The sequence below is a fragment of the Plectropomus leopardus genome, chromosome 5, assembly GCF_008729295.1.
Source record: "Plectropomus leopardus isolate mb chromosome 5, YSFRI_Pleo_2.0, whole genome shotgun sequence".
NCBI classification, from domain to species: domain Eukaryota; kingdom Metazoa; phylum Chordata; class Actinopteri; order Perciformes; family Serranidae; genus Plectropomus; species Plectropomus leopardus.
Genome location: NC_056467.1, coordinates 19014060 through 19158238, shown reverse-complemented (window position 1 = coordinate 19158238; position 144179 = coordinate 19014060). Strand labels below are relative to the sequence as shown.

Below are 144179 nucleotides of genomic sequence, written 5' to 3'. Positions count from 1 at the left end.
AAAAAGTCCTTTCAAGTCATCTATGTAAAGTTTCAAGTCATAAATACCAAGTCATTGTCAAGTTGAGTTTTCTATTGATGTTCGTCAAGCAATTCTCAAGTTCTCAAATTTTCAACTTGAGTCTGACTCGAGTCAATTCATCGTCTGCTTGGCTCTGGTAACCGTAGAATTGCCAGTTAAATGTTTATAGATGCACTAGTGTCCGGGAAATCATGTCTCAGTTTATCTGTAGTCTACACTTGGACTGGAGATGTACACAAAATGCTTAGTGCTGTTTGTAGTCTGTCAAAAGAGGCACTCTATCAGCTGTTTCTAAGAGTTGATTTTTCCCCACGCATTCTTCCTTCCTGCCCCATTACTCTCTCTCTCATTTCTGATGCAACACTGTGCCAATGTTTGCCTCTGACTGACCAGCTTTGGCTGCTCGGTGAGTAATACAAGAGCAATGTCTCCCTCTGCTGGAGTGTAACTCACATTAAGAAAGAAGTCACTGAAGTGCAGAACATATTACCTGCACAAATAAATATGTTGTGTCAAATATGCATCGGCCTTTGCTCATCCATTCATCGGGTTGTCATTATGACATTGTTTGTGTGCTTTAATAGAACATTTTTTGCTGGTCCAAGAAATGATCTGATCTTCATATGACTTTAATTTAAAAGCATGGTGTCACATGGCATTGCTAATTGCCAGTGCAGATTGAATGGCGACAACACCAATAAGTACCCTCAACATTATTAGAACATGGAAAAACTGCACAGAAAAGTGTATAATTTAAAGAGTTGTAATTGCAGATTATAATGCAAAAAAGGGTGAGTCTATAGTTGAAGCACTTTGAAGCCTCAATTGATGTTGATGGCACTAATTAACAAACCAAGTGCAAATAGTAGCTTCACCATGAGTCTCTGTCTAAGTTTGTGTCACAGTTAACAGTCAAGACTCTGTATATACATTTGCATAATAAATAACACTTTTAAACTAAATCATCAGGTACAAGACCATAAATGCAGTTTTAGAACTGTACTATTATGTTAATGTACTGTCTTCCAATTATTCACTAGCAGAGGGGCACTGTGTGAGCTGCAACTGATTACGAGAAATTTCATGGAGACCTGTGAACGATGCATTGAAGTAGTTGAGTGTACTTTCTACTTAAAGGATGCACAGGCCTCTGTGTATCTCCGGGGAAAAGAAAAGGCCTGGCTTTGGCAATATTCTTTAAATGATAGACCTTTCTTGTAATTATGTTGCTTATGTGTGGCTAGAAAGTTCAAGATCAATGACAATGTTCTAATTATTATTTGTTATGGGCACTGTTTTGTATTTGTTTTTTGAATTGTCAACTAGTATATAGTTTGTTGAAAAAATTTTGAGATCTGCAATGGAACAGTGCCATAAATCTTAATTATTTCGCATTTTTATATTAAAATAGGGTCCAATAGCTACATCCAATATGAAAGGAGTCACACATACAGAATGGGGTTAGCTCATAATTTAACCATAGTGAGAGGTCAACAGTAAATAAGGTGAAAGATAACATAATTTCAGATCCCCTCCAGACATTTTTAGATGACATCCAAAATACTCTGTCTGATACCTTTTTTCTGACAAAAAAGGCTCAACTATTTTTTAAAAAAATTTTGAAAAAAATTCTGCTCTTTCTGAATCTATAGATATGCAAATGCATATAGCAGTTAATTATATGTAAGGCTTTTTGTTTATTTTTTGAAAATAAACAACAAATGTTCAGATTTTGAGTAATAATGACTTTTTAAAGTGATCTCATAGAAGACAATGTGTTACCTTTTTCTGATCTCCCCAGGCAGGTCATTCTACAACTGAGGGGCCCAAACAGAGAAGGCCTACTCATCTTCAGTGTTAAGGTTTGAAAAGTGATGTAATGTAACAAAATAATAATATTTTAATACATCACTGTTTGGGGGCATATCTAGTTTTTGTCAACTTAAACTTTCACTCCACTGCATTTCACAAAAGCATTTAGTTACTTATCACAAAATAAGAAATGAAGGGAGGCTGGAAGGAGGGTGGAAGGGACAGACGTGAAAAGTGAGTTAAGCCCTACAGTATCGAAAGGCAGTGCACCTGCGTAACACAACAGGATGTTCAATTGTTTCTGTTCAAAGTAACGCTGAACACAGCCCTGGGTTTCAGACTAGGAAAAAAAAAACAGCCAACCATATCAAACAAAGTTATAAAAAAAAGTGAGTTTATAAAAATGAGTTTTTAGTAGTGATTTAAAAGAAGTTAGTTGAGGTCCCGAGACAAATTTCAACAGGGAGACTGATCCAGCATTTTGGGGCCCTGACAGCGTTGTAAGTCTCGATTGGGGGAATGTAAGTAGGGTTTTTGTCGAATGACCTGAGATTCTGTGCAGGTACATTGTGACATAAAAGTTCAAAGTTGTATGGTGGTGCTAGACTATATAGTGCTTGAAAAGTAATGAATAAAACCTTAAAATCAGTCCTAAAGTTAACAGGAAGCCAATGCAGGGCCACTAACATGGGGGCTATATGTACTCTTTTGTTTGATCCAGTTAATAATCTTACACCGTTTTAAATTAAAAGCATAAATAACTTTCTCCAAGTCAATGAATGTATGAATGAATGAATGAATCTCAAGTAAGATATTATTCAAAGTTGATAAAAACAAGACTGACCTACATTATTGATATGTTTGGTGAACATTAAATTGGACTCAAATATAACGGACCAAATTATGTTATTTCCAATTTTTCTTAATGAAATTGGAGGAAAATATTTGACATCCAGCTCTTGATTTCAAATTTAATGTCAGATTTAAAGAAGTTAGTCTGTTGGGGGATCCCATCTACAGACACACAGAGTTGAGACAGATAGAGCTTGGACACATAGAGTTGGTAACATTGAAACACGACAGAAAGAAAATTATATATCACTGCTGTCAGACGCAAATCTCCTGTCTTCAAAATTGCTATTCTCAGGACTTGGAGGCAACGCTGTGTTGATCCAGTGGAGGTAGTAGGTGTAGTCACATGCTTTTTAAAATACATTTCATTGGTTGAGAAATGGTAAAACCTACTGATAAATGTAGAGGGGGACCAATAGAATTAATTTATGGAAAAGGAATGAAAACAATAAAATTTGGAGCTACGAGGTTTTACGCCTGACAACAACTATCGCTATCTATCTATCTATCTATCTATCTATCTATCTATCTCACTATTTATATATATTATTTTTAATTTTTTTAAATGTATTATTTATAGGTTTATTTATGTATTTGTCTATTTATTTATTCATTTATTTTTAATGGAAGTGGGAGGAATGCAATAGAAATGGGGGAACAACAGTATTCGACATTGTTAATCTTCCATACACTGTCCCTTCACCATACAGGGTGGTGGGGGTGGTATCTTTCCGCGCTGCGTTTATATAGAGCAACATAAATTTTGGTTTTGAGATTTGCTATGTGTCAAACGGACATTCAGCAATGAATAATGAACGTGTACTGCAATTAAAATACTTTCACACGTGCAGCGCTCACTATCATTACAAAGCACAGAGTGGGGGATGGACAAAAGATGTGCGGCGGAGGGATACAGTGCTCTAACTAAGGCACTCCCGTTAGATAGGGCTACTCTGGTGCAACACAAGGATACAGTCTCTACTGATTTCCTGAGTCATATCTTGTAATACAGTTAGATAGATATCATTTAAGTGCTTCGTCGGAGCATCTGGCTTGTAAGTAAGGTTTATACAAACCTTACATTGGGCGTTTTGTCATCTTCACGGAGCTTGAAGCGTCAACGTGGTAATGGTAAGTAACGTTTCAGGCTAAAGTTAGCTGCGTTAGCTAGCATCGATTTGCGACAATTTCGATATGGAAGCCAAGTAATCGTTATTGGATTAAGGCATATCCTCTGCTTGTCATATAGTAAATCAACATAAAACTAAATGAAAGCCAACGACATATTTCTATATTGTTTTTTACAAGTTCGAAAACGGCAGTAAACAATGCGGTTGATGGGCACTTAACGTCACAAATAATCACTTTGTTGTCAGTTTAGCGCAGTGTAGGTCTGTGGTTTGACATGTAATTAACGTTACTCATCAGTCGATGACAGAAAACAATTATCTTTACTATTAACCATCTGCGCAGCATTACGTATATGTCGTGCCGTAATGCTATATCAATCATGATTTTCTGAAGTGTGTATAAATGCTGCAGTTTAACCTCCGTGCTCGGATTAAGGTTTGCAGCGTTTTTTATTCGTTTGCTTTGAGTCGAGAGTGGGCGTGGTGATGAAGGAGGTAGGCTACTGTGTATAAAAATAGATGTGATCTTGAACCCCATCTCGTTAATCTTGCAAGACAGATATCAAAAAACTCCAGCTAACTGTCTTGCTAACTACCATTTTGATATAACAAGTTGCTGCAACATGGGCAGCAGGCTATCTCTTGCAGGCACATCAGCAGGGCGCTTTGAATGTGTGACATGCGCAACAAGCAAAAAAAAAAAAAGGTTGTAATCGCCACCAATTGTGGTTACGTAAGAACACAGCTCACAGGTAGTTTGCTGCTCAACAATTGTTTGTCATCATGCATGGAGATTATGAAGGTTATGATGCAACATTTTGGGGCTGTGTGCTCTCGTAGCACCACCATGACAGCATCTCCTCCGTTACGTATTGCGCCATAACGTTGAGCCGCATTCTGCTTCTGAACGATCCTCTTTGCCACCCCTCCTTCCTCCCCCCCGCATTGAAGCAAACCATGCTTGGTGCAGTAGGCTTTCAGGACCCGCAGTGCACCCTCCAATAGGGGAAGTAAATATACATATTAAAAAAAAACCTTCTGTGGCACTTCAAATGTGTGCTTTATCTTTAATCTTTCACTACTGTAGTTCTTTGTATTGTGGAAGAACAAACACATGGTCTGTGATGGATGTTAAGGAAACAAACAATGTCCTATTCAGTCACATGTTTGTGTGTCTTGACTGTAAAAAACAGCACCTGCAGCCCTTGTAGTTATCCATACACAATGTGAGAAAATGTGATATAATCTTTTGTTTACGGACGCTTTTTAAAAAGCAGCAAGCCTGTTTTGCTGAGCACTTTTCGCAGCAGCCGTATAATCCTCCATCTGTGCCACGCTCTGATCCAGACACTGCTTGCTTCAGCATCAGCGAATCGGATGGCAGTGGACAGAATGAATACACTGCAGTCTGCCTTGTTCCCTTCTTTTTACCCCCACCCACCCCACCCCGCCTCCCCCAACCAACAGGGTGACTCATTGAAACTGACTCGAGGAACACATGGCGTTACCACCACCTCCAGCTACAGAAATGTTTGCCTTAATCTCTATTTTTAAAAAGGCAAGGAACTGTTCATTTCCGCTGGAGTGTGGCACAGTGTAAGAGCACATGGAGGTAGATGAAACATGATTCTTTGTTTATTTAATGTATTACCTTTGGGATTAGGAGTTCAATTTAGGGCTCTCGAGGTCATGAATAACATGAAAAAGTCATGGAATTTTACAATTATGTTTTCCGGCCAGTTTGCAGGACATTTCTTTTCAAGTTTCTATTTGTCTCAATGCCTTTTTGGTTTTGTTTAGTTTTTCAAACGAAATTAAACCAATTTGCTAAGTGCTGAAATTACCTTTGAATGGCGTCTCATCAGCACAAAAGCACAAGAAAATCTATGTCAATCCAGGTCTCAAAGGGTTAAAAATCAATTTTGAAAAAAAAGGATGGAATTTTGGATGTAATTAAATTTCCATAGTAATCTTCCATGTAATGTAACATAACGGCAAAAATTATTTTCTGTAGTTTACGATGAAACGATGAAATGTAGCTCTTATATATGTGGATGTGTGACGTGTTTTTTTTTTTACTCTCCCGTTAGTTAATTCATTTTTTCCCTGCGTTCTGTCTCTCTCCACATGTATGCCAGCTACCTGAAAATATTGAGAAGTCATGGAAAAGTTTTGAAATTTTGTGCATGAATATGACTGGGAACCCTGTCAATTGATTTAATAGCTTCCTTTAAATGAGTCCTTAGTGAGTACTGTACCATTGTTGGCTTTATTTTATGGAGCAGCTAAGTTCCTGCCATGCCTAATCATGCAGGTTGTTTCCAAGCCATGTGAGAATAATTTCCTAACAATATGAAGGGCTACACACTGACAGGAAGCGCCAGGCACTGTCAAGCAACAGTTGGCTCAAGGGGTGAGTCTATGATGATAAACTGAGCCTCACATCTGTTCAGTAAAAAAGACACTAAGAGGTGGTTAGTTGCGGTGATATTCAGTGTGCTACATTGGCGACCCTGTTCGTGTCTCACTAATTATAGCAGGCGTGTGTATTTCGGGCTTTGGAGTATTTATACCCGTCCCTCATCACACTTCCTCAGCCTGAAGTGGGCATGTTGACTGACTTAGACAGGCCTGGTAAGACCTCACGAGGATGGCAGAATGACATATCAGATGAAGTTTTTAAAAACTTGGTTGGGTGTGACAATGCAAAAGTAAAACATGTCTTAACAGCAGCAGTTTGGAAAACATTGGCACAGTGCTTTTAGCATTGTGACTTTGTGTAAAGTAGTTATGTCTGTTTCTCATAATAAAAAAATAGACTGATAAAATAGTATGTATGTGGTTCGACTCATGAAGCAGTATCAATTGTGGGACTTAGATGGCATTTTAAATAGAATACAAATGGCCAAATTTTGTATAAAATACCATCTTAAATTGAGTGTAAGGCTCAGCAATTAACTTGTCCTTTATTTAGCACCCTCCAAATAAAGGATAACATGTAAAACAGTATTTTAACTCTTTTTATTGCCTTGCATCTGTAAGGATCATCTTTAGCTAGGCCATAGGCAAACACTAGGCCCAGCTGTCAGATAATATCTCAGCCTGTTTTGAATTCATTTGTTTAGAGTGCATTTGCATCGGCATGGATCTGTGTTGATTACACAGTGAAGTCTGCTTCAGGTGCTCCTCACTGGGCCTACTAAAGCTTTTATATGTGTTATCCTTACTGAAGATTTTTCAAGTCCCATCCACCCAAAATCTTTGAGTATCAAACACTCTCCCACTGAAGGCATTAAAGGTGACTGTAAAAAGTCTGTGGTTTCTACTGTGGCAGCTGTCATGTTGATGTAAGTTTGTGTTTTGGTGTTTTTCAAAGAAACAGTCAAACTAACGCCTACCATATACTAGAAGCCCGTGACACCCTCTCACATCTTAAGACAAGATGACTTTTCTGAGTCAAAACTGTAAGATTTTGCAAAGATGGGGTATTGTGGGGTCACTTCTTTTTGCCAGATTATAACTAGAGTTTTTGGAGGTTATGTCCCATCCTGCTTCTGGTCGAAAATATAACCTAAACTACCTTTAAGAAATATGAAACATTAATGATTGTTTACACATCTGCAAAAAAATATAACGCTCTAAACACAAGATAAAAGGCGTCAAATGTCAACTATTTGCGTCAGTACAATCTAAAAAGATAAACCGTATTTGCGTACATTCTTTATAATTTGGATTTGGACTTAAGATAGCTTAGACTGAGTTAAATGACCAATTTACACCAATTTGAGATCATGGGAGTGCACACCAACTGAGGTGAAACTCTTATTTTTTTTAACCGGACATTAGAAATTTGTGGTGTAAGGCTGATGTTGGGCTGCTTCAGCAACTCCAGCCATAGACCATCAGTGAAGCCATTGAACTCTGTTCTTCGAGATGTGTATTAGTTTATGTCTGCCCTAACATAATGTCAAATGAACTCACCTAAATTTTCAACGTAACAACTCATTTCAACATTCAACATTTGATGACTTTTTTAAGTCTAGTGATCTGAAAAAAAAATGTCATTAGAATAAATAATAATCATTAACAGGGCTGTCCGAAATGTTATTTTCTTAACAGTGATTTATCAATGTCTAATTCTTTTGTTAACAGGCTGATCAGCTGACTGAGGAGCAGATTGCTGGTGAGTGCACACCTTTGCCATGTTTGGTTTGTTTTAGGTCTAGCAGTTCCTTAATTCTCCACCAAACCTGAGAAACTGCAATATCTAAGAGGTTTAGCCTTCAGTAACCAGATGTGTGTGAGGATTTAAGCTGGTGGTTGACATTGCTACAATAAAAATCTGCAGAGTCACAGGATGAAACCTCACACGAGACGCTCACATTCATATTAGAAGTTTTGCAACAGCTGCACCAATGCTTTTACTCTAGTGACTATGCAGTCGAATAGATCAGGGATCATCAGCCCAGTGCCAAGCATGTTTTGTTCCTTCCTGGCATTGAATTTGTCATGCACAGACCCTGGTAATGCTCAGCACGTGTTATCTATTCAGACTGTTTGAAAGAGTGAAACAGAAGTGTCTGTATCGACGTGAATGCTCATACAATGCTAACAGTGTTATTTCTGTAAATGTACAGAGTTCAAAGAGGCGTTCTCGCTGTTTGACAAAGATGGTGATGGTACAATCACTACCAAAGAGCTTGGGACTGTGATGCGCTCTTTGGGTCAGAACCCCACTGAGGCCGAGCTGCAGGACATGATCAATGAGGTGGACGCTGATGGTGAGGAAAAGAGCACAAGAAAATTACACTTGAAACTTATAATTACTACAGTTTTAAGGGTTATCTTTATGTCAGTTGTTTCTTTTTTTACAAGGAATAAAACTGACGGAAATTGTCATCAGTACGCACTGTATTGAAATTTTTGGGGTATCGGCAGAATCTCTTGGCTTAATATTACTATTATGACATCAGTATCTCTCTTCAGAAATGTCTTAAAATGTCTACCAAATTACTCCTCCCTGTTTCCTATGTGATGGGCCAAAATTTAATTCTGTGTGCTACAAACGTAATTTCTCATTAAATATTCTTAAATTTGAATTTGTGAGGCCCTATAATTGCTGCAAACAGTCTATTTAATGTATCCATCTATCCATTACCCATTTCTTTTTGTTAGAATTAGTTAAGCTTATCTATGTGAAATTCCACATTTCAGATGTTTGAAATCTTCAAAAATACCACTGAATATGATACTTTGTTTATTTAATTGATGCACTCACCTGTTGGTAAAAAGTAGATCAACCTCACCCACTCTAATAATTATTTTCCTACATTAAATAACAATATTTCACATAATACACAGGACAGCACACTTACCATTATATTTAAATGCAATGCAGAAATAAAAAAAAATGATTTGTCCAAAAATCAGAGTTGAAAACTTATCTTAAATGCCTGATACCTGTGGAAACCCTCTCTGTACATGTAGATACTGACTCCTGAGATCATCTTAAAAGTGGAAGTAGTATTCACAAGGCGGATGTTTGCGTTGCGCTTGTTTTTGTTGCTGTGTCTGTTTGGATAGTTAATTAAATATGTGGAGTATTTCCTTTTGTGCCATGAAAGTTTTAAGTCCTTTTGGATTGATACGCTCAGGTTTTGAGTGTAATTACTTTGTTACCAAAGTAATACAGTTACTGTAAGTTAACTTTTTTTCTGCTTGTATGACTGTGTAGGTAATGGCACAATTGACTTTCCTGAGTTCCTGACCATGATGGCCAGGAAGATGAAAGATACAGACAGCGAGGAGGAGATCAGAGAAGCCTTCAGAGTCTTTGACAAGGTATGTTATGACCGAGTAGACCCAGAAAATAAAGTGGCGCTACACAACAAAATTAGCAACCCTTATTTGAGATCTGTACATCCATTATACCCTTTTTCATGGCGAGCTACTCTTGTTTAGAAAATACAAAGAATTTCTTCATGTAAGAAATTCCTTAATGTTTACAGAGAGATTTGTTCGTGAAATTGAGCCACCCCTCTTTTTGTTTCCTTTGGCCAACAGTTTGGTTAATCAAAAGGCTTTTTGTCTCTGATAGCTGAACCATAATCTTTAACATGCTAACATGCAAATGTTTAGCCTTCAGCTCTTAGTACAGGTGTTGCTAAACAAGTGAAGTTCACATTAATGTAACTGGCTTTAGAGTTGAAGAGAACAGTAAACTCTTGTACTGACAAGACAGTAGGGTTAATGAACGTACACTGGCCTAGCTCTTGTAAGACATCATGGTAGGGTCTCTGAAAATGACATCAGTGGTATTCAGCTTTTATCTCCCGTGTGAAATGGTAAGCAGTGACAGTAGTTATTCTGTTGGCCATCTGCAGGACGGTAACGGCTACATCAGTGCAGCAGAGCTACGGCACGTCATGACCAACTTAGGGGAGAAGCTTACTGATGAGGAGGTCGACGAAATGATCCGTGAAGCTGACATCGATGGTGATGGTCAGGTCAACTACGAGGGTAAGATGCTCTATTTGTTTGCTTTATACCCAAAAAGGCATCAAACCTTTTTTTTTTAAGTTTGCAGAGTATAAAATCAACAATATTTACTACCCTGCAACTGCTTGTGTGTTTCATTTCTTTGCTGTGTATATAAGGGGGTAGGAAAAAAATCAATATAGCATAGTATTGTAATATTTTGCATGCTGATATTGTATCATCACACCAAAAATAGATTTTTTTAAATTATACAAATAATTAATGTTATTAATACAAATAAAACTTTTGGTAGCTTACCCAAATGGTAAAAATATTGTTTTTACACTCCAGTAGATGCATATTGCTGCATGAAAAAAATATTAAAGTCAGATAGACAGACTAAAAATGTGATCATATTAAAAAAAAAACCACAAAAACATGTTGACAACATTTTCCCATTTTCCTTTGGAGACATATTTGTCACAATATATCAAATGTTACTGCAACAACAATAATAAAATTACAATAATATTGTATTGTGACCGAAGTATCGTAATAATATTGTGCTGTTGGTCCCTGGTGACGCCGTCCCCAAATCCTAATAGAACAAGGAACACGTTTGTTGTTATATTACTAAACGCCCTGGCACACCAAAGCAATGTAATTGTCCATAATTATTTGTATAATTGTTTCCTCGCACACTGTAAATTATTATTTTTTCTTTAAACACAGGTTATTTCGTCAATGTGCTAACTTGCTCACTAGTGTCTAGTAATCCATCCTGTTGGTCTTCTGTTTTTCCTTTTTGAATGACTAATATAGTCTTCTGCTGTCTGCTGGTATTGAAAGTTATGTCCTCTTACGCAGACGCACAACATATGCGTTAGCTGGTTGTTGGCCATGTTAATAGTATAACATTTTTGGCGAAACAGGCAACATGAGGCAATGCAACAGTTGGCCTACGTTGCAACCACTTCTTAGATGTCTGTTTGGTGTGTCTGGGTCTGAAGACAGAATCCAGGAAAAAAATCAGTTTCAACATAACCCTTATGAGGGGCTCTCACATCATTTTAATAATGTCTTGTACTAAAAGCGCTAATTGCTGCCAAAATTTCTGAATTTGCATTTGTCATTGAAGCGTTGTTTCCTGTTCTCTTCGCAGAGTTTGTCCAGATGATGACTGCCAAGTGAAAAGAACACTGATATTTCTCTCAGCGTTGCTTGATCACTCTCTTTAAGAACCAAAAAAAGGAACAATTACAAATGATAAACAAACTTTCCCCCCAAATCACTTAAATGTAGAATTTATCAATTTGTGTTCAGTATATCCAAATACTTCTAAGGTATCTGTTTAGTGAACACCAACAGAATAAACCCTAGAGAAGTTAATGGACCAAGCTTTAAGAGGGCCAAAGCCCCGAATTCAGACCAAGATTCTGCTGAGTCACCCAGCTCCTGATTAATTAAGAGGAAAGAGCAACACTGAAAAGGCAGAGGGATAAGAACCCGTGCCACAGTTCGTATAGTGAAGTTGGCTATTTAATTCTTCCCCGTATTCAACAAAGAACTCTAAATCCCGAATTGAGTACTCTTCTTGCATGCACCCTTTCTGTGGCGGTCTCTTGTCACAACAAGGAGGCTCTGATCCCATCAGAGGTAGTGGTCAGACTGTGTACACACTGGAGGTATATACATTACTATATAGCTATATATCTGTAAAATTTGTGTCACTTTTGATTATTGCAAGAGCAAATAGTTGCGATGTAGGGTGTTCGTGGGTGCTCTGTTGCAGAAGAGCATCCTTATACCTTGAAGAGTCAGGACAAGAATGAGAGACTGAAAAGTGCTGATGTTTTTTTTCCTCTTGGGGATGATATGTTGTCTTGTTTTGAGTCGTGGGCTTAACATTGCCTGCAGCACTGATTGGAGACAGTAGTGTCGTGTAATGCTTCGGGAGGATTATTGTGAAAACAACACTTGAGGACTGCAGTTAATATATTTGTTCTGCAATCAGATATCCTGATGATACAATATTGATGTAATGCTTTATAATTGTGTTTCAACTATTAATGTATTGATGACAAACTTTGGTCACCAAATATATCTCTATATATTAGTGTATCGTAAAGTTTGCATTGCCTATTGTTGTAGTAAATGACCTGTGACATGTTTTCTCTTTGGTTTTGAAATGTGCCATAATACTCTAAAACGCCTCAATCTTCTTCTTGTAGTTCATTAGGATATATAATAACTCTACTTATTATAATAACATATAAAAATACATGCAGTTGAACATATTTGCACTTTGGTATAAATCATGTGGATATTTAAAAGGTTTTGTTGTAAAAGATGAAAAAGAAACCAAATGTCACTGTTGCTGCTGCTATAACAACTCATATGTTACACTCATTCCTCGTCCTTGTTGGTGTCTGATCTTCAATTTGTAGTCCGGTGATTTAATCTTCAATCTGCTTGCTGTTTTACTGAACAGAATACATATACTGTATATTCACAAAAACTACCGGTGGAGGGGGCGATGTGTTTAATTTGGGTTATTAGAAAGGGACTTTCCGATAGGGATGAAATGGAGTTGTAGCAAAGAATTCAGCTTTAGATTGTGTAGGTTTTTAAGCAGTTGGCTCAATTTAAGAAGCGGGAAACTAAATTCTGCTCTGCTTGAGGCGTTTTAATTGGTTACCTTTGATTCAAATGTTGGGAAGTAAATGGTAAATGGACTGTTAACTTCTGGAGGTATCTCAAAAATGTAAAGATGTGATATATTTTCCATAAATCAATAAATTGACTGAGCTTTACTTCTGCATTTGACTGTCATGTTTAGCCGAACATAATACTGTTTTCAAGCATCCGGCTTCTATCCAGGGTTCCCATGGTCATGTAAAACCTGGAAAAGTCACTCCTGAAATTATAAAATCACATTTTCCAGGCCTGGAAATGATATTATTTATATTATAATGGAATTAAAGTCAGAGAAGTTTGTTGTATATAATGAAATTGTTACAGTAGTCTACAGTGGATGACCTTCTACTTAATGTAATATAGCAAATTATGTAGCTGTTGACTTAATGTAGCTTTAATATGCCTGATGTTAATATTTGTGAAGTTTTTGTCAACAATCACGTACATGTAGTCATTTTCTCTCTGGATTAATTTCTTCCCTCATATATGGCAACAAGCTGAAATTCTGTTTGAGTAGAGTTTGAATCTGATATAATGCCGGGCTGGTGGGGCAAGAGAAAAATCTTAATTATGCGTCCTTGAAAAGTCATGGAAAAATTGGAAATTTTATGCATGAAAATGTATGGGAATCTTATCAGCTGGTGTAAAGCCATTGACATGCACAAATCTGCAGTTCCCATAGTCATGAAATTCCTGGACAAATGTGATTTTCTATCTCTAGGCCTAGTAATGCTTTGGAATTCACAGAATATTTTGGAAAAGATTTGAAAAACTTTAGTATGGGCTCTGGTTTATAAAATGTTCATAAAAATCCCAAAACATGGCTTAATGTCACACAAAATACATTCCTAGTGTAACCATTTTCAAATCAAGTGCTTACTGTGCCTGCAGAAATGGTTGCAATGTCAATACTATCACGTGATACACATGGACCAGACTGTCATCACATCATTGCGTTGCCAACGACGCGCACCCTTTGGGTCACTGATCCATTAGGACGAGGAGGACTGAGGGGACATGCCATAAAAACGTGATGTGTCCTACATGCCTTAAGCCGTAGGAACACTGTGTTAAAGCATCACGAATGCTCAGGTTCAGGTGTGGCTTTGACATTTTGTGCCAGTGTGGTCTACTGGCATGTGCAGTAAGTTGCTGGCAGGAATGTCTGAGAGAGAAAAGTTAGAAAGTGTGAGCAGTTTTTTTAGGGACTATTTGTTATTTATAAAACGGGAGGGGAGGGTGCAAAAGGAGGAGGCACTTTTGTTATTTTTTTAAGCACTGGGGATATAGATAAGTTTTTTTTAATTTGACTTAGGGGAAGGATATTTAACTTCAAATGGTCATATTTTGTACTTATTTTAAATACCCTCAGAACCCCAAAATCCCTGAGTGGGTTTGAAAGCCATGTTTTCTTTTAAAATCTCTAAAATCACAGTTTACCACAGCCAGATACTGTGAAATATGTTTATTTATGGTTTCATGCATTTTCCCTCAGTTACTCAGGGAGGCTCAAGGAAAAATTTTTGTAGCTCTGGGAAGGGTCATGATATATACAAAAGGAAAACAAAATCAAACCACAGCCACCCACCGACTCTGTTAACAAAGTACACTTTCTTATCTGCAAATGCCTGGGAAATGCATGTGTAAAAATGTATGGCTATATCTCTATAAAGGCCTAACCAATGTTTAACTAATTAAAGTCATAGAAATGGGGTAAAATATAGAAAAGTTTTGAAAAATAATTGGTAAAAAAAAACGTGGGAAATCTGCAAATGTCACTCCTCCATCCTGCATCAGATCCTTTCCCTGTCCGTGTCCCTGTGCCAGAAAGGAGCACTAATCCCATCCCGACAGTCTCCGCTTGGGTCAGGGCAAGTCACACTAGCCCTTCACTGGAGACACTATCCCAGGCACAGGCTATATTTAGTGGCTCATGAGATTGCTACAGGAGCCTGTGGTAATCCAGGTCAGCTGGGGTCGTGACCTCTCACCCACACGCACTAAACTCAAACAAGGAGCCTTCCTCTTCCTGCTGACAGGCAAAATCAGCAGCCAATAGAAGGATTCGTTATCTGGGGCAGGTAGATGTGATTGGACGTGCACCCGTATGCTTATCGTGTGGTTAAGTAGATAAGCAAAATGAATTAGGAAGCAACTCAGCAGGACAGTAAGAGCTGTGGCAACACAGGGACAGACAGGTGTGATTATCCCTCTCTGGTTGTGTAATGGCAGGCTGGAGATGCTCGCTGGTGTCGCTCCCAGTACGCTGTGCAGTAATTCTCACAGTGATATTTTTTATATGTTATGCTAGTTTCATCAGATGTACCTCGAATATAATACTTACATGTCCAGTGTTGGCTAATATTAGGGTGTTATAGTGGAGTTTTTTGCTTTGGTGTAGATTTCAAAGGTGACTCAGGGCACATGTCCCCCTCAATATTTAGAGCATGTGCATTTGTCCTGCAACATGCTAAAGTATACAATCTCAGAGGGTAATGTTTTTGTTTTACCTCCTCTACTATTTGACAAAAAAATGTATGATGGTTTTTTAAAGTTAGATGCAATACAACAGATTAAACTACCGAACATACAGAACAGTTTAAATTAGCTCCACCTAATCCAATGAATGCACTACTTAAATGTTAAAGCAACAATTATAATGATCCAGTAATACAAAACTGGCAGTATTCTGCACAATGACAACATGATACTTGATACTTAAATTATGTTTTATTGCCAATACTTGCTTTTTCTTTTGTAAAACTTTGAAGGCAGGACTTGAAGTTGTAATTGAGTATTGCATCCTTTACTTAAAGATATACTATGCAGGCATGTCACGTAATGTATGCAAATACACTCACCAGCAAAAGTGAAAATAAAATACAAGCCCAGATTGATTCTCATTTGGCGTTCCGACTCTAATTTTTTTTTTAGCGCTGCAGCTCTTGGATGCCTTCAGTTTACCTTTTTCTTTTTTTTTTTTTAAACTCCTAGACTCACCTGGGCACTGAGGATACACACTCATGAACATCCCAAACATGGAAAATAAGAGGATAATAAAAAAAAAATACAGGCAGAGTCCTGAAAAATATACCACCACACAGTGGTTTGTAATTAAGAGGGATTACTTCTTTATTAGTTTCTACATGGTAAACACCCCCCACCCCCCTCTCTTGGGAGAAAAACTATTGTAAAGTACAAGTACCTCATATCTGTACATAAGTACAGTACTTGATTAAATGTACTTTTCGCCACTGCTGGCCGTAAGATCATTTTTTTTACCAAGCCCCTGCTCCGACTCACACTGTTGCCTTTAATCAAAAGCCTTTGATACATTGCATAATTAAAGTTCTAGACACAATGTGGCCCATAAAAATTAAATGAAACCACAATCATGGTGCACTGCAGTAGCAAAGGATTTGACCATAACATCAACACTAGGTGGTGTTGTTTTACCATCCTCTCACTCATCTGCCCATGTGCAATCTGGGAGAAGTGCTGCACATACACTCATGCCAAAACCGGAAGGACACTGTACATGAAAACAGCTGAGTAAACAAATAACTTAAAAACCAGTAAAGTTCTTAGTGAGTTAAACACAGCTTGTTTTGGGGCAGCCAGTTCTTAAAATGCAGAAAAAAGATTTGTGTGTGTGTGCGTGTGAGTAAATATGGGTGTGTGTGTGTGTGTGTGAATATGAGTGTGTGTGCATGAACTGTATTGTGTTTGCTTGAGTGCACCACACCCACTACCCATAATTGTGTGCACTTTGCAATGTAACCTTACCACTAAGCTTGAGAAATACAATCCTTTTCAGTCTCATAATGCCTCGCTGAGGGGGTTGTGGAGTATTATGTAAACTGCTTGGTGCAATGCAGACTCTTGAACAATATAACTATTTTAGGAATAATATGTTTGCACAGTTCATTTAATGTAAATACACAATACCCCTTTCCCTTTTTGTCAGCCTCTCACAGATGCTGTTTCGACATGCTTCACTTTCACCAACTTTTTCCACTTTGCAAGTGACCAGACCAACATTGTTAATACATTTGCTTTCTCCTGCCTTCTTCTCTCTTCAAAACAACACCCTGCAACAAATGTGCTACCACTGTGGGCTCATCAAGTCAGCTGTTGTAGAAAATCAATCACCAGCTCCCACTGAAACAAATTGAAACAAACAAACAAAAACATAGAGTAGTTTTTGGGGTTGTGAGTATACCTTACTTCAGTTCTTGGACACAGAAACAGTCGTTATACTTGATCCCCTCTCACATTCCCAATTGGTTTCTCTGCTCAGCCTGTTACATGCAGATTAAACAAAACGGACACATATTGACTCTGAAATGAATATATATTTTTTCCAGATAGACAAATCAGGAGAAAATTAACTTAGTTGGCGACATGTCTCGTTTTTTTGCGACATACTTGTGAGATCTTGCTTGTGTTGTACGTCGCTTTGGATAAAAGCGTCTGCTAAATGAAATTGTAGAATTGTAGAATTGTAGATTTGCCGACAGCTGCTGATGGTTGATTTTAGAAATTAAGCTAGCAGATAAAAACGAGCAGCAAAATGAGGAACAAACAAATTCATGCTATATATAGTGTTGTATTGTTTGGAATAATATTTCATCCATCCACACAAAGTTTACTACACTTCCAAATGAGGTGGGTGTATGTGGGGAGAGAGGCGACCACGCCCACTCAGGAGAACGAGAGGTTGATACCATTTGGTGTTATAGAGTGGTGAAGTAATGAATCCTAAAACGCGGAAGTCTGTTAGCCTTTTAGCACATCTGGTTCCCTCGTCTTAAAGTCTATGATTTTTTGAATGGGTTTTCAGTAAAATGCCTCAAATAAGGTCTGTTGTAAACAAAGGCTAAAGATATTAAGATGTTTTGTTCTGCAACATAAAATACATCACTTAAACCCGATTTTTAAACTTTTAAGGTTTTACTCGTCTTAAAAAAGGCGGGACGTCAGACGTCATTACGCTGGACATACAAACTCAATAATCCCACTTGTCCGCCTTTACAGGTTTACAGAGTCGGACTCGAACGTGTAGATTTGTCTGTTTATATTATTTTTCGATCATCTTTTAACATGTTTTTACAGTGTTTGTAGTTGAGACCCTTAAGTCGTGTGACCGCGATGTAGTTTGTGTATAGCCTAACAATAGCTTTTTACTTCTGGAAATTTAATTTATGCTTTAAAACACACAAAAGTGATGTTCATCTTTGAATATTATCATGCTAAACAGAATGTGTAAGTCTCATTCGTCAGAGAGCTTATTTTTGGTAATAATCGCAAATCCCATGCAAAAATCCCATAGGGTTTTTGATGAGGGAACCAGTGCAATGCCAACTTCCTGGTTGGCCTACAAAAAGACATCATCCCTTCACCACTCTGTTGGTGCAGCTTCTAATGAAGAACTTTTGTCAGTATTTCTGTTGAAGGTTCAGCGCAGAACTCACTATGATGTCATGACTTTCCCAGAACCCTCTCTGTGGACTTAATCCAGAATCTTTCCACCTTCTGAGGCCACTAACAGAACACTTTCATAGGATTTCATCTAGAGCCACAATCAACTTCAGCTTTTTAGTGACTCTGCTGATTAACACTTTAGGGTGGGGGAGGCTGATAAATAACCACACTGACTGTACCATGTTCCTTATATGGATGTTTGCTGAGATCACAGTGTTTTTTATGTGTCAGAGGTGAAAACCAGCATATCCATTATTGTCATACCTTGAGAAACTAAAGCTTTTATCATAATCATTTCCTTTTTTTAGACCACTTTTTGCCATTCCCGTCTGTGTTGGTCCGTCTTGATCGGTTGGAGAGTGATAGGTGTCATGAAACATAGCTGCAGTGATGTGGTAACCATTTTAACCACTTAGCCATTGGGACACTCCTTTTTTTTTTGTTTTAGCATTTTCTGCAAATTTCTCAAGAAGGACACACATTAGCATTAATATACCAAATTCACCCCTGCAATGAAACCAGATGTTCATGTAATTCATTTACCAGAGACACATTTTTAACTAAATTTAAATATCTGATTACTACAATGTTTTCATGGGATAGTAATGGACCCTGGGTTAACCCTCCAAATATTTAACTGAATTTCAGAGATAACACTTAAATGTGCTTCTCTTCTTTTCCTTTGAAGCCACATGTATGTGTCAGACCTGTGGTCCAAAAGTGGGTTGCAGGTCCACTCAGAATGGACTGTCTTGTGAACAAGTCAAGATTGTAAAAGCAAAACAAAACATTATTTTGAAGTGCCGTTTCCGTTTATTTTTGCAAAATGCGTTATTTCTTTCTTCTCATCTTTCTTCTTATCTTATGAACTTTATCTTTTGAACTAATTCCTGAGGAGAAATTTGGACCCTGTGGCGAGACCAGTTTGGAAACACTCTGTTAAACTATACTTAAAGTTCTTTCAGAATGCTGAAACACGAAAAGAGCACAACCTCTAAAACAATTAACGTTTGTAGCCAATGCATTTACCAAGTGTGCCAGACTGAGTGAAAAGTCTCTGCTTTACAGTACATTTCTAATTTTATATGACACTTGATTTTTCCAAATGCAAATATTTTTGTTTTCTCCTGCTGTGGTTTTGTTGTTTTGAGGAACATTAGATCATTTTGAGTGAAAAAACAAAACAAAAACATATTTCCCTATTATTTGTATTTGCTCGTGTTGTATTTGGAATGCACAAGTGTTTTTCATTTGTACTACAAATGCATAATTGGTGCTTTGTGTCCTTTTTCAAATAATTGTTTATGTATAGGCTATTGTGCACAAGCAAAACACAATTTTAATGAGCTTTAAGTTTTGAAAGAAATAATTGCCTCGGAAAGATTATGTTTTGCAGCTTTTCTGCAAGGTTTTGTGGTCTGTGTGTAGAGCTTTCCGAAAACAACCTGTAGTCTCATAGATAGTGCCTCAGCGGTTGGGGAAAAAAACTGTAATCACACTGTTTTATCTGCCTTCTCTACTATTTTCACACCTTGCTAAGCTCTACGGTAGACTTATGACTGTTGATCATTTATAAAATGTGTTCAGTTTTATTCTCTACAAAAGCAGTTGAGCTGGTCTTGTCATAAAATTTAAATTCAATTTTGTTTTTCAGTTCTAACTTCTGGCAAATTGTATCTCTCCATTTTCACAGAGAGCAAGAACTTCCTGCGAAAATGTGGGAGGCTTTCGCAGAGTTCTTATGCATGCTGATAGCGTGACTAGACTATTTCCTGCACATTTTAGTGATTGCTGCGTGCTATCACTGCCTGATTGTGCCAAGTCATGTCTGTAGCTCACTAGCGCACAGATAAATGCTTCTAGAGTATTTTGATAAAGACTTATCTGATAAATATTAAAGGCTACTCCGTCTGTCTTCAAAATTAATATCACTCTGGGCTGTTAAAACTTAATTTAAGGAAAACACACTGTGATGATGCCTCACAGCTAGATGGTCCCTGGTTCGAGACCCGGTTGGAACGGGGTTCGGTTCGTGGGCGGGGGCCCTTCTGTGCGGAGTTTGCATGTTCTCCCCGTGTCTGCGTGGGTTCTCTCCGTGGTCTCCGGCTTCCTCCCACAGTCCAAAGACATGCATCAGGTTGATTGGTGACTCTAAATTGCCCTTAGGTGTGACTGTGAGCGTGTATGGTTGTCTGTCTATATGTGTCAGCCCTGCGATAGTCTGGCGAACTATCCAGGGTGTACCCCGCCTTCCGCCCAATGACAGCTGGGATTAGCTCCAGCCCCCCCCCGCGACCTTTACGAGGACAAGCGGTTACAGAAAATGACTGTTTGACTGACAATGTTATGATAGCCACTGTTTAGAAAATGATGATAGTATTTCAAATGAGATTATGGATGAGTCATCCCTGGAATACTATGAGCTTCAATCAGTAAAAGAAATTGATGTGGGATGCTCCACAAGGACGCTGTTAGGTTTGAGAAAATCCTCCCATGGCCTTAAATGGTCATTTCTCTGGACGTAATTGCATATCAATAAATCAGTTAAGTGGTTTCAATTGGGACATTCCCGCAGGACTCTTTTTCTGACTAAAGACCACAATGGCTTTCTGTTTTGTTTCTTTGGGTCTTTTTTTTCATGACTGCATTGAACTGCAATGCAGTTCCTGAAACCTCAAACCAAGCCCAAGATACTGTAATGGCTGATGGACACATTTAGAGAAAACAAAACTGCTCAACTTTCTTTTGTGTTGCACCAAAATCACGCTGAGAACATTTATCAAACATACTTCGGATGCAAGCAGAGGGTATTATACAGCTGGCAAATACAATCTCAACTCACAGTCCTCTTACTCTCTTTTTCAGGAGCTTTTGACCATGTTGAACAGTCCTCTTAGCTGTTGGAATTTGCTCTTAGCACTTGTTAAGTGAATGAGACATCGAGATCAACCGTTAAACAAACTCCCTTTAAGGAGTAACGCATTTGCGCATGCAGTTCAAAGAAAACTTGGCTTCATCAGCTGATGAAGACCATGAGGTACAGTAAAAGGCTCCTCTATTTGGATATAAAATACTAAGGCAAAATGTTAATATCAGAAATCTGACTGAATTTTTTATGTAGAATTTGTTTGGTTTTTTTGTTTTGTTTTGGTGGGTCTGTCATCACAAGACTGAGACATAAGAACAGCCTTTTTATGTATCAAAAAAAAAAACCACATTAACTTTATAGTGCTATATACATTTACTGAACTGCATTTTGTTTTAGTGTCAGAATTCTGAGTGCAAACGAAAAAGGTGGAGTCCCTGGTATGTCCATGACTGTCTGCTAACATTGTACCACATTTTATTAATGGGAAAATAAGCTCTACACCTTGGAGTGATGACACAAGAATGATGCTGATTAGTAAGTCCGACATCCCAATTTACTGCCCACTGTTACATAAATTCAGTGTCTAATATACAGAGAGTAAAGAACGACGGTGTCCCCTGATAAGTCCCTGGACTTAAATAGCTGTCTGTTACTGTAAGATGCAGTGAACTACAGGGAAAGAGAAGTGAAAACTTTCACAACTCCTAGAAAGGGGAACCACTGTGTCATCTTTCTTCATCCTGTCTGAAAGACCAGGGAGGCCTAAAGTGATATTTCACTTTGGTGGAGTGTTCTCTTTTTCACTTCGTGGCAGCATATAATGTAAGTCTGCTTAAGTGTTCAGCAGAAGTAGTTTGGGTTTTTCTAGGTACTACGTCTAGTATGCCATTTTTTGCTTTCTAAAAAATAAATAAATTTGTGTATTTGTAATGGCCTTGGAGTGCTTCAAAGAGACTGCGCTCCAAATGGCCAAACTCAGAGGTGAAAAATTTGTCATCACAGGCTCTTCCTGGCTGCATCCCACTGCATCCATCATTTCTTCCAAAGAATTTGTTGTGTGTGTCTTAGCAGTCTTGATTTTAAAAAAAATTACAAGATCAGATACAGGGGAAACTTTGCACAGACTCTCCTCCAAAGCATGCATTGTGTGGCATTTGTTTGTAAACATGAAAAATTATGTAAATAGTTTCATCAGTAACATCCTTTTTAAACATGGGTTATGTTTGGGTGTTTGCATGGGCAATGTATGGGACAATGTCCCCCTGAAGGCCCCTGGGCACAGATATGCAAAAGGCCCCACAACCTCTTCTCACATGAGCAAGAAACACAGACTTAGTGGCGATTTTGCGTTTTTTGTTGTTGTTTGTGTCTTTTTGTATTGTTATGCATCTTTTTGTAGTAGTTTGAGGTCGTTTTGTGTGTTTTTCCGGTTGTTTTTCACTTTTTGTAGTTATTTTGTGTCTCTTTGCACATTTCTTTACATTTCTTTGTGTCATATCTCTTTCTGGTCTGTACGTGTTAATTTGAGAGACATTTTGCAGGTAAAGACCTGACACTTTGGGCTTCTGGACCAGCGCCCAGTAGGTCCATTCAGTAATCCATCAATAGGTGTGTGCTGTAAAAAGAGAAACTCTTCAAAGTTTGAATATCACTGTATATGTTGTTGACTAAGTCTGGGATCATACTTATTATCTGGTATGTGGAAAGCGTTGTCTGAGATGATGTTCGTGCCAGTCGAGACCTGTTTAGACAGAAACTACAGCAGGTGAAGTTCCTGAAAAAACAACCTGTGTTAGCAGAGAAAACATCTTCAGATTCCATTATGGTTTGAATTACATGAAACAAGGTAAGCTAATTCAGGCCTGGCTCATTATTTCTGTATTACAGGCGCCTGTGTGTCGTCTACAGTATTGGGGAAGCCCTGTGTGTTTCTGTGTAGATTTCCACTGTACCACATCATTGGGTGTGGTACTTACTGTAAAGCCTGTCAAATGTCTGTCAGCACTCTATATTTTTTGCCATTCATTCATCCGTTATCCGTAACCGTTTCTATTCAGGGTCACAGAGGTCTGTAGGAGGAAGCCAGAAAAAAACGTCTTGCTGTGAGGCAACAGTGCTAACTGCTGCACCACCATGCTGCAATATGGTCTACCATCTCTGGGTAAATAGTTCAGTTTTAAGCGATGCACTCCTTTCATAAGCACAGAATTAGAAATATTAGGCAATAATCCAGCTGGCCACCAATGTCATTCAACAACATCTGCTCGAATTTAGGATTGAACATTAGATAATAAAAATTCAATGTCAGGATATTGTCTAAAGCCAACATCTATTTCCTGTAGAATACTGACAATGTTAATATTTGGTTGGTTTTAAGTTGTGTTGTTAGTGTAAGTCCACCATTGAAACGTCTCATTGCAAAGTCATCTTGAACGACAGCTTGCGATGCCTCCACGTATACGGTACATGTAGTCCTCTACTGTAGGAGTCGAATTACACATCATTTTACTGCACCACCAGTTTGTTGTGACACACGTATAAATGCCACGGCTGCACCACTACTACACAATACACTTTTTCTCCCTTCCGCTCTGTTTGTCTTCTCCCGTTTAAACTTTATTTTTTTACATTTAAGTTTTTATTTGGAAATCAGAGAGGACAGCAAGCTACGAAAGTCATTGCACTTGTATGCTTCTGTTGCACAACCTTTTAATCTTGAATCTAGCAAGCTTTTAAATTCTGATACTCTAATTAGTGCTTTATTAAGAGCAGGTGTGCTGCAGAGGTCAACCAGGTGGGGTGTTATCGGAGTGATCAAGCTGTAGGACACCATATGAAGAGGTTGAGTATGAAAAAAATAAACGGACTTATACAGTGACGTTTTTGGTTGCTAATCTTAAGGTAAGCATAATGCGTGACGTCACATTATTAACAGAGCTGTTGTGTATCAGAAAGTCAAACACCTGCACTGTTTTAAATAGGTTGTCAATTGTGTGTGTCTTTGTGTGTGTGGCCTCACTGTTGACATCAGCAGCATCTCTATCACCATCTCCAGCTCAAGTCTTTGCACTCAGTGTTAGCTCCGGCTCATTGAACAATATTTACCATCACAGATGTTAAAACCTGTTTTGTATCTATGTTTTGAATGAATGTAAAAACAAACAAAAAGAAGGCACTGAGTTCCTGGAAGGCAAAAACTCTCAGACATCGTGACATGCAGCTGAGTACATATGCTGCTGGCCAATTAAATAATTTGGTGATTAACATTTCCATGACCTACGGACTTGATTCTTATCAATAAGTGAAAACACACTGTAGTAATTACACGGCAAATGCTCAACAAATACGCCAATCAGATGTTGAAAGAGTAGAAAAATGCAAAGACAGGACATCCTTTATGGTCTGTCCTGCTTTCTTCCTCACACACACACACACACACACACACACACACACACACGCGCGCGCTGCTCTCCTGAGTTTTGTCATGAAGTGACCTGGAACAGTGTTGGCTGCATATTTGTTATGTGACATCACACATAGCGTCATATGTGACTTTTTCCAATGTCAAATCAGAATGAACTTTTTCAACTTTGCATTCAGGTCTTTGTCACCACTAACATTCTGTTTTTAATTAGGGATGAATGAGTCAGATAAAAAACGCCAAGACCGAGCCTCCCTATGTTTCAGAATTCTGGTCAAAACAGTCTCAGGGGATAATTGTGAGTTGTATTTAGTGCATTGAAATTTACTGGTACTGGTTTGCTTCCGGACAATTGTTCATGTTCACGTCAGCAATAGATGCTTTAAATAACAGAAAAACAAGCCAGAGGTTGACATGTGACACCTCATTCATTTATTAGTGAGTGGAGAGGTGCCCAGTTTTCCCTGGGATTCAATTGCAGGGGGATGGATATGCATCGTCTGGTAAATATCATTTGGTTACCAGACCAAGCATATCCATTTTATGGTGAGACAGCTCCAGACAAAACACACACACACACACACACACACACACACACACACACACACTCGTCTGTGCCTCATGTTGTTGGTGGTACTTCTAATCAAATTTTATTTTGATTCCACAGCTAACCCTCTTGTATTCATATTTAGTATGTTCCGAAATGTACCCGAAAGCAGCCGTATCAGTTATTACTGTAAGACGACAACATTTCCAGCTGTCAGGATTTGCATTTTCTTATTTGTCTTCCATGACAGGGTGAAGATATAAAACAGATTGACATGTTTTCAGTATGATGTAATATGTTATCTCTCGGATGATGGAAAGCCATGTCATAACGTGCGGTTAATGTGTGATAAAGCCACCCTGACGTGCAGTAGTCAAGTGTCAAGAATATCATGAAAAGCACATTTACCCAAGTATTCAAATAAAAATTTGATGTACTTTTACTATGGTTATGTAGTTAAACTGTATGCCACTTTTTACTTTAACTCAGAGGAAAATACAGTACTTTTAACTCCACTACAATTACTTGATGACTTTACAAATTAACATATTTGCACAAAAGCCATATCAAAATGTACAAGTGCATGATAATAATAAGTTATTTTTCATGCAAAAACTTTTCATGGTACAGCTTCTCAAATATGAGAATTTTTCCTCTTTTTCTTTCAGTTGTTTTAATGTATTAAATGGATTGAATTTTTTGCATTGACTACTTTTACTTTTGTTACTTAGATGTCCAGTGTGAATTGTAAGTGTGAAGAAGTCTCTTTCTCTCCAAAAAAACAAAAACAAAAAAAAAAGACCCAGTGAGTTCAACTGCTAGAAACACTGAATAATGCAGTTTTAAGTGACAAATAAGTGTAACTCTGGTGCTGCTCATTGAAGATGGGCTTCTGACTGCGATGGCCAATGCGAAAAATGTGAAAAAACAAATGACCCTATCTCAAGCCGGTGTTTGGTTTTGTACATTCTAAGCTACTGCAGAAACATGGTAATGCAACATGGCAGAGTCTGTAGACGAGGACCTGCTCCCTATGTAAGTATTATTTTCAGGGGATCATACATCAAATAAAACACGCTTACTTCATTATTTTCTGCCAATAAATCACCCTAAATCCTACACACTGGACCTTTGATGCATTTTCCTGATTGTACTTACAAACTTTTACAAACACTTTCAATGCAGGACTTTCAATTGTAACATATTTTTACAGTGTGGTATTCACTAACTGTACTGTAATGATGTGAATACTTCCTCATCCAGTGATGAGTTGTTTTTTACCTCTTCATGAAAAGAGGTCCAAATTTGCTGGATCAGAAAGTTACAATGTCCAGTTTTTAACCCATCCATCTGTCAGTTTATCCATCCATCCAAACTGCAGGTCTGGATCACCCCACCTATTTACCCTTTAATTAACAACACACAACCAAACACCAGCAGCTTCTGTGATTTGATGCTTGGCTGCACTCATTGTAAACTGCTTTGATAAGATGAGTGTAAATTTACCAAGTGTTATACTCTGAGTGTCTTGGTTGGTATGTTCACAAAGTGGTCTGCTAGTTTGGGAAAAGTATGTCCGTTTTGAGCGCCTGCTGTTTATTTAAAGGTGGCAGCCTGGTTTGTTTTATCGGCAGGGCGACTGTAAACACCCGGAGTGCCATCCACGCCTTAAGGTGCCTTGTGGTGGTTAAAAGTAAATTAGAGCTTTGTTTGTCTGGGAGGGAGGGAGGACTGCAGAGATGAACTGAAACTGAGAAGAGGATGGAAAACAAATATCTACATGTCTTTATTTAACAATATCACAGTGGATCGTGCCAGCAGGCTACCACCCACTACCAGCTGTGTAACTCAACACTTTCATTTACAGAGTGTAAAATATGCAGGAACTCGATCTCCATTACTCCATCCAGAACTGAACATTGGCGCTACGCTGTTATCATTATGTTCTCTCAATTACACAAACAGAAACATGAGGCAAAGAGAATTACTGAGAGTGGAAACTGAGCAATGAAATTACTATGAAGCAGTTTTTATTCTATTTTCTTGGCTGTGGTGATTTTATTGAAGCGAGATCTAATTTAAGGTGTCATAAAGAGAAACCATTAAAGGAAGCAGCAATGGCTCCCCAGAACTGTCGTTATTACATCCTGTGTCTGCGGATGTGAAATGGTGATGTGTTCATTATGTGTCCTTTCACCTTTCATATCCATCAACCAACACATCAACACTGCTGCTGGCTCTAGTTATTGATTTGTTCTGGTATTTTCTAACAATTTTACCTACAGATGATTTAGTTTCCTTTCTTTAAAGGCCCTGCGCGCGTGTGCACACACACACACACACACACACACACACACACACACACACATGCACACACACACACACACACACACACACACACACACACACTCACAAAGGTGTTTCCTCTTACTGTCATTACATTTCCGTTCAGGTTGCTTTTTGGAGATATATGCATGCAGTGATAGGACTGACGATATGCAAAAATAAATAAATAATTATGTTGCGATTGTTTTGACAGATATTGCGATATGTGTCATGATTGTAATGAGATTGGTTATTTGTACATCCAATTTTCATTTTCAAAAAAAGATGATGATACGATTTTTGCTGGGGTCCACGCAATCACGTTCCCTTACATCTGGAATATGATTTGTAGAACAGGGAATCTCTATAGCACCCCTATGCTTCATTTATAATGGTATATTATGACATAGATTTCCTTTAAAAAAATGCAGCTCCAGTGATTTGGATATTGCACTAGGCCAGTGTTTCCCAAACCTTTCCACTTGTCCTCCATCTGTTAGATCTGTCCCTGCTGCAAAACAGCTGAAGTGAATGTTCAGCTTGTTATCAAGCACCTTCAGCAGTTCATAATGAACTGATCATTTGAATCAGCTGTTTTGGAGCAGGGAGATCTAACACATGCAGGACAATTAATACTCAAGAGAAGAGGAAAAAAGAAGAAGAAAACACCTGTGTCGATGTACTATGGCTGTGGATTGCATTGCTGCCTTCAGGTAGAGTTTAACTCAATATAGCAAACTTAAAGACAAAGCATAAATCCAAACAACAGGCTGTAAGTGTAGCATTTGTCCTGGGTCAGTCAGATCCATTCATACAAATGCTATGCTCTAAACTGCATGATTTTCCTTTTTCTTTCTTTCTTTCTTTGGTATGTATGCTCTTTTAACAAAGCATACGGAGTATGCACACAATCGGTACACACCACATTGTCATAAAAGTGGGCCCTGGACTTTGTCCCTCCTGCTTATATTCGTTGCAAACCATAGCATTGAATTTCAGTAAAAAGAAAAAGTATGCAATTTGGAACACAGCAGATCTAAATGTTATCACTAAATCTGTGGTGGACAACTTCTGCAAAAATAACTTTTTGTCATAATGGTTCAAACTGCCTCTATATTTACATGAAACTGCTAGTGTGAATAGAATCATATTTCACTGCCTATTTTATTGCAGTCTGCGGTCAAGTTAGGCAGCGCTGATCAAATATAAATCAAGATAATAATAATAATAATTAAAAGTGCTTAACGTCTACTTATAGGGTCAAATTTTGAATGCAGGCGATTGACTTGGAAATTAGTCATCTTAAATTATTGTATCAGTACTGTTTATTCAGTAAAAGACCATAGAACATATACAATCAATGTGTCCTTGATCCACAAACTGTGTTTTCTGAAGTGCTTTTCTCTGTTTGTTCACCCCATTTGTCACACTCTCTTCAAGTTGTCAAATATTGACAGCATATTCAGGAGATGATAACCCTGAGGGCTAGATCAAAGCATGCAGTCAGAGCACACACACACTGTTGGAGTATTTACCTCTCTCTCTGCACAGGTATTTTACCAAAGGCTGCAGAAAAATAACAGCAAGTAAAGAATCCAAAAATGAAGAAGGATCAAAAACAAGCAGCGGGAGCTTGCTTTTTCATGGCTTTAATATTCAGCTAAAGCTCTGGTTCTCTCTTTCTCGGGTGACTTGCAGCAAAGGCAGCGTGAAATGTAAACTAGCCGAGATTAAGGCTATCCAAAACACCTTTTTAGAAACCAAGAAGAGACACTGCCAAAGCAAATACTTACTCAAAAGACTAATTGGATTACATTTTTTTCTGAGCTCACATGGGGAACAAGCCAATAGCCTGTTGACCAAAGTGTGTGTGTCAGTGCAGCTGTAGCCCTTGAAACCTAATCATTTCAACCTAATCATCTTTGTTTTATGGCAGTAAAAGTTCCTAATAGTTCACCATAGGTGTTTTGTCCAAACTTGAAAAATCTGTTTTATGGGTTAGATATGAATAGCATGTGTGCTCAGAATGCTATTTCTGGATACAGATATCTTGAAACAACCAGAAACAAATCAATTCTTAATGATTTTTAAACTGTGATTGAGCTTAAATGCCGCTTTGAATATACCCAGCGTCTTGTCAGCGTCTCACAGTGGGTGGGACTAAACATCGATCCGAAACTGGGAGGCGCTCAGAGAGACAGACAGAGAAAGTCAGCGGAGGAAAAGTAGAGCGTGTTTTGTCTTTCTCTGCGTCCCGTGAGTTCAGTGTGTAGCTGCCGACACGTTACCGGCAGCGGCAGTTTTAAACTCGCTTCATATTTAACAAACTGGGTCGCTAAAAGAAGAGCAAGCAGCAGAAGAAGTTTGAAAGTTTCAGTCGCTGAAGTATCGCTTTTCTCTCCGCCGGAGCCAGTGAAAGGTGAGTGCTCATTAGTCACTAAAACTATGAGAACAATCAGCAGTGGAATAAATACATTAATATAATGAGAAGAAAACGTAAGCATGATGTTTAAAAAAACCCTTTTTTTTTGCTGCCGGTAAACACTAAGCAGTTTTTCTTGTGTTTTTGTTCAACAGGAGAATTTCACAACTGTATGGAAGAAACAGAGACAGACAGAGAGTTCAGTCAGCTTCCAGCATTATGGATCCCACCTGCCTTCTGAGCTGCCAAATGATGGTATCAAGAGGTCAGGTTCTCCTGTTGTTGTATGGGTTTTCCTTATTAATTCCACACTGAGCTGGCTTATTTCTCTGCAGTGTGTTAAACATTAACAAAAGCATGGTTTCAAACGAATCATGTAATAATACCACCTGCAATGACACTCTGATCGTGAATGGGACTGGCAAGCCAGCAACAAGCATCATTATGTTTTTAGCGGCCGTGGTGGGGAACCTTCTGGCTCTCTTCATCCTCGGGGTGCACCAGAAGGAGCATCGCTCCAGGTCTTCTGTCTTCTGCATCCTGGTGACTGGCCTGGCGCTCACCGACCTTCTGGGCACCTGCCTCCTCAGCCCACCTGTGTTCATTTGCTACGCCCGCAACATGTCCCTAATAAATCTGGGTGGTGCGGGACTGTGCAACCTCTTTGGCTTTGCCATGAGTTTCTTTGGCCTGGCGCCCACGCTCATCTTGTGCGCCATGGCCGTGGAGCGATGCCTAGCCATCAGCCACCCTTACTTTTACTCAACACACATCCGCCGCAGCTTTGCAAAGTTCATTCTTTTCTTTATTTACATCTTCTCTTTGGCCTTCTGCCTCCTGCCATACGCTGGCTACGGCAAATACAGACAGTACTGTCCCGGGACATGGTGCTTCATCGACATGGACGCGACAGGGGATGAACAGGCCAGCTTGGTGCTGGCCTTCTCCCTGTCCTACTCCTCACTCATGGCACTGCTGATCTTTGCAGTGTTTGTGTGCAACGGTTCAGTGATTGTCAGCCTGTGCCAGATGCACCGGAGCCAGATGATGCGGCGCGGGTCAGTTGGATCCACAGGAAGAAAGAGGAAGCTGAGCCTGGCTTGGTTCGCACAGGGTGAAGAGGAGGTGGACCACCTGGTGCTGTTGGCCCTCATCACTGTCATCTTTGTGGTCTGCTCCCTGCCACTCACTGTGAGTTCACATTTGACCTTCCCTCAGTGTTTGTTTGTTTGTCACACAGATTCATATCCCTCATTGAAATGTTCAACTCTCTCTTAACTTCTCTGTAAATTTTACAACACAATTTATGGCTCCATCTCAGCATTTTAGGCAGATTTGGCGTCTGAATCATGACATGACAGCATGTTTATCATGGTGAAAAAGGAGGAAAGAGCTGACACCGTGATGTGTCATTTATTTCTGTTGAAACACGAAGCAAACTTCCCAGTAAAATCAAAAGTTAAGGAGAGTTTGAATTGAGAGGGCAGCAGAAAAAGGGGCTTTTTAAAAGGTTGTGGTTATTACTGTCATTTAGGCCCTGACTGGATGTTTGTGTTCTCATTTATAGTTGAGTTGAGTTTCCCATAAAAATAATTCCTTCCCATCACGTGTGATGATTATGTACATATACTAAAGCTCAGCTGGCAGGGCGACCGTTGATGTTTTTGTTGCTGTGGTATGTGTTTGCGTGCCCTGTTGGAGACTCCCTGACGTTTGTGTTTGGCTCTGCCGGCTGGCTGTACTTATAAAAGGTGTGCCTGAGAGTGCAGCCTTTGCCACACAAGGCATGTTCTCGCTCTGTGTATGCCGCTCCATATCTGTCCCTGTTTTAGAGGAGTGTGCCAAACCTGACAACCCTGGAGGACTGGTCCAGCCCTGCCTCTCCCAGAGGGCACAGCTCCTCTGGGAGGAGGTTTACCAGCCTCTCCTCTGTGTCCAGAAACATCAGCAAGAGGTCCTGAGGAAAGTTAAGTTGAGGAAATAAAAAACAGCTGGAGGATGTGATTAATATGTGTTGTATTATAAAGGCATCCCTGCTTTCTTTTATTTCTGTTGGCATTGTAAACGGCGGTGGTCTGATGATCAGGTGGTTTACAGGAAGCAGTAAAAAGTGCTCGTTCATGATCATGCTCTTCACTACCTACTCATAGTCTGCGTGTGGAGTGTTTGTGGTAAGCCTCGGCTTGAAAAGTTTGACTAATGTACAGCGCATGCTGCAGTTTTTGCCCAGAGATGTGGCAAAGAGGATCCAGGGCTATGAACAGTGATGATGACACACGGTTGTCAACACTTTACCGTATGAGTCAGACTTCAGGAAACTGAAACCCCCAACTTCACCACCTTACATACCTTCTAGCTGTACAATACTGTACGTTAACTTGCAGGTTGACTTGTGTCACCAAAGTGGTAATTTTCATTTTTGTCTTTGTTCTCTAAATTGATTCAACCACTTTACAACCGTGTTTTATTTTTACCCATCAATAGACTTACAAACCTGATCAGTAACATGTCGTTCTGAATAATTGAATGCCCTGTTATTAAGTAATTAGTGATGAATGTGTCATCTCAGCGGATCTGTGCGTGTGTTTATGGGTGCTTGCTCACTCATATGCATGTACATCCTTGTGGTTGTAACCAGAGCAACTGAGACAGTGGTGAAGTGTGCGAGAGCATCTCAGCAGACTTAACATGCATCCAGACAGATATGACTTCATGATTAATAGTATGCCTGAAGGATAACAGATGTTTGTGAAAAAATCTCTTGATTTATTGGAATGAATATATAACAAGAGGTGCATATTTAATTGACTCTATTCTCAGTGCTGACAGATAAGTTTGTTCCTTCAAGTGTACAAGCCGTACGTTCAGTCATTATCGTTGCATGTGTCACACATGTTTCCGGTTAGTCTTAATTTACTCAAAGCACTTTCACGTAATTTAATATACCTCAGAGAACGATGCTTTCAAGCTCTGAAAAATGGGCTCTGCCTACAGTTTCGGTGGCAGAGACTGCACGCTGGTACATGTGGGTGAGATAGAAAACAGGCGCTGGAAGGTTCATGCTTCCTTTTCCTGAGATCAGTAAACATTTATTATTTTAAATGTTCCATAGCCTCACAGGTATGAATAATGTTGTGGACTTTGTCATCACAGATGAAGTTGCCAGGTATTGAATTGGCTGACTAAAACAGATGAGGTAGTGTTTGCTTTGTACATTTCTAAAGTGTGACTGTTTCTTTGGTCTTAGCGGGGTTATTTGTTATTCAGAAGCCGAAAGTTCACATGTTGTGGTTGCAATCAGGGAAGTGGTAAAAGATGATCAGATGCGTGGGAATTTCTCAGAAAATGTTTTTTTGGGGAGCTGGTGTGTGGGTGTGTGGTGGGCTGATGTCATTTTTTAAGAGTTATACATTTGCTGTGAATGTTTGTTCTGTTCATTGTTACCTGAATTACACCAGCTTCCCAGGCTCGTCACTCTGCAGCCATGGCCTTATATTATATATGACCTTAAACCTACGATACACACTGTACAATTACAGTATCTGAAGAAGATAAGGTGCCATTAACCAACAGAAGCTGATGAGATAAATGTTATCACTGCAGCTTTTCTGTGAAAGAGCGTTTGATTTGTTTGATGTGGTGTAAAACAGGAGGTCCGTCTGGGTTTGTTCTAGGAAGGACTATTGACAAATTGTTAATGTAATGTTGAGCCATATGGGATATATGGTCATGGCTTGTTAAACATCAAATACAGCCACAGAAATCCATCTTCATCTGTGGGACAGGACTTTAGTCAAACACTGTAAGAGCTACAATATATGATGCTATATGCTATATGATGTTACAACACCAAATTTACAATCAACATACATTAAAGCAACATTATAATGCCGTTTTCAAGGTTTCCCACACATACACTGTTTCTAATCTTCATTGCACCACACTTGTGGAGCACATTGAAAGTGATACTCAGAAATGTATAAATGTGTGTAAAAATAGGACAACAGTGCTCTCAATTTAGTGTTTTTTATCTTTTTTTTCAACCAGTTTTTGAGAAAAAAACCACATGTGTTATCATAAAAAACTGTGCATTATGTGCTGCAGCACCATGCCAGACCAGCAAAAAACTCAACAAATTATCGACTTGGCTGATTATTGGGGCTGATATTTGGCATTTTGCCAATTATTCGTATTGGCGTTTTATTTGAATAATCGTCAATAAAATTATTTAATTAAAAAGTGCAAAGGGAGTTTTAGCATGGGAGGAACTGTTACTTTTAAAAACCTCAGGAAGCTATTATCATTTTTTCATTTTTTATTCAAATTTTCACTTGACTTTATAAAAGAGTAGCTGGGAACCTGCTGTACATGATGTTGAAAGTTTTAGTTTTGAGTAAACATTTGCTAAAGGCATTTAAACCGGAGGAATGCCAGAAAAAAAATCCAGTTTTTAAGTGCAGTCCACACGTCTGTCTATATACTGTCCCTCTCTTACTAAAAGTAAGATATTATTGAGAATGTGAGGTTTGTGCTGTTTTATTCTCCATGAAATTTAATTAAAGAAGTAACAATAACAATTTATAGGCTACTATTTACCTTCAAACATGACACAAAATGTGATCAACATTTTCATATTTTTTATGTAAGTTAGGTTACAATAAATACATTAATCCAGCATGCTCACCAACCCTACCCAAGCACATCATCCTTACTGGAGTTACGGCCGTGTTGATTTCTGTGACTGATGTGAGTATTTAGGGTCAGTATTTCATGTGTCTTGACACAAGCTTTTCCTTTGAAAGGGAAATTAACACTCCTCCATTGAGGCCTTTCTTCCTTTCCCTTTGTCCTGTATGAAGTTTACAAATGATCAGAGCTGTCTCCTGCAGGGACAGGTACAGACTGATAGCTTGCTTGTGACAATCACCAATACCCGTTCCCTGTTGTTCCCATGGGAACCACAGAAGGCGCCTGAGGTCCATATGTTGTCAGTCAATACTTGGATCAATGATGTGCACTCCCATTATAAGCTTTTTGCAAGATTGCAAATGGTTTTAGGTCTTATTTCACCCTTTATTATATTAATCAATAGTTCAGACTGAAATATTTATAAAAAATAACTGCAGGGCAGGTTTTGTTTTTGTGCAGGAACTTAAATCCAGAGCAGCACTGTTGGAAAGATTTGTATCCCGCATATTTTGACTTAATGACAAAAGGTTTCCATTAGTGTAGCTACAATATCTGAGTCTTAGTAAAAAGACTCATATTGAATTGTGTGCATGAGGTTAGAAGACAGGAAGAAGACAATATTTCTTAACTAAAATTTCCATCACTGCTTTCTTTTAAGTAGTGCCAAAATGGCAGCTGTGCTGAGTTGATTTACACTAGTAAATACTCAGTATTCAGTAAATACTGGATCCCGTGATTTAAGTGAAGTCAACTGCAAGATAGTAGACCACAGTTGGTGAAGTTAAAATTTTTTGCATCAACAGCTCTCCTAAAAATGAAAAATGTATTTGTTGCCAGCAGATATTTTAATGGCGGCAGGCCACGAAAAATAAATGATTGTTTAGGAAAACCTGGTGTGCATATTTCTGTCTTTGTGCATACACACAGTTTTCATTGTGAATCTAAACAGACTTTTATGCATGTGAGCCTTGGATTTTAGAGGAGTTTTTTTTTCATTGTAATTTTTACAATATTTTACACGTTTATTCAACTCTGATATTTCTTTTTTGCACATTAACAAAACAACTTTGAGGTTTATGAGAGCACAGTATGTTCTGTGAACTTGATTTTGGTAATGGGAGTACCAAACCACTTCCAGTAGCTCTGAGCAAACTGGGGAAGAGGAATCATTGTCAGGAAGAATATAAACCAAAACTCTGACACATTTATAGACACACGGCATCATGCCCCAAGCAGTCAGTGCACCACTTCATAAATCTGGGCTGTCTGACAGACTCGGCAGAGGGCAAAAAAGTGAAACAGGAAAAGATTCTGTTGTTTGGGCACATAAAAGCATAAATGCTCACCTGTAAAGAGACTCTGAGACTGAAGAAAGAATCAAGAACCAGTTAACAGAGCTAAATGAATAGAAATGAGCTTTAGAACCACTAAAATGTTGACACAAATGTGACATTTCCCCGCAGGACTTTAACTTAAAGCGTACAGCTACATCGACCTTAAAATAGTTTCACAACAGCACAGAGCTCTTAAGTCCCTCAACAGGCCCAGTCAACATTTAGACTCGAATGCCATTGGAAATATGCAGAATGACAGCTATAGGCTCCCCTCGTCCAACTGGATCCAGATTTTTGTAAATTAGTGTGGATAAAGTGGGGAAGTCCCCAAATCCAGACATCTCCAAGATGACTCAAAACTGAAATCACTTAATGCCTGCCAGAGGTGGTATCAGATGTGTCTGGTTGAGCAACAACACAAGATGTGGAAATAATGGATGAGGACTTTGTGGCGAATCATGACCTTTACTTAAATTTGAGATGTGGGAGTGGTACAGTCAGAGATGTAAAGACACACATGCTGTGACAGAGTTAACACAAAAGCCAGCTTTGTCTCCCATACTGCTGTTTTGCATGAAGTGCTCCAGGTGCTGCTGGGAGATAAATCTCATTGTGAGCTTCATTCGGGGATCTATAAGGAAAGACGACACTCCGCAATCAGTTGCTGGCTTTTGTGGAGTGAACAATGGGGATTTCCCTTGTTAGTGGATGAACGCTTAATCCTATAGTCAAAATACAAACAACAAACGCGCACTTCATGTCAGTGCACACATTTACTTCTAAACTACAGCAGCCACAAGGCTGCAGGCTTGCTAATCCCCTCCTTCATTACTAGTTTATCCTTGTTTGTTGTCACATTTTACTCAGTTTGAGTCACACAAGAGAAAGTGGACAAGAGCTGGTGGCAATGAACTTAATGACGTGTAGATATTGTATCCCTTTCATGTGTCGTTGAAGTGTGTGGTTGCTGAAGAACATTGCCTCAGGCCTCGATCAGACAATAAGAGTGAACAGATTTGTCATGGCTGAGACACAGACTGATGAAAAGAGAGCAAAGACAGATGTGAAGTGCAGATCGGAGATAGAAAACAGAACCACAGAGGTTATTGTTCCGAAATGTGTTTTTAGTTATACACCCCCCTAAAAAAATAAAAATATTCATGAGCCACATGAGATGTGTGTTGTCTAATGTTCAGTTAATATCTCTAATGGAGATTTTAAATGAACCCTATATTAAGTGGTTTTTTTTTTTGTCACTTTAGGGGCAGCAAAAAAAAAAAAAACACCTGTAAATACTGATGTATCACCCTTAAAGTTGATATAGTGAACTTGTTTGCAAAAAGTTACTGATTTAGACATCCAGTAGTTATGGAGCAACATCATCATTCCTTGTGAGTGTAGGTGCACAATTTTCTGCCTTTTGCTCTATTTTTGGTTTCCACCAACTCCTGAGGGAATGATCTGTCTCCTTAGGTGTTCAATGCTCCAGGATATTTAGCAGCTAATTGCTAACTTTGACTTTTGGTTGTTTGGTGCTGGGAGAACTTTTATGCTGAAAGCAGCTACCCTTTGCTGCTGGACACAACAAGAGCACAGTGAAAGTGAACTGAAAAAGTTGTGGACTGGAAAACCAAAACAATCAGCTGAAAGATGCTAAATTGCTTTGTTGCGGTAAGAGAAACAGCAGAGTTGGGTGATATATGTGGGTTCATCACTGCAAGTGGCCCCTTTTATAACTAGTCATGGGATTTATGATGTGAAAATATTGATTATAAGTGTTAATACTACCTTGTCCCATCCATCATCAACAATTAATCAATATATGTTATGGATTAGTCATAATGTGTCACAGCCTTACCGTTAGTCCTGTGATGGAATCTTATTCTCTGTCCCTTAAATGATTTGTCTACTTCCAGTCAGACTGCTTGCCACATATTTTGTCTGCAGCTACATGTTGAAAACATTACTGTGGTGGTAATAAAAGCGAGGAAAGTAGAGCAAGAAAATACCTTCAAATGCATTTGTTCCGCCACACTGCTGAGCTCCCAATAACCCTCTAAATCACAGTTCCTTAATTGCTGCAGTTATCAAAAATTGATTGATAATTGATAGACAAATTCTATGACTTTTTTTTAAACTACTATTCCCCACTGCCCACTCCCCATAATTGGCCCAAATATTTCCTTGATGTGCATTCACGTCTTTAAACAAAAGCCAAGCAGTGTTGGCAACAAATATGCAGTTTTGCAATAGATGATATGTGGAAACATTTCTATGCCTCTGAGCCAGTGAGAGCCGTGGCCAGAGGCATTGTTTTGGGGCTGTCCTCTGTTTGTCCACACATCTGTTCGTCGGTCCCATTCTAATGAATGAGATATCTCAAAAACGCCTTCAGGGCCGATTTTGCACAAACCGCCACTTTAACGCAACGATGAACTGATTAGAATTTGATGGTCAAAGGTCACTGGGGCCTCACAAAACATGTTTTTGGCTTTAAATCAAGAATTCAGTCACAAATTTTAACAAAATTTCACACGCAAATGTTTAATATAATAAAAAAAGTGTTGACATTTTATTTCCAAAAGGTAAAAGGTTGACTTCACTGTGACATAATGATCTGCAAAAACACCTTTCTGGCTTTTAGTCAGCATAATGACTCAGGAAGAGAAGGGCAGATATTTGTCAGATACTGAACTGTTGACTCTAATTTTGGGTGTTCACCCTGAAACTGTGCAGATAGTGTAAAAATTCTGTGCTGTCGACTTGAAGATGTGTGTGAAGCCTCCATGTTTTAAAATTTGAAGCTTCTTTGTAGCAACATCTGTGTTTAAAGAATTGCCAGCTGTCATGGTTACATATGAGTCTGGACAGACATAGATGTAAACTGTACCTGCAAGTTGATCGGTTCGATGAGGCATACAACTGTGAGATGATATTTCTGGTTTCATTTGTGCTGGTATACAAACATTCTGCTTAACTACTTTATTGACAAATAAAAAAAATGACATGGCATGTTAATAAATACCCATTTTGCACCAGTAATGAATGTGTGATTCATGGACTTTTTTAACAGTAGGCTGGCAATCAAATGGTTTCTGTAGTTCATGAGCGTCAGTAGCTTGTTATTTTATAATTAATGCTTCACTGATATTCCGTCAGTTTGGACACAGTTGCAGTTAATTAATACTGAGTGATCCTGCTGTGCTTTGTCAAAGCAACAGTGAAAAATGCTGTTTTACTGAACTGTGTGCATGTGTGCAATATTGCGTCATCGTTACCTTTAGCTTTGGCCATTAGTGTTGCACTTGCGTCATTGATGACCCTTGTCTGTTGTGTATTTCATGAGATGTTTTTCAAAACTTCTTGTTCCTGATAAAGATCCATGTCAGGTTGAAATTACAGCTAATTAAAGTTGTATGGGAGCATGAAACTCGTGCACACACTCTACTTCTCTATTTGTTTTAAGTCCAACATCTAACAGTTTATTACATTGACCAAATAATAAAATCTTATTGATCCTGGCAAATGTTATTAGTTTTGGGCCTAGTTTGTGTCCTCAGGAGATGAAGAGCGTTGAGCCCAGAATAAATCTGTCCTCCTCAATCGATAGCAGCCTCCAGACTCATTTGTTTAGTTACTCACACTCTTAACTGAACGCCGCTGTCATTTGCTTGACCCAGACCAACCTTTTCTTATATGACCTTAGATCACATTTGTTGTAAAGTTCAGGCAAATCTGTTGTTTTGTTTGTGTCAGTTTGTAACAATGAGAGGAAACAATCTGCCCTTCAGCACCTTCAGGTGCGTTCAGTTCACACATGCTATCTCTGGCTAACAACGTCATGACAAGATCGGCTGATTTACTGAGGTTGTTACTGTAGCGCCGCATGGTTGATGGTTGCTGTCAATACTACAGAGTAAAAAAGGAGCGCTAACAGCAAGACAAACAACATAAAGAATATACACACCAGCACTGTGGATCTGTCATTCAAAAACAAGAGCAGCGTTAACCTGAGAGATTCTTTCTTCTTGTCTTGCTAACTGCCTAAAACTTTGAACCAGTCACTTAATTAACTGCCAGAAATTCAACATCAGATTTGATAGCTGTTTAAAGTAATGAAACAAGCAACGAGCCCAACCTTCCTGTGATGTAAGCTTCTTAAAATCAAAAGGATTTACTGCGTCTTTCTTCTTTTCCTTTGACGTCATTTCAAATTGAATATCTTTTGGAGTGCTTGTTGGACAAAATAAACCATTTGAGGATGTCATTACATCGACATTATATAGATGAAAGGACTAATCAATAAATTGATTAGTAGATAAGAAGTATAATCATCAGTTCCAGTTCTAAGTCCAGGAATCAGTCGGGCCAAACACGTGATCAGAACGACAAACGGTGAGAAGCTGAATAGGTTTTTGAAGGAGCTTATTCTTGTGTTTCTACAATTATATGTATTTGTCTTCATCATCATCATTATAACAGTGTCTGTTAATATGAATTGAACATTTATATGTAGTTTATACACCATTAAAACCAGCAGCTTTTGAATTTGTTTCATTGACATACCAGATGAGCTCCTCTTCTTTATCCACCTTGTAATTGTATTTTCTGTGATTTTGGATCATCCACTTGTTGAGATAGACCACTGATCTGAAAATGTCTTTCTTCTGATCTATTGATTTGTGAACAGAAAAAGAATTTCCCTTAGATGCAATGGTGTGCAAAATGAGGAATAGGTTGTGGCATGTGTCTGTAAAGGGTAATCAGAGAGCTAGGTGAGAATATTCAGGGTTGTTGCCAAGACATACAGCAAATATCAGTTCGATCAATCTTTCACACGCAGCCATTTACTTTATGCACAAAGACATTGTTTAGCGTGCTCCATATTTGTCTTTTCTGGGCTCTTGCCATGTGTGCCCACAGTTATTTGTCTATCCATCAGCACCTTTATTGTTCACACAGAATTGCTTAAAATATGCTCCACACCCACGTGTAGAGTTACTTAACTTGAGAGCTGGAATCCATTGTGCTGTCATTTGATGATTTAAAATGTTTTGAGCTCCATTCATGCTTTTGAAGAGGTAAACTATGCTAAAATTCAACATGGCAACTTTAAAGATATATTTGAGGATGAACAGAAAAAAAGGCGTTTTGGTACAAATATGTGGCTTAGTAACTTCGAGTTTGGAGAATGGGGCCAGAAACTGAAACCAGAGGGAAGCTGCAGATTCGGGTGATAGTTCTCTTAGGGTATCTATCATCAGGTGGGTTAGGGTTGACAGTGAGGTCATCAGTTAGATAGTTTTTATAAAAGAGCCGCCACCCTGTTGGTTCCTGTCCAATGGTGGTCGTACACTTGTGTTATAAAACTATGTGTCTTTCCCTCACAAACAATCTAAGCCTGCTGATTGTTTTCAATCGTGAACCAAATCTAAAATGAAAACAGACATTGAAACCACCCCTTGTGTTAAATTACTTCTTCTTAATAATTACACTTTGTGGGGGGTGGCGTGCTGGTACACAGAGGAAACAATAGGATTCTTCTTTTATGCTTCACCTCGCCAACAGTCTCAGGAGATACATGGCCTAATAAAACTTGGCTGAGCTGCAGGAGTGAAATACAACACCCTCATATCAAACAAACCCTGAGGCTGTGTTCAGATTGCAGGCAAAACGTGGACATCTGATTTTTTTTTTTCATAACAGTGTGAACAGCACAAATTAAAGCGGCAGCCTCAAGGGCTGAAAATTGAAACCAACAAACAAGTGCCAAAAACTGCAGTTCCTTGATTAGTGGTATATTTCAAATATTAAATCTACAGTTTAATGCTGTCACTAAAACAGAGTAAATCTCCATGTTAAAAAGCCAAACTTTACAGCAGAAATGAATGGTTTTGGTCTCTTCAGCTAATTTCTTTGTCATAACAACTGTACAGGGGTTGAATATTTGTAAAACTCACCCATTTACATTTAATTAAGACTTAAAAAGGAGATGTAACACTGAACACTATGACTCTGGTTAGTTTGAATTGTAGGTGAGATATGACACTGCAATCAAACTACATATCCACTTAGACAGGTAGATTATATTTTATGATTTCGCCAGCAGGGCACAGCCATCTTCCATCAAGCAAGCTGGTGACGTCACTGGGTTTCGTCTCTGTTCGTCTTCGTCAATAGAAGTTGTTGAGCTCGGCTTGGTAAACTTGGTACCGTAAAGCATGTTTTGATTTTTAATGACTTTTATTTTTCTGGCAGTATGTTGAGCTTTTTTCATCTGGTGTTGGAAATGTTTTGAGTAGAGAAGTACACAAATGCACAGGAAGTCACATAGCACGTTAAATCGGCATAGTCACCTGGTTGTGGTGCAGGCATACGTCGCAGGTCCACCTTATTTGCTGTTTCGACATAAGAATTAGAGTTTGGGATTACTTTCATGGATGTACAAAAGCGGGAGAGGAGCCATTATGAGAGCAGTAAGGAGTATAATTTAAACTTTGGCTCGCTTTCTCTTTGACCTCATCGTCATTATTATCTGCCCACACATTTTGCTGGTTTCACACATCAACTTATAAACCTACATAAAAATGTAAATGCTGTCTTCAGTGACCTTTATCTTTACTTATGTACGACAGCGTGCTGGATGTGACATCTTTGTTATTGTTCTCTTGTGCGTGCAGGTCAGTTTGAGAAGTGACCAGTTCACTCTACAATCTGCTACTGGCCACAGTTTAAAAAGTGCTCATTTGTAATTATTGATCAGATCTGATCTTTTTGTTTGGCTGTTCACATTAAGGCTTCCAGTGTAAACGCAGCCTGAGTGAAGGAGAGTTGGTGATCTTCTGCTGTTGTGCAGAGAGACGAATGGAGAAAGGAAATACCTGATATCCATTTCAATTAAAGCCTGATATCACAAATCACTTGGGAATCAGTTTGATTTAGCTGACATGAGATGGATGTGTTTCAGCTTCAACTCTCAAGCCTTTCATCATAAGGAGAAAAAAGTAGTAAAATAAGAATTCCCTCTCAGGATTTAATTTCATTCACAGAAAATTACATTAAATATAACTGAATCACTGAGAAAAAGAAGTATGGATGTTTCTGGGTTTTAGTACAGTCATAAATATTCTCTTTCCTGTTCCATGAAGTTGACTGAAGCTTACATCAGATATGATTCATGGACTTTGCCCTAAAAAACAGATAGGATGACCAGTCACGTTGGGCTGTGGTTCCCAGAGGGTGTTCACTTTTCTGTAAATAATCAAAATCAGATTCTTCTGACACTGTCTGTAACAACACCATATGAATAATTTAGCTTTCAATACATTCAAATTCATCTCACATTTCAAAAACACTGTTTTCTGGCTTCAGTTTATTTATTTATTTATTTTTCTCAATTTTGGGAACAGGCGTCATTGAATCATCTTTGTGGTTGTTCCAAATTTTTTCTCCGTAGCATAAAAGAAGCTCTGCCCTCACAGAGTGCATCATAGCTCTCTGACAACTTGGACTAAACAAATTCAACAAGATAATTGCAACCAGGCAGCCAGCGCAGATTTGTGTGGTTTGGGATTTTAGAGCCCAGTGAACTCTAGCTACAAGTGGCTGAAAATAAGTGATGGGAATAAGCCTCTCGACCCCCCACCACCTCTCCTCTGCTCCCAGAGACTGCCTCACTGTCCCAATAATACCTTCAGAGACATATGTCACACATGGGACAATATCTTGATCCCCAACTGACTTATTTCAAGTCACTGTATATTTGTTTAGATGCTCAGCTCAGTTATGAAGTCCGCTACTTGGTTTGGAACAAAGCAAGCCGAGATGAGAGATGTTTATTTGGAATAAACAATCTTAATGGGGATGAAAAGAAGTGTGCCCTTTGGGACTGGTAATGTATTTTTTGATCATTAAAATGTCAGCTTTTGGAAAGACAAACAGTGTTTGCTGAATTTAAAGAACACTTGTTTTTTGTATACTTTGTAGATCTCAGGGTTGAAACTGAACTGTATCTGTGGATTCAGTTGTTTTCTATTGTCATTTTTAGAGCGCTTTTCAAGGTACTCAAAGACACTTCACATAAGTCATAAATGACCATTACTGATATTAGGAATATACAATTACAACAATTTAAGTTTGTGGTCGAGCTTTATGTTGGTTTACATTATGACAGGCTCGCGACAAAATTACCTGGCATGATTTCCTTATGTAGATGGCAGGATGGGAGAGGGAGCTGCCTTGTGGCTGCGCTGACCCTGAACAGCAGGTCGCTAAAAGGGTCTGAAAAGTCCGGGGCTGGTCATAAAACAAGCAGGACTGTAGTCTCAGTCGTCCAGGTCTGATGACACCACTGTTTACACAATACTGAAGTCTCCCCCCATTTTGCAGCTAATTTCTTCACCATGGAGCTGGTAACAATTTTACTTTCAGCCTTGCTTGTTGTTGCAGTGCGTTGTAATATGTAAGTCATTCTGTCAACAAGTCAGAAAATTGCCATTATCACAATATGAATTTTTTTAATCATATTAAAATTATACCAGTATTATTGTGAATTATATGTATGATATGGCATATTCCTACTGGAAACTAGTTTTTGTTAAAAACTAAAGTTAACCTGCAGTTAACTTTTCTAGCTGCAGTTTCTTGCAGCTAGAAAAAAAAAAGTATAAAGGGTCCTCCCAAACATTTGCCATGGTATGGACACCCTTTTTAGTCTTCTATGACTCTCTTCAAGAACCCCTCGATAGAGAATAGAGTCAATGTCAAAAGTGATCTACTGCAGCACTTGTCTGACAATGTATTTTTGTACTGAATATGCATTGAAAATCAAGAAAACATATTAAAAAAAAACTGAAGTTAACAGACTGCATCAACTACTTGCATACAAAACATTTAAAGAAATAGTTCAATATTTTGCAAATGTGTAAAGTGTGAAATGTTTGGAAGGACATGGCAATAAAGCAAGCCTTATCTTTATTTATATTGCCCCATTCCACAAATTTCCCTCAGATGGCTTTACAAACTATTTTAGGTGTCAGCCAGTCTGTGTAGGAAGTCTGATGTTCACTGATGAATGCCATAATCCTTTGTTACTATGTAGTGCTGCCCTTTTTCTGCTGATCTCCAGCTGACGCTCACTCAGCACACACATGTATAGTCCCAGCAGCCCAGTGGGAAAACCTCAGAGTTGGATGTTGACCGAAAGGAAGCTGGGCACCAAGTGTCCTGACAGAGACATTATTTCTAAAACGAGCATGCAAACTTTCCCAGGAAAATAGAAATAAACACACAAGCAAAGCCGCATGTTTGCTTACTTATCAGCATTCAGTTACACACACTTTTCATAATGGAAGTGCTTTGTGATTGTCCCTAATTGAGATTACCAGCATGAAGAAGAAATGGATGTGTGGAATGCAGTCTGGATTATGCAAACCTGCAGTGACTGCAGAACAAAATAATTTTTTGTTGGTTGCTGATTGTTAGATTTACATCTCCACCATGCAGCAGGTGGTGTTACTCACTGGTGTTGGCATTGCTGCAGTACACATGGACAGGATGCAGTCTTCCTATGTTTAACCAAAACAGTGCTGTAATATTGCTGTCATCTTGATTCATATTAGTTTAATTCACCATGGCATGTTTGTTTTTGTTTTTTAAACAAAACAAAAACACCTACAGACTGTGTGGGCGCATGACAGATTGGTTTGGCTCTGCTTTGTTGCCACAGTCAGTCTTGTGAAAGTCTATAAAAACTACAGGCGAGCAATGCGTGTCAGGACTTGTAGTTATTTCCGTTGTGTAATCACAGCAGATCGTTTTGCCTGTTTCAGTTAACTTTGCTTAAATGCCAAATAAAATGATCTGGAACATCCCCAAGACTTACAAGTAAAAAGGCTGCAATTTGTAACTCTCTGCACATTGATCCAATGCATTGATTTGTTTCTTGCACCATTCTTGGGTGCAAATAGATATCAAGCTAAATCAAAACTTTTAACATCGACCGCATAATGTCTTTAAATAATGTCTAGGTTGTCATTTGCGTAAGAGGTGGAATTACACACTCAAGCAGCTCGGGGGACGTACAACTTGCAGTTTAAAAGCAACAGGTGTAATTTGAACAGCCGGTGTTGTAAAAGTAACAAGCTGGTTGTGACAGCAGTAATAGAAGCAGAGCCACAGTGAAAAGTGCTTTACTTCTAACAATAATCCACCATTGCCATGACATGAAATTACTTTATTTCCACCCAAAAAAGCTACATATTTAAGTTTCAGGTACTCAAAATGCACATCTAAACTCTGGGGTTTTTATACCCTGGATACGGACTAGAGGGAAATACAAAGCTATGGCCAACATTATATGTTAAAATAACATAACAGTCGGCCATCGCTGGACCAACAATACTAAATATCGTTTTTCTTTGTAGTGGACAACTTTAATGGACATTTGAATTTTGTATTCTCTTCCAATCAAAGGGATACTTTGCCTAATTTACAACCAGCTTTTTATCATGACAGTGTGGGTAGTATGTGTAAATTAACTGCGGTAAACTTCCTTCCATTTTACTTCTTACTAGCGTTCAGATGCCTGATTCCTGATGGTCTCCCAGGTTTTTTGGGGGGGCTGTTTCTTGTAGCACAGATTGTACTTCTACATTTTTGTGCAGCCACAACGGATGCAAAGATTATAATCAGATTGAGAAAGATGGAGACACCCTTCTCTTTTTTTCTCTTAAACTCGGACCAAACAGTAAAAGTGAGCAGTGCTGATAAAATATAAGCCGAGATTCTGATAATGTATTGCATATTTCTTGCCTAAAATGTTTTCAGAAACATACTTTAGTGCTGTGTTTGGTTGTAACATGAGTTTGTGAACAAACGGGCACCATACTGTTTTCTATATAAAAACAGATGCTAAAAATATTGAGACAAAACAGAAAAACTAGCAGTGCTGATTAAATATAAGATGTGGTTTTACTGCGTTGTCAATTTCTCACCTAAAATATCTTTAGAAACATATTTTAGTGCACTGTTTACCTATCATTTGAGATCCTTTGTTACCAGCCTGTCACCATATTGTTTTCTGTGGAAAAACGGCCAAGCTTGCATTACATCACCCATCGGCAGGAGCTTTAATAGGACCAGTGCAACACAGTACATCTGATTCTGATTCTGTATTTGCATCTTTGTACTAAATTAACAGCCCAGTTTAACAAAAATGCCATCTTTCCAACTTGGAAATACTTTAAAGTGGTTTAGAAAAATATAACGTTAAATTAGGGAGTTATTTTCAGCCCGCCTGGTCATCTGACCACTTGTATCTTTTGGCAACTAATAATCTTATCATAGGTGTTATCACATCCCTACAACTCAGTAATGATGTTGTTGTCAGAACTAATCTGAATGATGGATAAATTTCCAAAAATGGGACCCAGGCTCTAAAACAAGATGATTTCAAGTGAATGTTGTGCATTGCCAATGAAAATATTAGATACAATTTATCAGGCTTAGCTGTACTCAGCTGTTGGCAAATGATACAATGAAGTGCGTGCATGGCAGTGGAATGAAAGTTAATCTAATCGTGAAATTAAACACAAATTTAAAGTAACAATAATCACACAAATAAAAGTTTCATTTTAACATGACAAAGAACTTTGACATTTCTTGGAACTGATGTCCTTTAAAAGATAATCTGCCACTGATCTCAAATACATGACATCATCAACAAATCACACATCAGCAACATCAAATAAGTACTGTGCAAACATCTTGGTGGCTCTTGCAGCTTTATGGCTGTTGAAGAGGAACTGTGGTAAACACCTGAACATCTTGTTTTTTTTGTCTGATGCAACAGCGACAAGGTTTTGCAACATGGCCATTGTGCTATTCTTATCACATATTGACACATATGATCAACCTATTTCATATTCCACTCTGCCTATTCTTTGAGTCTAGGTTTCGCCTTTTTGCAGTTGCTTCCACTTCCTCTTTGGCATTGCCACTGTGTTTGGTTTGTTCTCAACAGTTTCTTCTTTGGTTGTAGTTGAGCAGTACAGCAACTCCCCCAGCTTCTCACCCCACACACGTATGACAGTTTACTCATCAGAGAGCGCACAGTGACCATTTTGTCTTGCACTTAATTACTCAACTTACTCAGGAGAAAAATGGCTGATAATTATAGATTTTGTAGACTTAAACGCTGTATTTGTTCACTGCAGAGGAGAATGATGCATAAAGCAAAACACATGACTTGTAGCAGGAGACAGTCACTATTGAACACTATTGAAACAGTATCTTGCACTGTCTCACTTTCCTCTCAGGTAGTTGACTGGATTGAAAGTCAAAGTGAAGTCTGTTTTCTGACATAGTTTTCTCACCTAAGTTCATTTTGCACAGGACCAAGGTCTAATCGCTCCAGGTAATTCCCTGAAGCCTCAGGCACATTTTTCAAAGTAGGACACTCACTAATGGACGTTCAGGCAGTGTAATTTCCCTGATGAAACTCGTCTGAAAACAAACACAGGCTGCTTTTTCATGTTGCTGCCAATCATTTGTTTTTTTTTTCTCCTGGAACATTCACAATTGCGCAAATTGATTACATGCACCAGATGCATGTTAACACTCACTCATCAGCACACACCCACTCCTTTTTCCTCTCTGTATCTTTTAATGTATCTCAGGCGATACGAGCCACCTCCTCACTACCTTCCTACCTGTAGTTTGTGGAGCACAGAAATTCCCCTTCAGTGTATAAACACTAAGCTTTGCATTACATTCCTGCACTGTGTGCCTTGCCACAAGTGTATCATCAATTCCTTCAGGAAGTCAATCTGGGTCAGAGGTCAGTGTGGTCAGTCAGCTTGGAGGCAAACATGTATATTTGATTCTTTGCTGACTGGGAGCCTCATGCCTCTGGTTGGACGAGCTTGAGGTGTTTGAAGGAGAAAACACTGGATATTGAACACTGAAGTCATTTGTGAGAAATGAAGGCAGTCAGCGGAAAAGTAAATCAACTCCAGTGTTCTTGTGAATCCTGGATCAATGCACTGATGTCACACACAGTGTGGGTAAAGATTGTTTTGTTTCTGATAAACTTTGTCTGAACTGTATCTTCAAGAGGACTTACAAAACATGACGGACGAAAAATGACTTGAGTGTTAAAGATAGGGCAGAGGTACAATGGAAAAACTGAGTGATTTTTGTTGAAGTGTGAGGTTTAAATTAGAAGTGACCATTCTGTGTCACCTCACTGATTAAACTCGTCAGGGTCAAAACTGAGTTGAGCGACATCTACACCCCTTTGGTAAACTGTTGTGGCATGTTGTACTTATTTGCCTTTTTTTACATAAAAAAGTAAAAAAAAAAACATTGATATCAATCTCATACTTTTACACTGAGGACAGATGCTCAGGATGTGATTAGTCTGATAAAAACACACAGGAAAGGAAAGGCGTATCAGCACCTTTCAAGCTTGGTAATTAGCATGTTTTTCTCTCTGTGTTTAATCTGTACTTAAAACAGAAATGTGAAACCGCCGATTTGTGGTTTTAGGTCAAGTTACTGTTCCTCAAGCCGGTTGCTGTGAATGTACCCAACCCTCTTGAGTGCCATTGTCAAAACCATGGCATTGATTTGGTTTAACAAGTGGGGGAAAACAATGAAGTGAGTAAAGAAATCAGGGTTATCACAGCTATGGAAAACCCAGAAAAGTCATTGAAATCAAATCATTGAAAGTTTTGGAGAAGTCATGGAAATCCGTTGTGTGTAAAGAAAGTGTTACAGTAATCTTCCATGGATAACCTTCTGCATAATGTAACATAATAGCAAATTTACAGTATTTTATGTTGCTGTCGATGTAATGTTGCTCTCATATGTGTCAATGTGTGATGTTTTGTTAACAATCATGAGTCCCTGAAAACATGAAAGTGTGTGCGAACCCTGAGAAAATACCTTGTAAATCCCTGCATTATTAATGTGCTAACCCTGTAATAACCTACCTATAATGTCCTTGATAGATGTTGCACCAAAGACAGGAATTTAAGTGAATGAATCAACTTTATCCTATCTTTCAACAACTATGTGAAGAATTTTTAACAATATTTATTATTTTTAATAATTACAGTTATATAGGGTGCAAAATACAATATTTTTCTACATGAGTGCGAATATTGGCATAAAATAAAACAAATATTTAAGAAAAAAATAACACATCTATAATTTTCTCCTTATAAACATTAGACTCAGTCATAAAGAATTACATGGCTACAGCGAGGTCAACAAAGATGAAATAGGCCCAGCTGTTTGTGAAGACAGTGATATCTAGGAAGAATAAATTAAAGCTAAGGGACACACATGAGTGAAGTTAGCATCAGGTGAGCGATGCATACGCTTGACAGCTTCAGCGCCAGGTGATGAAGAGGCCAGTGTGTTCCCGACAGCTTAACAGTGGTTGTGACCTAATAGTTTAATGTTAAAACAGCTCTAGCAGTTAAAAATGTACTCAATAAACTCTGTAATCTGTGCCCAGTTTCCTAATGTGGTCTCTTAAATTCTGTTGTGTGTAGCCTGTCTATGAAAAATGTTAAAATTTGCCAGCTCTGTGCTGCAGTGAAGAGCCCCACTTGCGGTCAGCTGCAGGGCGGTCCTATATGTTTGCATTACCATGCTGGTAATATGTCAGTGTTGTGTGTTGTTCCAGCACCTCCAAATGGACAAAAAAAATCCAAGAAACAGTTTTTGCATTTTAAACAAACACATGAGACCAATATCAATCTTCTCATCTTACTCTTGAATGCCTAGCAGTTAAGCCTATTTCCCAAAATGTTGAATTACTCCTTTAAAGAATTGTGTAGCACTGCAGCATTTCTCTCCCTCCCTGCTGGCTCAGTGCTGTAAACAGACCTCTCTGAAAGGCCTGTAATCTCTGTGCTGCCTCCTCTCATCCCCCTGTAATGATCCTGCAGTGAAACAGGATCAGGAAGAGGGAGTTAGGAAGAGTCCTCCAGGACCACGAGATGGAAAATAATGGCTTGTAGGGTGTAGACATCCATTACGTGGTCTGTTTCCTGAAAGGCACAGCAATCATCAGCCCCAAATAGCATCTTATGAGTTTTTGCCAGGATGTACGCATTTACACCAACTGGGTCCAGGTACTGGAATATTCTCATCCGTCAGGATATTGGAGATAAAAATCGCGTAACGTAATGCCTAAACTAGGATCCAAATTCTTTTTATCAGTAGTTTTAGATAAGGGTAATGAGTGATTGCCCATCAGTGTATGGGGATAGATTTGTGTTTGCACATATAGAAAATGCAGTGTGTGTTCAGCTGTATGCAAATGTGCTGCATGCACCTGTATATACAGGACACGTGTGTATTTATTTGTTTTTTAACTGGATCTTTATGCCTTCGAGCACACTCATGGTATGTTCCCTCAAAGCTTTCTGCATGGGCACAACTGTCTGTTGTCCTAAATAATCACCCTGATCCTTGGCTGCTGTGTACTGCTTCTGTGCTGCTCCAAAAGCACAGACTGATACATTAATACGCTCCTGTTTAAGGAGAGCCTGACATCTCATCGGTTTTGGCCCCACAGCCTGCAGTGCTTGGAGAGGACAGCTCATGATTTGTGGTGCTCTCTGCAGGGCTTGAGGTGTGTCGAGAGGACCATAAGAGGCAGGGTGGCATGCAGCAGCAGAAGCAAGGGTAAGGGGGGTAATGTGAAGCAAGACAACAAGGGCAAGGATGATGGCGGAGCGTATGAGGGTACGTCTGTTTGAAATGTTTCTGGCAATGCCACATGATGAATAAAGTGTAGGTTAACTGCACGTCAAGCACATGAGACATTTGTTATTATGTATGTTATTGCGTTTTATGCCAGTAGGCCTCTGATTAATTTTTTCTTCAAGTGTTATTTTAAATAACAAATTGTTGCCAGCATAAGATCTGTGTCTTGGTCATAAGACAAGACTGTTAATGGTGTTGTGATTCTTGTCGTAGAAGAGGCTGAAGGTCAAAAAAGGGCAGATTTCACTTATTTCGGAGGCTTTTAAAACATATGTGTATCTACTGCCTTCTGTATTGTGCTAGCTAGTTAAACTGAGCATACGCTTCACGATTTGAGCCCATGTGATCCGATTTTTGAGCGGCATGCCTCATTTTAGAGTCAGACTAAATTTCAACTTCGTCAGGTATCGTTTTCCATGCAGTGTACTATAGGTGGGAGCAGGAACTGCAGCAAGTACATGTGTGAGAGAGAGAAGCTAGCAAGCAAACTTTTACCCTCTGGCAACCTCAGAGCTTTCCAGTGAATATTTATCGGCAATCATCAGTAGTTAGTACAGTCCGCAGTTTTGTTAGCATCTGTTTTTATTAAATAAGATAGACTTTTTAGTCCGTACATCTCACTCATTTTTATCGCAGCAACATGTAGCTAGTGGTCTGAAAAAGCAATGGATTTTATTATTGTAGTTAACCAAAAGTTTAATATTTATTTGCAGTATTAATACTTTGTATAATAAACAAAGTTATACTTGGTGTCCGTGTATCGATACAATTGCCATGCAAAATACTGTGATTACTATGCCATATGATGTATCTTTTTTTCTCACCAACCCTAAAATGCAGGGGGTTTATTATTTTACACTTATGGTGTGAATTAAACAGCAACATGGCTTAAACTGACTAAAATTGTACGGTAAATGCCCAGCTTAAGAGTTATCAACACACAAACTTAGTAACGGATTAACGAATAGATGGTGGTGCAACCCAGTCCTGGGGATATTCATGACATAACTTGATCACAAGACATTTTGAGCTTAATGTCAGCCATTATTCTGACAAATAGAGTAACCAATGAAGAAACTGTGAGACAGAAGTGGCCAAATTAGGTCAAATTGTGAAATGTTTTGTCAGTCTCTCACAAACCCACAATCAGCAGGTTTAAAGAGGAAACTTGTTACCCTGTCAAAAGAAATTGTGGCCACACCATCTCAATTTGTGTCAATACTGACTCTGTGTGTGTCCATATGAGTATTATTATAATCCGTAAATACTTATCCCTTCATGTATTCAACCTTAGCAATCACTGAGAATCCGACAGTAATCCTGACTACACCGGTTGTGCAATTCAAGAAATTTTACAGAGCCTGAAACAACCCCAAACCTCAAATACTTCCTAAAAAGTCAAGAACATCTGGCTGTTGTTTTTGTTCCACTTTTGATTGTTACCATTTCTGAAACATGTAAGATGACGACTCTTTCAGGGTGTTGGTTTGAAGCTATTGTGCCATTGAGCTCAACGTCTCTATGGAAACGTCACAAGATAATTGCTGTTGTTTTGGCTTTGCATGCAGTTGCCCTCTTTCTCTTTCTGTCTTTCTCGTGGTGTATCAGTAGATCGATATGTGAGCGACCACATCCGTGTGAGTTTAGGCAGATAATGAGTGTGGAGAGGACACACTGAGCCCTGTGTCTGGTCCCTCTGGTTGGCTGGTTTGGCTTGGCTCTGGACTTGCTCCCTCTGGCCCCTCTCACTCTGTCTGTAAGCTTATTAGTGTTCAGTCCAGGCCCTAGCAACAGGGAAACATTTACACCAATGCATAAAAGCTCTCAATCAGCACAGGCCATTAATTAGGCCACTGTTTGTTGGATATTTCATGGAGGAAATGGAGAACTGTTGATAGAGAAGATGAGCGAGGTGACAAAGATGCTTCCTGGGCCAGCTGCTGCCTCTCGCTCCGTCGTGGATTAATAAGCAGTGAGCTGCTGTTGTCTGGGCTGCTTCTCAGCACTCATACTTTAAAGGTCAACGCAGGGAAAAAGTTGTGGTTATGTCATGTGACATTGTCTGCATCTGTATTCAGGACACTTTGTGCGTATGAAGGTGTGCTCACACCCAGCATGTTTAATTGGTGTAAAAAGAGAGACGTTGACATTTGCCTTGCATAACAAGCTGAACCATAGTCTCGTCTGACACGAAACTCAGTGCTCTCATCTGATTTTAACAACAAAGTGGGAGTCAAAGATAATCAGAAAACTGGCACATTGGCACTGTGAAGCTGTAACCAGAGTGTTTCATAATTTAGCTAGATTTATGATTGAAAACTTTTGTTAAGTGATTATGAAAAGCCATAATTAAGTAAGAGACAGAGTGTTTTTTTGTGTTTAGGCCTGGTATGCTTGTAACTGGGCAGCATTAACCAAACACACCCTAAACACAAAGGGAAACATGCTCTGTGTGACGGCACAGATTTGTAATGCTCATTATGTCCTGTCATATTTAAAGGTCCAGTGTGTGAGATTTAGGAGGGTTTAGGGGCATCCAGCAGTGAGGATTGCAGATTGCAACTGGCTGAAACATCTCCTGGTTAGGATACCCTCAGTGTTCATTGTTTAGGAGATTTTTACCAGGAGCCGAATAATCCACACAGGCCTCTTCCTCCCTAAAACAAACAAAGGGAATTGATTTAAAGTGGTAAAAACACTGAATAAAGCAGTTGCATGTTATAAATTTTTCCTACCCTGACGACACGTTGCAGATGGCACACTAGCCCAGCACCTGCTAATGTGTGCTCAGCTTTTTTCTCTTATCTAACCTTGACATTTAGGAGGTTTTATCAAGAGCCAAATTATCTGCAGAGAAGATTTGTGTTTTTACAATGCTCTTGTTATAGAGGTTTTGCTAACTTATCGCTGCCAAAACCAAATTGCATGGCTCGATGTAAGAGCCAGTGTTTGTTTTTTCTGTTCTGGGCTACTGTAGAAACATGGCGCCACAATGGAGATCTGGGTTGATGATAACTTGCTCCCTATATAGATATAAACGGCTCATTCTCAGGTAACAAAAACACAGCAATTCTTATTTTCAGGTGATTATACACTAAAGAACACACACTTGATTCTCAGCTGAGCTGTGCATGCCAAAAAAATAAGATATCCCACTGGCTGGCACGTTATTTTTTCTTTCCATGTTAATAAAAAGCTCATTCTAAAACACTGGGGAAGAAAACAAAGGTGCCCAGATTTAGAAAGAAATGATGAGATGAATTAGAAAATACTTTGTCTGGAGACTACAACAAAACAAAGCAATTTAATGAGGCATGAAAGTACATTTATGAGGCCCCATGAGATTAAAAAAAAGAAAAGAGGGGCATGGCTAGGAAGGGAAAGGAGGGATCTGCTGGAGAATACAGGACATAGAACTAATATAATGTATGTTTGTGTGTGTGTGTGTGTGTGTGTGTGTGTGTGTGTGTGTGTGTGTGGTGGTGGTAGTGGGGGTTGGAAAGGGGGTGAGAAATATATGTATTGTGTGTAAAATCTATGAATGTGGTATGAATGTACTTGTGTCTGGTGAATGTGATGATAGTGATGTCTTCATGTTAGCCCAACACCCTCATTGGATATTATACTGTCTACTGGCTAATACATCATGTTTTATATATTTGCTTTTGTTGGAATGAAATAGCATGTAAAACGTCATGGTGGAAAGCATGAAAACAAGGATAATTATACAAAAGAAATAAGAAAACATACTTATTATATTTAGTTCTTTCTCTGCCAATATGCGCCCCCTAAAAACAACACACTGGACCTTTATATAGTATTATACTGAGTGCTTTACACAGCTTCCTCATCCTAAAAATGAAATTAACCGAATGACTAGTAACATGAAACAAAGGAATTTTTTTCAGGAAATACTTCGGAAATACTTTGGAAACTGTTTATTTAAAGAAAGCAGTTGGTCAGTGAATAGAGAAGTTGAAGGCAGGATGGCATTATTCTTGATGAGTTTTAGGGCTGAGGACAGATAGTGAGGAGAGAGCAAGAATGTTGAGACAAAGCTGTAGATAAAAATGCATGTATGTAAAGGTTGAAACTCAACATGACAGTCTGACAGCGCTGCTGGTTTTTTTTGTGGTTTTTCTAATCTGGGTCAGATACCAGCCGTACTCTGACACGGAGATCTTGTGGCACACACAGATCTCTTGTATTTTCAAGCCTTTACATTTGTCACCTTGAAAAGTAAAAACTGTGACTAACATCGACCCTCTATGTCTACAGATTGCAGGCTTTATCAACGCCATTCACCCATTTTGTGGCGACTCAGAGAACCTGACAGCCTTCCGCTTCTACGCCCTCAACCCCATCGTGGACCCCTGGGTTTTCATCATCTGCCGCAAGTCTGTGTTTCACCACCTTTGCTCTCTGCTGAGCTGCCGCTTCAGCAGAAAAGCTGTGAAGACAACGGCACAATGTGCTCTGTCTTTACCCCTGGACAATCACATACAGCGCAACACCCCAGACGGGACAGTTCCACAGACAAACACGTACTCCAGTTTACCTCTGTGACCCAACAGGAGCCCTCGGCTGTGTGGGACGACTGGAGCCTTCATGTCTGATAAAACATTGGAGTCAACCTGTGACATTTGCATACAGTCCTGCACGCAACATTTTAAGGCACACAGACTTTGACAAAGAAGTAGATGCCAGAATGGATCTCTTTAAACTAACTTTGGAAAAAATAAAACAAACGAAAAAAAAGACAAAAGAACAGTTGCACTAAGACTTAAATTTCCGTTGAGTGATGGAAGCAGTTTCAAACTTTCAAAGAGAGTTGTGCCATAAAACAAACAGCACTGTTACTTAGCACTAAGGAACACATCAAACCATATCATACCTATGAATAATATACTGTAAAATCTGAATACATGCACTTGGGCAAAAAATATATGGGTAAACAAAATGCATGAATGTACACTTTCCTCTTTTTTCTCCTTGCCTTTTTTGAAAAGACACAGCCTGGAAACTTTACTGCAGGTCACACTTAAAATGATGCTGACAGTCATTTCCCCATGAAAGAATAAATGAAGTCTGCATACTATTGCATGCTCCCATGAAAATTTATTGGATTATCTCCACACGTTTCGGGCATTAGCTCTTTCTCAGATTCTTCCATATCTATTTTTGCTTGGTCCAGCACCTAGTTTTTATCACTTTTGGTTGTGTGCACTGCTTGAACTTTTCTCGACAGTCATTTCCCTGTCATCGCCCCCTCAGTTGTGACTTGGTTTCACAGACAAGGTGTGGTATAAATATTAATTATTAGCAGGCCTTAATCTAGAATTGTTAATCATAAAACAAAACTTAAAGTTTAAGGCCACGCTAGCGGTCAAATTAAATCTTTATTATGACACAAGGGTCCCATGAGCTAAATCCTAACGTCAGCATGCAAACATGCTGATTTTCAGCAGTTACCATGTTCGCCATCTTAGTTTTACAACGGCACCGCTGTGCTCTGAAACCCATTTTTACCAATGACTTGTGCCGCAGCACAAAATCTTTGCTGTATTGTGCAAAATGCAAGTACAGTCACAGCCAACGCCTGTGAGCTTGAGACACTGTTGCCAAAAGTTCAACCAGGTTGGTGCAGCACTGCAGTTCGGTTGGTCTGAAAGTCCCATTTCCCCGCAAATATTTGAAAAATAGCACTAAATACAAAGAATAGCTGAAGCTGATTTAGTTTGCAGTATTCCTGTTTTGCAGGTATTTTGTCCTGAACGGAGACATAGTCAGTCAGTCACAGTCATTTTCTGTAACCGCTTGTCCTCGTAAGGGTCGCGGGGGGCTGGAGCCAATCCTAGCTGTCATTGGGCGGAAGGTGCGGTACACCCTGGGCAGGTCGCCAGACTATCGCCGGGCTGACACATATAGACAGACAACTATACACGCTGAACAGAGACAAAGAAGAAATTAAAATTTGAACTGAGGATTGCCCTCAATGAAAAAGTCAACACCGAAGACAGCTGTGATTAATCCAAATGTGTTGACCTCAGGAGTCATGGGTTTTACAAGAGTCATGGGGCTTCCTGTGCATGATTTAATGGCCAAACATCCAGCAGTAGTTGAGATATTTCCAGTTTGACCAAAGTAGTGAACTGACAGGCTGGCAGGCAGGCATCTCTAGAGCACCTAAAAAAAATTTCTCTGAAAGACAAATCTTGACTTTGGATCATTTACATCTTGACCTTAGAATGACCTCAGCTGTATTGCATTTAGGCTATATTGTACCTGTGAAAATGGTCTTAGAAATGTGTCTTGCTCCTTAGAAAGAGCTTGTCTGACTCAGGGCAGCACTGTTATATCTGAACAGACTGCTAGTAGGCTACTATTTGCAAGATGCATTAATAGATTAAAATCTTGTCTGTTGTAGTCAGTTCAAAATGGAGCAACCTGTTGTAAAACATTTAAAAAGCACTCTAGTATTTCTATATTGCTATAAATTAAAAGTAAAAATAGTCTATTTCAATTTAGGCTGATAAATCATTCATTCATACAATCTGTATTTATACTAGAGATGTCATTGATCAGTGACCCTCATCTCCAAAGACATTAAGTCAATTACAAAAACAAAACAACAGCAAAGAAATATACTAATGAAGAAAAGGAAGGAAGTAATTTTTTATTGTAATAATAATAATAAAGACATTATAACTTCCCGATTATAATATCCGATAATATCTTTGTATTGCATGAACGTTTGCTTCCACCCCTCCTTCTGATTCTGGCTGATTTCTAAGCTACCTATGAAGATTGTCCATGAATGTTGAACTCTGCTGCTGCAAAACGCACTGTGAGATTTAGTTTTTTTTTCTTGTTGTTGTGACTGCATTTAAATGTGATGTATTTATGTCTTTTCACTGTGCTGTAGTGTGTATCCTTACGATTGTGCTGATTTGGTTTATACTATGGGGGGGGGGGGGGTGATGCACGTTCACTTTTTTGCTGAAATTCTTCTTCATGCATAACCACAGATACAGACACATTACCCCATATACATGCGGTCTTTGGGGGGGTATTTCAGTTGTACATCCATTAAAATTAATGAGAGAACACAAGTTTTTTTTTAAGTATTCATTGTATGGTACACATCTTGTTCATGTGAATTAAATGTTGATAGAAAAAAACACTCTGTCTGTGTATGTTCCCAAAGAGAAATGTTTATGCTGATTTTGTGATGTTAAACAGTCCTGTGTTTAAAAAAAATACACACTGCTCTCTATCTCACTCCATGTATAGTTCTTCACTGTCATGAGACCTGAGCATGTATGCTGTGTATATGAAATGGAGGCAGTGACAAGATAAACAGAAGGTGATTGTTTAAGTTCAGACAATCATTTGTTTTTGTCTGGTTACAACTCCTAACATCAACCTTGACTGCAGTGGAACATTTATCTGACATACAGAGCTCCGGTTGTTAGACTCCAACCATTTTGAAAGCACCTCTTACTGTATGAAACAATTAAAAATGAAACATCAAGTTTCGTGACAAGCAAAATATGTTCCAGTACATCAAGTTCACTTGGAAGTGAAAGTTGTCAAAATGGAAAGTCAGTATGTCTCATAATTGACTGACTTTAGAAATGACATTTTCCCATAAATGAGACTCTGATATTCAGGTTCCTGTTAAACTCTGTTTTTATTTTTCTGTTGTCCATTATGGAAAAACTTTATCTCAAAATTTCAGAGGGCATTGTCTGAAGATCTTTTTTTGTGGGCAGGATATTTTTATGTTTCTGTTCCGGCGATAGGCAGTATTTTGTTCTGGGTTTTCTGTCCATCTGTCACATTCTTGTGAATGCAATATCTCCAGAGCGTCTTGAGAGAATTTCTTCAAATTTGGAAAAAACGTTCACCTGACGTAACCATGAACTGATTTGAATTTAGTGGTCAAAGATCACTTGTGTCCATCTCATTCTTGTGAATATAATATCTGAAGAAGGCCTTAAAGGATTTTCCTCAAATTTGGCATTAATGTGAACTTATAAGAATTTGGTGGCCAAAGGTCAGGGTTACCTGGACATTATAACATTCTGCAAAAACACTTTTCTGGCCATTACTTAACATCGTATTTCAGGAACAGTTGGAGAGACATTTGGCCAGATACTGAACTGGTGACACTAATCATGGGTGTCCACCTTGAAACTGTGCTGATTATATCGATATTCTGCACCGGCAGATTGAAGTTGTGAGTGAAGCATCCATGTTTTCACAGACATGAATGTAAACTGTAACTGCAACTTGACTTGCTTGAGAAGTTAATTCTACTTGTGTTATGAAATGATTAACCATGTAGCAATTAGAAGTCATGATTCGACCTGAGGAAAGCACACGTAAAGTAAAGCAACTTTAAGCAACTGTAAAGTGATGGATCATTTCTTAAGGTTCTTCAGACATGAAAGGGTGTAATTGCTAAAATTTGATGTGTTTACAGATGGTCGCAGACGTGTGATTCAGAGTAATATAAAGTGTTAATACTGATAGATAAATATTTACATTTGGCACTGCAAAAATAAGGAGGGCTCGTTCACATAAAAATGACATGCTACATTAACAATACTGTAAGAGCTGAATGATGACAGCTTATTATCCAAACAGTCTCATTTTTATGTATTAATATTGCTTTGCCATCTTTAGAAACAAATGATTTATCTGAACACTGACTTCATGAAGAGTTAGAAGAGCAGCAGAGCGTTGGCTGGCACTGCAGCACCACTATGTGGTTAACAAGTGTACACTTCCACAACTAGACAAGCATTTCCAAGCAATTTTTTCTCCTCTGGGAACTATTCGTGTGTATAGTGATGAAAAAAGATTAACTAAGTATTATGTAAATCAAAGCAGTTGCAAAATACCATTTGCTTCCCAGACATGACTTGCTCAACAAAACACACAGGGGTTTGAAAGAATGAGAATTCGCATACTGGAGTAATTAGGATGTGGCTAATTTATTGCAACACCAAATGCAGAGGGATTTGTTCATGTTCATAGGAATTACCTCAGAGGAATATTCCATGGCATGTCAAATATTTTATTTGATTAAAAAAAAATGTTATTTTGTTTTTATATTACTTACAACAGGGAAGAATATTAAATGAATACTTCACCCCCAAAATGATCATTTTTATACTCAACTAAACACTTAAACACAACAGTTTTGTTTTTGCTTCCATTTTTCACAGTTTTTAGGTTGTAAGACTTTTGCACTCAATAGATTTTCTTCTCAAATTTTGGTTTTTGGTTAATCCATCCACCTGACAGGTGTGGCTTATTAAGATGCTGATTAATCGTTACTACACAGGTTTGTCTTGGGATGGTCACAATTATAGGACACTCTTAATGTCCCATTTGATCACAAAACAATGCCACTGATGTTGCTGGAGTGACAACAAAAGTGTTGCATTAAAAACACACTTTTAAAAACCCTCATCAGTAGTTTCAACTGGTTTTCTCAGCAAACTGAAGTTATGTTTCTATGAATAAAACATGCTCAGTGCGTTCACCGATCAACAGACGGTCTCCAATCCTGACAAAAAATGATGCCACAAAGAACACAGTATTATTTTATTGTCAGTGGCCTTTGAGCACAAACCAACCACATCTTTAAAAACAATTGCATCATTCTGACAGGAAATAACTTCTCACAACTGACCCTGGAGACGCTCTACGAGTAGCTTCCTGCCTCAAACAGTTTGATGACGATAGCTTCTTGAGGCCGCAGCACCAGCGCGTCTAGAGTTGTCGACCCCAGGCGGTCCATTCCTGTGTTGGTCACAAACACTCCAGCTTTGGGCAAGCTCGGGGCCCAGGCAGGATCCAGGGCGTGAGGCTCAGGGCCGACGTTCAGCAAGATGAGGAAGTGGACACAACCCCAGGAACGCAAGAAGGCCAGGATGGGTGGAGATGAATGAGAGGGCAGAGTGGAGTTGGAGGAGGAAGAGGAATTGGTGGAAGAATTGAAGGGAAGAAAAGTGAAACTGCCGAACAGAAGAGCTTCTTCTCTGGCTCTGGAGTGACTGAGGGAGGTGAAAAGAGCTACAGCTGAACGCCTCCTCTTCTCTTTGTCCTGAGGAAGGGATGTAGAAACATTAAAATACGCAACTACTGCTTTGTGTCTTTAACTACAGCTGTATGTGACTGAAACTGACTAGTTTAGTCATTTCTAGGGGTACAGCTGGCTTGATTACTCACTGCCTGGGTGTCTGATGTTTCATCCGTGTCTTCATGTGATGAACTGTCTTTCACAGACACAATCTGTAAGACAGAAATGTTTTCCTTGACAATCTGAACTTCAAAAATGGATCATTTATAGACTCCAAGTTTAAGGTGGGACCTCACCTGGTCGATATCTTCATCATACTGCACTGCAGGTGATCCTGGCAGAGTCATCGTCAACACCAGCAGTAAGTTCTTCAAGTCAGGGGATGCTTTACCCCCAACCTGCAGAATATAGTGAATTATTCATCTCATTGGGATTAAGTTGAAATGATTAATCAGTTCCAGCTATTCTGATTATTGACATTGCACATGCATGTCTTACTGTCCAGCCAGGCCATATATCTTCATCTTCTCTTTGCAGGTGTGTCTCAATGGCATCAGCAACCTCCTTGGCAGACAAAGGGTATTGTGAAGGTGGCAGAATTGACCTCATGACCACATCCACCAGGGTACTGTTTCTCTGGCTGGAGTTTTCAAGAGGTGGCAAAATGTCTCTCGTCTGTTTGACTACCACAATCCTGAAGAAACACACAAACAGGCACACTTTTAAAGCATCATTTTATAATGAAAGACATTCATGTGCTGCATGTTTAACAATACCTTTCCTCTTCCTCACTGCTGAAGTCTTTGAAGACGCCTTTCCACTCCAGCAGAGTCTGAAATGTAAATATTTTACTGGAGGTGAGTTTCCTTGAATGACAGAATACAAAACATGTATGTGAACATCATTTTACCTTTTCTGAATAAGCTGCATCTGTGTCACAGATTACAAAGCCTGCCGCACCCTGCTCCAGCCAGAATCGGAGCGCATACTGTGGACAAAGTATCGTCATGTTTTTTAAAAAAAACTAGCATCACTGAGAATTTAACAGGATTAAGCAGCATAAGCAGACAGTAGTTTTTACATGTTCTGTGGCTGAGAGGTTTGGTGTCACATCTGCACTTCCTGCTACCTCCTCAGGTCCCAACAGATCCAGTTCACAGACGTCCAACACCACCTTTAGACCTGCAGCACCAATAAAGAGCTCATCACAGTCTTACCAATGCAGGCTGGTTTAAAAAAAAAAGAAAGACATCATTCACTCACCAGCTTTGGTACTCTCAGCGAGCAGATGCTGGATCTGAGGCAAAGTCCCAAACCTTTCACCAGTCGCATTCAGTTTCAAAGGAGACGCCTTCTTGTCAAACAGACCCTCCAGGATTAGAGCTCCGATGCCCAGGGACCTGAGGTAGGGAAGCTCCTCACACAGTGCTGTAAGAGAGATTAAACATTAGACTTGGCATTTAAACACAAAGCCATTCTGTTAAACATCCTCACTTTTTGTCTCAATACAATGTGTAGCTACCATTTCTGTTTTGTTTATACATGTTTTTTGTGCAAGTTTCATGTTGTATATAATAGATATTCATAATATATGTAGTTTTTTTATGGTTACTCATCTGCAATATATAACTTGTTCTTTCTTTCTTTATTCATTTATTTGTTTATTTGACATGGACATACAGTAACATTGGTGGTGTAACACTCAGACATGCACATGTCCCAGATGCACTGCTTTGAGTATTTATAGCAAAATGCTCATTTGCAACACCTGTCCATGGGAGGCTTTTAGAAATTACAAATTAAAAAACAGAGAAAAAAGAAGAATAAAATAAAAATAAAAGAAATATAGGTCATTACAAATACAAGTCGTAGATAAAATACAAATATAAAAGGCTGTGTGAGGAGACTAAACATACATGAGTTTCTCCTTCAGCAATGACTTCATACCTTTGTCAAAAGCAATAAAACTGTTTTGCCTTTTTCGCTCAGTGGGTAGACTTTTCCAAAGTTTTGCTCCAGTAACAGAAAAGGCTGATTGTCCAAATGAGATTTTGCACATTGGAATGCGACAGTTTCTGTTTAACATCTTTTAGTTATTCTGGGTGGGATCAAAAAATCTTCTTACACTTCAAATCAGTGCTCTTTTAATATCTTTTCAAAATTAGTTGCAAGCATGTAGTGATGGGCCACAATATTATTGCTTTGAAGCCAACGCTGTTTAGTGAGAGTGAAGTGTGAAAAACTTTGGCGGCCACATATAGTTATAGCATATATAGTATAGTAGAGAAGCCAGCCCCTTTTACATGTTTAAATACCTTTAAAGGGCCAAAAGTCAAGCAATAAAATCCAAAGAGGAAGGGATGCAAGTTTAATTTAGGGCTGTAGTCCCCAAAGACTCCACCTCCTACCCCGCCCATAGTCAGATAGTCAGGTTTCTCTAAGGAGATCTGTATTTCCTCACCTTTGAGTCCCTCTGACCCCTCGGCCTGCCTCTCGGGCAGCAGTTCGGGCTCCAGCTGATAAAACAGCGTCTTCTGCCACCACTTCAGCGGTGTTTCAACCGGCCGGGGGCTTACCGCGATGATGGCGATGGAGATTGCGAGCATGGCCAGCCAGGCCAGCCAGAACACCAGCACCAGGTAACAGCGCACCTTCCTCCAGCCCGGACCCCCCGCTGCCACCTCCAGCTCCTCTTTACTCAGTGGCTGCCACCGCTGGAAAAGCTCCGGTTCAGGCTCCGGTATGAGGAGCGGGGCCGACTCCGAGGCCCCCACACTGCCCGACAGCCCGGAGCCCGCCACGCTGCCGTACCCGGTGTCTCCTCCTGCGTTCAGAGGCATCCTGTCCGGCTGCAGGTGGGTGACATAGAGTTAGATGAAAGTTTAATTCCCTTGTGGATAAACAAACATGCAGACACTTCAGTTGTGGCAGACTGGAGTTATTCAACTGCTGCTGGGCTCAACTTTTGGTTTGATGTGTTTGTATGATCTGTGCGTACCTCGTCAGCTGGCTCTTTATCAGATGGCTCCATGTGAACCACAGGAGGACTGCAGGTGCAGCAGGATTCAACGTTTCTACTCTTAAGTGCAAACACACACAGCATGCAGCTGTGCCACCGCCTGCACCCCAACCTTCCCCTGCCTGTTTTACACAGCTGTTTCAATGAATTATATTAACTGCTTATATGCTACAGGTCAGCTGACAGGCAGACGTCTGATTGGCCAATTAAGAGTAAGATGACATCTGAATCTTAACTCTAGGACCGTTTTACTAATATAATCTCATAGGCTAATGTGGCTTCAACCAAATATTTAGATTACATTTAACACACAACACAGATAGTTGGTTTTGTTAATCAGATGGTTTACATTGAGGGTCTATGGAAGTGATAACAAAAACACTTTCACAAACACATGGGCAACTTTAAGTTGTCTAGAAGCCTACCCAAGCATTTTAGTGTCCCTACACAGATGCATACATACATAAATCAATTTAAACATCACATATTAACTACTTACGTCTTATAACATCATTGAAAAAACAGAATGAGATTCAACTTTACTAATATAGATACATGAAAACAGAACAATCTTATATCTCTTCCCAGATTCTCATGCTTACCAGTATTTTGATGGACAATTATCACCGCCAGGCATTAGCCACTTTCACAAACTACTGGACCAATCACCCTACTATTTTGTGTGCACATTACTGGTTGTATGCTCAATGACCTCTTGCAGTTGCAACGATTCCCAATTATTAAAAAATACATTTTTATCGAATTTTTTATGTCATCAATAATTGTGACTTCTCAGTTTTCTTAACCAACTGGTAAGGGCAGCAAGTGATCGACAAAGTTAAAATTTCCGCATTCATTTTGGCTAAAAAAAGCCTCACCTCATCTGTTGCAGGCCAGATTTTCGCCTTTGTTGTGGCTCAAAAAACCATTAAAAAAAGTTGGTCTTATTTGAACTGGAGCATCTGCAGATTAATTCCAAACCCGACCCACTAAAGTTAGGCAAAATACGACATGAATTAGCCCCCATATTTGCTACCTGTAAGGGAGCCAGGAGAGAGAGTGGCCAGAATGAAGTCGGACGGCAGCCTGCTGTAGATTTGCACTCTGCTGAGTCCGCTTTTCTAGTTTATGGATGTTTCTTTATGTATTACACATCTGCTTATATATTTATTTTGTTTCAATTTAATGTCAGTGAGGTGTTGTCCTGGTGAAATAAAGTCTAGACAGAACATTTGAAATCTAGGCAAATAAAAACCCCTGAAACCTCTTTGGACAAATATGCAACAACATTTCTGTTAGTTCCTATGAAATGTTGACATTTTGTGGAGAGAAGCTTCACCTGACAACAGTTGCTGGTTTAGGGGCCCTCTTGTGGCCATCATGCTTTAAACAGCTGCTTAGTTCACCAGTCTTTGCTCCATAAAAAGGCTCCAGATGAGCAGGTCAGGTTCAAACCCCACTTTGTTCCCATGTTGCTTAAAAACTGCCCGACATTAATCACAGTCATTACTTACGTTGTCTGTCTGAGGTTTGAGGTCCTTTCCTTCTTTCCCACCTCTTCGTCTTTGTCTTTGTCCAGTTCCCAGCCGAGCAGTGTCGTTCTGAGTTGAATATTTGACTGATCTGTCTTGTCTGGAGTGAGGAGGTGAGAAGCACACTGTCCAATAAACACTTCGCTCTGTTAATTCATACAGAGGTGCTGAGCCTCACCACACCCTCGCAACACATTCTGAAGAACCCATGACTGTCAAAGAGAGCCCCCTAAAGTCCCTCATGTGTTACTTTAGACTTTGACTTGAACCACCTTGCCTTTATTTTTTGGAGTATTGATACTGTAGATGGGTAAGGGAGAAATAGTGGTATGTTTTGGTTTTTTTTTATCTCCTGTAAGGTTTTCAGTCTGTTTGCTAAATGTCCAACACACTTTTATTCGGGTTTGGGTGTCTGAATGAAATGCAGGGTTGTAAATTCAAAGCTTTTTAATTCTGAGACTTTGCCATACAATGAGAGATCTTAACATTAATCTGATGTTATATTTCTTTTTGTGTGCACAGGAACAACAGGAAATCCCCCAAATGATAGCTGAAACTATTGATAGAAAGTTGATGTCCATCTATTTAGATAATCAATGAATCAATCATTTTCAAGTGAAAAATGCCAAACATTTGCTGGTTCCTGCTTTCTAAAATGTTTATCTCTTTTATTATTTTATTTGGTTTGATAACTAAACAGTGTTGTAGACTAGACTATTGGTTGGACAAAGAAACAATCTAAAGATGTCACCTTGTGATTTGAGGCTTTTTTTCACTGTTTTCTGAAATTTTGTGGACAATAACGTTAATTAATGGATTGATCAACAGATTAATAGATAATAGTTGGCCTCTTAAACAACTGCAAATCTTATCATATGTTAAAAAGTAAATGAGTCTAGCTATCACACAATATAATATTGTTAAATGAAAAAATGTGTCAAAACACTGATCATGTACTGCTTGCCTCATATATTATTTGATAGTATATATCTATAATTTTAACTTTGTAGTAATTGAACATACTCTATCAGTGATACTCAACTTAAGCCCTACTGGCCAAATCTGGCCTATGATAGGGTGCTGTGTGGCCCGCCAGCCATTTTCTGATTCAAGAATAAATCAGTCACACTGGGATTTTTTTCTCTGTATTTTGAATAAAGGGCCAAAGTGCAATAAAAAAAATTAAAAATGGAGCTTGTTTACAGAAAGTACTTGGGGACGATCCCTCTAACCCCCCCAACAGAGGCCCTGAATATTTTCAAATTCTCGAAACACCCGTGTGTATGCCTGACCTGTGAGGGCTGTTGCGACTGGATTTGCCACTTGGCAAACATTAGTAAAGAGAGGGACCGTTAAAAGGCTAAGAACATGCAAATCATTGATGATTATTGGTGGTTTATTGACTGGCCCTTGACAAAAGTTGCAAAAGTGACCTCCAGGTAAATTGAGCACTGAGTATCAGTGTGCAAATCTGTTTCCTGCAAGAGAACAACTTTCAGATCACACAGTGACATCACACATCACACATCCTCTCTAAAGAGCCACAGGGGGCCACATTTAATGAGGTATGTGTGCTAATTCCTGGGAACATCTCCTCTACACGTGTGCCCCCCCCTCCCCATCTCTTTCTCCTGTGATCTTTCTCCCTTTGCGTCTCTCCCTCTGGCTTTCTTCTCTTATGGTATACGTTTATGTTTTTGCTATAACAAGCTATTGATATCCATGTCACCCTTGCTCCCTGGCAGCATCGTGCAAATTGATTATTTACTTAGACATACTGCGTTCCATCATGAGACTCTCACACACGTAGCTTACGTGTGGTGCACACATTAGAGAGTGAAATGCTATTTTGTTTATTTTTGTGTGAATACTTGCTTTACAGTAAGGAGTGTCATATCAGTTGTTTTCGGCACACACAGGTTGTTACAGTTATAGCCACACAGTCATGTAAAATGAGCTGCCTTAAGCCTCTGGCATGTGCAGATAATGTATCTATTATATGTCAACAACAAAAAAAGATATAGTGCCAATATGACAAAAAAAAAAACACAGCGGGGATTTGATTTACATTTCATTACAATTGACCAGAAAGCAAGCTGTCAAAGAGAATATATCACATGACAAGAGTCATCGTTACTTAAGTGTTTATCTAAAATGGGAAGTCTCTCATTTAAACCAATGTCCATGCAGCTGGCAGTGATTGTGTTTCCATGGTGACGGTTTTAGTTTGAGTCCTCCTCTGATCCTTCGATGTCCTGAAACGTCACAAGACAATAATATCACCAAAACTGATAACCTATGTTGTAACTTTATTTCACTCACACAGAGCAAAAAGTGCTTTTATGTTATTTTAAAAATCATAGGTCATGACTTATGATTTAGTTTATTTCCAGAGAAACTCACAAATATCTGCTCAAGTTTTTATTATTAGTATCATTGGTCCTAATGATTATTTTCATTGTTGATTTATTGGTAAATTATTTTTGAATTTCATATACTCATCAAAAGAGCAGTGTGTAGGATTAAAGGGCATCTAGTGGTAAGGACTGAAAATTGCAACCAACGTCAAGTGCCACGATTGAACTTCCGGTTAGGATTCCTTCAGTATTAATTGTTCAGGAAGTTTATACCAGGAGCCAAATTATCCGCAGAGTTCCCTTCTTCTCCAAAACAAATAGATCAGGTGGTTAAAAACCAGTAAAAGCAGTTTCACATTACAAATCAGTGTTTCTCTGATGGTGTTTAGCTCATTGGTTGACCAGAGGATTTAAAGTGATAACAACACTGAATAAAGCAGTTTTGCTCACTCCTTGTAGCAGATGGGCTGCTAACTATGGAAGCCGATGCAAAAATGTGAATGGCCCTATCTAGAGCCTGAGTTTGGTTTGTCCATCCTGGGCTACTGTAGAAACATGGCGGTGAAACATGACAGACTCAACTTACAATCCCACACACTGGACTCTTAATTACAGAAAATTGAATAAATGGAGGTTTTAGTATGTTAGCTTAAGCAGGCCATAAATGGCATCATCACTTTGGACTCAAGTACACCGAAAAGGATATTTTTCACTGTTTTCTGATGTTTTAGAGAGCAAATGATTACTAATTAATTGAAAAAGTCATTTGGTGCAGCTTTGGAAAACTGCGTAAATCGGGCACATCATAGTGTCATGTGACTCATGTCTTACCATTGGCTCCTGAGACCTGAGAGTCATGGCGTGTTTCTGATATGAAGAGATGATACAGTCTCGCCTTCAAAGAGATAAACAGTAGTGTTATGTTAAAAGGATTTGAGTCTCCAGAAATGCTCTTTCTTTGTTTTTACTTGCTTAGACTTACTTGCTGGTGATGCCTCCTCCTGGTGGAAGCCCCGGCATCTCTTCTGCAGCCAGGAATTTGATCACATATAGAAGGTCAGGGTCCTCATCTCTGGATCTCATCATCTGAATAATTTCTGTTATGGGAGATAGTCAGAAAATATGCTAATAAATAAGGGAGCTGGCAGAAGTGCTTTGTTGTGGTGGTTTGAAGTGACTCCTTAAATCACCTTCCACTTTCATATCGATCTGTTGTTCCAGCTCTGCCTCCTGCTGCAGTGCATCCTGTGACACCTGGGGGGCGCCAGGGAAGCAGATGATGATGATGCTCATGTTATCCAAGCTGCCCTGCAGAGGGAGACAAAGAATCTCGATACTGCAGAGGTTCAAATGAACTCAACAGGAAGGTAACTAAGTGCATTTACTTTTTGAGGTGTTTGACAGCTATTGTTGATGATAAACCCTAGTTAATCTGCAAATGAAGAAACCTATAATGAACATATATATTAACACATTGGGCTTTGCTTTGCAGTCAACTGCAAATGTATATACATGATTTAGATTAACTCCACCTCAGCTAGGTGTTACATTAGAATGCTGCTTATATGTTAAATCAGAGTTGATATCCCAAAAGTATAATAAATAATAATCTAACACCGAGCCTTCTGCCTGCAAAATGATTACTTTGATTTTTGATACTTCAGTTTAAGATTACTGATAATGCTTCTGCAAACGTTTGAAAGCAGTACAGTCTTCCATCACTTGAAATAAACGTTGATAGCAGGACACTGACATCTGTGTCCGGTTGGATGATTTATATTATTAGATTTATTTCGGTTTGGACAAGATATCAATCTCCCGTGATTTTACAGTTAAATAGTAATGCCAGATGATAATATTGATGGTTTACAAATACTGCACTTTAAGTCTGTGGCTTTTGAGCACCCGTGAAGTCGAGCTTGACAAATAGATAAATCAGCCAAGCTGATATATCTGCTGATATTAACTTATTGCAGATACATCTAGTCAGTGTATGGGCTGGCCTAAAAACTCATTGTCAGTGCAGGTTTAAACCCATCGTCATGTTTGTTATGACATTAGAGAGGTGAGGAGTGCAGCTCAGTGTGTACTGGAACATGTAGTCTTTTAACAGGACAGTGCAGTAAGCCTTTTTAGGCGAAATAAATAGCAGCCCATCGCAGCCAGGATAAATCCTATGAGCTGGTATGTATTGAACAGTAACACTGAGACTCACATTCTGTCCTAATCCGAGCCATGTGTAGCATTTCTCTCCTCTTATCCCATGCCTCTGCATGCCGTAATACAGTTATTTATAGGCCGGGCTAACGGGCTAAGGGCTCGTCAGTGTTCAAACGCACAGTTACGCTACTAACAAGCATTAACAAGACCTGCAGGAGACTTGCATAACAACACCACCTCAGATCCTCTGTGTACACTTGCCCTCAAGCTTCCCATTCATAAATCCACCTGCTCTAATGCTGTGCGTCACAGGAAAATCCTGGGAGAGGATTTTCCTGTGAAGTTTGGAGGAGTGGAAGTTCTGCCGAACTAAGACTAACGGAAGGCTGCTAATGTAAAAGTACTCAAGTGTTGGGTAGTTAAGAAGATTAATGAAAAATGATTCATATATTTTGTGAGTTGTTGCAGTTTAGCAAATATGTTTGGGGCACAGATATATTCTTTAAAAACAAGATTTTAATGGAGAATCTGGAACATCTGCACTAATAAACGCTATGGGGAAACATAATTCATATGTTTTGGATCAAAATGTTTCAGATCTACAAAAGATTTACACAGTATGTTCCATCTTTATCATGTCAGGATATATATGTTAAGCAGATCGACAGAACATTTAATTCAAACCGAAGTTTGAGGGCCGGGTATTGAACCTCTGTGGCTTTGTGATACTAATGTTGCAGATTTATTTTTTGGTTAGATAGTTCCTGGTCTGAATCAAACTTTAAACCATGTTACTTTAAATTCTGGCAAAGTTTAACATTTTAACTCTTTTATTATTGAATTCCATCGAGAATTTTGCTGAAAGATATGTTTATTCTTCAAGAATCTGACCACAGCGTTGCATCCACGGGAGCTTTCCATCATGTCATGATTGTTTTTTCAAATGCTGTTTATTGTTGTCAAAGTAGAAAAGTATATTGTGCTGTCAGCTGCATTGAAAAATACCTATTAATAGTCATAGGTTTTTAGATGCCTTTATGCTGAGGTACCAGTGGCAAAACACCATCTTCCTCCTTGCTTTTTTCATTAAACATGTTAGCTAAATATTCCATCTAATTAGCGATTCAAGACTCTTACTTCCTTGTACAATGTTTGAATCATCATCATCATCATTTTTTCATGCATCTCATATGTGTATACTGTTGTGGTGTCGACTTCTCACCTTATAGAGGCAGAGGTCAATGACTTGGGTGCAAATCTCCCTCAGGTCATCGCACACCTGCAGACGGCTGCGCACAAAGGCGCACAGCTCCTCATTACCGATGGCGTCCCACACACCATCACATGCTAGAATTAGGAACTCGTCTTCAGGTGCCCGCTCCAGCTCGTACACTTCTGGCTCAGGTGACACCAGCTGCTCTGTCTGCGGCCTCCAGTCCACTTCCTTGAAGTCAAAGTCCCCCAGTGCTCTGGAAACAGCCAGCGATCCATTAACTCTCTGCAGGGTCACCGAGCCTCCAGCGTTCTGGATGCGCTCCTTTTCTCTGGGGTTGAACGGCTTGTGGTCCTCTGTGTAGAAGATCACCTGGCCGTTACGGCAGAGCAGGGTGCGAGAGTCCCCGCAGTTGACAAAGTAAATGTAGTTTGGTGAAATCATGACAGCTGCTGCAGTGGAGCCACTGCGGTCCCAGTTGTCCTGGCGAGCCAGTTTGTGCATGTGGCGATCGATGTCCAGGAAGCCTTCGCGGATCCCCTCCTTCACCTGCTCAGGGTCCTCGTTTGCTTTGACACCACCTGTTGGACATGAAGGAGAAAAAAATGGTTTTAGTGTAGATTTACATCGTATTGTGTAGTTTCTGGCATCTCCAAGTTTTTTTAGAGGCCAACACATATGGACCCATGGAGGCACCATGTAAACTGGGTGTCTGTCTTGGGTATAATTTGTGAAATAACTGGCTCTGGAAACGGGACATTTCTCCCTCAATGTTTAGAACCCTCCAATAAACATTTAAGTGTGAGAGGAAATTGATTTTAATGAAATCAAAGACATTTCGCCCTTAAATTGTTGAAGAAAAGGAACAAATTGGTGCATAAAAATTCACAAGAATGCAATTTGATGCTTAAATTTTACTGGGGGAGAACCCTCAAAAGAGTGTCAGACTGACAGTCTTCTCTCATATGGCCAACCAATCAGTTCACAACTCAAAGTATAAACCTTGACATCTGGTTGAGTCTCAGCAGCTCTGTTTTCGTTGTTTTGTTTTGGGTTTTGCTTGAGCCCTGAAAGTTCAACACTACTTTGCTTGCTGCTGTAAAAATAATTACATAATATCCAGGGTCCTTATTTTGACATATGTTGCAGCTTATATTGTATGTGTTTTTTTTTTTTATCAACAGTTCTCATTTAGATGTTCATTTTATTAATCAACTTTATTGTATATGCACTGTGCCATGTTAGATTTCCAGGGTTATCTCACCCTTAGACCTGTATCATAATTAGCTACTTTCATGGACTTTGTGTTGTGATTTTGTGGACTTTTTGTTTGGGTTTTTTTATGCTTAAAAAGTGCAAATGTATAAGTAATTCAGTATACTGCTAATACTTTATACAGAGTGCAGTAAATTTTCGTCTTCCTTGCCAGCATATTTATTGGCAATGTAGGTGCAGTATATTTTCAGTTTGAAATATGACTGTAAAAATGTTTTACATGTAAAACTGACAGTAAGTGCATTTAAACTCTGCATGAACAGCTCTCAAATGAACGACTAAAAGTGTGTTTTCTGCTACAGTAAAAATGTGATTATAGAGTTGTACAGCTCTATATTTTTACCACCTTTAATAATTAGATTCATTTTATCAGTCCCTAACTGTTGTGTACCTGTTGCCAGGATGTGCTCCAGCAGGTTTCTGGAGCAGTACTGTGCCACCGTGGTGCCTGCATGTCCATCAAAAACAGCAAAGTATCCCCAGTCTGTCAGCTCGCCTCTCAGCTGGGGCATGCAGGTGTGGGCGTCCTCCATCTGAGCCCTCCAGCCCTGCATGCTCGCCACAGCGTAGTTCATCCCTGACTGAGATTCCCCCTCTGACACATGCTTCTCCAAGATTGGACGATCCAGGTACGGGCTCGGCATTGTGTCATCCTCATCCAGATTGTCGTCCTCCTCAGATCCAGGTTCCCTGGCCCCCCCTTTAAAGAAGAAGGTGACCATCTTCTCCGTCTCTTTGACCAGCTGGCGGAGGAAGGAGGGCACCTCTACATTGCTGGCACGCCTGGCCGTCTTCATCACGCCGCGGAGCCTGTGCTCAAGCCTTTTGCTCGACCTGGCAGCAGCCCGTCTCCTCCTAGTGACCCTCCTCCGGCCCTGTGTTTTCCGCAACAGGTCCAGCGCAGCAGTTAAGCTGTGGCACCACAAGCAGGTAAACTAAAAATGACTTCAAATGACTAGAATCCTGTTAAATGAAAAACTGAGCTGGTTTTGTGTTTAAAATATTCAGGCCCATTTTTACATTCCTTTGGGTACAATCTGACAATCCTTCTTCTGTCCTTTTTATTTGACCATCAGGTGTCTTCCTCTCTTTGTTTCTGTTTCTGTTTCTCTGCCTTCCCTCGATTCTTTCACTGTCTTGTATCAGCCCTGTGCTTCTATTGGCCTATCTATTTCTGTTGAGTGATCCCTCCCCTCTGCCCCACCTACTGCCTCATGTCCTCCCTCTGTCTGTGTAATTCTGCTGGATAATCCTTCAAGGCATCTCAGGTGAGCTGTGTCTGCACACATGCATGGATTATGAGCATGATATTTTGCAGTAACAAGGAGGGATCCCATAATCAGTCTCACTTGTCTGCACAGGGGTTTCATGTCTGGTATAAGATGTTTTAAAGAGGTATGGGACTTATTGTGGGGAGCTTAGTGAAAAAATTGGGTTAAAATATGCAACAATAATTGAACTTTAAATTAAATTATTGAATCCTTGAAAACAACATTTAACAGAACAATCGTGTCTGTTAATGAACACTTCTGGGGTTTTTGATTATATCACATGGTCTTCATGAGCATTTTGCTCAAATTTGCTGGGGCAGGGGTTCCCAGACTAAATAATAAACAAACTTGAAACAACTTAAGCCACCATGGACTAGAGCTGCAATTAAGAATTGATTAGCTGTCAATTATTCAATTAAGACAGTGCATGTAATATTTTTGGATTGTTGACAAAAGACATTTGAGAAGATCATCTTGGGCTTCAGGAAACGCTAAATGCTAATTGATTTTACAGTTTTCTAAAAATTTCATAGACCAAAAAAAACCCCCAATTGATTAATTGGGAAAATAATCAACAAATAATTTGACAATTAAAATAATCATACTGTGCAGGAATTGTCAGCTTCTGTTCTGCAAACAGTATCACTAGTTAAAGTTAGAGCCATGTGCTGTGTAGGTGATTTTTGTAGCTTCCTCTCAGATGCGGGCTGCTTACAGCTGGCTGCTATGCCCAGAAATGTCCCTGACAGCAAGTACATGAAGAGGGCAGAGTCTCTGCAGATAAATACAGTGCCCCACTCTTCTATTTGGTCATAACTGTTGCTTTAGAGGGATTACTTTTGTATGAGTCTATATATTATTCTTCATTTTATTTTTATTTTTTTTATCACTATAAATGTTGTTATTGCTATTAATTGTATTATTGCTATTTTTTCAATGAAAATCATGCTTTCGGTTTCTAACAGGTTACCAAAGTTTTATATATCTTTGGGCTTAACTTAATTTTTCTGTATCATAAAACTTTCATCTGTGGTAGATCAAAGATGTTCCTAAAGAAAAAAAAAAAGAAAAACACAAGACAACATTAAATTAAACATTTAAATAATGTGAAAAATAATCAAATAGAAGTTAAAAAAACATCCTAAATGGAATAAAATGGAATATAGATAGACAACATAAACATTGCAGTGCAAGTTAAAAATAAATCTTTCTAAATTTGTGTTATATGTTGACACACCTATTTTAACCCTACCCTGTCCTGTACATGGCTTCCTGTTTCCATGGGGTTCCTGTCTGTCAACTATGTGTCATAATCTCATTACCTGCAGTTTATTTTGAGCTCCTGACCTGGTTTACATATAGGAATGTTTCAGGTATAATAGCGTTAAAGACTATATGTGTGATACTTTATTCTTGTCCAGCTTTAAGTAGGGCTAAACCTTTTATCAGCTGATGTTGGTCTCTGCTGGCAGTGTTTCAGGGTCTGTTTACCTTTATTAAGAGTGAGCATGCAGACAGGAAATAGATAGCCCTATAACTGCCTTAATTCAGTATGATTTGCAAAGCACTTTTGAACACATGTATAGAATTGTAAAATTAAATGTAATACTTAAACAGTGATCTGGCTGATTGGTTGTGTCTATCTCACATCACTTGCATGTGTAGAAAAGCCTTTTTACTCAAAATTCTGACCATTTTTTCCATTAACTCACTGCTGGAAAGATTGTCTTTTCATTAAACAGCAGTAGAAAGACACAAATACTTTTATAATTGGTCCAACTTATCTGGAGAAAACAGATAAAAAATAAAAAATACTTTGGCATTTGCTTTTGCTCAAGAGGTAGAAAACCTACAACTACCAGAATGCAGTGTGCTGCACCTGCACCCAGCGAACCCAAGGAGGCTAAAAATTGTACACCCAATGAGTAACTGACAGGCAACACTCCCTTTATTTCTAGCGCCGTCTGCTGTAACCCTCCAAGGTTGCAGCGTCAGTTACATTGCATATGTGTAGTACCACATAGCTGCCATGCAGTCAAAGAGCATTTCCTAGCCTTCTTTGAAGAGCCTTATTGGCCCCCAGGAAGCGTGCCAGCTTTGAAGCCAGTTTTTGGAGTTGCCAATTTCAAAGTCCATCACTGGTCCCAGAAACACTTTTTCCCATAAACTTATATTGTAAAAGAAATGTGCAAATGAGTGGAAACTTTTTGGGGGGTTGGCACAATGAGTTGTTTCATTGTCTGGATTTGATCCATTTGGCTGTCTGCTAACATTGTAAAGGTAAAGCAGAAATGCACTGTTAAAACATTTTTATCCTAATTCAGATCTGTGGTGATTCAAACCTGAAGTTAGCCACTCAGCTGGTGGAAGTCTCTGGTGTGCTTACTCTATGTGGAGCACCACGATGCCAAAAAAATCCATGTAATTTCATACCACAGAAATCAAACTTTATTTGGCTTCATGTACCACTGAGCAACTTTCATAGAAATGACCCCCCCCACACACACACACACACTTAACGCTGTATCCATAAATCCATAAACCCACTTGCTCAATTTGTAACACTTTAATCAAAAAGTCCATACATATCCTTGCAGCAGCCATACATATCCTTCATTTTCTACTCTTAACCCTTTATCATTTGTCATGATCAAAGCAGTATGCAGCAGCATGAGCTACAGCTACACACTGCTGCCCCCTGCTTTCCACTATTGCACAGACCTCCATTCCCATTGTTAAAAAAAGAAAAGAAAAGCTTTTAGTCATCTGTACATTATTTATACTTCAGCTTTTGTGTGATTTGATTACTTGATTACTTGATTTTGATTACTTTTGCTGTTAGTTTTTTAGTCAAACTGTATTTGTAAAACACCAATATTTCTTATAAGTGAAAAGAGAATATGATACTAAAACACAGTAAAGCTGATAAAAATGCTCATAAACTATTAACCTGACTGCCTTCAGCCTGTTTTGCCAGTCTTCAAATGCATCCTTCTCTGTGTACGTTTTGTAAATGCTCATGTTTTACATTATTAATGACTTATCACTCCTTCCCTTCCAGTCTCGCCCTATGAGATCCTGAGATGAAATCACATGATGAGGGAAAGAGATACAGTTAAGCTGTGAATGGGGGATGACAGCAGACGCACACTGACTCAGGGACACACTCCTGCTTCCCTCGCTTCACTGTAGTGTTCATCACCACAGCTGCAGTCAAAGCGATGCAAGAGGAGATGAGGAGAGGAGGGAGGATGTTGGAGGGAGGCAGGCAGGGCGGGGCTGCTGAGTGACAGCAGCGGGAGGCAGCAGGGTGAGGAAGCTGCTCAACAGACGAAGAAACAAGGAGGAGGAGGAGGAGAGAGAGAGAGAGAGAGTATATCCACAGGACGTGAGTGCTGGCAGCAGAGGAGGGAGGGGGGCTTCCAGACTGGATAGGCCCAGCGATGCCTTGATGGAGTATGGGCCAGGTTTTAGGATTCTCCCACTGCCGTGAGTCTGCTTTTGTTCTGCTGTATCCATCTGCGTTTTACTTGCAGGAGGTCTGCGTATCTCAGTATACCATTGCTCTGTATATTCCAGCTCAGCATCTTTTCTTGCTAATTGCTGTAAGCATCGCATGTGTTAGCTCAGCCCCTCTCCCCTCCCTGCTACTCTCCATTCCTCTCCCCTACCTTAATAAACACATGGCTGAATGGATGGATGTACTGCAGAGGGAGACCTATTCTGTTGTCGTTACCTCTCATTGATTTGTAGATGTTTGTGTGGTTGTGTACAAGAGGCAGGCATGCCAAGAATACAAGTTCCCTAAAAGCTTCTGTTATACTATCATGTGTGTTTTATTTGATGTTTTTGTCTCACCTGATATTCTCTACAGTTAGATTAAAGTGGTTTATGCTTATTTGCAGTTGATACATGCGTGGAAGAGAATTATGGTGCATTTTTTGCGCTGCCTGGGTGGGTTTATTGGCTAATGTCATGCTGCCTGTCTAATGTAGTGAAGGCCTTTACTGCCGCCAGTTTAGCTCTGTAAGGACATCTGTAGTCACTGACCTACAGTATTCATTCGGTATGAGGAGTGTATGGTTGTCTGTGATTTCCTTAAATAACATAAAGCTCACTTTCTATTACAAAAAGACTCATAACAAAGTGTTGCAGTGTTTCTTGGGGCTTTTTTGTTATTATTCATTGCATATTAGCACACCTACGTTGAATCTTTTGAGATGCACACTAGTAAGATGAATGTGAGGTAGTGGAATAAATGGGTTTACAGTAGGCAGTATCTATTTTTTCATACCTTACTCAAATTCTAAGTTGTTTAATTGTATTTGTGCGCAGTGCTATCGCCAAAAACCAACCTGTGAGTTTCCCAACGCTACATTTTGAAAGTGCTCTTTGCTTTTAAGCAAAAAAAGTTGTCAAAAAAGATCATATTCTTACAACTATTTTCTTTGTTAAACATAGAAACACAGCGGTACACTTTGTGAATTCAAGTTTCTGTCTTTCACTGAACTAAGACTAATATAAGCTTAATTGCCTTGTTAACTCATCATTAAATACACTTCAATCAAAATCAACAGAAACAAAAACAAAATTCACCAAAACTGTCTTGGTTAGTCTTACTGTTCGCCTAGTTAGTTAGTTCACTTTTCCAACAAACATGAGCTCTTGCTGGGTCAAAATAAATCCTTAATATACTGAGTTAGATGTTGAAATATGCTGATTTTACTGCAGTCTCTCTATTTTTGCTAGCCAGCTGTTTACAGTCCTTTAACGTTATCCCCACCACTTGCAGTTGCCATGTTTCTCAGCTCAAATGCCTGTTTTACCAGTAGAGACTGACCTCTGGTGGCACTTGATGTGCACTATTTGCAATATGTCCTTATTACAGCCTCTCGGTATGAGTATAATAGACAGAGGATTGTCTGTATTTTTAATGGAATTGAAAATCACAATCTCATGATTTCTAAATACCCTGATATATGGTAATACCATGACCCCCCCCCCCAAGCCTAGTTTCCATTATGTAAAAGCAACAACAACATATCACCAGTCTTTTGCTCCAGCATGTTTACTAGTAGATTCATGTAAAACTGTTTCTTTTTTCTTCCAGAGGAATATGGCTCTGTGGCATCCACTCCGGACTCAACACCTCCATGCACCGATGGTACGAAGCAGATGTGTGACACAAAGTCTGTTTCATTATATTTATAAAAATAAGAGATTCCTGCTTCCTGAAGCCTTTCTTTTGAGCTTAACATTAGAGGAATACATCAGACATCTCTCTCCTACCTCTAAAACACGAGCACGGGTAAACATAGAAGTACAGTTTGATCAAAGATAGATTTTGGAAAGGAGCGACGTTTATGCTCTCATCAAAGAGGATTTCATTCGGTTTAGATGTCACACCTTTTTTTCCAGACATCAAATTACACACCTGGCTGCTTTCAACTGACGTAACCATTTATTAGGAGCAAAATCACTCTGCTCAGAGTGTGTATTGTTTGTCTTTCTTTGGTCCAGTTTGGGTATGTCTTATTTATTTTTGTCTCCATTCAGGCGGAAACGAGGAGTCCGAGATGTACGAGCTGCAAACAGCCAGGGAGTGGTCTGACGATGAGGTGGGGGGAGATCCAGATGATGACGAGGGACTGGCTTCATCCCCGTCCATCTGGGGCACGCCACGCCAGCACTCCTTTGAGCTGACTTTCTCTTACATTGCCATTGCTGAGGCCGAAGCAGTGGGAGCCTCGCGACACCTTCGTGACCGACGCAGGGGCGGCTCTCGGGGAAGTCGCACCCCTCTGATCCGCACGGACACCCTGGAAACACTGTTGGACTCCCCCGATGTAGATTGGGACCCTCAAGCCTTCCTCAATCAAGAGGAAGAAGAGGAAGAAAGCAGGATGCAAGTGAGGCTGGAGTCAAGTGCGGCACCAAGGAGCGAGGAGCAGAGACAAACTATTACAATCCAGCCCTCTCCCCAAAATCTGGACACAGAAACTCAGGGGAGAGACACAGGAATCCAAAGAGAGGAGCCTTCAAGAAGTCTCACCCAGTCTGACCAAGATCCCTCCCAGTCTTCCCAGCATCAAAGCCCCTCAGAGATAATTCAGGGTGAGAAACAGGAGGAATGTGTTTTATTTGATGTAGTGGAAGACTAAAAGGTGCAGTGTCTGGTAATCCTAATGATGGCCCAAAAATAATGTGCATTTTTTGCTCTACTCATCCAGTGATAGCTTCTCAAAACACACAGGAATAGGCTGAGCGCATGTTTCAAAAAGGCTGCAAAGAACAGTATATGAGCACACACAGCAACATATTAAAACAAGGACCTGTGAAATATCTCTGAAACTTTCCATCTTAGCTGCGTTTCACATTCACATTTCACATTTTCGCCTCCTCTAGGCCAGTTGCACCAACTTCAGATTATACTTTTGCATTAGAACCCAAGAAGTATATAAGTGGATCGAAAGAGAGACCCGCCTCTCTCTCGCTCTTTCTCTCCCAAAATCAGGCCAAACTTTGATCAAACTGTAAAACTTATAGTGCTAATGAAATACGAATCAAGATCCTGACATTGTATTGCAAATTTTTCACCAAAATTTCTTCAGAAACATATTTTGGTTCACTGTTTTGCTGTAGAAGAAGTTGCGAACAGGAGATGGGCGCCATATTGTTTCTTGCATTGTAAAAACCGAGGCCGAAAAAATTCCAAACAAACCGTAAAGCTAAGTAGTGCTTATCAAATATAAACCAAGATTATCTTACTGTATTGCCCATTTCTTGCCTAAAATGTCTTCAGAAACATATTTTAGTGCACTGTGTAAGATGTTTGTTACCAGCTGGCCGCCATTTTGCTTTCTGTGTCAAGCTTACATTATGTCATCTACCAGCAAGAGCATTTATTGGTCCGTTGTGGTGCTCTGTATTCTGGCAGTTGCAAGTTTTCTACCTCTTAATCAAAAGCGAATGCCAGAGCTCTTTTCGTCTTCACTGATCATATAGCACCAAAGTGTTTGTGTCTTTTTCCTGCATAGACAGCCCAGAAAAACATAGTTCCACTGGTGAAATATGTCTGTAAACACACCCAACAGGTCACCTGTTGGTCTGTCAGGTATCTGGCTCAAAGGATGCTTTCCAGATTCATATTACATCTGGTCTTTGCTTGGCTAAATAATATGAGAGTGGTCATCCATCGTAGCACTCGTGATTCTTCATAATTCCTCCCCACTGTCTGCTATAATGAGTGTCAAACCCTGATATGCCAGAAGGTAGTTATATTGTCTGACCTCTGAAGATCGTACATGTCTTTTCTTTAGGCGGACTTGATGTGATGTGGCGTAGAGGCAGATTTTATGACAAGACATGACCACATGGTGCATCATGGCCATGATCTTTCTTTGTGATAATGCGGTAAATGTTTAAGTGTCAAATCACTGGGATGTTCCTATTTATCAATTCTTGAAATTGCTTGGGCCACAGCAAGTAAAACAGACCATAAACCCAGGACAGGTCAGGCATATGACAGGTGATTATTTCATTTTACTTTGGTCAATACTTCATTCATCCATTTAGATGTAAAATGATACGCTGACTATTGCAAGTAAAAATAATTTTAGAAAGGCCATTTTAATATGTAACCAGGAATGCTAATATTGCAAGACTCATAATATCCTGTGGCTGGTTTCCTGACTAAATAACTTCATACCAATATGTAATTCATCAAAATTAAAAAACAATAAAACAAAAAAATATATTATATTATCAGTTAAGCCTTAAATTATCAGATTCTTACCACAGACATTATAGATAGTAAATAGTAAATTAAATTTGTACCTTCTAGAATGCTATTTCTTGAAAAGTTTGTGTAAAAAAAGCGAGAAATGTCTTAAATATGAAACCACAACACAATGTTGCTGTGGTATACTGTGCTTCCAAAAATGTGATTTAGTCAGTAGTTTTAGATCAAGTTGAGCATGTGCAGCAACTCAGTGGTGAAGTCATCATGATAGTGACATCATCTTTTGTTTCCCGGCAGCAGCAGCCTCACCGACCCCCGAGCCAGAGTCTCCCGTCACCAGAGAAACCATTTCAGTCAAGCTCCTCACATCTGTGCGACCCAGAAGCCCGGCGTCCTCGTTGTCAGCTGCCATTGGTCTAAACTCTCAGGAACAGCTGGTCAGCGATCACTGGTTTTCAGCACTTAACCTATCAGAAGACCCGACAGTATGCACTCATATAGCAGGTACAAGCCTCACATCTGCACCTTTAAATATTCTCATTCTTCTGACTGCAGTCCTTCTCCCTCCCACCCCTCTCTCTGTTTACTCTGGTCATTAATCAATACTTAAAATAAGGAAAATATCAGATTTCGCTCAGAGAGCAGGCAGACAAAGATAGACCCCCTCCACAGGAAGTCCTGCCTGTTCATTGTGTCTCCATAGTAACTCTCTCCGGGGGGATTTCAGGAATGATTGGCTAATTGAGGGGATGGCATTCTTGGCATTGGGTGACTTTTTGCACTTGCACACCACCAGTGCTGATGTCAGAATGTATCACTGTTTGACAGACACACACACACACACACACACTCACAGAAAGACAGGTATGTGTTTGTGTGTATATGCAAGTTTTAAGGTACTTGTTTGAAAGAGAGAGCTAGAAATAACATCATATCCTCCAGCTTGAAGGTATTTTAAGTGGACAGTCAGTCAGAGTAGAGCTCGGTCTTATTTTAGTGGATGTGGAGAGTCGGTAAACCCTCAGACCGTTGATGAATGTGTGGTCAGACTGATGACAGAGTTTAGGGTTTCCTGAATAAATAGCACACATGATGCATCTATTGGAGCCTCATCTCTTCTGGTTTTATTACTTGTATTAGGGGCTGCATGTAAAACCATATCGCTTTTTTGGCATTTTGTCTCATCCATCAACTAGTTGTCAAATATCAAAAGCTGGCTGATTTTAGAACTCATTGTATTAGGTGATAGTGTTGTACAGCTGATTGTGTTTGGAGAACATTTTAAATATAAGAGCTCCTTTATTAAAAGAAAAAGTAAATTGATCTGAACTATAGCGCCTTTCTGGTCGTACGAGCACTCAAAATGATTTTATACTTTGAGTCAAATTCACCTATTCACACACTCATGCATGCACTAATGGCCGAGACCACTGTACAAAGTGACACATCATACTCAAATTCTTAGACATTCACACAATTTTAGGCTTCAGTATTTCCCCCAAGGATACTACGCCATACAGACTAAAAGAACTGGGGATTGAATCACTGATTTTCCGATAAGTGGACAACCCACTCTACTTTCTGAGCCACAGCTGCCCCAAAACAATGTGTTTTGTAGAACAAAATGTAAGTTGTCGAAAGCCATTGCCACACATAATATGTGCGCTCGTATCAAAACATTGTAAATACAATGCAATACCAAATCATGCTTGTTGCACTATGCAAGTCATTTTGGGTTTTACCACAATACATCTGTTTTAGCAGTTAACTGCGTACCAATGTCCTAATTTATCGGTAATTACTTCATGTGAATAAGTCTTGTCTAAATTAGCCCCCTAAATCACTCAGTGTCTTTAATTTTTGCAGCGAATCAAATAGATGAATAGAGCAATACAGCATTTACAACTATGAACTAGTACATTAACTCACCCACAGAAAATCAAGCCACTTGTCTATTTATTAGCAATAGTGGCGGCACAGAAAGGTTTGGCTTTGTGACATAACAGAAAAGAAACCCTGGTTCTCCAGTTTCAGGTGCTGGATGGCACACACATATGAGCTCTATATAACTTAATCTTAGTTCATATGAATACCGTAAAATCTTTCTGCTTTAGATTTCCTTAAGTTTTAAGGAGGAAGATCTAGTGATTTTAAGAGTATTATGTGATTGTCATGAATCATGTCTTCATGTGTGAAGTTCTTTGAGTCTTGATGGGAGGTGGGAGGTGCTGCGAACAAGATTATTTTGGGCTGCCAGGCCTTGGGAGTGCTGAGTGAGCAGGGGGTGGCCAAAAACAGCTCAGAGGGGTGAGGGTTGTGCAGCAGGACGGAGAGGGGGACAGAGTGTGAGAGGGATCACTGGAGCAGCAGCCAACATGACCAGTAAAGGTGAGAACATGGGCTTGAAGCGAAAAGAGGATAATTCGAGACAGCAGAGTCCACAAATGTTAACGATATTTAGGTATTTGATTACAATATGAGCTGACTGTTATCTGCTGCAGGTTGTTCTATTTCAGAGAGAAAAGCTTAAGATTTAGGCGTGAAGGGGTGAAAACAGCTCCTCATCTTTGGACTAGTGGTGAGAGTGCTGGACTATCAGGGGACTAAAGGTGGGAACTGAGCGGATTTCTCACTTCACTTTGATCATCTTACAAGCCGAGTCTCTGGAGACGGCAGCGTCCGTCAGCAGGAGGTGTGTTTGCTTTTCACTGATGAGCTGTTCAGATGTAGCAGGGTCGTTTCTGTATCAGTGGCCTTCATTTAAATTAGCGACAGCCATTCGAACAAGTATTAACTGCCCTGTTGTGGTATGCTTTTGGCAGATAAGTTGACTTTGCCAGCTGGGATCTCTTACATTTTAGTGTTTCCTCTTCAGGCTGAAGAGCTGGCACGAGCAGAGACACTTCATTCTGTAGTACTACAGTATGAGATTTCCTGCACACGTGATTAAGATGACATGAGCTGGGTCAAATTAAATGGAAGTTGATGTTAAAATGAGATCATGTCATGCTGTTTAGAAATAAAGTATACATGAGCAATGTGATTCACTTTCATATCGCTTAATTTGCTAGTTGTCACATCGATTGATTGGATTATTCGTTCCTTCATGTGTTCTCATATAAAAAGTGATGAATCTACTGGGTTTTGGGTTGCATTATTGTGGTATAATGTCCCAACTGATTGGAGATAATCACTACCAACTGGTTATTGAGTCATCACAGCTGCTGATACGACAGCTGCACATGAAGCACACTTAAATAACAAATAATGTTAGTAGAACAAGTTTAGTAGCTGTGAATTCTAAATGGCGATAAAAAGAAACAGGATGTCCGAATTTCTCTCTAAAGGCTGATTTATACTCCCTTGATGAACAAAGATATGTACATTACAAACATATGTACAACAACAGCCAACAGTGCCCACATACTTCCATGCATCCTTAATGTAAAGACATTTAGTAGATGGTAGTAGAGAGCAGAGTCAAAGTTTCTGACAATAACAAACGGTGATGTACCTTTTAATAGAGGTGATGTTGTAGACTTGATTTGTGAGGCTATTATATATATTGCGACAGGTGGACAGAGAAGTTTTATCACTATATTACAGATTTGTTCTGTCCTGCAATTTTTAAAATGTCTCTGTGATGTCCAACATTCATATTTTGCTTGAAATATGCTACACTGCCCCATAGTCTCCAGTTGTACAGCTCTGTTTTTTCCCTATCCATGAGCTTTTAGAAAACGTGCACAAATAAGGACAAACGTAGGACAGAAGGCTTCATCCATGTCCATATCTAACATAAATGAGTCTAAAAGGAGCAGTGTAAGAGATTTAGTGACATCCAGTGGTGAGGATTGCAAATTGCAACCAGCTGAAACTTCTCCTGTGTGACAAGCATGAACTTGTTTTTTTTCCCTAGGAGCTGAATTAAACGCAGAGGTCTCTTTTTCTCCAAAACACATCGGCTAGGTGATTACTATAAAGCACTTTCATGTTACAAATCAGTGCTTCTCCGAATCTGTTTGACTCATCGCAGACAAATTGCTAGCCCACCTGCACCTGCTCATGTGTGCTCACCTTCTCTCTCTGATAACTTAAGATCCTGCCATTCAAGAGGTTTTTACTGGGGCCCGAATTATCCTCTTCATCTGTGACCTAAGCTGGTTAAAACACTGAATAAAGCCTTTTTGCGTTAAAAAACTGTTAACTGTGGGGGCTGATGTGAAAACTGGAATGGCCTGTCTTTAGTTTGTCCATTCTGGGCTACTGTAAAAACATGGTGGACTTGATGGATAAGGTCCTGCCCCCTATGTAGATATGAACAGCTGATTTTAAGAAAACAAAAACACAGCAATTCTTTTTTTCAGGCAAATATACATTTAAGAAAAACATACTTATTATGTTATATTCCATTTCTGTATAATATATCCCCTTAAATCCTACACACTGGACCTTCAAGGGTCATAGATAGCACCAGTTTTTGATGTAGCTTGCTTGTTTGACTTTAAAAACATAGTATTTGCTTTGATGCTGAGAGTTAAATGAGAAGATTGTTACTATGTGTATAGGAGAGAGTGTTATCGATGTTCTTATTTAAGGCAGCAAATAAGCATATTCCCCAAAATGTTGAACTATTTCTTCAAAATAAACAACTTCAAGACTTTACAATATGCTCAACGATCTGTATTATTAAAAATGTTATGGCTCCTGTAGTGCTGATGCTTAGTTGCTCCACCACAGTGTGTTTAGAAAACCCTGGGTGAGTTAAGGATAAGTGCGTGAGTGTTTGTAGTTTTTCAATACAGTGGCCATGTTTTTAAATATAGAAGTGTCTTCCGTGTTTCCTTTTTTAGCATAAAGATTGTCCATAGATGCTGTCAGTATTCCAGTTTCTGTGTATTGTTCTGATTAAATTAGGCACCTACTGTGCTGAGCAACCCTGTCCCAGAGTGACAGCAGCACAAACAAACATGTTGGACAGGTGTCTTCCAGGGGCATCATGGGTATTAATATTGTGCAGTGATGCTTATAAATAACCCACCTGCTGTCAGTGCACTCTGTTCAAAGAGGCTTCCCTTTATTCTAATGCTGAGGCTTAGCATTTCACTGAATGACGAGCACAAACAGCCATGCCTGTCTGGCAATGTGGCACCACAAACCCTGAAATTACACAACATGGAATCACATTCATAAAGGTTATGCTATGAAAAGAGAAAAGTGTTGTCTTTAAAATTATGTATTTTGCTAATGTTGTCCACTCTTGTAAAGCACAACTCTATGGACGCTTCAGTATCCACGGCGGCTGTTGCCAGGTGACAAAGCGGGACACCAACAGGGTGTGGAGAAGCGGTTGCTGACGGCCTGATGTCTGTCAGCAGGTGCTGTGAAAGGCTGCATTTAAACTCTCTCCAAGCACTCGCTTCCCTCTTTCATCTGAGGTCTAAATTTAGCCAGAGCCAAAAGCCTGATGGGTCCTCGAAGTTGCTGTGTGTGTTCTCTCAAACTGGAGGCTGGAAATCCCTCTCTGCCTCTTGACGCCCCTCTCTTTTAACTCTCTGGCCTCTCCTCCCCTTCCTATCCTTATGTCACAATGACCGCATCTTCCACATTCTTCCTCTCCTTAGTTCTGTGAAAAATGAAAGATGGACTTGTTGGACCGTAGGGCTGTAGGCTGATTGATGTTGTTGTCAGTTCCTCTGAGTAAACCAGAAGGGATGCAGTAACTCACGATGATGTCAGCTGCATACAGCTAGAAAATATGTGCTTGAATTTTACATACCAACCACGTAAATAAGTTTCTAGACTGGTTAAGGGCCTTTGTCGCTGCAAAATCCCCGATTTTCACATACATTCAGGTTAAATCAATCTATTCTATGAGTCCAATGCCATCTCAGAAGCCACTTGTACATTTCCCCATTGGATTTTATGCCGCTGGGGATAGCTGAGGTCAGCGGCATTATGTTTTCAGGTCGTCCATCCGTCTGGTACATTCTTGTGATTGCGATATCTCAACAGCTCCTTGAAGGGATTTATTCAAATTTTGCACAAACTTTCACTTGGACTTAACGATGAGCTGATTAGAATTTGGTGTTTAAAGGTCAAGGTCACTGTGACCTCATCAGTTGCATTCTCAGAAACACAATACCTCATGAAAATCTAGAGGGAATTTCTTCAAATTTGGCACAAACATTCAAGTAGACTCAACGATAAGCTGATCAGAGTTTGGTGTTCCAAGGTCAAGGTCATTCTGACCTTGCATCCATCTCACCTTTTTGAACACATATCTGAAGATTGCCTCAAGGGAGGTTCTTCCAATTTGGCACAAACATTCACTTGAACTCAATAATGAACTGATTAGAATGTGTTGGTCGAAGGTCAAGGTCACGGTGACCTCATACAACATGTTTTTGGCCACAATTCAAGAACCTTGGGTGTCCACCTTGAAACTGTGCTGATTGTATAGATCTTCTGGGTTCCCAGGAGAAAGATTTGTGTAAAGCGTCCATGTTTGTACAGACATGGATGTAAACTGTAAGTGCAACTTGACTGCTGTACGGAGACGTGGTGGTATATCTAATTCTATTCTATATATTATTACTCCATCCTCTCCAGTGTATTCATCACTATCACTCTTTACATTTCTCACCTTCCTGTCTTAATGTTTCTCTTCTCTTCCCCTTCTTTTTCCTTCCTCCACTCTCCTCGTCTTTCAGTGATGGATCTGATCTACTGGAAGGACACGGAGCGAACAGGCATGATCCTAACAGGGTTAGTGGTCGGCCTGCTGTCCCTGTTCCAGCTCAGCATCATCACCGTGATCTCCACAGTCTCCCTGGCTGTCATGTGCTTTACCATCTCTGTGCGCATCTACTACCAAGTTCTCTACATCCTCAGCTGGGGCGATGGAGAACACCCCTTCAAGTAAGATCCTGATTTATTTTTTAAGAACAGTGGATGTTTCTCTCTCCTTTTCTTTGTTTTTCTCCAGCTTTTCCAACAAGAATGAAGAGAGTGGTCAAGATAGGGGAAAGAAAATGACACAACACACAGAGGCAGATTAGCCCCATTCAGTCACAGTGCATAAATGTTTGCCAAAACCAGTGCTTGAGTTTATTTGGCCAGGAGCCTCTACTCCAATTTTTCTTCCTTTGATTTCACAGATTTCCTGCCTTTTAAAATTCAACCTTTATTTTACTATGCTTACATCCCAATTATTAAATATTTTGTGGCTCCAATTATGGTTATTAATTGGTGGGCGTTCTATCAGCATGGTTATATTGAGGTTAAAACAGTTACATCATTGTAAAAAAAAAAAAAAAAAAAGGTTTGTTGTAATAGGTAAGTAAGTTCCAGGGTGAGTAAAAGTAATTGGATCACCTTAAGTGTGGATTTGATTTATCACCCATCCAACACAAAGACAACTTTTAATATTTATTGATTAGTAATATGCCTTCCTATGTATGATCAGACAGCAGTGTAGACTAAATACCCATATATATATATTTATATATTATATATTATAAAATTATAAAATTATAAAATTATAAAATATATTATATATTATATATTATAAAAGCCTGTTGTTCACAAAGCATATTGAAAAGCTTGGGCCTTTTGACCTCCGGACACTGAAAAGAGTGACAGGAGAAGATTTATATTGGGGCTTGAAGGATTGCAGCCAAAATGTATGAAGCACTGTTTTGTTATGCATCATTACTTGGTGATAATTTCCAGCTTCCTTTTTCATGCGTGTCATGTTTTCTTGTTGTTGCCTGGCTTTCTCTCAGGTCATACTTGGACCTGGACATCAGTTTCAGTGGCGAAGAGGCTGACCTTTATATGCAGAAAGCCATCGTCATGACTCTGTCTGCTGTCAACTCGCTGAAGGGACTCTTCTTTGTTGGTAACCTCCTGGAGTCCATCAAGGTGAGCTTAGCTAAGTAATGAAAGTGGGGGGGGGGGGGCTGTTCTGTCTCATAGTAACCCTCTTAATGACCTGTCCTCAAAGATTTGCTCCACCCTGTACTAGATGTCTCCTCCTCCTCATTAACCCAGACATCAGTCCGTCTCTACATTTTTTCATTTTGCTTCATCATCTGTCATCTTCCTCTCTCCATCATCCCAAGCGTCCTTCATTACTGGAGACAACGACATTGCCATGCCGACCGTCTCTCTCATTATAATGGCTCACAGCTGACAACTCTGCTCCTGAATTAGAGCAATATCTCTGATGGCAACTGTCAGCCCCAATGACATATTTTTGGTAAATCATGTGGAAAGCAATCGGTCCCTTTGGAAAAATCCTTTCAAATTAATTTGAATTAGTACTAAAGCATAAAAAAAGAAGCAGTCTGCCTCGTCTTTCTCATCTCTGCTTTTTATTCAGCTTGTGGGTATGCCTCTCCTGCTAGCAGAGCCAAAGCATTATGTTGATCAACATTACATGGAAATTGACCTGTCAGTATCACTTGTAATCATTCGAAGTATGTTGCCACAGTCTTTATTTATTCTAGACTTTTTAGTTTGTGTCAACAAAATGTGCAGTAAACATTTTTGCATATTTTTTAACAGTGCTTATATGACCCAGGGCCCTTTTTAAAAGATATATAGGGCATGGTCTTAAATAGGGTTGTCAAACGTACAACCCGCAGGCCAGAACTGGTCTGCCAAAGGCTCCAATGTGGCCCACTGGATCACTTCATGTAAAATGCTTTTTCCACCCTCACCAGAACACAAATCTCTGAAAAAAAACAATGAATACTTATTTTGGTCATATTTAGAGATATTGAATTTGATCTGGAAGGCAGGGGGTAACTTAAAGTGCTTCCCCAATAGCTTCCACTTTGATGTGGTGTCCTGATGCGAGCATTACCACACAGGAATGGATATCTATGGAAAAATGCACATGTAATGACAGTGAGTAGCAGACTTACTGACTGTGAAAAAACTGAGACATATTGTTGAAATTGCACAGATTTTTAAATGTTTTCAGAATGTTCTTCTTTACACTAAAGCAAAGGGGAAAATTTGGATGTGTTGTTATTTAGGGGTCATTATGCAATAGTTTGCTGGTCCAGCCCCTTGAGATTAAATTGGGCTGTATGTGGCCCATGAACTAAAATAAGTTTGACACCCCTGGTTTGAAGTGCATGACCTTAGTGCATTTACAGCATATCCAATTTGACTTTTGCTTGTAAAACGGCGCATAATGCGAGTGAAAATACTGCGCCATTCTGACTCACCAGGTTTTTGTTGGTCAGTGATGCAATTGCTTTCGGCTGCCTAAAAATAGCAATGTGCAAACAATTCCCATAGGCGCAAAAATGACCACACCTACATTTGCTATTTTTACATTGTGGCTGCTGGCCATGAAAATGACAACTGTGTTGATGTGAAACTAGCTGTGACAGTTGCACCGCGCTGTGTGTTGCTTTATCAGGAGTGAAAGACAGGGCCCTTTAAGGTAAAGTGAGATGGCTATTGGTCATAGCATAGCTTGTTCTACCTGTAGCTCCCTGCTTCCAGTAGTACGTGTGTTGAAGTCAACAAACTTAAATTAAACAAAAGCATCTGCCAAATAAATGTGTTGTCTTAATGCTAAACGTGATATGCAGTATGAATATTTGTACTAATATACACAAGCTATTTTCTTAGATTGCTCTATTTTATGGAGTAATTATATATTAAAAGAACATGGTAGGAGTATCAGAGGACACTATATTTTGAAAAAGAATTGTGCTGTTTGAAGTTAATTTTTTGTCCTTTTGATAATTAACTTACAATACAATTATATTATTTATTTATCTATTTTGAACAGTTTTTCAGTTGACAAGTAGTCAGGATCTTGCAAGAAAACATCAGCAGCACTTTGTGACCAGGCAGGCTTTACACATTTGCATTAAATGGTGAGTCAGTGTGAGTTGAGTTGTGTGTGTTGAGCTCCCCTAAATCCCAGGACCTCCCAGTCTCAACCCTGACCTGGCCGGTATGTGACATGACACACAGGAGGAGGTACGCAGAGATGCCTGGGTTAGGCTGGAGTCTGAGACAGGGGTGTCCCATATCAGGGCTACACTGGATCCCGTCCACAGTACAGTGACACCGAGAGATATAAGGGGAAACACAGAGACCCATATTGGGAGTCTCATACTTGAAACTCTTTCCTTTCTTCATCAGGGGGAAAATTATGTCAGAATGGATCATTTTGCAGGAAATGATGCCACACTGCTGCATGATTTAATCATTTCTGCAGACATGCACACATTGTTGATGACAGTTAAAGAAACTAACTCTCTTCTCTTTCTCTTGGTCTTAGTTCCTGGCTCTGATGTACCTTGTGACATACCTGGGAGACCTGTGCAATGGCCTTACTCTGCTCATCATCAGTAAGAAACAAATGTCACTGCTGGAAATACAGAATCTATTAACATAAAGTGTGGCTGTCATGTTAACTGCTCTGTGTTTCTCCTCCAGGTGTGATCGCTCTCTTTTCTCTGCCACTTTTCTACAGACAGCGCCAGGTAATTACTCTCTTAATTCACTTTTTACACTGTCACTTCGCTTCATATCCATTAACATGTATTTTCTGTTACTTCACAGGAGCAGGTGGATATGTTCATTGCAAAAATCCAGGCCAACATTGACAACGTCAAGGACACGTGAGTATGGCGCCACCATCTGGCACAATGTTACTATTAACACTGGTATTTTGCAGCTGAATCAGTAACATAGCTTGTATGGTAATGGTCTATCTGCGATTAAGATATGTGTGAACTTTTATGAAAATAACTTTGTGTCGTGTATGTATAAACTGTCACTATATTCTGAAAGAAGTCCATGAAACAACGACCATGGTGCAAAAAAACAGTCAAACTGTCAAACTAGGCAGCGCTGATCAAATACGAATCAAGATTCTGTTTCCGCATCACCTTTTTATCATCATAAATGTTTTCAAAAACATATTTTAGTGTTCTGTTCAGCTGTGAAATAAAAAAGTTTGTGACCCGGCCATCGTGTTGGCACTGGTCGACCAAAGAACCAAACACCATCCACCTGCTGGTCCAGGTTTCATATTTCTTTCACCTTCTCAATTCATATTTGATCAATGCTAACTAGCGTCACAGTTTGACAGCAGTTCACAAGCAGTGACATTATCGACAGCTGCGTATGAGAATCCTTAATTCTGATTGTTTTGGGGTTTTTTTATTCACATGCAGTAGAGCCATTAGAAGCTCTACAAGACAACAGAATAGATAGAGGAATATGGTTTTTTTTATCTGTCTGTATGATGTATGTAAATACAGAGAAGTAAATATAGCAAATATGAAAACCATTACTTTTTAAGGAAGCTATCAACTACAGCTTCAAGTGTACTGTTGGCTATTGGCTACTACCTGGTGGCATATTAAAATGCTCAGAGCCACCATAGTATCACTGGGTACTACAGACCCTAAATTTATTGACCTGCACAAGTCTCAACTACTCTGCTGTCTCTCATCCACAGCTTTCAAAGACTTGCCCATGGTGGTGGCCCTCCTCCTGACCCAACTCCTGGTGGTGCAAAACCCAAAACCCAGTAAAGACTGATGGCAAGAACTTGAAGAAAAGCTCCCAGAGTTGCCGGCTGTCACTCAGATGTCTTACCCAGCAGTCTGTGCTCCGAGCTCCAGAGAACAGAGCTCCAGAGACTTGGAAAGGGAAGGGAGGTTACTTAAACGGACAATGATGAGGCTCACGCATGGTACTTTATACTCTATATACTGTTTCTAAGTCATGGGGGTTGGAGGTTGGGGTTGGGTTTAAACTTAAGGTGAAATCAAGGTGTATGAATCCTGGATGAGACTCTCGCTGCTGACGTCGGAGATGGAAAGATTCAACGACACAGCTTGTTGAACTTGACCATCCATGGAAGTATTCCCTGTTTTTAATATGTACCAATGACTCAAGAAGTGTCTTAGATGGGTTAGATATGTAGTCCAAATTAAGGCACTAAGACCAGGAATGGGACGTTCCCACACTGACAGCTACTCACCTGAGGAAAAAGTGAGCTGTTAAGGTGAAAACCAGGGGTCATCATTACTCATGGCAGCATTAAACTGGCAATTAAAGATGCATGTGTCAGCACATGTACCTTTTCTGAATGCATATTCATCCTCATGACTGTGTCTGTGTATGTAAGTGTGAGTGAGTGTGCGCATGTGTGTGTGTGTGTGTTATTCCTGACATACAGCTTGCTGAAATGAAAATGTTACCTAAAAGCAATTAAAGTCACATTTCTTCTTTATTTTCCAAAACTGTCTGTTTCTTCTCATCCGCACAAACATTCACTTTCATTCACACGGGTATTTTATTTTATTTTATTTATTTTTTTTCTTGGTCATGTTTTCTCATGTCTTACATCACCAGGAAGTTGTAGCTTATTATTCAGAGAGATGGAGACTGATTCCTCCGTTACATGTTCAATAATTAAGATGTCTCATAAATGAAAGGAAATCACTTGATAGGAAGTTCCCATTGACGGAGCATCCGAAGTGCTGAAGGTGTCAGAGTTAATTAAAGGATCTGATGATACACGCCCCCTAAAGATTTCAGAAGGATATCTACTGTGAGGAATGTGATATCCGGTCTTGTGAAGGGATGCGAGAGTGAAATACAGCAGGTGCCTTTCTAACTGCAGGTAGTAGTGCATGATCTGATTCACAGTATTTAACGACAGCTTCCAGCGACCTCTCCTCCCATGACAAACCACTTCTCATCACCTCACCATTGCCTTCCTGAGAATGGTGTTTTGTACAATAATTGTGTGACGTGCACCATGACAAGGTATCTTATACAGAATTGTAAGTAGATCCATTTTAGGAATAATAAAATGATTCAGGATATTCTGCAGCTCCACATTTCCCTTTAGCAGTCTCTTGTAAAAGTCTCACCAGAATGTGTCTGTTTCAATGCCTTATTATTGCATTACTGTGCTGCAAAAGTGTTGTTATGTTGACAGACATGATCCATTAAACCAAAACATGATGGCCTGTTAGCCTTAGACATCATGTGCTGCTTAGTGTCGGACCTACAGTAGTTGCACACACATTGGCCTTCTGTAGCAGTTTTCTGTACAAATGGGTTTTTTTTGTCTTGGATCTTTTCAGCAAACAGAGTGGAGATAGCAGTGAAACTACTTTCCTTATCTGGCCATAAAAAAAGGTTAATTCACGGAGATTGTGCTTATCAAACTATATTAAAACAGGCTGATGTTGATCTGGTCAAACTCACTAATCGTTTTCGTAGAACCACGTCACTGAGTCTAGACTACCTGTTGCTTAGGTATTTGTATTAACTGTGTGAATGAATGATGAATAAATCCAAACAGGAAAGTAACTTTAGTTCATTTAAAATCAATCAGAATCGAGCATTACATACACTGTAGTAGTACACTAATTATTTTGTATTCTTGAAAATAACTAGATTTCAACCTTGGAAAAATAAATGCTGAGAAAATAAAAACAAGTGTTTAGTGTGACTTCTTCAAATAGATTTTCAATATGTTAACTAAACACAAATAACACTAATAAAGACCTTATCTAACCAGTGGAAATCACTATGCTGTTGTTGAATTTCCAACACAACAGTAAAGTGCCCTTTACATCTGCAGGTTGATATGTGGTTAATAAACTATTGATAGACCAGAAACTGTCAACAGATATTATGCCAGTTGCTAAATTGTTTTACAAATTATGGATGTTTCTGGAACTTGGTTCCCTGTTTGGTCCAGGGTTTCATAACTCAAGTTTGAAAGGGCACAGCTGGTATAAACTCAAAGAGACAGTTAAACCCCAAATCAAAAACATGTATTTCTCTTTTTACATGTTCTACTGTTTATCAGTCTAAATTGTTTTGGTGTGAGTTGCCGAGTGTTGGAGATGTCTGGCCTCTCTCAAATATTATGGAACTAGCTGTCACTCGGATTGTGAATGCAGGACACGTAATGTCAATATAACATCCTACAAAGAAATGGACTAAAAACAACAGAAATAATAAAAGCAATTAAACCCCAAATAAAGGGAAATAAAAAAACATCCATTTAAAAGGTAACATAGATTTAAAAAAAGACAAAATAAAAAGACATATTTTTAATTCTTTGTGCCATCTAGTTCATCTACATTCCAGAGAAGGCAGACATCTCTACGGCCGATATCTCCAACACTCTACAGCTCACACTAAAACAATCTAAACCTGATAAATAGCACCACAGATAACAGAAAATAATTTGTATATTTGAAACTGTGGCTTTTGGGACCCGTGATATGCTTAATATCCCCTGTGAGCATTCAGACATGTCAGTGTCCTTTTGCTCCTGTACCCAACCACAAGGAGGCGACACAAGTCAAGACAACTTTCATTCTAGTTTTCTAGGAGTCCAAAAAATGTCACAAGTTTGGGAATAGGAAACAGGATCACCTCAGCCACTGGACAGTTTTAAAAAACTACCCAATCAGAAGGACAGTTTTGTTTGAATGTGTTTTTGCAAAGCTCCCTTCATTTAACTATATTTTTGATCTTGTGCTGTGCATTCTCCAGCAGCTATAGTTTGTGACTGCTCGTTGTTCTCTGCAGGCTCAACTGGCTACAAATTAAAGTAGGTCAGGCAGTGACTCTGAGTGGGTTTGAAATTTCAGTGCTTTATGTGTCATGTTCAAAATGGACATCAAGGTTGTCCTCTCCTCAATGGTGGGGACAAGTCTGGACTTGCCTGCACAGGTTCAAACTCACTGAGCTCCAGGCAGCTTCAAGACTTATTTGGCACCAGAAATTGACACAGTTTGTGGTGCTGTGAAATATAGATCAACTGATCAACCATTTAAAACCTGGGCAAACTGTCCTAATTTATAAAAAATTTAAAAAAAACAAACAAAAAAAACAAAACAAAACATGGGAAGGCCATGAGTAACGTAAGAAGTAATGACTCAAAAAATGAGCAAGAAATTAGTTTTTGAAATAAAAACAAAACAGAAATCAAGAAAATTAACAAAAAATTAGCACAAAAACCAAATCCAAGTTTTAAAAAAAGCAAAAACAAACAAACAAAAAACACAACAAAACAAAAAAAAAGAACATAACAAAAAACGGGAAAGTAATAAATAAATAAAGCAAGGAAATGACCTGAAAAACTTCTTAAAAACTAAAATAATACTGTAAAATAGTTTTTGTTTTTGTTTTTAAAATATATGTATAATAATAATTATAAATATATAGTTACATTTTCCTTTGCTTTATAAAAATAATCTTCTAAATTCTTTTTTTTTTTTTCAATATGCAGGACATTTTTTGCCAAGTTGCTTATTGTCTTTTCCCCATATTTTTGAGAGAAATTGCACAAATTTGGAGTTCAAAGGATCAATGACTTGTGAAAGGCATCTGAAAGCAGCACAAAAGTGACGACGCTCCAGGTTTGAAAGGGTTAAAATAAGTAAAACAAAAGTGAGAAAAAATAGTGCAGCATGAGTTATCATATATATATATATATATATGATAACTCTACTGTAGCCATGTCTCATGTATATATATATCTATGATAACTCACACTGCACTATTTTTTCTGCACTTCAACCTGTCTGTTCAGCCGTTCAGCCTCCGCTGGGAGGGTGAGTTGTGTGGGATTAGTCAAATCGATCCGAAGATATATCGCTTTAGACCCGCCCTCGCATTGTAAACTGCAGGCTTCAGTCCTGATGCTGATCTGTTATAGTAGATTTGGCAGCGCGCAGGACAGGAGGAGAGACTTTACGCACGACTCGCGACTACAAGCACACGCCAAAGAGAAGAGAAGGAGTCCTGTTCTCATGGTGGGTCCCTCATCTGCCCTTCGAGGAGAGCGCGGTGAAGTGCTGGTTGATTGAATGTCACCTCCAGTCACCATGGATTACGGACGGACCATGGCCCCTCCGGTGCCCCCGCACAACCCCAAACAGACCCGGCCAGGGCAGGCGCAGGAGCGGCTGCTGAAGTGCGTGCTGCTCGGGGACGGAGCGGTGGGCAAAACCAGCCTGGTGGTCAGCTACACTACGAATGGCTACCCAACCAAATACGTACCTACTGCATTTGATGATTTCTCAGGTAAAATAAAAATGTTGCTGTTATTATTATTTTTTTTTTGTATAGCCTGTTTAATACGTAAAGTGTCCAAAGAAGGGAGTAGCTCCCGTCCTTTCACTGGATTTAGAGGTTAGCATAGACCTTGTTAGACCAGAAAGATAATATATGGTTGGATAACTGAAGTCCAGCGACAATAAGTGCAGTAAGATTTGAGCTTTGAGTCAAATTGAGACGCATTTATTGAATGAAACGCTGATGTCATTTCTTTCACTTAAACATTAGTTAATTATTTGCACCTGCCTGCCTAACTCACTCATTTTCACTTGTCTGGTCAATCAGCTTTGAGAGCACCCATTCTCCATATTCTCCCGTCATTATGATAGATGTGTTTCCTATAATCTGCCTCCCAAATTAGTGTTAATGCACATGAGTTATCCTCCCTGATGCAGCCAGGTCTCCATTTGCCAAAGATTTCCGCACAGTCTCACTTGTCCCAGCAAGCTTTGTTTACTGTAAAATAAGAGGAGAGAACAAAAATCTTTCAAAGGGAAAACTTTCTTTAAACTGATCAGTGTTAGTATGAAAAACTACACCTGTGACCTATTGATCACCTTCATGATCACAGATCAGGATGGTTGCACCATTTTCTTTAGAAATGCCAAAAACTGTACGTAAAGTTGTCCATATTTAATACAAGAGTATAAACTGGTAGTATCTTAAAAAAAAACCCAACATCTATGCTTATCTGGAATGAAAGAATGAATACTTGACAATGTACCCTGTAAACATAAACTTTTGTAATTAGTCTTAGTCTGACAAGCGGTAAAACTAGCAACTTGGCCAATGCACATCCAATAAAACACTCTTTAGGAACAACCCCCCCCCCCCCAAACTCCCAAGACGAGTGTTGGCTCAACCCTCCCGTCCAGCAAACAGAGCGTCTCTGGTTCAGGGGTTTTGGATTGCACAACTCCACCTATTGTTGTCGGCCTTGACCCTGCGAGCCCTCTCTTCTATACTGGAATGGGCACATCTGTTGCAGTGGCTCAGAGGCAGAGATTGTCTTTCGCCTCGGCCTGACAGAGAGCGATTGTGCAGTTGGAGGAGCCCTCATTGGTGATGTCATTTCTCGGTGCACTGGTATCAGAGCGTCCTCTTGAGAGCTGACTTTTGAGCAGTTACGCAATGCCACAGGTGGCAGAGACGCTGGGGAGAGAGGGGACGATAAGAGGGAATTTTGGTCCTGAAAATCAAAGGAGTATCATATGTCAGGGATTAAGAAATGATTACACAATGGCAGCTCCCTCTTACTCTCCTTTCTTTCTCCCCTCCCGCGCTTTCTCCTTGCTTTTGTAAGGCTGTGATGCCTGTCCTACATGAATAGTTCCAGCAAGCCCTTTGATCAGGTGGTATGACCGACCACACACTCCAGGCGTATTGTAAATGTTTCCATGTGCCTGCCGCTCTGCATTGTGTTCCCTCTCCTGAAAAGAATAAACGACCTTATAATGAAACTTTAACATGACTCATCCACTTTTCCAATCTGCAAATGAGGCTTGTTCAGAGAGTCACTGAACAAACCTCCTATTAGACAACCTGGGAATGGCCTCTGTCAAAACAGAACAGAGAACAAAGCTCACAGAGTGGTCCGAGTGACAGTAAAGTGTTATGGTCCTAACAGTAACTGGCAGAGTGGGTGGGCAAGGTAGAGCAGGCCGCCTGTGAGCGGGAAGAGCTGAGCAGGGGGTCTTTGTGTTTTTAACTGGCAGGCTTTTGTTTACTCCAGAAAATATTGTGGTAGGTGGCACAGTGTGTGTGTGTGTGTGTGTGTCTGTGTGTGTGCATGCGTCAACTTCTGAAATGTCAGATGGGGGCTTTCTTCTATCCTACACTGACTGAACGTCATGTTGACAGCTGTGACTTATTATCTCTGTTTCTGTGTCCACAGCTGTGGTTCAGGTGGATGGAAACCCAGTGAGACTACAGTTGTGTGACACTGCAGGACAGGTGAGTTTTTTTAATGAGCTAACACATGTTGCATCACATATTAGGCGCCCTATCCATATCACCATGTACACTGCTGATGTCACAATGATGGGATTTCTAACTTCGATGTAACACCTTGAAAAATATCGATATCCAATGCCATTTTCAATGCAACAGGGAAAAATGATCATTGAGGGCATACAAGTTAAATATTAAAGCTTTAACATCACAACAACAGCTTTTCTTTCTTGGTTATTTGCAGATAACAGCAGATTAACTGTCGGACACATAAACAAGAAGAGGGAGTAAGAAAACTGAGCTAGTATCAGTGTATCGATACTATGGAAAATTTGTACTGAAGCTGTAATCAGAGGCTTATTCGAAGAGAGTAACTGAGCAAACCCTCCATTAGACAACTCTAGAATGGCCTTTGTCAAAACAGAAAACAACGCTCACAGAGTGGTCCAGGCGACAGAATTGATGTGTATTAATAAATCAATATTTTTGACAACATCAATCTCAAAATGCCTCTCAGCCTTTGGTGCATTCAAATGTCCTGTCTTAGCTATGTTAGTGACATGACTCTGTGGATGGTAATGTCAGCGAGTTGGTCTTACTACTGCTTTTCTCCAAACTGAAATATCTCAACTATTGCATGGATTAAAATACAATTTTGTAGAGACATTCATGGCCCCCAAAGGATTAAGCATGGTGACTTCTGTGATCCCCGACTTTTCATTTAGCTTCATCAGATCAAAATTTAAATTTGTGCAATACTTTGGACAAATCAGCCCATCTGCCTTAGTCGTGCTTTTGTAGCAAAGTAGCAAATGCTTGCATGCTAACTCAACAAAATCTGAGACATGAAAAAATATTGGCATAGTCATTTTTGGACTGTTGGCGTGATAAACTTGAGCAATAAGTCAGGACAAGTTGTGGTTTATAGTGATTTTAGAAAAGCTAAGGTGTGTTTTAAGGCATGACGCAGAGCGGAGGACACAGTGGGTTCCCCGTAGGCTTTCTTTGTTCTTTTTGCAGCAAATTTGCGGTTTCTTGTGCATTCATTGAATCACAGTGTTGCATATTTCTGACTGTTCTCATTCTGGCAGATTCGGTCTTCAGTTGGTGGCTGACCTCTTTAGCTCTGCGTCCCATATGACCATAAGTGACTAATTGGCATAGTAATATTTAAATCATAATGTGGTCAAAGCTGTGTGTTTTTAATGCACTTTACAACAGCTTCAACATGGCTCATTCAGTCATAGATAGATAGAGAGATAGATAGAGATAGATAGATAGATAGATAGATAGATACTTATTTATACTTACTTATACTTAATAATAATCACAGGGGAAATTCCGACAGTCAGTCAGCTGCTCACTTTCCATTCAAGGGAACAATAAAAACACAATAAAAGCACACCAACAAACATAATAAAACTATAATAAAATACATAATAAATACACCTGCATAATCAAGGACTGGTATTATCTGTTTTATAATGAGCCATTTGACCACCACACCTTGAGGTCCAGGACTTTTTGAGGGTCATTGCCACGATTAGTGGATATTTGATAGATTAAACAAAGACGTGACTAATTAAATTAAAAAAAAAAATCCAGTAGTTTGATTAGTTGTAGACATGCCATTTTTGTGCTGTGTCCATGTTGCTTTTACTTCACATTGGCCTCTTGCATACTATCTCAGGTAGCTTATCTGTGCACCATTGCCAAAATTCCTGTGCTGTCAGTCTTCATCTGGAATGAAAACAACATTGCTCCATAGGATAGATATAGCTTTATGGTGGAGCAGTGATAGGGTGCTGAAGAAGGGGGGAAAGCCTGCAGATTAAAAAAAAGATAAATCTCTCTCTCTCTCTGTCTTTCCGCTGTTAAGGGCACAGTGGTACAGGGAGCTTGCCAAGCAAAAGTTATTGACTCATTATTATGTTGATACTTGGAAGGAACAGGTTGTGAAAGAGTGTTTTTATATCCCTGGAGCATGGGTGGTTGTTTCATAATCCTACTCAAAAGAACCCTGCCCTGGGAGCAGCATATTTGTCATTCAAAAACGCTGCAAGGGCACTGCCAGTCCTAAACACGATCAAAGACGACTTTGCTGTAATGTGGAACAAGTCATTTGAACAAGCCCCTAATACATGTAAAAACTCACAGCATGTTGCAAGCTGCACACAGCGTTAAAACTGCTCACACACGCAAACACAGACTCACACACGCAGACAAGCTTGGGCAAATATGGGCAGATAAAAGTCGGCAAACACTTACTGCACTTATGCAATTTCATAAGAGGGGAGCTTCTGCCAGAAACAGGTTGGGGTGTGCCAAAAAGCAGAGACAACAGAGAGAGAGGTAGACACAGAGAGAGCCCAGACAGAAAGGCAGAAATGGTCTAGAGAAAAATGATAACAGCTGTTGCCAGAACTGATAAACAAAGTTGCTCCTTACTCAGAGATGTTGATGTGTGTATGTTCTGCAGATGGACCTACGTCATCAGATAGAAAGCACAGCCAAAGTGTGTGTGGGAAACTCACGAGTTGATAAGTGTCCACTGCAGTTGTCTAGCTTCGTGTTAACTGTTTAAGTTACAGATTGTGTGCGCAGTCAGTTTTTAAAATCGGAGGAGTCGTCACAGAGCTTTGTTTAAGCAAAGAGGAATGAGGAGATAAGTGCTGGGAAGGAGAGGGTTAAGGGAAAGAAGGAAAGATTTATGTCAACTTTCCGCCAACCTTAATCTGTGTACTCAAGGGTGTGGGAGGCCCTTGATAGTCAAAGCTGTGTGTCGCCAAAGTGTTAATTTCAGAGATTCACCGTAGATGTAAAAATGAGTGGGCAGGGCTGTGTAGGCCTATACTGTATATTAGCGCAATGTAAACATTATTTAGACTTTTTTTTTGTTAAACGGTTACTGGCACCATTCCCTTGTTATTCTCTTGTTATATTATAGTACTTAAGTGTTTACCAGTAAAGCAAAAACTGAAAGGGCATTAGTGTATGGTCAATCTAGGTGAGATGTTAAATAATGAGAATATCTTATATAAACTAATATAAAACTGCATTGGTAGGTCATCAGTTGTTTTTTAAAGATGTTGACAGAGTTTGCAAATCTTTGTAACTGAGCGGACATAGTTGCCAAAAGCAGTTTCCTCACTTATTTTGTGGACTACTTTAGGGACAGTTACCAGCAAATAAATACCAAAATACCAGACAAATACCAGCATCAGAGGACCTAAGGGTGCTTTGAGCTTTACACTGGAGATAAAAAGTCAGAAATGAAGTTGTCTTGTCAACATTTTCAGTAGGGCAGTGATGAGGGCATTATGATAGTCCAGCCTGGTAGTAATGAAAGCATGAATCAATTTATGGGCATCCTGCTTCGTTAGGAACGGCCTTACTTTGTCAACATTTCTCAGGCGAAGAATGCTGTCTTGGTCCCTTTGCAAATATGAGATTTAGTTAGATTTAAGAATGATACAAGGACTTCTGATTTGGTCTGATGAGCCAAGTTCCCGAGCCTGTCACAAAGTTTCTCCTGTTGTTTTAACAGATTTTCACTCATCCATTGTTTTAATGAGGCCAAGCAGGTAGTCAGAAATGATAGACCATGTAGGTTCATTAGCTCAACTGGAATGTATAACTGTGTGTCATCTGCATAGCTGTGGATGTTTATATTGAATTTATTGATGATATAACATAGAAGCATGTAGAAGACAAAATTGCAGGGGACCAATGTCCTGTACGTAACCCTGGAGAGAGATAGTTGACTGGCGAGTCACATTAAATGCCAACATTTTTGGTTGGTGGTTTAGTTCAACAACCAACTTCAGCGTTGGCATTTGACACCCTGGGAATAAGACTCATCAATTGACTATCCCTTTCCGCAGTCAGTGAAAATACTTCATTGCAAAGTAACTATTTCTAGCCAAATGGAATGATTCATTTCTGTTTCTGTCTCTCTTAGGATGAGTTCGACAAACTCCGCCACTTCTGCTACAGTCGGACTGACGCCTTGCTGCTCTGCTTCAGTGTGGTCAGCCCTGCCTCCTTTCAAAATGTCTGGGAGAAGTGGGTTCCTGAAATCCGCCGCCGCTGCCCCCTCACTCCCATCCTCCTTGTTGGCACGCAGTGCGACCTGCGGCAGGACGTCAAAGTGCTGATCGAGCTGGCAAGGCGGAGGGAGAGGCCTGTGCTGGAAGAGGACGCCAGGGCGCTGTCAGAAAAAATTGGAGCAGTGACGTACATTGAGTGCTCAGCGCTGACGCAAAAGAATCTGAAGGAGGTGTTTGATGCGGCCATTGCTGTCGGGCTGAGGCAGTCTGACAGGAGAGCGAGGCGGGAAAGGAAAGTCCGCAGCACAGCGGATAAGATGAAGATGCTCTCAAAGTCCTGGTGGAAGAAGTATGTGTGTGTCCAGTAGGGAGGGAGGAGACCATTTTTGTGTGACTGATGATAAAACTGAAACTCCTGACTTGTTGGAGGGGACTGAGTTTGATGTAAGGACTATTTTTACGTTCACCTGGACAACCCCAGATGTGTTGGCCAGAATGACATTAATTCAATGGAGCAAAACTCAACAGAGGCAGAGTGTGCCTGCCTGAGCTGTGGAGTCATTGCAGAAAACATCTCTTTGTTGATGCCTAAAAGACAGAGAGCATGAGGCTGTGACCACTGTTTGCTCCTCAGAGCCAGTCTGGACTGTTAGAAATGACTGTGACCAGCATTTGACCAAAAATAATGAGGCTAATAAAATTTATGGTACATGGACTGTGAGTCATACTGGACGTGTTCATAGGAAATGCAAGCCAATATGGAGGGGAGGTGTTCAGATGGTGATGTTATGTACTAAAAGTGTATTCCTATGTGTTTGATTTGATGGCCTTTTTTTTTTTAACAAAGTATATCAATTTATATGTTCTACACTGTAATTCAGCCCCTGACACTTCTGATAGATTTATTTCACTGAAATCTGAACATGAAGTTAACATATACCAGCAATCAAAGATGTAATCTACTGTTGCGAGTCCTGCACCTTGTTACTTAAATCAGAAGCAAATCCCCTGAGTCAGATGTGTAACTGACTGCATTTATTTTAAATTATTCCCTTATGGATTACAATCAAATGTAAATGAGTATAATCTCTTATTAAATCTATGAGTTTTGGAGAGTGTTGTAGTCCAGCCATTCAGTTCTGTATAAACAGTGAGCTTGTGCAGGGATTTCTCTACCCCAGCTTGTGTCTGTGCCACATTTCAAAGTGTTAATACAGCTGTCACACTGTTAGTCGACCACACAGTTAGAGGTCTGTAAGCTTGTCACAAAAATACACCTGCTACTGTAGCTTGATGCCACCAAACACTAACAGAGTTACCTAAATGCCCAATTATGTCAGAGTTGTTTCAGGAACTTTACTTACAAGGTTTCAGCAATAATTTGGGTGGTGCCACTGTACATTGCACTTATCACACACAGTCCAAACACATCACTGAAGTCTTGCCATGCAATGGCCTTTGGAGCATTGGTGTGGATTAGATATAGAGCAGGTAAATGGCATCTGTGGTGCTGGAGATGTACTCAGTGTTGCTGAAATAGAAGCAGCTGATCTACATGTTCCCTGCACTACTCACTGGTTTAGATTATCTTTCATCGTCATTGCAGTCAGGGCCTTAAACAGATTATTATCCGTCTTTGTCGGTCGGTATATTGGAGCTCTCTCCTCTTTTAAAACTATACAGGAATTGAGGTGAAATCACCAAAGAGACTGATTCTATGCTTGCTTCTTATTTTTCAGAAGCTCTATTTATCTGTTCCCTCTGGGCCAATAACTGATCAGCAGCACTACAGAACAGATGTATGAAATATCGTATGTCATTATGTATGTTACATAGTAATCATTTATGATGTTTGTAATGTCATCAGGATGAATCTGTGTGTAAGTGACTCAGTCATTGGCTGTGCTGTCCAACTCTAAATGGTACTTAACAGTATGAGTGTTTCAGTTGGTGTCTGATTTTTTGGCATGAGAGCCTTTTATTGAGTTGTATGAGCGGAGCAAAATAAAATGTGAAATATTTAACCTGTTTTTACTGTAGTCTGTTCCGTGGAGGTATGCTATCTCGACTGTCACACTGAAGAGAAAATTATGTGACGATAAGGGTGGAGCATTGTCTGTTACATGCTTGCTTTCTGAGGTCAAATGTTAGGAGAGTATGAGTAAGTGTTAAGACAGACGGTATATGTTCTGTATTTAATTCAGAAAGAGAGAGGGAAAATAGAGAGAACTTGTCAACACTGATGTTTCCAACCGAAATGGAGGTTAGTTGGCTATCGCCATAACTTTACCTGCAACCTAACAAAACGTTTTCAAGTCTTGAAGGTCTAGTGTGTAGGATTTAAGTGTGTCTATTGGCAGAAATGATATATAACAATCATAACTATGTTTTTATTGGTTTATATTCACCCAAAACTAAGAATCGTTGTCTTCTTTACCTTAGAATAAGCTGTTTATATCTACATACTGAGTGGGTCCTTTTCCACTGAGTATGCAATATTGACTCCCAACCCAGACAGTCTGACGGGGCAGTCTAGCAGCAGCACCATACAAAACCCTAACTCATTTAGTCTAATGAATCTGTTCATTTAAACTGAGGATTTTTTATTTCTTTGGGGTGATGAAGTCATAAAGTATGACGATAGACGTTTAAAGTTTCATTCTGAACCTGAATAGAAGCTTTAAATGTAAAAAAAAAAAAAGACATTGAGTAAAGCCCTTTAAATTCCTCATTCGTCATTCTCACTATTTTTGTTGTTTGAATATCTATTACTCATTATTATACCCTATATTGCTAATTTATATTACCCCATAATGCAATGTAAAAAGTGATGCACAACTGAAGGCCATTAACCAGCAGCTAACTACCAACATGCATTGCTAAGACAGAAAAAAAAAGATATACAAAGAGACAAGTACTAGATGAGTAATGGCCTGAGACGTTTGTTTGTCTGTTTGTTTAATTTTGCCTCGTAAGTCACTACATAGTCCCTTGCATAGGCTACATAATGTCCTAAAGAGGAGGTAGTGACGATGTGAACCACAATCTCTAAAATTAACTTAAAACTACCAAAGTTCCAAAGTTGGAAAAGGGTTAACTTCAAAGATTTAACCTCAGAGGTTTCGTGGGCACCAAGACTTCTAACTATGCGGGATCAGATGATTATAATTGCCTGAAATAGGCTTTTCCTCCTATTCATAGCTTCGTGTCTGCACCACAGTGTACAACAATGGGCAGAGAAAGACAGCGAGGTAGGTATCTTGTACTCATTTAGAAGCGCTAATGATAGGGTAGGCAGCTAAAAGAGAGTTTGTGTTGTCTGGCAGACTGCAGATGAGTATGTTGTCCAGCCTCAGAGTGGGTGAAACTGAGGCAGAAGTGGTGCCAAGTGGTCTAATTATGATTGTCAGGATGGCTCCACTTTGCACCAATATTTTAGCAGCAAACCTCATTGTTGTGTCCCAGCGAGGCAGCCATCTTGTGAAACGTCCTGTGATTTAGCATCGTGGCTCATTACAGTAATTTCTACCTGTCTGCTAGAAGTGCAAGTTATTGTCTGTGGTGGGAATATTGAACTGTCAATCATGAAACCAACAGATACAGATCACATAAGGAGTGAGGTCTACACATCTCTTGAACTTCACGCGTAGACTGATAGATTGTGTATCCATGTGTGAGACTGCTTAATCCAAATCCCAAACTGTCCCTGAGGTAGAAAAGAGAATAAATACTCCTCTTCAAAAAACAAGAGAGTTCAGTGTTAAGCAAACATGTGCGGGGGTATTTGTGTAACCATATGTAAACGTAAAACATGTCGACGAGCCAACATCACCAAACCCCTAAAGACTATGGAAAAGACAAAATATTATCATTCAGTGGATATGTATCTATATGCACTGGAGCCGTTTCATGGTCACAGGCTCACAAGGGGAAAATCTTGGCTCAAGTTGATGGCTCTCACGGTGGGTTTAGTCCAACAAAGCTGCTCAGTTTCTCTCATAGTGTAGCTGGAGTATCTGTCGTCACTTTAAAGAGGATAACTACAACTGCTTATGGGAACAGGACCACAGCCTGGACTGTTGAAATACTGAGGTTATGAGTCCAAATTCCTCAAGCATAGACAAGTTTTCGAATATAGGTAGCAACTAATATCAGTCTGTGATAAAGATGGCTATCCCGAGCTTTACATCTGTCCCATGGACGATATTTTGATCAACATTTGAATCAGATCAGCTCTGAAATCTGGATTTCTTGTAAGAAGGCCATGATATGCTGCTGGTTATGGTTGCTTAGCAACTTCAGATACAACTTGCCTCTGTGCACATAGAATGGCTTAGTATGTCCCAATTGTATGCATACTGCATGCAACAGTATATATTTTGTAAGGGCAGTTGCATTATGTACTAAAAGTAAAAAGAAAAAGTGTGCGATTCGGAACGCAGAACTACATTTTCCTGACAGTTGAAGATTTAGTATCTGTCCTGACCCTGAAGTATCAATTTCCTTATTCTAACCACCTTGGCAAGAAAGCAAATAAGTATATATTTTTTAAATTTGAACTTTTCACTTTTAGATACTGAATCAGCCTGAAATAAAACCAACCTGTGGTAATATGATTGTAATCCCAGAATGTTAACTCTAAAGCTATGTCACTGAAACCTCCCAGATTTCCAGAATTGTTACGAAGTTTTTGCTGGTAGCTTCGGCCCTGGATGGAAATTGTTGTTAATAAGTGAATGCTGGGTGAGTAAATGGGTGTTAAAATGGTGACCCAGTCAGCTGTAGCCTGTTTCAGCTGTAAAAACTCAGATGGTCATTGAACCTTTTCGTCCTGTAAACCCAATTCCTTACATAACTTCTGAGAATCATTTAGGTAAGACGTGAACTCTGACTCCACATGAAAGAGCAGCTCTGTAATCAGTTTTGATGTCTTAAAGTTGCTGAAGGATTTCTCCGGCACCCCTCAGATAATTGCCAGCATAATGACTGCAGCTCAGCCCATGGGGCGGGATTACTGCGAGACATTAACGATGTTGATCAGGTCTTTGGGGTGGGAAGGGATCCAGCTAGTAGACTGTGGTCCACTTTGTACATTGTCTTTAGGATTAAGTGTTGCCCAAGCTCTTGTAATGCGATGCAATATGTCTGGGGTCCTGATTAGAAGACACCCACACATAGACTTAACTAACAATTGAGTAAACGTCATTATTCTTGAGAAAAATCTGCTTTCAGAGCATGTGTAAGACGTCATTCTTTCTCCTGTAACAAGTTACCTCAGTGACCTGCTCTCTTGTTCTCATCTGTTCACTCTAAACGTTTGAGTCCCAGGTCTCTTTGTAACTGTGACATACACTTTTACAGAAAGGGTGAGGATTATGTAAAGGTTCAGAGGCCTTGAAATGTATGGAACCCCAAAATATTCAACAAAATGAATAAAAAAAGACATTATAAAATAAATAATCATATGAATAAATATGGTGGTGCAATAAACATAAGTGAACTGATATAGTCATTCAAATGTAACTATGACATTTTCACACGAACTCAATTTTATTTAATTATTATTTCATCTCAAAGTGCCCTTTTCTGCAAAAGTCTGACATTCCCTACTTTCACTATCACATGACCTGACCCAACATCCACACACCTGTTTCCACTTCCCTCATCGGCCCTACCTGACCCTCCCTGCTCACCTGCATCTCATTACCTCATCAGCCTCTCATGTGGAAAACTTCAGTGCTGGTAAAATGTTCCCTGCTCCTGCATGTATCCCGAAAGCTTTCAGATGCACCACTATTCATTTACAAAAGATATTCACATCGTATTTACTCAAAGGTGTCCAAAACATTTAAGATTTTGGTGGGTTTTTTTGTTTGTTTTTTTCCCCTTTTTCCAGACTTTGTGAGCCGTTTAAAAGAAGTGGACCCAGCCACTGTGACATTTGTGGACTATCATTTTGAAGCCTCAAGTTTGGCATTTTTACCATTGCCATCTTGTTTGTTTTTTGGGGGGTTTTTTTGAGCCAGAAGTGACCATACTTGGAAGAGATAGTGGAGCTGTCAAGCAGTGAGGGTTGGTTCTGACTGAGAACCAGAGGACATCGTGCGATGGTAGCAACTCCTCAATCCGAAGGTAACCACACAGTAACACACATAATGCTTTATCATATATTTAACTAAAAATGGGACCATAATTTCCAGAAGGATCATCATACTGTACTGAAGAGAACTAACTCGTGACTAGTGACTGAGATCATAAACTCGTTGGGAAAATGTTTACTAAGGTAATAAATCAAATGAGAAGGTTATAAACGTCTATACGGTCTATGTTTACAGCCGAATCGCCCCCTTCTGGCCGTCAGAAAGAATGCAGATTTAAGGCGCTAGCTCATTAGCTTCGCTTTTCAGATCTAGAAGTAACTCATTGGTCTTGTTGTTTTGATTTGAAACTCTTGAATTAATATTTTCTATTAACAATTAGTAAAATGACTGTGTATAATGTGAAAGAGGTCTCTCACAGTGGCAAACCCACAGAGAATTATCAACAGACTGTAGTTTCCATCAGCTCTGCAAAGCATATTGGCATCCTTCAGTTCATTGTTTTGGTTTTACAGCCAATAACTTTACTGTTTTGGTTGACAATCCCTCTCAGTTATGGAAAGAGTAGTCTCACATAGCCAGACCTACCCCCACACGTCATTTTGGTGATGTGGCAGCTAAGGGGAAAAAAAGCTCTGGGTTGTTTGTATTTATTTAAACCAATCACAATTGTTTTTTTGCCCTTGCAAAATAGTGTTGAGAATGCAAGGAAAGGAGAATTCCATCTAAAATAGGTGACCAATAGCAGTTTTAAAGTACAGGGTACATTATGTGAGTTAGACTGGAAAGAGACACCGAGTTGCAAAAAGCTAAGTGGACTGAAAATGAAACAAAAATGCAGATTCTTAGCTTCCTGTTAGAGCTGTATTTACATACAACACCTTTATCTGAAAGTACTATTAGTAGGCCAGATGCCCCTTTTACATAGACCTCAGATGGGCATTGTTACTACTTATGTTGTGGTTCAAGGGTGAGACAACTTTTTTGCCCTGAACTGGCAGTGTTAAAGGGGCTTCAGTCATCAGACTATATACAGTGTAAAGACAGTACATGATGTAAGTCTGGGGCCACAGGTTAATGTCTTTGTCATATTTATAATCCATCAACAAAAAAAATGTTGACTCATACGAGACATGAATCACTTTTTGCATTCTTAAATATATCTAGTGGTAGTCTTGTGTTACGGCAATGTCAGACAAGTACTTCCCACAGTGCTGTTGTACTTCACTGTCCTCACCACCTGTACTGTACTGCACCAGCTGTGTGACATACAGAACTCCTACCATTAGACTAATGCACAGTAAAAGGCAGAGCAAAGACTACAGGTCTAATGGTAATTAATATTAATAGAATTTGCTGTATGAATAGAAATCATTTCTTAAGTGAAGAAAGATTGGAGAGAGAAATTAAGTTTGGTTTTATCTCCTAAAAGAGGAGTTTTTGATTTGAGAAGTTGATGTATGACTACAAATATAGTCTGAGCCCTCTTTTTATTTCTTGTGAGCATTGTAGCCACCAACCTGCTGTTAGCTAACACTGTAGTTGCAGGAGTGGCCTGTCTGGCATGCTACAATATGGCCTTGCTTGCAGGATTATGTTTTAATAAGCTTATATAAACACCCCCCACAGTGTGGTCTCATTATGGGAAGCTAATTGAGACGCTCTGTCCCGGGGTCAGCAGGGCCTCTTTGAACAGCTCAGTGTTTTGCTATGAAGAGGCCCATCTCTGCCTCCAGAACATCTGTCCATTGGTCTGTGGAACATGTGTCTTCTCTGCAGGCAAATGATTTGGACGTTTACATTTATGTACCATTGTGCTTGCACATGTCCAGTGCATTTTGTAAAGGTACTCCAACTATCCCTCAGGTTCATTCATTTAAACACATAAAAGCAAATTCCTTATAGAGCAATTTAACCATTTGTCAGTCTCTCACAGTTCTATGTCCTTGTCTCTGACTCTTTTAATAATTTCCTGGAGCATTGCTTGTGTTGTGGGCAGCCTGCATGCTTTAAATTTAAATTCTTATTCTTATTTTTAGTCATGCTTGCGGGATGGAAACCCATACTGAAGTATTTGTTAAGACGATCATGTCCCGCTCAGGATGAATTCTAATAACTTTGATGATCTTCTGACTTTTCATCTTGTGCTTGATTTTCCACCTGAAAAACTAATTACATACCCATCAGCCTCAACCCGGTGTACTTGTTGTTTAGTGGTATTTAGAAAAACGGTTGCATTAAATGCTAAAAAACAGTGGCCATGGTAATCATTGCCATATATCTTCGTCATTGTGCACGTTAGCATGCCGACATTAACATTTAACTACTACCGGTCTACATAAGCATAGGTTTAAATTTAAGGGGGGAACATGTGCATTTGTTTCCCCCAATAAAAACAAACATAACAGCAGCACTCACATGACAGACAATGTCCTTGAGCTGGATTATGTTTGTTTTTGTGAGTGCCCCTGTTCTGGTTATTTTATCCTTGCCAAAAATATGCACCTGATACATTGTTAAAGATTTTGAGCTGTAAGCGCTGTTTTCCTCATCAAACCCCCACCAATTAAAACATGAAATTAGAAATTAACATTATAAACTGATGCAGAAAACACAGAAACTGATGGACAGAAATTCAATAGAATGCAGGAAATGACATGTTTGGTGCTAAAAAAAAAAAAAAAAAAAAGGCAGCCCCCAGCCCCCACCGCAATTAACAGTCTTAATATTCTTTGTCATCGTTGTTATGTGCATTCAACATTTGTAAAAGTAAACTTTTGAATTACTTTTGAAGTAAGCAGGAGAGTTTCTGAACAAAATTGAAGTTAATCTTTGTTACTATATAGACATATAGTATACAAACATACATATGTTCTTCTGGACTTCTAATATAAGTTCTTATATATAAGTTAATCAGTACAGGAACTTCAGTCCCTTTCTTTCTTTCAACTTTAGTATTGACTGGCTGGCTTTTTTTTTCTTTTCTTTTTTTTTTTTTTAGCATTCAGAACAATTGTATAAATTTGTGTTTGTGTCTGTAATAAATCTAGTTGTGAAACTAGAACATTTAACAAACTTGGAATTGTAAGAAGTCCAAGCAGATTGTTGCTTCACTCTCTCTTGCTATCTCTCACACACACATGCACACACACTTGTGTGCTTGTCACATGTGCCTTATGACATATTGGTTTTTAAAAAGGTAAACACAGGCGAAGGTTGTGTAATTTCTTTCTGTTTATGGTTGAGAATAGAAAGATAATTAACTTGTTTCAGATAAGAGGAGGTGACAGATGCGGCTCCATATCTGTTCCTTATCAGCAGCTCTGCAACACAATAGAAACTCTTCTCCACTTAGGACTGCAGTTGTCTGGAGGGTTCAGTTGTAACATTTTGTCTTTCTGTTCTCTGGTGTTTAGGTAATAAACAGATGCTGCATGCTTTTTGATAAGGAGAGCATCTGCTGTTTGCAGAGTGTCTCACGTTGCTTGCACTGTACTTGGTTTCGGTGTTAAGGGCCAAACTGTATTTAGGGCATGAAAAGTAGTTCATCCCTGACTCTAGAAAGTAATGTTTCTGATGTAACTGGAGCACAGGAGTAAAGTCTTTGGGGTCTAACTCAATAAGGTTTGTATTTCTAAGAGGAGCCACCCTGTTAAAGTTTTCCTTTCCTCAGTAGATCAAATTCCCTGGTTTGAGTCCAACTGTACGTCTGATGTCACTTAGAGAGATTGTGATTGGCTCACAGCTGCAGCCCACTTGGCTGATGTTATCTGATTGGCCTCCAGAGACATACATTGTTCTCTGTGTTGAAATGGCTCATGGGTGTAGTGACCTCATTTACTCTGGGACATATGTGAATATTTTCTTCCTTGTCTCTCTCTCCTTTGCTCATGTTTGTATCATTGCATCCTGTGCTTCCTCTTTCTTTCTGTCGCCTGTATCACTTGCTCTGTCTTTATCAGTTTATTTTGCTGGCGTTCCCTCATTCTCTGTTTGATCGCTGACAGCTGGGGTTCTTTGATCTCTCATATGGGACAGATAAGGTGTGTAGTTTCGTTCTTGTGTCCATATGCACACGCACACATTTATGCCCTGTTTTACCCGGCGTTGATATCATTCTGTAGTTGTTTGGACTGCAAATCCAATAGCCTTCAGTTTGACTGATTTACACAGGACAAAGACACCTCAGATAACATATGGGTGACTCACTGAGTTTAATATCGATCACACACCCTGACTGAGTGTTTCTAAACATCCTCACAGAATTGACATTATCAACGAAAGTGCAATTTTATTCCTAGAGTAAACAAACGCCAATGAAATCAGTCCATGGGTTTAGTGGTCACTGATAATGTCAGAGGTGGAAGCTGATTATTTACCCACCCCTGTGACTCATTAGTGGCCTAACCAGCTCAACAGGACAGACGGACCAAAGTGTTCCTTGTTGCAAAAGTGAACACAGATAATTTTGATCAACACATGCAAAACTGACTGAGCATGTGGTCATCAATTCTTAAGAGAAATGTTGACTGTCCTCCCAAAAAAAGGACAGGATCAAAGGAGGTCAAGTCAGTGGATGGGTCAACAAAACATCTGTATGACATGTTAGAACAATCAGCATTGTTAGTTTTTTTTAAACCATGACCACAACTACCTAGTAGGTATTTTTAGCCATGCTGGCGGCGGGGATCTGGACAATGTTTTTGGTCTATTGTTCAGGGTGTCTTTCATCTGGTTGATACACCACTTTGGTTCAGACTAAAATGTCCCAACAACTGTTTAATGGATTTTTATGACAGTTTGGTGCAGACACTCGTGCCCCTCTCAGGAAGAATTGTAATAACTTTAATTATCTTCCAACTTTTCATCTTGTGCCACCATCTTTTTGAAATGTATCCAGTACTTTAGACCAAATACCAGCTAAATAATGACATTCCCATCAGCTATACTTTGTATTTAGTGTTCATTAGCAAATGTTTGCACACTAACATGTTTTGATGGTGAGCAAGATAAACATTATTGCTCAACATCAGCATGTGTCATTATGAGCATGAAAAGGCCCAGACACACCAAAGAACTAGTGGTGACAAAGGCTGACTATTGCATAGCCTCACATCGCCTGTGTCTCGGCCAAGAAATTGCACTTGAACACACCATAAAGACAACAGCCAACAGCCAACAGCAAGAAGGGTGGAAACAGGAGAAGTTATGGTCTCAAATGATGTCACACAATTGGGGTACAGCACATGCGCAGTGAAATCTGGTCTGCAATTGTCTGACATGATTTCACTGCATATGTGCTATACCTGAACTGTGTGACATCATTTAAAAAGGAAACCAGAAGACCGACAGGACAGATTCAAGAGGCTAGTTAGCAAGTTAGCACATTAACAGCACAACCCAAATTTGAAAGGAAAAAGGGTATTTACCATGCCTCTTGACTGAAGTTGTTTGTTTGCTTTCCTCACCTCCATTTCTCTTCTCATGCCCTGAGCTAAACTGCTAATTAGAATGATTACTCTGACTGGCGTGCCTGACCAGCTATGAAACTGATTTAACATGCTAAATCGGCCAAAATACAGGCAACTAGTGCCAATGGTGAGGGACATACTGCAAAAAGTAAGGTGACAGACACTCAACAACCACCCAACATTGTTAAAAAAACGGTCGACCAACAGCTTGGAGTGTCAGGGCCCTAAACGGCATGCCGACATTAGTTTATTAGTTTATTAGTTTATTAAGATCCCCATTAGCTGCAGCAAAGCTGTAGCTATTCTTTCTGGGGTCCAACAAAATTATACATCACAATAAAGAACAACAAAAAAACAGAAAAACCTTATCCAGATGGAAAACAAACAAACAAACAAACACAAAAATATTACAGCGACATGAGCATTTAGCTCAAAGCATGGCGTCACAGAGCTGCAATGTGGCTGTAGACCCTAAATTCACCAATTTTTTTACTCAAACCACAAGGTTTCCCTCGCCAAGTTGTTGTGCGTAAAACTAACTTAACCTTATCCATAGTGATGTCAGATCAGAGACACTTTTATTTGAGCAACAGTGATTTGTAACACTTCTGAAAGGCAAATGATCAGAAAGGTCAGATCAGGAAAAGCTCAACTATAAATTAGACATCTTGTTATTTAATTTGGAGGACTTTTTGGAAACTTTTGTAGTTAAAGCTGTGTGTCTTGTGGAAACCCTTATTAAATATTGCAGGTTTAATGGACTCATTTTTCCATCCACAGTTTTCCTTTCATCTTCATTTCTTCATCTCGCAATGACACATTGCAGATACTGTATACAGTTTACCTCATGTTGATACATTTTGATAAACTGTCAGTGCCTGAAGCAGGGGTGTTTTACATTGCCTCATCATTTGTTTGAAATGAAGAAGTGGATCGGTGTATTAAAGTGACTGTGTGACCTCGTTCTGAGTTCTTGGCACTTCATCAACACATATGCTCTCCTGCTCAGACTGAGGAGATGCATCTTGATGGGAAACAGACCCTCTCGTGTCCAAGCACTCTCTGTTCTCCTCTCTGCTCTAATGTATTTACTGATGGACACATGAAATCTGGATCTGGACCCGTAGAGGCTTTAGCACTGCAAGCCCAGACCAAGCCAGCTGTTGGCAGATATGGGGCCAGTTATGTAAGTGTGTCCCTCTCCCCCCCATGAGGCTCAGCTCCTTGCCACACGCCACGCGGTGCATAAAGCGCTTTATCAGTAACTGAGATAAAACCTGCAGAGGCGTTCCACTTCCCTGTCCCTCTACAGTGGAACAATTTTACAGCTGGAAGGAAAACAACAAGGTTCAACTTGTACATCTGGTGTACTTTGAGTTCTTCACTGCTCCTTCCTTTGTACATTTTGTTGCAGGTTCTTTGATTTGCGCTCCTCTGCACTCTCTCTCACCCTCTTTATCATGCTCACTGTTGGCAGTCTTTCTCTTGTCTTCTTTTGTTTCCTCCACACCCACACTTACTCCCATTCCCACCCCCTACTCTGCTCTCTTTCCAGAGTCGCCCTTTATCCCACTTCTGAATATCTGCATTCACTTTCCCAAACGAATGCCAAAAACAATGACTTATTCTTCAGGCCTCAGCCAGCAGAATGACCTCTACCTTCTCCTGTCTTTGCCCTCCCAGTCCCTTTCTTTTATATCTTTTTCATTTTGGTTCCACCTTGAAGTTTTGGGGTCAGCAAATAGTATTGATATGTAGATTTTTTTCCGCATTTTACATAACACACGTCTTTTTTCATCCTACTCACTTTCTGTTGACGCATACTTCCTCACCCCACACCCTAAAACTACTGAAGCGGTATTCATACCTGTGTTTGTCTGTCAACGTACCCATGGCGTAGACTCAGGTATACCCTGTATGCGGTAGCCTCACGTATACTACATGTTGCAGTGATGCAGACCTTTTTTAAAATGTCCCAACAACTGTTTAATGGATTTTTATGACAGTTTGGTGCAGACCTTTTTTTTTGGTTTTAGATAAGATTAAATTGTGAAGACAATAAACCCCCCATATATTAGCTTGCCACTAGGCTAATTAATGCATTGTAAAATGTCATAGGCTTATGCTAATAATGATAACATATTATATTTGTGAGGAGAAGATATCTAGTATGAAACAACTGCTTGGGGGTAAACCGTTTGAGTTATAATGGAGCCTAATTTTGTAAAATGTTAAATGCTGCTGTTGAACCTGGGTAGAGGAGAACTCTATTTCTTAGGCTCATTTTATGCCATGTAAAATGTCATAGGCTTATGCTAACAATGTTTGTATGTTGTATATGTGGGGAAAACATGTCTTGTAAGACATTTGTTTTTTTTTTTGGTGGGCCATGTGAGTTAATGGAGCTGAACTTTGGAATCTGACCTTTGTAAGATGTTGTTGTGCTGTTGTTCCTGTTTTTATATGAGGAGATGAAAACTTGTCTAGTATGATGTTTTGTCTCTTGCAAAATATAATGGAGCCAAATTTTGTAGCTTTGTTTAATATTGTCACTATTGATACACTTTATGTGTGTTTTCGGGGTGCTTTGAGCAGCTCAAAATTTACAGCAGTCTACAGGAGTTTAACACAGTGACAGAGAAACCTCACAACCAAAGACTGTGTCGCACAGACCTACCATCACATAGGAAGGCTATAAATTCTCACAATGGCGTGGGTCACGCGCATAGGCTACAGCGTAGCGCCTATACACAACTATGAATTGGCCTTATCACACACACACACACACACACACCTGAATTTGCCAGACCTAGCAGTCTTCCCTGACAGTGAGCTCACACTGAGGCTGTGTTTGTCCACTGAAGTCAAAAGCAGAGCTGCCCTCAATGATTGATTGCTCAGTAATCCCACAGTAACAACCCAACACACACTAAAATCACTGTTGCAGCGTGCATCAGAGCACCCAGAGACTGATCACATGATTGGTGGAAAACAGCCCGACGATCATCGTCCCCCTCTTTCAACAGAGGATATAAATGCTTCCATTTTTAGTGTTTAATTGCGGAAGCCATTACCATGATCCACAAAAACACTACAGCCCTAACGAGAGTCGAGCTGCCCATTGTGACCCCTGAAAACTCAGCCCCCAATAAGCTTTGAAACCTGAGAAAGCAGCCCTGACCTCTGACCTCCAGCCTCCCACCTCCCACGGTAAGAGGAGTCCCCTGTTTCTCCCCCTTCGGACAGGATGTGACCTATGAGAGGAGCTCTGTAGGAGGGCCTTGACCCTAGACGATGTCCAGACTAAGTGTCTGGACCAACCTGATCTGAGAAGACAACAAGATGCAATAGGTTCAGATAAGTGTTAAAATAACAATCAGTGTTTATACAATGCACTTTATATACTATCACTTATGCATAGTTAAAATCACTGCTGATCATTTAAGAGGTTATTTTGTATTGGGTTTAGCTGAACATGTTTCCTTAATGTCCTTTAGGGTACCATTCATTGGGTACCTTTAAATTCCATATGTTAGCTGAAAACCAGTTAGGTAACCTATTACAAAGAATGCCTCATGTCCATTTACTTAAAGAGTTATATGATTGATTAATGTGAAATCTCTACACTGTACCACCAGGCAATGATAACATATCGCTGACAAGAGACAGACATGATGTGAGCTGTGACAGATAACTGATCTCAAGCAGGTTTTCAGTGCATTCAAGTGTCTGAAACACTGTGCTATGTGGAAATGGTTAAAAAAGTGTAATTTGTGGTTTTTGTTTTTTTTTTTTTTAATATATAGGCCTACTATATACTTGTTTTATCCAGAGTGAGAATGCAAGTTTCTTTGCTTAACAAAATATTCAAAGAAATGTCTTGATGTAGCATACCTCCAGGTGCATTTTTATCCTAACAAACTTTAATACTCTGTGTGTCTTAAAACATTAATACACCTCTTTACACTGTTGTTTTTCTATTCTTTTCAGTTTCTTCTTTGACCCATTCTTCGCCCTTCCCCATCTTCCACTTGACATTATGAATGTATCCACTCGCTTCCAGTAAAGTTTATAAGAGCAAAGTCTCTTTGTGCTGCCTCCGGGCAATATGAATCCACATCATTTATTTGCTGTTGTCTGTGTATTTAGCAAAGGCTTATCTCAGAGTGCACCACTGAAAGGTAGGCAAACCACCATCCAGGCTTCTCTATTCAGTTCAGAAAATGGCTTTGAAGCTTCTAACTGAGGTGTTTTTGTCCGATTCCTTTTCAGTTTGGACCGTTAATTCTTCTCTTTGTTGGTCTGCAGAGCATCAGCCAACAAAACATCAGGAAGAGCTGAGTTGTTAAGAACAGGGAGAGGGTTTGGACGTGTTGGGAAAGGGGTCATGACGTCTGGTGTGTGTCAGCAGCAAAGCTGCTTTCACCACCAGAAGAATGAGAACAAAGACCGAAGGATTTCACTGAGTCTAAATTCCTACAGTTTAATTATGTGATGTGTTTTCCTGGTAAATGAAAACTTGTCGATTAGGTGGTTTGGTAGTTTGGTGCAACACTTTTCATTGTGAAACTTCCTCAAAGCCTACTGTGCATAGAAGTTCTCTATAAGCACAGGGCTTTTTTTCAAGCAGTAAAATTTTTAGATTTTTGGCAGCAAAAAATCAAAGCAACAGAGATATCCTGATGTTTATTTCCTAATAAGGCCCAAACACACCACACCAACATCAAATAACTTGTGGAGATGAATGATGAGTGTTGCTTCGCTGTACATCATCTGTGTTTTGGCCAAAACGTGGCAGCTGAACATCTTGAAAAGACTTCTGCAAACTAATAATTCTCCAAAAACCTTCTTACCTGAAAGAAGTTTGTTATCTCTCCCACGCTCTTGACTTTAGCTGTTTGTTTGTTTACCTCACTTCTGTTTTATCTTGTTGTCCAATGAGCTGATTATCCACTCAGAGTGATTTCATCCACGGACGCTCTCGTTGTCTTTGATGCCGATTCAACATGCTAAATTTGCAGGAAAAAAGCAGACAAAGGCCAAAGGGCTAACCAGAGCCATGGTGCAGGACACGCCACAATAACTAGGGTGACAGTAACACATTCTCATCCCAAACTGTCACATATTGCTGCTCGGGGATGCCAAACATCAACAGCAGCTTAAGGCAACCAGCGGCAGGACGTCAAAAGAAAAACAAATAAACACACATGGTTAACTTTAGAAAAGCATCATGTTTTGGCTCTATATTCATATTGGAAACTTCCGCAGTTTGTTGACCTGTCGGCTTGGTGTGTCAGGGCCTGTTTCTTTCCAGGCTCCACATTATCTGGATACTCTACTACCCACAATGCAACATAGTAGCATGTTTCATTAGACCTTCCCTGCCTCTTAAAACCCCACATCTTTCAAATACCACACCACCAGTTTGTAATACAAAACTGAGATTTTTAAGTCTCAACTCTAAAATGCACATTTTGCTGATGATACTTACTGTATGAATCTTAACTTAACCTAAAAGTTTAAATGCATTACTTTTCTACTAGTATTTTACTCGTCTCCTCTGGTCGATGATGTGCAGAGGTTTTATGTTTCAGTCAAGGTTGAACAGCACAGATGGTTGTTAATGGATACATGCTGGCCTCTATGAGAATCAAACTGTCTGTGTGTGTGTGTGTGTGTGTGTGTGTGTGTGATCTCTCATATGGGACACTGGGCTGATGGGAGTAAACCAGAAAGATTCGAAGGGAGGGGGGGTTAAGGACAGAATAAGATACAAAAATTTTAGGAAACACAGTGGGAGGTAGAGATGGAGAGGAGTAGACAGTGAGGAAGAGTGATGTAAGTAATAATGAAGATCAAACTAAAGCTGTGTCATTTTTCCCAGCTGTGAGCAGTGTAATTTTACTGACGAAAACTTCGATAAAAATTATTCATCAACAAGCTTGTTTTCATGACAAAAATGCAATGTTGACAAAATCTGTGTTTCATTTTTGTTGACAAGATAAAAATGTCAGTGGTGGACTATCAGGCGTTCAAAATGAGAAGGGAGGAGAACAGAATGGCCAACAATGGCCATTTGTGCTGTTATTTTCTAGCACTGTATGAACAATTGTATGAGGTCGGAGCTCAGACTGACTGTTTAACTCCAGTAAATAGTCAGTACCGGGATGTTTCACTAGCCTGCAAACAAATGCAGTCGTTTGTGTCTTTTCACACAGCTTTTAAAATAATCAGTAAGTGCATGTAAATCATCAGTTACACCTGTCAAACACTCTGCTGTCAAATATAAGTCTCTGAGTGAGCGGAAATGATTCGTCATAATTAAATTTTTCATACAAACTGTCACCTTGGGGGCTCCTGGGGGCTCAGTGGATAGAGCTGGTGCCCCATGTATAGAGGCTGTGTCTTTGCCACAGCGGCTGCAGGTTCGACTCCGGCCTTGGCCCTTTGCTGCATGTCATCCCCTCTCTCTCTCTCTCCCCATTTCACACTTGTGCTTTCCTATCAATTAAAGGCGAAAATGCCCAAAAAATATCTTGAACAAAAAAAATTGTCACCTTGATTATAATTTCTAGGACCTGTATTAGACCAACTGGAATCATTTAAATAGAAAAAACAACTCGACTAAAAGTTGACCAAAATGCCACAAATTATCATTGACTAAAACTTTTTGAGTTTTCGTCATCCAACACTAGACTAAAACTATGACGGATAAAAAATTAAAATGTGATTAAAACTAATAAGCATTTTTGTCTCAAGACTAAAACTAAGACTAAATCCAAAATTGCTGCCAAAATTAACACTGTGTTGAGAAAACTAGTCATATGACAGCTGCAGCCAAATTCAAGGAGACACTTTATTTATTGCTTTTAAGGTTTTTGTAAAAATGTGGATCATTTCCAAGGACAAAGTGAGGCTTTATTCCTGGGAGACAGGGGGGGGGGCAGAGAAAGAGAGAGATTGAATACCTCCTTGCGGCAGCCTCCTAATTGGTCTCATTACTGGGTAACTTCCTGGTGAATGCAGGCCGCTCTGACCTTGGCCTTTGAAATATAGAACCATGGCGTCTCAAAGCTGCTGGCCAATGGAGGAATTGGAGGAACAACCACTCTCTGTCAGCCAGTGCATGCCTCTGCGTGTGTGTGGATATATGTGAATGAGCATAATGTGTGTGTTCATAGGTTCTTCTGTGTTTCTATGTGCTAGTCTGAAGACGTGTGGGAGTTAGTGATGATCCGCCTGACGTAAATCTTGTACTGAGAATCTATTTCCACATCCAGTCTGCTGCTGAATATGAATACTACAGTGGGACTCAGGGGTCTACGCCCTGGATTACACAGCCAGCAGCAACAGTTTGTATCTGTCACTACATTTTCAAGACTGACTGAGGTTGATTACTGTTGACACACAACATGTTTGGACCTGTAACCTTTACATTTCCCTGCACTCCAAGGAGTAAAACCCTCCAAATTCACATTCCTCCTCACTTTCACCAGTAGCTCAAACTGCAGCAGTGTGTGCATGGTGCATTTCTACAGGACTCTTTTCTCTCTGCTGTCACACACAGTGGAGGCCTGCCACTCACTCACCCACTCAAGTGAAGAGATGGGAAAAGTCCCTCAGGCCAGTTATGATTCTTACACAACTCTGTCTGTTTCAACCCAGCATGAGCAACTGCTCTGTAATCGTATACCATTCAATACATTCTTCCAGATTAAAAAATCCATTCATCTTTTCAGTTTTTAGGGTCCTCCCTTTCTCTTTCTCTGTCCTTTTTGATCTGGTTTTCTCCGAATTCAAGCCATTCTGTCTTCTCTGCCAACCATTATCTTCGTCCTTGGACATAGTTTTGGTATTTGAACTTATGTGTGATGACTTGTCAATAGAAAGATGGAAGTAGAAGATATTGACATTGACACTGAATGCTCTTGCAGCGTATGTGTTAGTCAGTTAATCAGAGTGCATCTCTCACAAAATCAATTCCTTTCTCCTGCAAATCTACATTTATATACTACATGTTTTTTTTTTTCCTTGCCAATAAATATTTGCATATATCATATATGGTGCCTAGATTATTTGCTATGCCTAGTATTTGCCTATGTATGTTCAGTGGCATTTTTTTTCATTCCTATAAGCTTTAGTACAGCACACAATAGGAAGTAGGTAAACACATTAACTTTGGACACCCTGCGTAGCATAAAATCAAAATACACTTGCAAATATTACAGACTGACTTCTTAATAAAACAACACACATTTGTTTGGCTGTGTTGTAAACAAATACACAAGTGGCTCTTCTGTTTCTGATGAAGCTGATTCTGTTTCCTTTTAGTGCCGATGAAAACATAAATTGCCAGTTGTACCCTTTCTCCCCAGATGCTGTTGCAAATTAGCAGCATATAAATACAATTTTGAGGGTTGCTTCAGCAATGTAGCAAGTCTGTCTACTGCACTGCGTCAGTTCTCTTTAATTTTAATAAATCCATTATTCATTGCACTGTGACAAAAAGGTTATAAGGCCTCCTGCCATTGTGGGCAGCCTCTCTGTTTACTTAATTATAATGAATTATGTAGTTTAGAGCTCATTCTCTGTCTCATTATATACTCATTTTCCCGTTCGCCTTAACAGCAGGTTATCCCTCCCCACATATCTCCTACCTCCCCTGTCATTCACTGGGAAGAACACACTACTCTGTTCATTCCCTCTCTCTCATTTGGACATCCTGGTCTTCTGTGTAGCCGTCTGTTGCCTAAAATGAATGTTTGCCCGGTGACTGCGTTGGCCAGCTGTTGCAGATGTCTCAGTGGGCCTATAGATAGAATCACTCTAGACTTGCAGGCCAATCTCCACGCTGAAATAAGCTCAACTAACTACACACACAAGCACGCATACAGTGGAAATCAGTCCAGACAGGTCGAAAACATGCAGGATTGCATGCTAACATGGCCTGACACTTGATGTATTTCTTTACTGTACAGTCAAAGTGATGTATGTAGTATATCAAATGCCATGGTAACCTGATTTTCATTAGTATTATTTTGCCAATGACTGAGTTAAAGTTGAGCTGGCACGCTGTTAAACATGGAAAACCTGAGTCCAAGTGACACCTAACATCTGTTTAAACAGTGTTGTCATCAGGGTGTCTGTCTGCTGTTGCACCTGGGGGCTGCGTGATTACAATGTGTCTTTATTGTACCAAACTGATTCATAAGCTTATCTAAAACCATACAAGACCTGGGAAAGCTAATAGCTTGCGGAACAGAAATTAAAGAAAAACAGGACACCCCTACATGTTATTTAACCCTTTGAAATCTGGATCAGCTTCTTTTTTGTGCTGCATTTAGTTGCCTGCAAAACGAAATAATAAGAGAAAAGATCATACTCAATAGAAAATTTAAAATAAAAGAGAAATGTCAAGTACAAATTATGTCAAATTATGTCTGGGGATTTTTGTAATTTTCTTTTTTGCTTATATTTAGGTAATTTTCTCATTTTTTTTTATTTCAAAATCTACTCTTTTTGGTGTATATTCAGTTAATTTATTTGTTTCTAAAGTAACTTTTTTACTCATCTAGCTAAATTGGGGCCATCTCTCACGTTGCTCATTACCACCTTCTTATGTTTAAAAAAAAATCAGGCCAATTCACTATTTTTTTAAAGAGTTGAGAAACATGGGTGGGATGCTATTTATAAAAGTATACTTGCTATGTTTGCGTTGAATTGATGTTTTGTTTTGTTTAATAGAGGTGGGATGCAAGTGAGAGCATTCAGGGCATTAGGGGTCAGCTGGTGGGAGTGAACGGCAGGTTGACGAATGACACACAGTGTATCTGTGTCTCTGTCAAAGAGCCTTATTGATGAGTTGTGGAGCGGAGACACAGAAAAACAAGAGGTGGCATTCTCTCGTCCCAACATGTCATAGCATGGAAAGATTGTGTACTGTATGTCCGCCCTAATGCATTACTCTGTTCTTCCATCACAACCCCCCCCCCACAGTCCACCCCCACCCCCGTTACATAACACATCCCAAACCCTACTGTTATCCACTATTCATCCACACAATTATACACACACACACACATACACTCACACACTCCAATGAATAGACTGATAGCTGCACACAACCCACACAAACTTTTGTAGACAAAAGAAGACATGCCATACTTACTGTATACATTTTTTGCATTTGCACCAAATTTAAAATTTACCAAGTGTTTTATAGTTGACATGCATTAACCCTTTGCATACTGGATCGACATCAGTTTTCCTGTGCTGTGTTCAGGCACCTTTTACAAGCTATTTGATAGTTTGAAACCTAAGCAAATTAATTTGATTTCTTTCTAAAACATGGCAAAAAAAGGCAGTGACCAACTTCGCAAGAAATGTCCTACCAACTGCAAGAAATTACTAAAAGGTGACAAAAACAGTTTACTTTTTTGACAGTTTTTTACTAGTTTTTTGCAAATGTTTGCGCCATGTCTTTTTAAGTTACTCATTGTCATATCCCCATGGTTTTGATAGAAATCGAACCAATTTGCTCAGGGCTCAAGGGGTTGTATAGACTTTGGTCAGACTTTTATCCAGTAACAGCACTCACATCTGCTCCAGGCCCCACAGAGTGCGGACTGAATCAGACACTAGAAACACCCAGTAACATAAATATAGTAAGATAAACTGACCCGTCACTTGCTGGATGAGGCTGCTGTGTTATATAAAGCCAACGGCCTATTTAAAACATGCTGGCTAATGCAACTGCTGTCTCATCTCTGCACCTGGAATTAGACATGCAACCACAGCAACATGAACTTACTACTAATTAAAATATAGAAAAGTGTTTAGAAAAACAGCATTTTGTGTGCGTATGGGCTTATGGAAAGTGGGCAGGGTCGAATGAGTGCCGTTTTATTGCCTGTTGATTGTCAGGAGCCCCAGGGCTGCAGACACAGGGTATGACATAATATGGGGATGTAGAAAAAGTAAATGATGGGCACAATGGTGCAATTCCAGGGAGACAACTTTAGCTGGTGGGAGAAATGGGTGTCTAAAGACAGGAGACAGAGGAGGACACAATGGGGGAGGGAAGCAGACGAGTGGGGGGCAGAGGGAACAGATAAGGAGGTGGGAGGGGAGATAGATTAGAGTTAAAAACAAAGTGTGGAAAGTCGGGTGGAGAGAGTTGAGAAGGAGAAGCGGAGGAGTGGGGGAGGGACATTATCATAAATCATCTGTCAGTGAAGCAGATACTGGCTATAAAAACTGTCCCCAGAATGAATTGCCGTGAAATACACACTTCAGGCTCGTCAGTACCTCTGCAGCACTGACGTCAGAGTCTCTCAGTAAGAGGGGGAACAGTAAATATCAGGTCGCTTTTGAAAGAGGTTTGTGAGGATTATGCCTAACAAAGGACACCTGCTTACTATGGCTGCTGCTGCGAAAAGCTGTAAGTCCACTTACTGGAAGTCAAACACAAACACACACTCTCTTTTTTTTCTCTTTGAAGGGTTATTATGGTGAAACTAGTGGACTTTGTTCTCCTATGGAACAGAGAGAGCCCCCTCCACTGGTATAGATAAGACCAGAGAGGCATGCGTGTTACTGTGATCATGGGAGCGTGTAATAAAAACGGCTGTGGAATGCCTGTATATGTCCATTTGTTTATTCAGGTCTACTGAGACACACACACACACACACACACACACACACACACACACCTGAGAAACCACGGTGGATGCTCAGGTGCGAGGGCATAATAATTCAGTTTGACTTGACCTGATTAGTGCACTCAACTCTCCATGACCATAAGAAATATTACTGTACTGGATGTGCAAGCAGTGGCGCTTCAGGAACTTTTTCATAGAGGTGGCCACTTAAAATCTTGGGATGGCCTTTGAAAACCAACGGCTACGTTAAGCCGATGGCGAGCGTCTGTAGCCCTCGTTGCCACGGTGTGTGTCCTGCACATTGGGCCTCATTGACCTTCATCAGCTTTTTTTTCTATTTCTTTTCAAGCATGTTGAATCAGCGGCGCTGACCATGGAGGCCATTGGTGAATGAAATCCCTCAGGAACAACAAGAAAACAACAGGTAAATTTAAGAGGGAGTGACGTTGAAACAAACTTGTTATATGAGGTAAGATTGTTTTTCTTTAATCATTGAGCTCTTACCAGAAATGTTTCCTTATGGGTTGTGTTGTTGTTCACTGGCGCACAGTCAATACACTTTGCCCTTTCAAAATTGACTATTACAGGCGACAGCTGTCTGCTGGTATGAAGATGTATCTCATACGTACTTGTTGGCTGTCAGTTTGATGTGTTCCTGTGCCACTTTTTGGCTTAAACATGGTGATATTAGGGCAACAAAGCAGGGGGCTTTTATAGCTTAAAAGGGGGGCGCAGTAGGGGGCTGTGACTGTGTGCATGTGTGTATGAGCCAAACCTTGAGTGATAGTGGGGTGACCTTTGGGTGTGTGTAGTGACCAAATCTCTATTTCACTATACAAAGTGCACAGATTACAGTTTTTGCCCTTATTCTTCAAAAATACAAACAAACAAAAAAAATGTATTCATACTAAGCTGTTTACTTGGCTGATGAACATTAATATTCCACCAATTTTCCTGTTTACTTCACAGCTATGCATACTCAGAGTATTAACATGTCGCTTATCATGTCAAAATATAAATTTCCAGAGAACCATAATAATATATTTTTTACTTTTTTTTAAAAAAATTAATAATTTTCAGGTCACTTGTTTATACTTTTTAAAGATATCTTACCTTTTCCCTATGTTTGTAAATAATATCAAGCCAATTTGCTCAGGTTTTAAAGGGTTAAACAAGGGGAAGGGGGTAGATTCCTGCAGAAGAGGCTGTGATGATTATTTCAGAAACCTCATGTTGCTGGCTGATCCTGGCTCAGACTAAAAAAGGTTAGATGTAGATTTACACACCAGACATTTGATGGATATCACCCTCACACACTCGTCCCCCAACTCCCAGAGGAGGAGAGCATGGGCGAGGAGGGCTGGAGAGAGGAGAGAGATTACACACCCCTGCCAGGCCACTGAGGGCAAATAAGGGGCATGTCACACTGTTGAGAGCAGAGCCCCTTTAAGCCCAATCTCAAGGGTTTATCCCACAGCTCAGGGCTTTAAACCACATATCAGTCTTCATGCCAAATATCAGATTTAAGGCTATATAGGGCATACATATTATGGAGCAGATTTTTTAATGTTTTTGGCTCTGAGCTTTCATCTCTCTTAAGTCTAAATGTCACAACAGCAACTGGTTGAAGTCATGACAACACTTTATTCATCTTTGGGAGTTTTGATATTGCGTGATAAGGGCTCCAAGTGGAAAATGTTCTCCTATATTTGGTGTTTACTAAATAATAGCACTTTAATACCCCCTGTGCTCCACATTGCCTCCTGTCTGATGTTTGGCATAAACACTGACACGTGCCTGATGAGCCAAAACAATCCCTCTGTTCAAATGTTGTTTGAGTTCACTGAATATCAGCAGATGAAAGTCTGGCATTTCTCCACCCCTCTGTTGCCATTATCTCCCTCAGAACAAATAATCTCAACAAGCAAATTATTTGCAGTGTCAGTGCACTTGTTTGGAAAATAAAGATTTCGTCAGCACCTTCCCGTTAGCAACATGACCTCCTCTTACAGGACACACAGACACACAAACACAGGCACGTGTTGACGGGTGCACACACAAACAGGTAGACGGGGAGAGACAGATGCTGGAGTGTAATTTCATGTTTGTATTCAGGCAGTGTGCTCGGGGGAGCATGATTCAGCATTGTTGTGGTTGTGCTTAGAGACCACCTACAATACTGTCAAATCATGCAAGATTTTTACATCAAGTTTTTACATCATTTCATTCAAATTCCTGATATTTGATCAGTGCTCACGAAGAGATGAGTGCATTGATTATCCATTCATGAGACTCCAATGAGTTAAGCTACTTGCAGCTGATTCAAGGGTAATGACGGGCTAAGCTCATGTCCATCATTCTCACAGATTTAGCGTGGGAATCCCTGGACAACTGGCTATCTCTGCTTTAGGCATCTGCCCCGTGCACTATCATATGTCACACATGTACGCAACATACATAACATATGCACATATATGAACCAACACACACATACCATGTTCCCCCAGCTGCTTTGGGTCACTTGTTTTTGTCACTGTGACCCATGTCTTTTGTCGTGTGGGAGAAAACTGGGGCTTGTGTCAGGTTGCACTCCAACATCTGCCACCTTCGGCGCACATCTTCCCCTGTTTCTCGCTCTCCCATGCACACGTGCATATGTTCTTAATTTGTCCAAATAAGTGGTGGAAAACACACTTAGATCCTGTAATCAAATGAAAGAAAAGAAGATAAAGAAGTACCCAGGAAAACTTGACTGAAAATATATAGACACCCAAACATTATCCTAATGTTTTTGAACATCTCATTCTCATTCTCATTCTAAAATCATGTCATTGTGTCATTAATATGCAGCCTCTCTACTTTTTGAGAAGGCTTTCCACAAGGTCATGGAGGCTGGCTGCAAGGATTTGCTCCCATTTAGCCGCAAAAGCATTCATGAGGTCAGACACAGATGGGTGAAAAGGCATTGTTTGCAGTTCATTCTGAAGGTGTTTGGCTGCAGTCGTTTTGTGTAAATCCACACAAAACTGGTAAAAACATTTCTATGTGGATGTGGCTTCTCCTTTAGAATACTGATATGCTGAAACAGGAATAGGCCTTCACCAAACTATGTTTGAAGTATTCTATGTCAAAATACTTTAGGCCACACAGTGTGTTGTATCGTATCAATATTTAAGTATTTATTACATAGAAAATTTGACATTTTGAGAAATATGCTTATTAGCTCTGTGTTTAAGAGATACAAAATTTTCCTCTAAGTAATGTTATTATATGTGTTGGATTATAGTCACTGATACATTCATGTGTAAGCAGTATTTTAATGTAGCTAGTAGAGATGGTGCTGATTGTAATAATTTTATATACTGTTGATTTCTTTAATCTACAGTACAGCAGTGCATTACATATTAAAAGATGATCATACGTGGCCGGCTGTGGTTCAGCCACTAATCGGAAGATCAGCCATTAATCTGAGGATCAGTGGTTTGATCCCTGGCTCCTGCAAGTTAAACTGTCCTTGGGCAAGTTAGCGAAGCTCCCAAATTGCTCCCAGTGTGTGAATCAGTGCATGTGCATATTTATCTGAGTAGCAGGTGGTTGCCTTGTATGTTAGCCTCAGCCATCAGTGTAAGTATGTATGTGTGATGAATGTGGCAAGTTGTGTAAATGCACTTTGAGTGGTCACAAGACTAGACAGTGATAGAAGTATGAAGCTTCAAAAAATGGAAATACTAATGTACAGGTACCTCAAAATTGTGCTAAAGTAAAGTATTTGGCTTTGTTACATTCCCAGTTAGATTTGAGGATGAAATCTCAGCTCTGTATGTTTTTGTTTTTTTTTTTTTTTGTGAGTTGGAGAGTGTACGAGCACAGAGTGCCAAAACATTTGTTTAGGGGGATTTAGAGGCTCTGTATATTTACATTGCACAAGCTGTCCTCATACAAAAAAAAATCTAAAAAAACTCTGCTTTAAATTTGAGGGACAAAAATATTAGAAACAAAATTTCCATCTCATGTCAGACTGTTCACCAAAGTCCCCCTTGTGATGATCCCCTAAAACAACCCCCAGTCTTCCTCTTAATTTGCTGTAACCAAATGTTTTGCTCATGGGGATTCATGTGACATTAGCTATTTAACCTTGTACACAATTATTTTGACCCGCATGTCTAAATGAGATGTTTGTGTGTGATGACAAACTCCACCACACATTCTTACATAATCTTCTCTCTGTATCGGTGCCAGAAAATGTGTTAATCCACTCTGTGATTTGGTGTAATTAAAGAGCAGCTCATTTGAAGGAGTCATTGCACAGCAGGAATCACATTTTTGTAGACTTTCACCCAGAGTTCATAGAAAACACATAGGTGGTTCAGACATCTGTGCTAGTTACCTCCACCGAGGTTCTGTTTTCAGTTTGTTTGTTTTTCAGCAGGATTATGGACAAACTACTGACCTCATTTTCAGGAAACTTAGCGGAAAGGTGTAGCATGGGCCAAGGAAGAACATGTTCAGTTTTGGAGCAGATCCTAATCGCAGCACGATTGCACAAATTATTTTTTAGCTTTTGTTTAGCAATGCAAGACAGGACATTTGGTCTTGGTAGTATAAACCATACATATTTAAATTATAAAAATCATAAATAACATAGCCAATTACAAATATGATGACTCCACATCAAAAATCAAATTCACAGATACCAGAAGTCTAAGAACGTAGTTGCTCAATTAAAAGTGGGGACAGTGATTTCATGGGGAAACTAGCACAGTGACACCACTTTTTAACAGCACTTTTTTTTCAAACTAAGGTGTGGCTATGGAAAAGTAAATGCACACGTTATAAGAGCCTAAGCATTTAATATTTGTACATATGTACATGGTAATGACATGTGTTCCAGGCCTTACAAATGTATGATAAGTATGTGAAATATTTCTAATTCAGAAGTATGAAATAAATGCACAGCTGAGATGATGATGCTTCAGCTGGGTAGAACGACATTACAAGACTTACAAACTCAGGCTGCTCTCATGCACTGTTCATAGATGTACCCACGAAAAGTAATGCTTCATAATTCATATATAGGCTTACTCATGTAATCTTGAGCTAGTAATATGTATATGACGTGTTTGACCTGGAAGGGTGGGATCAGCTGACCAATATGCTGATGTGAGTAAAGAAGGAAATGGTATTAAGTGGTGGATGGATCAAACAAACACAGGACTTTCCCCTATAAGACCGGTGTTTGTGTTCTGTGTAAAACAAGATTAACTTTTAGTTATTTCAAGGTATGTCGTTACCATGTTTCTTTTCCAGAACACTAACACTAACACTAACCTAACACTTACCTTTATGTGAAGTACATAACTTGTTAAGTTCCTAATGTCATTTGTGGGGTACTAATTCATAAGATATTGTACGATCCGTTACATGAGGATGCGTTGATATAGTGGTTGTGATTGCAGATTTGCAGGAGACTGGACTGTTGGCCTAGGCAGAGGTCTGTACTCGCCAACTGCCCTTCTCATTTTAGAATGCAATGACAAAAGTCTGAAAGATTTCCTCTCCACCTTATCTTTGCATCAATTAATCAACAGTTCATGCCTGTTGCAGACACACACACACACACACACATCAGTCATGCACTGATATGAATAGCAGCCATTGATGCATTTCCCTTTGAGGCCTGCTCCCAGCGTGAGTGCTGTGTTGAGCAGGTAAGTGGTGGTGGGTAAACCGATCTACCCCTGAGCTCTGCTACACCCCACCTTCCACCCAACCACTGACAAACACAGACACACACGCACACACACACACACACACCGCTGCTATTGTTCCCCCCTCCATGTTTTCCCATGTCTCCTTGCTTCCTGGGCCCCTGCACTATACCTGCAGGCACATTCCTGCCCCGGCTCTGTCAAATCTCTTTGTGTTCACACTCTTTGTTGCTCTGTTTCCACTGTCACTCTTTCTTTATTACCCTGTTTGCCTGTTCCCTTTTTTACCTTCTGCATGTGTTATCTGTTATGCTCTGTCCACCACTGACCTGCCGCACAGTGGCCCAAATGGCTCTGGGAAATGCAGCAAAGTTTGGCTTTGGTTTAACGGGGCTAACTGCTGGCAGCAGTACTGGCATTGGCAAATGTTACCTAACTGTTATTAATGGGTTTAATATCAGAGTTGAGATGTTTCTGTGTCAGTGTGAGTGTGTTGGGGCTGTTCAGCGGCCTGCTATTCGATGTCACATTCAGACCAAACTGTGCGAGAGCAGCATGTGTGCATTGCGGAACGCAAGTTGTACTGTTACTGTTTTGATGATTATCAAAAGAGTGGTCTTTTGATAATCATATTGACATTTTACCAACTGTCACTACAGTTTCAATGTCTACATCTGTCACAATCATGGAAAAATAGATTTACAATTTCTTTTTAACTCAACCTTTCCTCTTTCCGTTTCAAAATAAAATCCCTCGGAAAATGTTTCTGTTACCAGAATCCCTGCATTTGTTAACACAAGGCTTTGGTGTGTAAAATATTGTCATGACCACGGTCATGGCTTGCACAGTTTCATAGAATAGCGTAGTATCGGCTTCAGTTGTGGAAATTCAGTTGTCACAGCAGCAGGCAGCTGAGCCACAGCGCTAACACTGTCTGTGTGAACACTACAGGCATTCAAGACGCAGCAGTTCAGCAAAGTAGCCATCATGCACTGCTTACGCAGGCAGTTCGTCACAGGCGTGAGCCATCATAGCAATAAATTTGTGACTGCCCACAATCCAACCCTAGGCGCAAAAACCATAAAATGCAGGTATTGTTTACTAGAGATGTTTCTGTACCACTTGTCACTGGGTTCTATCCCCATAACACCAGCCTAACTCTTGCACCTAAAGCTCTTGCTGGTGGTGTTTGAATGCTTTAGCCATTGACAACAAATTGTGGGATTTTATGTTCATGTCAACATATTTCCAAAGTATGTTTGCCTAAATACATTTGACAGCCAATAGGTTTTCCAGATGATAAATCCAAAAGATAAAGTGAGAAAACACTGATGTCATGGTGAGGTGAATATTGAGGTTTCTTGAATAAAACTGTTGGTGTTTCTCAGACCTCAGATGCCAAGAAAACCTGCTCACAACATCACCCCTGCAACACCCATATAACTCTGACACAAAATGAAATGTGAGTGACTGTGGCAACAGTAATGATGTGTCGGCACTTCGATGGGGCGCCTTCCTGCCTGATTGAATGCCCTGTGACTATTATTTGGTTGGTGATAAAGGAAAGATTTACAACCCAGGGACAGAGTCAGTATATCTTCACTCCATCAGTCCTACTCACTCCTGCACTAATGTTATCACTTTACCCTCTAGCACCGTCCATAATTGATTCCACTCAGCGAAGTTCCTCATCTCAGATACAAAATCACACTAATCAAGTAAAAACCCCACCCTCAGGTGTGGTGTGAGAGATACAAGCGTCAGGACAAGCGTTTTCCCAGATGTGAGTGTTTACTGTTTCTCTGTCTGTCCCCTGGTCATTTAGTGAAGCACTTAGCGACCCCCGACACCCATTCACAAAGTTTAAAGCCCCTTTCACCCCTCCTCCACTGTTTTTACCCCACTCCAACCTCCACCTAATACATGTCTCTGATCTTCTTCCCCTTCCCTAACTCACTATAAGCTGTCCACTGAAGCCCCACACCCCTTGGCCGTCCCATCCCCAGGGGGCCCCCTAAGAGCCCGACTGGGTGGTCCCACTATCCCAATCCAACCCCCCTCCGCAGGGGCAGAAGTCAGAGGTGAACCCCGACAGTGTGTGGGAAACGTGCTGCACGGCGTGCTTTGCTGGGCAAGGCAAGAAAAAGAGGAAGGAGTTCAGGCTTCCCCGTTTCCTCCCTGGACCCTGCAACAGCTCTTTAATGGGGCTCCTGGGGTCACTGGGACAGGGGAACACAGGCGTGGTGCTGGTGTTGGTTACAGTTTTGATTTATTGGAGCAATTTCTTCTCCAAACGTGAGCTTGTTTGGGTTGAGAGGGAGGCAGAGCAGACTGGCTTAGGCTGAGGGGATCAAGAGAGACGCCGTACAGGATGATGTGGGGAGATTGTGTGTGTACTTGTCTCTGTTCATGTGCTTATGTGTATAAACTGTGTCTAATGTCTGTATATGTGTGTGGCAACCTAGATCCCTTGCTGAGTGTGCGTTAACTTGAGGCATTTATTAGGGACTGTCTAGCCAGTTCCGTGTCAAAGGAGCTTAAAGTGATTTATTTGAAGGGCAAGGAGAAGCTGGTTATTTTACTGGCAAATTGCTGTGTATTTTAGAAATGATGGCCTTGATTCTGTCCAGTGGGGGATAACAAGCCTGGCAGGCACTGGAAAATCTGTTATAATAAAAGCTTCGGACAGCTAGCTATGATGATATGAGGCCACCTCCAAAATATTTCTAAAAAACACAAATAGATTGACTCCAGCTGGAGGCACGAATGTAACACCCTGACACAGGTATCAACACTCAAATGCATGAGTGAGTATTATATAATAATACAACAATAACACAATGATTGGCTAAACAAAATTAAAAACTTAATGGATAAACTGTAAAGCCATCAAGGATATACAGTATAGCATCTTATGAGGCATATTCGGTCAGAGGTTTGTTTCTGGATTTTGCAGCCCAGTCACCAGAAGAAAATATTTGCATGGTTTGTTTCTGCAAACCATGAAAATGTTACATTTACACTTTATTCTGCACCATATCAACGTAATATATAAACTGACTTTATCACTTAGGTCAGACACCTGCCAAGCTGCAGAGACCATTGTTCGAAACTAACAAACAACAACACTGGTTATTTTTTGGCAACCCTCTGCAATGTTTCTGTATGATTTGTAACATGATGTTTTTAGTGACACATTCCAGGATTTTCAAGTGCCTTTCTCAGCCTTTTGTACTGACACGTCACAACATTTCCCAGCTGCCTTTGTGGCACCAAACCTGGGTGTTTTTAGCAGCATGTCAGGACGTTTTCCAGCCTGCGAACTTGTGTGGTTTCCATTGGCACATCATGGCATTTCTAAGCAGTGTTTGGGTCACTGTATTTTTCACCAACACATTGCGGCATTTCCCAGCAGCATTTGAACAAGCAAAATGAAAGTTTTTCACCGAGCCATTGCACCATATTCCATCAGCATTTGGGCCACTGAACCTGGGTGTTTTGAGCCAACACATGATCTTTTCCTAACCATATGTAAGCGATGTTTGTGCCTAAACACAACTACACCTTCACCCGAGCATTGTTGGAAAACGAAGTCTCAGTGTGTTGGGTACAAGATAATGTCTGGCGATATGTGTCCATGATTTGCAGAAATGTACAATGCAAACCTTTTTCTGGCAATTTGGTTGTGATTCTGATTTAAAGTGTTGTATATATTTATATTTTAGTTATTATGAGTTAGCTGAAAAGCATAAACACAGCAACAGCAAACAAGGTAGTGTGCAGAAGTTTTTTCACTCTTATTTGGGTAAAACAATGAGGTATGTGTTGTGACTAAAATTGGGAATGTGGTAGCAATGTGTTCTACCTGATGTATATTTACGCTGCATCTTCAAAGTACTGTGTATTTACATTCCAGTGCTGATCCAAAAAGAGGCCCAGTTGCATCATGCTGCGCATATTAACAAAGACATGTTAGTTTTTAAAAAGTCAAATACATGTATTTTAAGTTCAATTAAGAATATGTATATTAGATATTTACTTGAACTATTATAATGTTTATTATTTGTTAGATTTGCCTACTCTGAAAAATAAGACTTGATTTAGCTCTGTGTTGCTTTCAGCCTCATTTGGTTTTCTGGACCATACAGTTGAGTCATTACAGTTTCTGCAACATAGTAAGAATGAGAATGTGAACAGCATACTGATGTTATTGTCAACACAGGTTTTTGAGAGCTTGATAAGTTGATGTTGTATATTTCAGTACACTATTAGCATGGAAGTCTACTTTCTGCCCTCCAGCAGTGAATGAAACTTCAGAATGCTGTCTCTCTCACACACTCTCAACCACACACATACACACACACACACACACACACATATGCACACATACAAGTACATCTATAAACATACTTATTATTGCAAAACACGCCCTCATTCTAAATCCATACGTGCTGATAGATTTGTGTTTTGTTTCAGACACACACATACAAAAGGAGCATTAATGTTGGTGAGCTCCACTCCCTACAGCTCCAAGGGTTTGTTTATAGGAGAACGGCCCTCCAGTGAAACCTCTCATTTATAATATTTCATCACCTCTTAAAATGTTAGAAATATGCATTGTGTTGAGAAGAGCACTAATGTGTTGATGGATCTGAAAATATATAGCTCTTGTTTTGTGATGTTTTATGAGTGATGTGATGCACTACGTAAAAGTTGTTGATACTAAGAAAAGATTATAGTGGAGCAATAAAATAAAACAGGTGTGCCAGAGAGGGTGGTGTTTACTATAATTTTACCCATGAACTGAAAACATGAGGGGAGGACAAAGATTCTGTTATGCAGTTTTTTTCTAAATCTGTATTACCATACACTTGCGTGGTTTCATATCTTCGACTTTTATAAGTCTTCAGTGAAGTCATTATCGGTATGGCTCATTTTGATTAAGTCATTGGGGAGTAGGGGACAAAAAAATAAATAAACAAATAAACGGATGCCTAAATAAAAGAATAATAGACGAAGAGGAATAGAGAATCGAAATTGTTTTAAAAAATAAAAGGAAATTACATGGGGGATTCTTCAATTAGCATTAAGATTAAATATTTACGTAGCACTTTGTGTAATATGATCATATATATGTGAATATACAGTGTGATCTATAGGACTGGCACAGTATCAGATTTTCACTACATGATTATCACGGCCAAAAGAATTCACAATATCTATATCATTGTGATATGTACAGAAATTTTGAAAACAATAATATCAGTATCTGCCTAATTCATCTCTAATTTTTTCTTGGTAAATGACTTGCACTCCATTACAGGTGTGGGGAGGTGGAAAAAGAGACAAAGCCAGAACAGAAAAAAAATGATATTATTTAAGTGGCACTGGAGTATTTACTTATTATCATATGTGTTTAATCAACATTATATCAGTATTTTATTTCTTAAATATTAGTTTTTGTCGATCTAATATTTTTTAACCCCGCTTTTGTGAACTGTGTGTTTCTTAACTTTTTACTACATCTGAATGCACAAGGACAAACACAGACAACAATTTCAGGACACTTTCTAACACTTTAGTCATCTTATTTTTATAAATAATGAACTGGTTTGTGACCTTTTGCAATGCTGTTTGGGACTTCCATATGTCTTTAGTTCTTATAAACAAGTGGGTTGTCCAGTGGGATTGATCTTCATAAAACTTTAGAGACAAACACAATCTTTGGAAGCCCAGAGTAAACTTCCGGAGTTTCTCTCATCATTCTCTTATCTGTTGAAACCCACAACAACAAACACTTAAAAATAGAGCAATGTTATTTGAGACTCTCTCCCCAGTCACGTGAGATGTTGTTTTCAGGGGGCTTGAAATTAAGTCACTTCAGGACAATGTGTAATTTATTTCCTATTGACTTCCTCTTTTGCAAGTGCATAACACTGACTCACTAATGCTAGTTAATGTTATTAATGTAGTTGATTTAATCATCACAACACACATTGTAGACAAGAAATTTTGAACATGGAAGGATGTCTAAGTGGAGCTGTATGATGTGGGAACTAGGTGAGTGTGTGTGTGTGTGTGTGTGTGTGTGCCTGTGTGTGAGAGAGAGAGGGAGAGAGAGACAGAGAGAGAGAGACAGAGGAAGTGACATCATGGAAAATGAATGCTGTGCAAACAGAGGCTGCAGCCCCCAGGTGGGCTCTATGATTAAGAGATTACAGAGGAAATGAAAGAGCTTCACACAGACAGACAGACAAACAGACATGCACACGCACACACATACGCATGCATGCATTCTCATGTGCACATGCAATAACTAACCCAAGCCTTTAGTGTGTGGAAGTCAAGGAAGTATTGTAAGTTGTGTGAGTCACTGTGTGTCTCGAAGGTAGAGGAAGTTAAGTCACGGGGGTGCCTGTGCTGGCCGGCAGCCACACGGAGCCCTGAGTCAGTAATGGGGGGAGCTGATTCAGCATGACTTACAGGCAAACAAACCCTAAATAAGCCTCCTCCTACATCCATTCATCCACTCATCAAGAAAGATGCTGTCTCTACCTGACTTTCCTAAGACTTTAAGTTCATTTTTCATCCTTGACAGTTAAATATCAGCTCCACCCAGATCTGACATTTTCCACCTCGGTGATTTTCTTCCATTATACAAAGATGAATCAGCTTCAAATGCTGTGTACTCCATTGCTATTAGTTACATGTGTGGTGATCAAAGAGAAGAGCTTACACAGTTTCCACGGCAATCACAACATCATAGTGATATTTGGCATGGCATCTAATCAATACCACATTTACACAGGAAAGTAATTGCGCTTTTGTTGAGAAATTTCTCAGGCAAAGAAGCGGGCATCTTGTGAGGCACGCTGCACATGTTGTGCATATGTTCTCATATTAGTCCATTTGCCAGCCTATGGTGAACCCGGAAATGTTGAGTACCCCAAAGTTTTACGTTATAAATGGATAGTGTGGGTCCCCAACATTAGGAAACTGCTGGATGCTAACTTTTATGTTGATCAATTTGCATAATATACCTAATTTGTATACATTTGCATAATAGCATATATTGCATAATAGCATATAGTGACATGATTTTAGCTACTGTTTTGCCAATTTGGACATTATTTGGGTGGTTTTCAAAATGTATGTTTTAAACCAGAAGTCTCCATATTCTAACTGTATGTGGGCTGATATAGAATGAATTTTTATTCAATTTAGACGTTTTAGAGGACATCGAATTGACTGGATTAGACAGGTAACTTACTCTGTATTTGAAATAACTGAAATAACTTCACATTAGTTATAAATAGTACTATATTTATAAACACATGAATGCAACAATGCTTGAACACAAACCGTCACACTTAGTTGATACACAGTTGGTAAATGTTAGTAAGGAAGGCAGGTATCATGGCAAAGGAGGTATAATAAAGTCATGTTTAACAGGTGGGACACACAAGTCCTAAAAACAGTTGTTGTTGTTGTTGCTGTTACTACTGTCAGCATATGTGATGATACACATTTATTACAAACTAGGTAAATTATGCAAAATGCCCAACATACGCATCAGACAGTTTCCTAATGTTGGGGACCCGTACTATGTATTTACAACATAAAACTTTGGGGTGTTCAACATTTCCAGGCTGACTTTACTGGGAAGTAAACTATTCTGTTTACAGTAAAGTGAAGTCACACTTTAAGCAAAAGAACACCAAAAGGTTCTTATCTGTTCAGCTGCTGGACGCGGGAACGTGATCAGCAGCTCTGCACCGCTGAAGCCTCCTGCTGAGAGATCTCAGTGGAGGTTATTTGTTTCTGCCTTGAGGAGGTGACAGGGGAATGGGCAGTGGGTGTTCTGGTGGGGTTGCTATAGAGATGCTGTCACGGCCTTCAGGTCTGCTTTTGTCCCAAGTGATGAGCAGGCTAATCAGAAATGTGTGTGAAACTGTGGAGAGAAGTGGATGGAAGTGGAGCAGAGAGTAACAAGATGCATGTTTACACTTGTGTGTGTGTGTGTGTGTGTGTCAGATTAATTGTTGTCATATGCCCGAGCCTGCTGAAGGCGGGAAATCACACCATTATTCTGCCTTGCCGTTCTGTATAAAAGGTATGATCATGGAATGGGAGGACAGAGTTTCCATGGGAGGTAGCAACAGCGCAGAAACAGTGTCCATGTAAACAGATCAGCTGGTAGGATGGGACCATGGGCAGGACAGGCGTGATGTTTTGACAAAGTTCTATGTGTGTTACCCAGCATGGCAGCTGTAAGCAGTTTGCAGCTAACTCAAAGAAAAATAACAGCAGCTGTAAATGTCAGTAAATTAGGAAATCAATGAGATTCTGAAGCTCTTCATCCTCTAAACTGAGGATGAGACCAGCCGCCATATAACAGAGAAGGTAAACAATTGTTATTACCATGTTATGCCATTGTTATTGTTTAGAAAGGGCTGCTGGTGTGAATATTTTATGTCACACTAGAGGCCAGCACTGGTCTGTTACATGTCACATCTGGTACACCTCTTTAAATTCTGCAATGCCAGCAAGCTTTCTGTAATCACACACTGGAGCAGAAGGATGCCATTGTCATTGGTTTCTGAGTAAAAATGCAAAGAAGGCATAAAGAGGAAACAGCGTGATCTCTGTGTAAGAAAGACTGTTGTAACTAAAGAAGGGATTGGCTAAATTGTTACTTTCCCAAGTGAGCTCCAAAGAACTCCTGACCTTCTACTCAGTCTCGAAACTTTGTCACTTCCACAAAAGATAATCTGTACCCTATTGTGTCCTGTTCAGCCACCATTTAAGCCCTAAAGGCGAGTGTGGCCAGCTAATTTAACCTGCCTTCTAAAGGCCTGCTACACCAGGGTTTAACTCTATTAACTGAGAGTCCTTTGAGGCAGTCAAGTCAACCCCGGACCCTTAAAGGTAATGAGCCTTTATGAAATTATTCAGAAAACTTTGACAGAGTGGCTAAAGGCAGGGAGTGGGGGCAGGGGTGGACAGTTCAGCCAAGTTTAGCCTTTTAATTAAAACAAGATGACAAGTGTGTGGCCAGTGTTTGCAGAGGGGACATGTGGCAGATTCAGACAAAGAAAAGATGGTTAAAGAGAGGAGGTTCAGCAAATACACAGAGGCACACTCCTGCTGCAAATGAGAGACAGTTTTGTTTGCACACAGCCCGTCATTTGAGGTGAACAGCAATTGGAAGTGAGAGGACATAAGGACAGAGCTGCAGCTAGACTCCTTCAAACGCAGAGGACAAACATGTCATCACCGCCTAACCACAATAAGGTGCTTTTATCCTCAGCTGACCTCGGAGAAGTGATCCATGCTATTATATCATTTTGTTTAGACTGTTTTGATTCTATAGACCAACTTCTGTCCCAGTCTGAAGTCTCATTCACTGTTAAAAGACACAGAAAGGCTAAACCAAAACTTAAGCCCATAAGGACTATTTAAGAGTTGATTTACATAAATAATCATTTTCCAAATCATTTGTTGATCAAAGTGTCTCAAGCAAGGGACTTTTAGTGTCTAGCATGATCAACTCAGCAGCTCTGTTTAATGACAGAGCTTCATAGAGACTTTCTGCTAATTGTTTGGGGTCTGACCACAGCTTGACTGTTTCTGTTCACGCAGCGTTTTTCTTTTTAGCAAAATATACCTAAAAACCTACTTCAGGTCCTGACACACCAAGCCAATGGTGAGCTGGTCATTGTTGGGCCGTCGGTGAGCATCTTTCACCCTAGTTTTTGCGGTGTGTCCTGCAATGTTGGCACCTGTTGCGCGTATTATTGGCATTAGAGCCCTACTGTGAGTGATATTCCTCTGATTGGCGATTCAGCTCCATGAGAAGAGAAAGTGAGGAAAGCAAACAAATTACTAGAGTCAAGAGGGCATGGAATCAAAACAAACTTTTTGTAATATAAGGCAAGATTATTTTTCTAATCATTGAGCTCTTCAGCAAAAATGGTGTTTAAGTGTGTGTATGTTATGTTCATTGTTGTTTACTACATGATAAATATTGTTTGTTCATTAACATCAGGTTGTGTTGTTAACGTGCTAGCATCGAGTGTCCGTCCTAACAGTTCCTTGGTTTCCTTCTTTAATGGCAAATATAGACTACCGTTGTCTGTTGCCATTGACTGTAGTTTTGTGATGTGTTCAGTTCAACTTTTTGACCAAGACAAAGGTGACATGAGGTGGTGCAACATTAAGGCTTTCTGGCCTCTCGTGCTTTGATGTTGGTTTGGTGTGTCAGGGCCTTCATACAGCACCAAACAGTAGACAGACACCCAATTACACAGCCTGTTCAAGGCTAAATGTTAAACTGCTATTCTGCCTTATAATGTACACAATAAAGCAGCATTATGTCAGTTTCGTTTGGTTCAGTGTAAAAAAGGAAAGCTGGTATAATGGTGGATCTTATTTACGGTAGTATTAGAAAATCTCTGTTTAAAAAATAACTTAAGTTAACGACTAGCTGGTGAACAGAGCAGAGCTTAGCCACAAATGAGTCAGAGGAGAAGGAGTTAGAGGAGACCAAAAGCAGAACTATTTACATCTATCA

At 39.7% G+C, this 144179-nt stretch overlaps 6 protein-coding genes across 8 annotated transcripts; 4 read left to right on the top strand and 2 right to left on the bottom strand.

The window, feature by feature from the left end:
* The first annotated feature begins 3625 nt into the window (after nt 1-3625).
* calm3a (calmodulin 3a (phosphorylase kinase, delta)) lies at nt 3626-11926 on the top strand. The gene is made up of 6 exons (XM_042486213.1): nt 3626-3816; nt 7968-7998; nt 8453-8596; nt 9550-9656; nt 10199-10334; nt 11455-11926. Exons 1-6 carry the CDS (start codon nt 3814-3816, stop codon nt 11481-11483), a joined length of 450 nt encoding a protein of 149 aa, XP_042342147.1. The 5' UTR covers nt 3626-3813; the 3' UTR covers nt 11484-11926.
* An 18402-nt stretch (nt 11927-30328) lies between these two features.
* Nucleotides 30329-56825, top strand: ptgir (prostaglandin I2 receptor). The gene is made up of 2 exons (XM_042487383.1): nt 30329-31248; nt 56142-56825. Exons 1-2 carry the CDS (start codon nt 30415-30417, stop codon nt 56427-56429), a joined length of 1122 nt encoding a protein of 373 aa, XP_042343317.1. The 5' UTR covers nt 30329-30414; the 3' UTR covers nt 56430-56825.
* Nucleotides 56826-61466: 4641 nt separating this feature from the next.
* Nucleotides 61467-65091, bottom strand: LOC121943525 (4F2 cell-surface antigen heavy chain). Its single transcript, XM_042487054.1, has 10 exons — nt 64958-65091; nt 64421-64808; nt 63223-63387; nt 63041-63141; nt 62870-62947; nt 62736-62791; nt 62458-62653; nt 62256-62357; nt 62109-62171; nt 61467-61983 (listed from the first exon to the last, which is right to left on the bottom strand). The coding sequence occupies exons 1-10, from the start codon at nt 65060-65062 to the stop codon at nt 61582-61584; spliced, it is 1656 nt and encodes a 551-aa protein (XP_042342988.1). The 5' UTR covers nt 65063-65091; the 3' UTR covers nt 61467-61581.
* A 3478-nt stretch (nt 65092-68569) lies between these two features.
* On the bottom strand, nt 68570-74332 carry ppm1na (protein phosphatase, Mg2+/Mn2+ dependent, 1Na (putative)). The gene is made up of 6 exons (XM_042487403.1): nt 73907-74332; nt 72250-72821; nt 70058-70175; nt 69850-69964; nt 69699-69762; nt 68570-68765 (listed from the first exon to the last, which is right to left on the bottom strand). Exons 1-6 carry the CDS (start codon nt 74310-74312, stop codon nt 68733-68735), a joined length of 1308 nt encoding a protein of 435 aa, XP_042343337.1. The 5' UTR covers nt 74313-74332; the 3' UTR covers nt 68570-68732.
* Nucleotides 74333-74356: 24 nt separating this feature from the next.
* On the top strand, nt 74357-94820 carry rtn2a (reticulon 2a). Of its 3 annotated transcripts, none has more exons than XM_042487402.1 (10): nt 74357-74445; nt 79897-79950; nt 80343-80900; nt 82825-83031; nt 89241-89448; nt 90315-90453; nt 92843-92912; nt 93001-93047; nt 93127-93185; nt 94031-94820. In XM_042487402.1, exons 3-10 carry the CDS (start codon nt 80363-80365, stop codon nt 94104-94106), a joined length of 1344 nt encoding a protein of 447 aa, XP_042343336.1. In that variant the 5' UTR covers nt 74357-74445; nt 79897-79950; nt 80343-80362; the 3' UTR covers nt 94107-94820. The 3 variants fall into 3 exon arrangements, with proteins under 3 accessions (XP_042343336.1, XP_042343335.1, XP_042343334.1); XM_042487401.1 differs by lacking the exon at nt 74357-74445 and adding an exon at nt 78211-78275 and having other exon boundaries at nt 82828-83031; XM_042487400.1 differs by lacking the exon at nt 74357-74445 and adding an exon at nt 78211-78275.
* Nucleotides 94821-98253: 3433 nt separating this feature from the next.
* Nucleotides 98254-106693, top strand: rhoub (ras homolog family member Ub). The gene is made up of 3 exons (XM_042486431.1): nt 98254-98637; nt 100565-100623; nt 104582-106693. Exons 1-3 carry the CDS (start codon nt 98421-98423, stop codon nt 105035-105037), a joined length of 732 nt encoding a protein of 243 aa, XP_042342365.1. The 5' UTR covers nt 98254-98420; the 3' UTR covers nt 105038-106693.
* Nucleotides 106694-144179: the final 37486 nt, after the last annotated feature.

Coding starts and splice junctions, on each gene's coding strand:
- calm3a (XM_042486213.1), top strand. Junction 8,597..9,549: donor CAATGAGGTGGACGCTGATG/GTGAGGAAAAGA, acceptor ATGACTGTGTAG/GTAATGGCACAATTGACTTT. Junction 9,657..10,198: donor CCTTCAGAGTCTTTGACAAG/GTATGTTATGAC, acceptor GGCCATCTGCAG/GACGGTAACGGCTACATCAG.
- ptgir (XM_042487383.1), top strand. CDS start 30,415: ATGGTTTCAAACGAATCATGTAATAATACCACCTGCAATGACACTCTG. Junction 31,249..56,141: donor TCTGCTCCCTGCCACTCACT/GTGAGTTCACAT, acceptor CTATGTCTACAG/ATTGCAGGCTTTATCAACGC.
- LOC121943525 (XM_042487054.1), bottom strand. CDS start 65,062: ATGCTGTGTGTGTTTGCACTTAAGAGTAGAAACGTTGAATCCTGCTGC. Junction 62,792..62,869: donor ATGCAGCTTATTCAGAAAAG/GTAAAATGATGT, acceptor TTTACATTTCAG/ACTCTGCTGGAGTGGAAAGG. Junction 61,984..62,108: donor AAACATCAGACACCCAGGCA/GTGAGTAATCAA, acceptor TCCCTTCCTCAG/GACAAAGAGAAGAGGAGGCG.
- ppm1na (XM_042487403.1), bottom strand. CDS start 74,312: ATGAAGACGGCCAGGCGTGCCAGCAATGTAGAGGTGCCCTCCTTCCTC. Junction 70,176..72,249: donor TTGACCTCTGCCTCTATAAG/GTGAGAAGTCGA, acceptor CTCCCTCTGCAG/GGCAGCTTGGATAACATGAG. Junction 68,766..69,698: donor TCAGGTCTCAGGAGCCAATG/GTAAGACATGAG, acceptor GTGACGTTTCAG/GACATCGAAGGATCAGAGGA.
- rtn2a (XM_042487400.1), top strand. CDS start 78,245: ATGGGCCAGGTTTTAGGATTCTCCCACTGCC. Junction 93,048..93,126: donor TTTTCTACAGACAGCGCCAG/GTAATTACTCTC, acceptor GTTACTTCACAG/GAGCAGGTGGATATGTTCAT. Junction 93,186..94,030: donor ATTGACAACGTCAAGGACAC/GTGAGTATGGCG, acceptor TCTCATCCACAG/CTTTCAAAGACTTGCCCATG.
- rhoub (XM_042486431.1), top strand. CDS start 98,421: ATGTCACCTCCAGTCACCATGGATTACGGACGGACCATGGCCCCTCCG. Junction 98,638..100,564: donor TGCATTTGATGATTTCTCAG/GTAAAATAAAAA, acceptor CTGTGTCCACAG/CTGTGGTTCAGGTGGATGGA. Junction 100,624..104,581: donor TGTGTGACACTGCAGGACAG/GTGAGTTTTTTT, acceptor TGTCTCTCTTAG/GATGAGTTCGACAAACTCCG.